Below are 126,847 nucleotides of genomic sequence, written 5' to 3' on the forward strand. Positions count from 1 at the left end.
GCTATGAGAGAACGGATTTTATGATTATACGTGGAAGGTGGCACAACCTCGCAGAGGAGATTTAATTCGCTTAAGCTTATACATTCCAAAAACCGGTGTTTCACGTACGTATCCCAGATTACGGGGCGATGCAGCCTTAGGATAAATACTCGTGTTTCACCATAAGAGAGAGTAGCTTCTTCTTCTTTTTTCTTGCTCGATCCACGATGAGGATGATCCTAGAGGAAGCATTGCGCAAGCTGTTCATTCTGCATCTCTTGATCTCCGTTCTTCCGGCTTCCAGCGATTCAGGTAAGTTTCATTTGTTTTGGATCCTTTTCTTTCGTTTCTTCCTCACTCCATTTGTTTTCTTCCATTTGTGTAGACCGGCCCATGAGGAACATTGAGATCAGCCAGGTGGATACCGGCGATGTGCTCGAGTTCGAAGTGGTGATCATGAACGAGGGCGAGCGCAGTGTGTGCGGGATTCACGTCGATTGCGGCAAATTCGCGTCCTACAAGCTCGTCGATCCGGGGGTTTTCCACCGCCTCTCGCCAGGTGATTGTCTCGTTCTGGATGGCGGACCTCTTGAACCGCGAAGGGAGGTTCGGTTCGTCTACATGAGCGATCGCAAGTTTCCCATGCACCGCAGGGATGCCACCTTTTGCTAGTCTGCGAGTAGCGGTTTGATTTCCATACTAAGCTCACATTTATGCACATTTGCTTTGGCCAAGCCTTCGGGCGCGATCACTGATCAAGGTCTACGAGTTCCCGAGTTCCTGCTTTCGCAGATTTCAATCTTTACGTGAACACTGCTGTTTTCCTTTGATTTTCTGGTTTGTGTAGTCCCAATCGAGGAAGGAATGCACGAGCATGGTAGTATCTCTGACGATGATTTGAGCCGTGACGAGGTACATTGATCAAGTTTTTATGTACATCTTCTATGTTTCTCGATTGAACTGCAGTCTCCTTACTTTTGGTTGAGAGCCAGAAACAGAAGGGGACCTCAAGAAGAACTCAGCCCCCTTATAAGTAAGTTTGTTTGATCTGTAATTCCTTGTCTGCTTTGTTGTGATGGAATTTTGCCATATCTCTCTAATGATACAACTTGTCTTCTCTTTTGCTTTTCCTCTGTCATTTTCAGTGTGGTCCTGACTCCTGACGACCCAATCAACGAAGAAATGGACAGTTTTGTGAAAGGTACACCGGTGCTAGACCTTGATCGCTGATCAAGGTCTACGAGTTCCTGAGTTCCTGCTTTCGCAGATTTCAATCTTTACGTGAACACTGCTGTTTTCCTTTGATTTTCTGGTTTGTGTAGTCCTGGCTCCTGACGATCCAATCGAGGAAGAAATGCACGAGCATGGTGGGATGGTGAAAGTATCTCTGACGATGATTCTAGCTGTGACGAGGTACATTGACCAATTTTATGTACATCTTCTATGCTTCTCAATTGAACTGCAGTCTCCTTACTTTTGGTTGAGAGCTAGAAGATCTCAGCCCCCTTATAAGTAAGTTTGTTTGATCTGTAATTCCTTGCCCGCTTTGTTGTGCTGGAATTTGCCATAATGACACAACTTGTTTTCTCTTTTGCTTTTCCTCTGTCGTTTTCAGTGTGGTCCTGACTCCTGACGATCCAATCGACGAAGAAATTCACAGTTTTGTGAAAAATACACCGGTGCTGTTGAATGGGTTTTTTGGTGGTTTTATAAGTTCCATAGCTAGCTCTCTTGATGCAGCAACTTACTTTCTCTTTTTCTTTTCTTCTTTCGTTGACGACTTATGGAGTTCTGGGCAGCGCTTTTCTGGAAGCTCTAGACAGTCCAACTCTCAGCTCGATCAAGAAGCGAAAACAAACATGAAACCAGCTCTTTAACTTTCTCACGAAAATCTGTTCCATACTTTGTCTTCCAAGACCAAAACTATAGCGCTTTACAGATCCGTGTGCCAGAATTGCCCAGCAGGATTCTCACAAACGTGGAGTGGTACCTTGTCGTCACGAGTTTCCTAAATGGCCGTGCTCCCCCGCCACGAACGTTCTTAACGCTCCGGGAATCATCAGACTTGCATTTTGCGGCCACAATCTAGTGGTTTAAGTTGTCAAAATAATCGTTTTTATTTTTCCTTTGTTTTCTTTCAGCTACATGGCCAAAAATTCTTTGTGGAGCCAGAAGAATGAGGAGCTTAGAAAATTCTCAAATAAAAATCTGATTCGCATTGTTTGTTTGGATGAAACTTGCTTAAATGAGCATTGTTTGCTTGCTTAAACTTTGCAGTGAAGGCGGCCAGAGAAAAAGAAACACCCACAAGCGGCCCTTGTCGCAAAAATGTGAGGAAGATAGTGTTGCCACCCCGGCTTTTCCAAGTAGTTCACGTCGGTGTAGAGCGCCAATGAAAACAACAATGTCGTTGCAACTACGTATCTATAATACCAACAGAATCAAAGACTAGAATGCTTTGCGGCACCAAACTAAAATCTTCCAGGAAACCTTCATGGAAACTGGAAAGGGTTTGGCTGGACGAAGATCCAACTCGATGAAAAAACTCCGAAAGACTTACAAGCTCAGACCACTCTCACTTAAGATGCCCACTTTCACTTGCTGCTTGACGACATCATGTGGGAAATGCCGGTTTCTTTGGCTTTCTCAACCATGGTGTCCTGGAAAAACAATGGCATTAAAAGGGAGAAAAAGAAAGAACAGAGAAAAGGCTAGAGACAAGTTAATGCGTGCCTGAGCAGAAATGACTCGAGCCACGGATTTTTTGCTCGACTCCTGTAGCTCTCCCGACAGCAGTACCTCGTCCAGGATATAATACGCCTGCATACACACACAAAAACGAAAAGAAAAAGAAAAATAAAAAACCACACCAAGTATTGACGTTGCTCTCAAAACTTAAAGTCGCTGGCTGACCTTGTGGAAATTAAAAACCAAGTCGAGCTCGCAAACCTGGATTCCAGAGCGAGAGAAAACAAACATATAAGTAAAGTCTATAGAAGAAGAAGCGAAAGAAAAAAAACGCTTACGTTGCCAAAGTAGCGGTCTAGAACTTCCACAAAGAGGTGTATGACTTCCAAGCAGTCGAGCTCGTTGTCGTCGGCATCAACGCACATACAAAAATACAAGCTCGCATATCTAGAACAAGAACAAAACCTCAAGCGCGTAGAGAGAAAGGATTTGAGCTTCTTACCGCTTGTAGATGACTTTCAAATCCTTCCATTCAATGAAATTGCAAAGCCTGGTTCCTCTGGACAGAATGATGCTCGTGATTTCTCTGATCGCCTGCATTGGATAAGAGAGAGAGAGAGAGAGAGAGAGAGAGAGTCAAAGAGGAAATCAGAGAAAATGTAGGCGCTTACTTTAGGCCGATCTTTCCCTGGATAAGCAGTATACCATTTCTGGAGCCGCACTTTCCCTTGGCGGCTCACGAGGAACACGGCTTGGATCTGCAAGAGCACAAAAGCGTCGCGATCGAATCGATAGGTCGATCGATCAAACCATTCCCGGAGCCTTCCAAATCCCTTTTTAGGGCTCTTCGCATCGCTAGAAATTTCAAATTTAAAACGACCAGTGTGTGAGGAGTGTTTGTTCGCGAAAAACAAAGAAAACAAAGAAGAGAAAAATGTGGCGCTCTTCATTTCTTGGCTTTCTTGAGTGGTGGAGCTCCATCTTCATCGTCGTCGCCATCGTCGTCCTCTTCATCCTCACCTCCATCGGCTCCTTCGCCATCGTCCTCCACTCCACCGTCTTGATCGCTCTCTTCTTCTTCCTCGTCGAATCCAGGAGCACCATCAACACTGGCGATGGCATTGTTGTTTCTTGCAGCAGCAGCGGCAGCGGCAGCAGTAGGAGCAGCGTTTGATCCAACCCCCTGTTGCTGCTCGCCATCTTCCTCCTCTTCTTCTCCATCCTCCTCTTCCTCTTCCTCCTCCTCCTCGCCTTCTTCCTCCTCTTCGTTGCCACCATGGTCGGGATCATCGCTGTCACCTTCGTCTCCACCGCTCTCACCACCACCGTCCTCCTCCTCTTCCTCGTTTTCTACTTCATCTTCGTCGCTCACTTTCTTTTTCGGAGTCCCGGCTCTCACAGCACCACCGGTGTTAGCCTCGCTGCCTCTGCCTCTTGCTGCTGTGAGGACCAGCGCTGACAAATCCTCCCCATTCACAGTCTTCTCGGGATCTTGCAGTGCATTGTCTGCAACACTGGCTTTACATCGGCCATTCTACAAAAAAGCGTATATAAGTTCAGTCTTGTCAAGAATGTAGTCCCTACCGTTTTCTCTTCTACAAGACTAGATATGAGCTGCGGCATCCGTAGTACGCTAGCGTTTCTGGAGAAGCAAACAAATCAGCGAGGGAGAAATTCACTTTAGAATAAAACTTTTCGTATACCTCAGGCAACCATCGCCTTGACCATTAAGCTCCTGTCAAACAAAAGAAATTACGTGTGAAAAAACTTGACAAAAAGAGAGAAATAAAAAGAGTACCGTTGCGAGAGCAGAACAAAAAGCTGTAATCTGCTCCAGGAACTGCTTATCACTCTCAAGTACTGCGGCTTTCTGCAATTCAGCATTTCTCCATCAGATGAAATCGCTGGATCAACGTATCAACGACCACAAAATGAGACGACAGAAAGAAAACGAAACTAAATGTAATTGCAAACACTGCAAGGAAACAGCAATAAACAAGAGCAAAGTTCGTACCTGTTCGAATTCTGGAGCAGCCAGGCATGCCGCTGCATATAAAGAAACATTGATACTGTCAGCGTCGTGGCAATTTTTCCAAAGAGAGTTCTCACATGTTAAAGGATTTTTGTCAAACAGATATCCGTACAACACCTTCAACAGCTCAATACCACGAGTTCCTCCTGCGAAGAAGTGAGAAGAATGATGTCAAACGAAAGCTTGAGCAGATTACCTTCTGAGATACTCTTGGCAAGCTGATGTATCCTGTCGAGCACGCAACATCTGGATACACAAGCGAATGTTACGAAAACCATACATCAGACGAGAGCGAACTCGTACCTTGTGTCTCCATACACAAAGTACTTGCTGGCCAAACAATCTAGGGGAGTGGCAATAGTGCCTTTGCTCTCAATCTGCACAGCATACGAGTTGTTAGAGATGCATAGAAGCTAGAAATTGAAATAGGCTTACCAGAGAGCACAAAATCTTCGCAAAGAGATGAGTTTCAAACCTTCCAGCCTCCGTTCGGACAAGCTTCACGAGTATGTTAAGAGCCATCCTCTGCCAAAGTCGAGGATAAAACAACACGTCGTCAGTTCTCAAAGACTAGCCCATCAAAATCTTACCAACAGATCTCAAAGCTCTCTGGAATCCTAAGCTAAAACGGAAAAAGCACGACTACTAGAACTAGAAAGGAAAGAAATGCTTACTTGTGCCGCTGGAGGTACTCCTGACTTGTTCAGCAGCTCCAGCAAGCCATCCCTGGCTTTGCTCTTGGAACACTCAGCTGCACCATTTGCTGCCTCGTCCTTGTTCCATGGGGCTTTTGCCTCTGCAGTGCTTACGAACACTCCTGCTGCCTCATCAACACAGCCATTCTGTACGACTGTTGTCAAGCCAGCAGCCATTGCCAAAGTAGTCTCCCCCTCACTCAGCATTTCTCCTCCTCCAACAGTAAAAGAAAAAAAAAAATTTTAAAGGACCGCTACCAGGAAACTAAAATCTCCACCTCCCTCACGAAAAACCAGCAGCTGAAGAGACAGAGCTCAGTTCCAAAACTCCATGAGCACTTCCAAACCAGACTGAACCACCATCATCCAAAGCACATCCGCCCCTCCAAACAAAATCTACAGCCGCCGCCGACTCTCTCACTCTCTCTCCTTCAGTGGGATGCCATTCCACGGGAGAAATAGACGATGATCCAACGGCACTCAGCCATCCAGAACGCATATCCCCTGTATATCCTCCACATGTGACGGGTGGGCCTGTTGCCCGAGTCTGCTGTTTTGACTTGAACTTAAGCCACCTCCAAATCCCAAAGATAAGAAAACCACCCGTCCCTGCTTTCCTGCCCGGACATTAAATCTCGGCCTCGTAGGACTGTGTGCTGGATATTCTGCTGCAAACACCGCGTCTTTGTCTAACTTTGCCTTCCTGAAATCCTTCCACCCTCCACAAATGAGTAGAAAAAAAAGAAAAAAAAAAAAAAGTCCGCCCGAGAGAGCCTCCGAAATACCTGCGTAGTGTCCCAATCCTGTCCGACTGACTGACTAGCCGTTCCTCGTTCCATCTACCACCATCTGACCCACGGATCGCACTGGACCTCCTCCAAATCCCATTGCTGTTTGATACTGCCCGACAAAGCCTGCCAAAGCGCTTCGCACGCTCTCCCCGTAAACGTCTGGATCCCCGTCCACCACCGCCGGCTCCCGCTGCTCCAGCTCCTCCTCCACCTCGGGCATCGCCTCCCCGTTGTCGATGAGGAAGTTCTGGAGCACGCACGACGCCGCCACGATGAACGGCAGCAGCTCGATGCTGTCCACCCGCTGCGTCGTCTTGAGCAGCTGCCACTGCTCCTTGAGCATCCCGAAAGCTCGACGCAGCGGCCGCATTGCATGCCTGTGTGCCTTGTTGAAGAGAGCAGTCAGATCGAAGCTCGAGTCCTCGGGCTGGGAGTATGGAGTGATGAGCCACGGCTGCAAGTTGTAGGAGCGGTCTCCGAGAACGTAGCGAGGAATGAAAATGCCACCACCGAGGTCCAGCGGAGGTCCTTGGAGAAGTTCATGGCTCTCTCGAACTCGCGAGTAGAACCTCGTCTTGAGAAGGATGGCGGCGGGAGGGATGCATCCCGGCCAGCCCACTGAGATGTCGAGAAACCGCGAGCGAGAGTCCACCACCCCTTGCATCACGACGCTGTAGTTCCTGGTGTGATCGAAGTAGTCGATCCCCATTTCTCCCGGCGGCCTCTCCACGGCAAAGTTGGTGCAGCCAAGAGCTCCACAGCAGTGTGGCAATCCTACAGCGGCGAACTCGCCGGAGATGCTCGTCAATCTCTCGCTCGACGTCGGGAAATCGAACAGGTGGCCCAGCTTCTCCTCCAATCCCTTGCAAACGTCGTAGAAGGCCTTGGAGCAGCTGCCAGTGCTGATTCCAAACTTGCGAGCTACGACTTTGATGGTCGCGCCGTGAGCCAAGCGGTAGAGCGTCGCGGCCAGCTTTCGATCGGCGGGGATGTCAGCGGGCTCTTGTCTCTCGAGAACCGGGCCTAAAATCTCCAGCAGCCTCGCGAAACTGGCCCGAGACATCCGGAAGCTCGCCTTCCAGTGGACATCGTCACCGCTTTGGAAAACATCGTGAAACCGAGGAGGAGCGATCGTATCCCCCATCGCATGGACGGCCTTTCTCAGGCTCGACGAGGAAGAATGGAGCTGGTGATCATCGTCGCTGGCGATGGCCGGATCAGCAGCGGCGGCCGCGGCATCGCTCGCCGCCGTGAGCGAGAACATAGTCTGGAGCTTCGCGAGCGCGCTGCTGGTAGCCTGCATTGACGATTCCAGGGCGGCCGCAGCATTGCCGGGGAGAAGCACAAGCAAGCTGTGCTCATCCACGAATCGCTGGACAAGAACCACTGCCGTTGCCACTGCTGCTAGCACTACTGCTACCTCTTCGCGGCAGAGCTTGCCCTTGAGCCGTCGCGGGGCATCGCCAGAGCCATCGCCAGCGCCATCGCCGGCCATCACTCCCTCCAGCCCTAAAATGTTTCTCTAAAAGGTTTTCTACAAATCTATCTATCGCAAAACGAAACTTATTAACCTTGTCAAACAAAGAAGAAAGAGTGTGAGAGAGATAGCGAAGAAAAACCATACCGGCGATCAGATCACTCCAAGGGAGAACAAGCTGCGCTGGTGGAGATCACAGACTTCGATCACTCGCGAGCTCGACGATTCACCGTAGCACTCGATGGTGTTGACGAAGTGATGCTTCTTGTCCAGCCCCGCCACCACGCAAATGGATCCGTCCACCACCGCCGCAGCACCGTGAGCTCTCGACCCAGCCAGTGGCTTGATCGTCTCCCACTTCCCAGCGCGAGGATCAAAGCGCTCCACACTCGCCAAGTAGTCGCAACCATCGTGGCCCCCGAGCACGTAGACTTTGTTGTTCCAGGCAGCCGACTGGAACCACAGCCGCTTGGAGCTCATCGGCGGAAGGCTCCTCCAGATGCCCTCGCGTGGATCAAACCGCTCGGCCGAGTCGAGGTAGAGGTTCCCGTCTGTTCCACCGAAAGCGTAGATCGATCCCTCCACCACCACCGGAGAGAATGCGCCTCGTCTCTCCATCATTGGGACCGAAGCCATCCATCCCACCTCCTGATCGAATGACTCCGTCTCCGAGAGGAAGGCAGTGTCGTTTCTACCACCGAGAGCAAAGATCCTGCTTCCAACCACGGCTCCTCCGTGGTATGCGCGAGCTTTGACCATCGGCTTGCTCAACACACTCCAGACGTTTCCTTCCGGATCATACTGCTCGGTCGAGGTCACGTTGGTCTCTCCAATGGTGCCTCCAAACACGTAGATCTTCCCACTCAAAACTCCGGCCGCGGAACACGATCGTGGTGCTAGCAGAGGCGCTGCCTGCCAGAGCTCGCCGCCACGCAGCACGAACTTGTCCACAGAGCGATCTTTCCCTTCGCCACTGGAGCCACCGATGAGATACAACGCCTGAAAGGTGGCCAAGCGCTTCACCGCCGCCACCTCGGCCTTGAGCTCTTGGAGTTGCCCCGACAAGCTGATGCTCACGTTGGCAAGCTCCAAGTTCTTGGCTCGGACAGCATCCAGCTCCTTGAGACACTCCCCTTTCACTCTCAGCTCCTCCATCGTCTTGCCCAGCCGGATCTCGGTCTCACGCATCTCCGCCACAGCGTCGGAGCACAGCCGCAAGCTTTTATCCACCGCTTTCGCGACGGAAGGATCAAACTGCCCTCCGGAAGCTAGCATCAAGCTCCCCATGTCGGTAGGCATCGCGGCGCCAAAGATGATCTCTTGAGACGACGAGGAAGCCGAGACATTCTTGTCCTCGGGAGGATCGACAACCTTGAGCTTCTCGAGGATACGATCCAGCACTGTCGAATTGTCCTCGGACTGGAGAGCCTCCTGGACCATGAGTTGTGCTGTAGGAACTGCCGGAACAATGTACTCTTGATCTGCATCACTGGAAGGTGGTGACGGCGCTCGAGGACCCGGAGGAGGAGGCGGCAAGTTCTCGGACTTCACAGCTGCTGGCGGTGGCGGTGGTGGCGGCGCCGCTTGAGGAAGAACAGCCGGAGGAGGAGCTGCTACCACTTGCTTCCACGCCGTGGGAGCTTTGTTGCTTGGCGGCGGAGGAAGAGGAGGAGGAGCCACCACAGGGCTCTTCGAAGAAGATGCTACCTTTCCCTTGGTGAAGAGTCCCACAAGCTCGTGCATTTGCTTCCTGGTAAGCTCGAACATGAATCGCCCCGCGGAGACGTAGTTCTCCTTGATCACTCTCGAGAAAACCTTCTCCGGCAGTGGAGCGCACTGGATTTCCAGCCGGACACGAACCTGGCAGGGGTACTTCGTCGGCGCGCTACCGTTGGGGCTCCAAGCGTGAGGATCGATCGAGAGAGCGCCCTTGCCGGTGGCCGCGAAGACGCCGTGGAGCGATCGATCGTCGTAGTTGAACAAGAAGAGGGGCATCCCTGCGTCGATGTGCTGGACGTAGGCGATGTGTGGCCGTGGCAGTCCGAAAAGATTCTTCCTCAGGCACTCCTCCATCGTCTCGCCGTTGCAAACGAAGATCACCGCGCCAAGATCGCGCGGATGGAGGCCGCGGTGATGGAATGCTGCGCCATTCCATGTCGTATCGACGAGGACCGTGTGAGTGTGGCGACCGGCGCCCATCCGTGCTCGATTGATCGATCCCTAGCACCTACATTTGCCTAGAATCCCTTACATTCGAAATATTTCAAACGTCTTTAGGGTTTATAAGGTTTTTGGATGTCGAGCGATGGCGGTCGGAGCTCCACCGTTCGTCTATGCCGGTAATGTCTCCTGCGCGCTCCTCGGCCGCTGTAGATTCCAGAGAAATCACGGCGCTAGGGCGATGGTGGAACAGCCTGATGCCGCTCCAGAGGAGAAGAAGCCCAGGAAGAAGAATGCGGCCAAGAAATTGGCTTCCGAGGGCTCTGGGGCTCCCCGCCGGAAGAAATCTTCATCTTCTTCTTCCGAGGTGGCAAGCAGTAGCGTTTCCCGGAGAAGAAATCCTCTCACAGGTAGTGGTAACGGACAGGATGAGGATTCTTTGATCCAAGAAGGCAAAGAAGATAGATTTCTATCTAGCAGTGGAGCTGTGGAGGTGGAGGTGGAAGCAGCAGAGTTTGAAGATCCAGAAGAGGTGGAGAAGAGGAAAAGTTTCTTCCGGAACCCAGCGCGAAGGCTATGGAAGAAACAGTTTCCATGGCTGGGAAGGGAGTTCGAGGAGACTTTCGTGAAGCCTAGGAACGAACCAAATCCTCTGGTTTGCTGCTTTGGCGAGGCGTACAAGGACTTCATTCCTTCCGTCCGGGTGTGCGTAAAGCAGATGGACGAAGATGCCTACTCTACGTGGAAAGGCTTGCAGTGGATGCCTCCGGAGTTCGCACGAAGCCCAGGGACATCGCCTGCCAATGTTGCTATCTCGATTGCTCGTCTCGCTGGGAAGGCAGCCTTCATTGGCAAACTTGGCAATGACGATCTCGGCAAGGAGCTTCTCGAGACTCTACGAGAAAACAAAGTCGAAACCAAGGGCGTGATAGTCGACCAGCTACGTTCCTCGTCTCTGTCAAGGTGGAAGATTGAACGGCTTGGGAAGCGCAAACTATCCATGCAATGCCTACGCGAGAGCGCTGAAAACAACCTTGACATGTCCGAGGTTAACATGGACATTCTCAAGGAGGTAAGACATTTGCTTTTGTTCTAGGTGTGAGACTCATGTTTTTTCTTGTCTCTCAGGCGAAACTTTTCCATTTCTCATCGATCAGCTTGACAACGGAAAAAATGTGCTCGACACTCATGTCCGCTATCGATGCTGCCCGAGGCTTTGGCTCGCTCATATTCTTTGATGTGAACTTCCCTCTTCCATTCTGGATATCACGAGACGCGACGTGGGAAGCTATCGAGAAGGCGTGGACGAGCTCGGACATTATCAAAATCAACAAGGTGGAGCTTGAGTTCCTGATTGAAGACGAAGGCTTAGCGATGAGGCTTCTTGCTAAGGACTCCATAGCTTCATCATGGGAAGAATTTCAGGCCCGGAAAAATCAGCGGTTTGAGTACCACTACACCCTTGAGCAGATTGCTCCGATATGGCGTGACAACATCAAAATTCTCTTCGTCACGGATGGTACGTACAGGATTCATTACTATACTCCAAAGTTTCACGGCGACGTTGTTGGCACGGAAGATGTGATTGTCTCTGCTTTCAGCTGCGACAGAACAGGGTCTGGTGACACCATCTCTGCCGGTAAGTTATCCGCTCGATGTGTTTGTATAGTTTTTATACTAACTACCATCGTGTTTTCCATTTCAGCGATTATCAGAAAGCTGGTGGCCCAGCCTGATATTTTCGAAGATCAGGACCGGCTTGAGAGGGCCTTGAGGTTCGTAGTTGCTGCGGGAGTTATATCTCAGTGGACTATCGGAGCTGTCCGAGGCCTTCCGACTGAAAGTGCAGCACAGAATCTCACAGAGCAGATGTTTCCGCTCACCCAGATTTAGGACCATCGCCGGCTCACGTGTGCAGCAGCAAAGGTCGCAGCCAAGCCTCCACCCGTATCATGTCCGGTCTCTGCATGGGATCTCTCTGAATACACTTGAGAGCTGTCTGCTGGATCGTTCGTGCCTGACTCCCGTTGTACGACTTCTCCAACTTGGGATCCATAAATCGTTTCAGCTTTTGCTTCAGCAAGGCCACGGGATTCAATGCCGCGACGTCCGTTTGTCCGGAGAGCAGCACGCAGAGTACAACTCCGAAGCTATACACTTCGCTTTTGGTCGTCAAGGCCCCTCCAGAGGACACTTCTGGTGCAGCATAGCCTCGAGTATTTGTGATCATCTCGTCGGGGCGGAAAATCGGCATGGAAGTGAGCTTCACAAATCCGGTGTCCGCAATATAGGGGGTGCATGTCGGGGGTGAATCGTCAGTGGCTTCTTCCAGCAGGAGATGGACGTTTTCGGACCGGATATTCCCATGGAGAACCGCCGTCACCACGCTGCTTGCTGGCCCATTACTCGTCGCCGCTGCTTCTCTCGAGTAGTGAAGCCTGGATAGGCCTCTCGCAACCAAGGCGGCAACTCGGCAGCGACAGCTCCAACTCAGGCTGGAATTTCTGAGCACGTCAGTGAGGCTCCTCAACTTCGGCATGAACAGTAGCAGATATGAGTGAGTGAGGCTGAAGCCCAGGAGCGGCAGGACGTTGCATCTCCGAAGAGATCCAAGGTTGACAGTTTCCTGCCGGATTTCCGCGGATTCTAGGTGTGTAAGCAGGTCAACGGCCTTGGTGAGCTCCAGTTTCCGTATCGACACCTCCTGCATACTGTCGGGGCCAAGCCGCAAGCAGCCATGGAAGCTCACTCTACCGGGCTCCTGGAGCTCGAGGAGATTCACAGCGACGTCCTCCATTGCGAACTCCTGGAATTGGAACCACCATAGCTGTTGCTGCGCCTGGATCTCCAGCTCAAGAGCGGCGGCCGCGTCTTCTTCGTCGTCAGACTGACCGGGACTACCGCGTCTGGTAGTAAGTCGAGAAAGGAACAAACTTACCAGGACTGGTGGCACCAAGATTATGGATCCCAGTATGCTCACCGAAGCTGCCAGGTTCTTTGCGCCGCTGTGAGCAATTGTGGTCATGGCTACTGCGAAGGCTGCCACAAAGGAGACGAAGCAAGTTGCTATCATAGCCGCATCCTTGAGCCTGGTGGTGTTGCTGCTGCTGGTACTCGTGCTGCTACCTCGCCTGACGCAACACCAGGGCATCCTTGATGGCAAAAGTGGTGAATTATTACCATATGATCCAGCTGCGCTTCTTCCTCAACTTGGAACCGGATGACTGCACACCCCCTTGCTCAGAGCTCTTCAAGAACAAGGGAATGAGGAGCTTTTGCAGCACGAAAAGCAGCCGCAGCAGTAGCAGCAGCAACAGCAGCGGTTGTGGCGAGCAGCAGGGAATTATGTGCAGATTGAGACATGAAAACAAACGCTGGTGACTTTCCTTGGGGAAGGGAAAACGATTTGTGGGGGAGCAGAGGGTATCTACGAGCTACAAAACAACTTGAATCAGTCAATCTGATAAGAGGTCGGCACACGGAAAATAAGAGGTTTTGGGGAAAGCAGGCAGGAAAGAAAAAGAGGCGCTCAGAAAGGACTGACTTTAGAGGACATCTATGCAATGCGGGGGCCAAGAATATGGTAATGCACGCAACACTGTTGAGCCTCACTCGGCCTTTTCCGTGTTGCTGGAGCGCGACCTCTTCTCTGGAAGAATCTCAAGCATTTCCAAGGTACGCTTTTTCTTTTGCCATTTGTCGGCGGTAAGCGCGAGGTTAACCAGTTTTCTTGGTTTCTTTTCCATTCGCTAGAGTTAGTCAGCTGCTCTCAAGTTTTTAAACTTCGTATCCTGCTTCTAACTCTTTCGCTATTCCTGCGCAGCTTGGTCAAAAGGCGCAAAGGTGGCAGGCATAAACTCCTCACGATCGATTATCCTGGCTCCACGTTCGCCGATTGCGACATGCCACCATTCTGCGCTTTGCGGTTGCGTTTGCGATTGCTGATGCAAACAAACAAAATACCGTAAGTTATAAGTTCCCAGACGTAACTTTGGTGGCCTGCGAACTAACTTATCTGCTTTTGTCTCGTCAGCTGATGAAGCGCTATATGCCTATGGCTTGCGCTGTTGTCAATATCGCACACCAACGCAGAGGTGTGGAGGCTCGAGGTTTGAAATCTTCGTCACTGTTCAAGCGATGGGGGCCGATGTGGAAAATCTCAAACCTCGATCTTCCGCGCCCCATTGTACAAAGACTTCGGTTAGCTACGGTAAGAGATTTTGAGTCCTCGAGATCGTGTCATTGGCTTTTTTTTTTTCCAGATTCTTTGCGAGAAAAAAAAAAGAGAAGAAAGTCGTATGTAAAGCGGGACACACATGTACCCGAGAAGGAACGGATGAGTACGTCCTCGCCTTCTGAATTGGAGGTGAGCTGTTCACCGCTTATAGAAAAATCATAATCGAAGTCAAGATATATAATCTGGGCTACAGGGAAGATTTTTGTTCTTGTCATCGTCCGTCGAGACACGCTCGTGGAAAAAAATTAACAGAACAGGGCCGACGTGGCGGCTACGTCATGGTACGGAGAAACGCATCTTAGCCGTTGGCATCCTACGGCGTCGATCACGCCGTACCACAGATTTGAATGGAGAGGGGGATATTCGCCTCTATCATCCCTGTCCCATGGATGCGAATGGGAATTTGGAATGTCTTACAAATGGGAAGCTCGATTGTGTGATTTTGGAGGAAGAATCCATCGCATTTTATCAGCGCTCATCGATTCGAGGCCGAGAGAGAGAGAGAGTGGGAGCGCCCTTTTTTGGCATGGAGCTAATAAATCGCAGCGTAGCGATAATTTTGTTAATTCCTGCTGTTTCGAGCCAGCGGACTGACACAACACACGCTCTCCTTTTACTGCTGCTGCTCTGCCCCTTCCAACAAGAAACAAAAATTCGCAGGCAGCAGCAACAAAAGTGAGAGATGAAAAAGGAGAAAAAAAGCAAAGCAAAGCATTCGAAAGAGCATGAGAAGCCCGAGAGAGCTCTCACTCTTTTCCCTTTTCCATTCCCTGTCTCGCTCGCTCGCCCAAGCGCAATTCGACTACGAAGATCGGGGAAGAATCACCGAATTTGGTGCGGGAATTTGAGTAAGCATTTAGCTGTAGGCTAGGCAGCCGCTCCAATCCCGATAGAAAACAGGGGAGCTCGATTCTCGAAACTCGAGCTCCAATTCCGATGGATTCGAGGGTCGCAGAGATGAGGGTAGGAATGCCGCTAGGCCCAACTGGTTGATTTGAGAGGATTTGGATGGAATCCCAGCGTTTGGGCCAAAACAAGAAGCTGGCAAGAACAGCACCTCAAATTGATCGAGGCTAGCTAGATTCAGAAAAATGCGGCATGGTGGTTGATGCGTGCCAGTGGAATCATTAATTCCCATCCAGAAGGTTAGATAGATTTAGATCCAGCAGTGGATCGGGTGGAAAGAAAATGGGATCCTCTTTGGGTGCTCTTGGGATCGGGCTGAGTGTAGTTTTCGTGGGATTCGTGCTCGTTTTGGTCGGCGAGCTCTACTATCTGGTTTGCTGGAAGAAGAGGAAGAATGTAGCTCACAGGATCATGGATAGGAGCAGCAATCAGCAGCAGGAAACATCGCTTCTCGAGGCACACAGCCAAGAACAGCGGGATCATCCACAAGAGCTGAATGAGCTCGATCGCCCTGACGAGGAACTGGAGCTGCGAGAGGTGAGCGTGATCGCCAATCGCCACCAATCCTTCCCGGGCGAGCTCGCGTCCACCAAGCTCTTCCCCGCCGTCGGCGACTACCTCATGGGTCCTCCTCGCTTCCTCTTCACAATCCGCGAGGAGACCAAGGAGGAGATCGAATCCGAGACGGTGACGATGCGATCCAGCCGCAATGCATCCTTGGATTTCGCCCTCATCCAGGGATTGGAGCAGCAGCAGCCACCGGGGACGCCATCGCCCATCGCCACACCCTTCGTGACACCGCCCTCGTCGCCATCGCTCTTCTCCACGCCGCCCGCCACGCCATCGCCGACGCCATCGCCGGGCATCAAAGCCCTAGCGCGAGAACCGCCAATGCACTGCACGATCTTCATCCCCTCGCCCCAGGGCAACAAGCTGAGCCGCCGGCTGCACGCCACGTCACCTGCCACGTCGGCGTCGCGGACGACCATGATGATGCTGCTGCTCAACACTTCGCCACCCGGTACGCCGCCGGCGACACCGCCCGGCTCCGCGGTGTACCGCACGCCACCCACACACCTGTACTCCCCGCGATTCTTCTAGCGTCCACCTTTGCCCTAATTAGGGTAGTGTACAGCTGGCTTTATCCCGATAACGTGATCCACGTGTTCTAGGAATTCTATCCCTTCCAGTGGCTGCTCTATTGATCGCGCAGCTATGGCGATGTGCGTGTGGCGGCCTCTTAGGTTAGAATATTGCGCCTCCTCCTCCTCCTCCTCCTCCTCGTTCAAGCTCCAGCGCCTGGATCCGGCTGGCTGTGCCGATGGATCGCAGCAGCTCAGGGCAGTGCCGCGGAAGAAATGTAGGTTATCGATGCAATGCCGAGCGCAATGCGGTCCTGGCGAGGTGAGTAACGATCCATCGTTGTCAATCGCATTCTCATTTCGTTCTTTCTCTCGAATGACAGGGAGATGGCGATGGATTGTTGATGAAAGCTTTCCAAAAGTATGCCGTGTGTGTGGCACTGGCTGCTACGTTTGCGCTGCCCTTGAGGCCTCAGGAGGTCCATGCCTTTGTGAGAGGTCCTGCCGTGTCGGATGTGGCCGCTCTCATATCGGGTCCTCCGATCAAGGATCCTTCGGCGCTTTTGAGGTATGGACTGCCGATCGATAACAAGCCGATCAGGGAGGTCCAAAGATCTCTCGAGGACATAACCGAGAACTTGAAAGTTCCTGGGCCGAGAGCTCTTGACAGCGTTGGAAAGGTTTGTTTTTTGTTTCTCATTCTGTTTGCGTTCTAATGAGAATTCTGTGTGGCATAGAATGTCAGGCAAGCTGCTCGCGTCTTGAGCCAGAGCAAAGAGAAAATTCTTGCGGATGTTGCCGAAGCGAAGAAGAGCCATGCTGAGGGGCTACTAAGTTCTCTTGTCACGGGGCTCCAGGACTTTCAGACCGTGACAGACAAGGAGAGTGTGGCACCAAAGCAAACGGAACTTCTCAACATTGTCGGAAAGTAAGTGTCTGGCTGCGTGATATTGTTAGTGTCTCATGAGGAATACTTCTGGTATTGAATGCAGCTGGCGTTGGATTTCTGCAGTGTAGAGGAGGACATGGTGGCACAGTTTCCGTTTGAGGTCCCGGAGGAGTATGCCAGCAGACCACTCCTGAAGGGAAGAGCTACAGTGGAGATGAAAGTTAACGTGAAGGACAATCCCAACGTACAAAGTGTGGTGTTCCGGATAGTTGCCGATGGATACAACGCGCCGGTAACAGCGGGAAACTTCCTTGACTTGGTCGAGAGGCATTTCTACGATGGAATGGAAATCCAGCGAGGTATGACGTGATTGATCTTTTAAAAAGCATTGACTTCACTCCTTGTTTATTGTAGCGGATGGATTTGTTGTCCAGACGGGAGATCCTGCCGGACCAGCTGAAGGTTTTGTCGACCCAGGCACGGGAAAAGTAAGAACCATTCCTTTGGAAATTATGGTCGACGGAGACAAGGCTCCAATCTACGGAGCCACACTGGAGGTACACTTGCTGTTATTTTCAATGCCTTTAGCACCACTGTTTGTGTGTTTCTAGGAACTTGGGCGATACAAAGCCAAAACAAAGCTGCCATTCAACGCGTTTGGCACGCTAGCCATGGCTCGCGACGTAAGAAAAACGGCCTCTTTATGTCTATTGAAGATTTTCTTTGTTTGCAGGAGTTTGAGAACGACTCGGCTTCCAGCCAGATATTTTGGCTATTGAAAGAAAGCGAGCTCACTCCGAGCAATGCCAACATACTAGACGGCCGCTACTCGGTCTTCGGCTACGTTGTCCAAAACCAAGAATATCTTGCAGACCTCAAAGTCGGTGATACAATCGAATCTATGAGAGTGACTTCCGGCATAGAGAACCTGGTGAATCCAAGCTACAAAGCCTTGTAAACATGTAAGCTTTTCTTCATCGATCTCAAGCCAGCAGCTTCTTCTTGTCTGTGTTTTTCGCTTCCAGACCTCTCTCAAACTTGGGGGACTTCAAAAAATAATCTTTTGCGAGCTTGAGCGAAGCTAATTGTTGTCTACCTCTGGGTCAACCCAGCGGCCGTGATCCTTGATGAGTTGAATAAGAGCATCGGTTGCTTGATCCTTGGCAATACCACGCTTGACAACTTGCTGTAAAGAACGATGATTTAAACCAATGCTCCCACTATCCCTGGAGAAAATCACGTACCTTTCCTACGTATAAGTCAATCTTTCCAGGAGCACCTCCTACATAGCCGAAATCAGCGTCGGCCATCTCTCCAGGACCATTTACGATGCATCCCATGATCGCAATCTACAGCAAGAAAAGATTGTTATATCATCGACAAGGAGTGTGTGTGACTTACTGAAACTCCGGGTAAATGCGAAGTTTTCTCACGGATCTCTGCGCTCACGTCTTGAAGATCAAACAGAGTTCTTCCACAAGATGGACAGGACACATATTCCTGGAGGAGATGAAAGATATGAGAAAAACCAGGACTTCAAGCTCATACTTACAGTTTTTGTGTTCCTCATTCGGCAGCCTTGAAGAAGTCCAAACGAAGTAGAACGAACAAAGTCAAAGTCTTGGTCGGCTGCATCCAGGAGTATTCCATCGCCCAGACCATCCACTAGCAAAGCTCCTGCTTCGCTTCCAGCCTTGATCACGAAATCATCCCTGAGAAAAAAGAATGCCATTAGGAATAAGGAAACAATAAAGAAAGAAACTTGTGTCGTACCTGCGAAGGCCTTGCTTGAATTCCAAGTTGTGGATAACTGGAAAGCTTAGAGAATTCGACTGGAGATACTCAAGCAACCTGCAAAAGGGCTTTCACGTTAAGAAGAAGTTTAGTGCCGACTTGAAAATAAACCTTCGTGCGTTGTGGACATGGCTGACTGTCTCTTCATGTGGCGAGTTAAGTAGCAGCATTACCGCATCCACCGTTTTGAGCAGCTCCAGCAATTCCGATGGCTCATTTCCATGCACAATCACAGCAATACGGCTTCCTGAGCGAAAAAAAGAAACTTCATCAAAGAAAGAAAACAAACCAAAGGAAAACAAACCTTGAGGAAGCTGGTTGTGAGCACCGGACGCAAGTTCTTCGAGTGTGACGAGAGCTATGGCGTGAGGAAGTGGTCTTTCAAGCTGCTGTGACAATGGAGTCAGTATTCCCATGCTTATGTCCACCAGTCTTTTGAGTGTAAGCCTCTGCAAAGATCAAGTTAGCGGTCACTGGCTGCAAGCTCAAAAACTTTTACGAACCGATGCCTTGTCGTCTAAAGCTGGAAGCTCCTTGAGCAGGATCGAATCAACAGTAGCAACGTCCTGTTTTGATCAATAACTTTCAGCGAGAAACTCCACATGAATAGCAAGTAATCCAGTACCTTGTAAGGCATTCCTATGATAAGTTTCGTTGCGAGAGACCTGTAAAACTGCTCCGCATTCTGCCAAGACGATTGATATTGTGTCAGATAGAGCATAGAAAGTAAAGATTTTATATCAAACCTTGAGTTGATCCAGAGACACGGACATGAGAACAGATCCATCGCGATGCAACACGCCACGGTAGTCGACACTTTCTCCCTAAAGAGAGCCATCAAAACGTAGAACAATAAATACATAAGCTTGAATAGACCAACCTCCTTTTGAAGCGGTAGCTGTCCACTTCTTCTCTGGAAATCAAAGTAGCGACGATGTTTCTCCTCGAATTGCTCCTGGAAAATGGAGTTGAGAAGCAAAGTAGCAACAAGGAAAAGCTTCGTACTGGTGCTCCGAGTTGCAAAGACGATGCACGCATTCCCAGATTTGCAAGCCTTGTGCAGGGATCGATTTCTTCTTCCGGTGGCTCCGTGAGCGAGACACGAATAGTGTCACCAAGCCCGTCTTGTAGAAGAGCTCCAATTCCAATCGCGGATTTCATGCGGCCGTCTTCACCCTCGCCAGCTTCAGTGACTCCCAAGTGCAGTGGATAGTTCCATCCGTTTACGTACATTTCAGCCACCAGCAAACGATACGCTTGAACCATCACCACCGGATTGCTTGCTTTCATCGAGAAGAGGAAGTTGTGAAAGTCGAGCTTTCGACAAATCCGTGCAAACTCAAACGCTGATTCCACCTACAATGCAAACGAAGAGAAGATCAGTTATGAGAAAAGAAAAAGAAACTGAAGAATTACCATTCCTCTTGGTGAGTCGCCGTAGTAGCTCATGGTGCGGTCGGACAAGCTGCCGTGGTTCGTGCCAATTCTTATCGCTCGGCCATACTTCTTGCATTTCTCGACGAGAGGAGTAAAAACCTGCGGTCGGTTTTTACATAGCGATGTAAATTTCAATCGACAAGAACATATATGATTCACATACTGCTTCGATGTGTTCTAGCTCTTTCTGGTAATCGTCTTCCGTGTACTCAAGCGTCTCAAACTGTGCTCTTCGATCGGCTGGAAGATCGTCAAATGGTCATAAAGCCTTGTGTACACTCAAACAAGAAACTCACCAAAGTTTCCGGGGTTGATGCGGATTTTATCGAAGCATTCGGCAACTCTGAGCGCAACCGATGGAGCAAAATGGATATCTGCAACCAAGGGAATAGAATATCTGCAAAGAAAAACAAAGATCATCACCAAAAACCGAACGAGCTAGAGAATCGGAAGTAAGTTTTCATACCCTTTCTTGACAAGAGTGTTTTTAATCTCGTAGCAACAGTCTGCTTCCTTTTTCCCTTGCACAGTGATTCTCACAATATCTGCGCCTCTATCAGCTATCTTCATAACCTGGATGAAAGAAAGATGTGAAAAGCTCGAAACTTTCTTTTTGTTCTTTACCTGATCAACAGTTCCTAGAACATCTTTGGTATCAGTAGTGGTCATCGTTTGGACGCGAATTGGATGCTCGCTACCAACAGCGACGTTTCCAACCATCACAGTGCTAGTTTGTCGACGGATCGTTTTATGGACGGACTCACAGTACTTTTGCCTCGGCACTGAACGAAATAATCCATCCAAAACAGTCAGGAAAGAAAAGAAAGAAAAGAAGAAGAAGAAGAAGAAGAAGAAGAAGGAGAATGCTAGCTAGCTTGTTCTTTGTTCTAACTTTCAGCTAGAATCTTAATCTCACCTAGAAGAGGACTGTTCTGCGATGCCGGCTCCATCTCCACGACATCCTGAGCCATGCTCCGGGTGGTAATCCGACCTCGCCTTCTCAATCGGGCAGCGCTACCTCCCACTTTTGTGGGCGATGGCTTGAGGCAGCTGGGAGCCGATTCCATGCTCTTGAGGCCGCTCAGAGACGCTGGGATCGTGGTGGCCTGCCCCATTGCAGCTGTGGACGCCATATCCCCGCCAATTCGCCCCAATGCGAGCTCGGATTCGATGAGCGCTAACGACCCAAATGCTCACGGGATGGATTGATCGATGGAAGTGATGAATATCAATACCCCTTTCGCTCGCTCTCACCTCCCAGCATTTGTGTCAACAGTTTGGGTTTAATTTGACTAACAAAAGGAGACCGTCGGATACCCGCCCCGCTCCAAACGGTCAAGATGCGCCAAATCGGTTTATCTACATCTCCGCCGTTGGCAGTCTCGGGACAGCGGCTCAGATGGCACGGGAATCAAAGGCTTGCATGGTCGTCGAGTTCTCGTATTTGTCGTCTTCGAATGGTTGTTACCGAGAAGAAAATTTCGTTGGCACAAAAGAATTGATCAAACTAAAGAGAACACATCAACGAAATTCTTCGAGCACCGAGGAAGCATCGAAGACACCACTATATGCTGGTGGTGAAAGAATAGGAGACAAGGATTGCTCGAATCACCAGTGAGACAATCTTTCGCTTGCTCCAATCCCCCGGAACCCAAGAGTGTAAGATCAAGAAAGCCTTACACAAGTTAATAGCTAACCAAAATAATCTTTCGAGACACATCCAGTGATTCACCTGTATAAAAGAAACTCCCAGTTTGTGATCTTCACTCTGGCATCTAGAATGAAAGAAACAAGACTCATCAGCTTTTTAAGTTTGAAGGAAAAGGGAACGTAAAGAATAAATTGAATCTGCTTATTGTGAATGATACATTTACCGGTTTGCAAACTTCGCTGGAGGGACAAGGCGCCGTTTGGTGTCTCTCCAGCTATAAGCTAAAAAGTAGCAAGGTGTTGAGCAGACGAGATAGACGATCATCAAAGTGCCGATCATTGTACATTTCCTAAGCTTGTAGACGTTGTAGCAGTAGTGGTACACGGAGTGCTTTCACGCCCGGACTTGCATGACTTTGTTCTGGAGCTCGAGCGTGTCGGTGTGGTGTGGATCCACAGACAAGGCGGCCCGGCAGTCGCGGAGTGCTGCCGCAACATCACCCACGCATTCGTAAAAAGCTCCACGCAAGTGTAGTAACTGAAGGTCGGCCTTGAAGGCAATGGCTTTTGAAAGTTCTGCTATAGCTTCCTGTTCTCTGTGGTTATCCATCAACACTGCACAGGTGGAACTGAAATACTGAGAAACCAAAGCCTGTGCGAAAAAGATGAGGCTAACCTGCGGCTCGATATCTGTATGGATAGGTACGAAGCGGATCAATTTTCGTCACCATATTCAAGTCTGAAATGCCAATGTCCCGTTCGCAGTACTCGGAGCGTTTCTCATAAGCCGAGGCCTTGTTGCATGCTTTTTCTATCAGCTTCGTCATCTCATCGTAGGCGGACTTCCTGTCACCTTGGAGGAAGTGCACTCGTGCGAGGCCCTGATGTGCTCGTGTGTGACGGATCTTGAGGGCACTTACGTAGCAATCAGCAGCCAAGTCGAACTTGCCACAATCGACGTAGACACTTCCCAAGTTGTTTAACGCCTGAAAAAGTTTGAAGAGTGAGCAAGCTTTCACGAGCTAAACATGGAAGGAGATAAGATATTACCTGACCCTTCCGGAGTCCATCTGATGGACATCTCAATGCTTCTTCTAAAAGGTTTATAACCTTGGTTGACGATTCTGGATCCAGGCTAGTATCTGCCAACGCATAAGCTTTCAGGAAAAAGGCCTCAAACGACCGGTGAATGCTGATGGATTCTTCTGCTTTTTGCAAGGCTTCCTGCCGATGGCCGGTATCATATAAAATCCAGCCCTCGTACACTAGTCTTTCAGGAACGCTCGTCGTATGCTCCCGCGCAAGTCTCAAGCTCCGCATTGCAGCTTTCGGACAGCTTAATCTGTGCAACAGGCAGAGGGTGTGAGTCCCATAGAGCACAAGAAACATCGATAAAAATTACCTGAGCAGGAGAAGTGATTGCCTGAAGTAAAGAAGGCCTTTTCCAGGATCCGTTTCCAGCATTTGATGAACAACCGCAAGCGAGCCAATATCATCGACAGAAGACCACCTGTCATATAGCTGCATCCAGCAGTCTGCCTTTGTCCATTGGTCGACATGCTCGCTCAAGAGCACCAAAAGTTGCGCTGCGCTAACACGACCAGTGTACATCATATAAGCTGGATCGAGAGTCAAAAGAGCTCGAATATCTCGCACTGCTCCGTCGTAGTCTTGCAGTGCAAGGCAGAAATAAATTCGTAGCTCTAAGCAATCAGGAGTCACCTTGAAGCATAAAACCCGATTGATCTCTGCTATAGCTTCCACCACTTTGTGATCGTCCATCAAGGCAGCAGCTCGGTACTTGTAAGGATATGTCAGTGTCGGATCGAGGTCGGTTGCCTTGTCGAGATCGGCCATCTTCATTTTCCCGCTGCCGTATAGAGATCTTTCCTGGTACATCCAGCCACAAGCCTTGTAGCAAGTTATCAAGCAGGTAGTCTCTTTGAAAGCAGCCTGTTTGTCCCCACACTTCAACTTTACTCTGGCGATCCCAGCGCAAGAGTAGGCATGGCCTTCTTCAGCAGCCGCTTGGAAGAACTCGAGTGCTTCCTTGTATTGTTTCCTGGCCAGCATCACGCAGCCTTGCTGGTGATACACTAGAGCTCTCTGCCGAAATGACGACGCACAATCCCTGAGCTGACAGAGAAGGCTGGCGGAGAGTTGAGAGCTGATATCGTCTTCCATAGCCACCTGGCTCAGTAGAGCGTACAACGCAAAAGACGAGTGCCCCACTGCGATAAATCTCTTCCTAGACTCCGCGTTGCAGAAATGTTTCGAGACGTTCGGATTCCGCAAAGATAAAGGCAGCTCCCTTAGAAAAACTTGCAAGCATGTAGCAACAAGTACCTGTGCAGTTTCCTCCAATCCATAGTCGACGAACGCTATAGCATCGTCCAGGTTGTGTATAAGAGCTGCTAAGCTTTGGTCGCAAGCAACTTTCATCCTCTCGCAAAAAAACCTGTTTGAAAACGACAGAACTTCCAAAATAATCTTAGGCGGCAGTCGACCCAGCGTCCCTGTCTTGCTGAAAGTATCCACCACTTTCATCCCCGCAACCGAAATGCCATTCTCGGAAAACTGAATGGCACGAGTCTGAGATTCCGTGAAGCAGCCATTTAGCATTGCGTAAAACGGGGCTGATAACGCTGCAATCTTTTGCCTGTTGCAGTGGACCCGCTCTGATCCGAAGAGAAAAACGATATCGTCGTCATCTGAGCCAGACGTTGAGCAAGCTTGCAGCAGATCATCCGCACCCTCCAGTTGTGGAAGATCTAGCTTGCCAACGCCGCAGCAGTCGGCTGACTTGCTATCCAGCTCTTCCTCTCGCCTTTCATACTTTAACCATGACGCGTACACAAGCTTCTCGTGAGTTGACGTCGCGTGCTGCCAGGCTGATCGGAGGCTTCGCCGGAGCAGTTTGAGCTCACCCAAGCCTCTGAAAACAAACGACTGCTCCAAGTAGAGTCTGGACTTGTCATGGTCGGGCGAAACTTCTAGCTCTTGGTGGACTTGGCCGAGAGTGTCGACGTAGTCTACGGGCTTGTAATACGGTTGAATGGGAGGATCCGCTAACTGAGAAACGGACAGTCTGGAAAACGAAAAAAGAATCAGATAGGCAGAACAAGCAAGGGAAAATTCTATCTTTTTTTTTTTCCTTAGTGCGTTGCTTGCTTACCCGCTATATGAACAGGACTCTCCATCCGCCTTAGAGCCGGCCTTGAGAGGCAATCTGGGGTCGAATGTGGCCTTATCCACGCAAACATCCGCATGGACCTGGCTGCTCCGGCAGGAATCCATAATACCCAGGGATCTCATCACTCAGCGAAACACTACATTTCTCTTCGCTATGGTTTCTTCCAAGCGCGGGCGATTAGCGAGAATATCAATCGCCTGCGCACTCACACCAAAATCCAGCGCATTCCCCTGCGAATTACCTCACAATCGCGCGCGCGCTCGATTTCATTGCTCTAATTGCTGGCGGTGCCAGAACCCGGTGATCTGTGACGCGCTGCCGGCGCTCCGCGATCTAGTCGATCGATCAGCGCCACAGAAAACCCTAGAAACCAAACGGACAGCAACAGCGTAACCTAGTCTACAAATTTACTGCAACGGGTCAAACAATGATGGACACACCCAGATATCACCACTTGTCTGACACGATTCGAACCATGGACAGGAGGAGGACTATCCCAAACGATTCTATTTTTCGTGAGATCACGATCATCTAATATCCTATCTTCTCACGCGGAGAAACAAACTTATTCTTTCGCTCCATTTAGTTTTGTTTGAGTTTTAAGCAGAGTTCTATGCTGCCATTGGAAAATCTTTCATTTTCCTTGTTTTTTTTTTTCCTTTTGTTCTTCTTTAAGTTTATGATGATCTTCTCAAGTAGACGATAAGGCCGACACCAACAACAGCGGCCGAGCAAGCTAATATTGCCGCTGTTGCTGTGTGATTTCCACTCCATACAGTTTCTAGCTTCATTTGTTGCGATGGACTTCCCTCGAGAATCCGTTCCAAGTTCCTTGGAGTAGTAGCGTTCGCCCGTTCGTCTGGGTAGTCTACGTGAAGCTTGAGACCCTGGAGTCGAGGACGATTTAACACGAAGGTTTTCCAGCTTCGAATCTTCTTCTTACCTTCAAGCCAGTTGCCTTCGCAAAATTGACAGCCGCAACAAGGTCGCCGTCGCTAGACAGAAGCACCCGATCCCGTTCATCGTCCTCGTACTGGAAAAAGGCACTAAACGGTTTATGCTTGCTGTTTTAGCTAGAAAGAAAAGTACCAGGATTTGAGGAGGCTTGTTCCGATCTATATCATCTCCAAGACGTTGGACTACCGCAGATACAAGCTCCGTAAGGCTCTCCGTACCTAAAGTTTACAGCCAATAGTCAAACAGCTTAATAAATCCGGACGCTCGCAAAACGTACCGCAGTTGAATCTATGGACCCGCCCGTTCCTGTCCTTAAGTTTAAAGCCAAAGACGTTACCGGGTCCACCGGATGGATATCCCAGCCTTCCAACTTCGGTGTGGAATGCTTCCGACGTAAGCGTTGCAGATAGATTACTGACCCCAAGCTTCTCGTTAGACAACAAACGGAAGCCAAATGGAAATGAGACCTTTGCGTGTCGTCGTCGTCTTCTGGTGCGTCCAGCGCGAATGCCGAATCCCAAAACTTTTGCATCATTGTGCTTCCGGTTTCACTTGGTGTGCCACCTCCAACGTTTCCAACCTTGAGAAAATGGTTAGATTGAAATCCATCAAACTAGAGTTCCTAGACGACATACCGTAGCCACAGCACCGTGAGTAAGTTGAAGCACATCGAGGCATGCAACAATGCAGTTTTCTTATCTCAAAACAAACAAAAATCAGAATGTATGTGAAAACCGGAGATTCGTAACGTACCCTGATCTACCACTGGAAGGTGAAGAAACTTCCCGTCGTGCATGGTATGGAGTGCATCTACAATGGTTGTTTCCAGTGTAACGCATTCAGGATTTGGAGTCATGACCTGAAATCCAGTAAAACTGAAGTACAGGCTTTCGTTGAAGATTATAAGAGATTACCTTATCGACTGTGGTCGAATCGGGAGCAAGATTTGACGCAACAACACGCATGAGAACATCCTTCGAGCTAAGAAAAGTAGAGGAGGTTAGAGATCCGTAAGGAAAAGACATTTTACTTACGTCAAGATCCCCTGCGGCTTATTGTTGATCGTGATGATTACAGAGTTCACGCGAAACTCGCGCATCTTTCTAGTTGCTGTCAACACGGTGTCGGAAGGAGACACAGTAGCTACTCTGGACATTCATAGCAAATAAATAAGACGAAAACAAATCGCAGATATACTGACTTCGTGTTCTCGTTAATCAGCGTTGACAACGTTGGCCGAAACATTCTTTCGCGCAGTGTATCTATGAAAGTTGAAGAGCCTGCCGAGAATCCACCGCGTCAATAGGATAAAACACAAGAAAAAAGAAAAGAAAAACCTCAGACTTACTATTGAGCGTGTTTCCCCACTGTCGTTCAACGTCCTGGACAGCCGCAGCTATCGCATTTCCTTTCTCTGCTGCTTTCTCCATTCTCGCAATCGCATCATACAAGCATTTTGTTATATCCAGCAGTGCAATGACTTCGCCATTCTCCACGACTGGAAGGTGTCTAAATTTCCCTGCAGAGAAATGGAGGTTTGGGAATCTCACGAAGGCTTTCAAAGTTGTAGAATACCTTGGACCATCTTTTGCAAAGCGTCCACAGCAAGCGCGTCGCTCATGACAAAGACGGGATTTTTAGTCATGACTTTCGAAACCAGTGTTTCATCGGGCCTAAGGTTCTCAGCTATCACTCTAGTGGCTACATCCTGCCGATGTCAAAAGAGAAAAACTATAAAAAGAGAAAAAGAAGAGACACCACTTACTTTGTCCGTGATAATCCCGCAAAGCATTGCAGTGGAATCCGTGAGCAACGCAGCATCCACTCGCCTGGTGACCATCCGCCGGCAAGCATCGGCTACAGTGGTTCCATCGGGAATAGTCAGGGCTTTGGAAAGCCTCAGCTTCTTGACGGTTCTCTCGCCTCCGGAGCTGGTGGATTCCTATAACTGAAGAGAGTTTGAGAGAAAAGGACGAGAACTTACGATTTCGTCTTCCGAAGGCTCCCATTCTCCGAGATTGGCTTCTTCTTCGCAGCCGGTGGGCGCTTGGAGGATTTACTGCCAGCTCCTGCCGATCCATGGCTGCTCATCCTGGGATTTCGACCGGCTCGATCTAGGCGCCGCGACGCAAGTCAACAAGGCGCATGACCTAAAACCCAAAACCAGCGGAGTATTGAGAAATACTGAGAGGTGGATAAACGTAGCTCTGGCCACAAGATTCCGGAATCACGCGCGATGATTCGTGGCCACGTCGCGACATGCAACCACTCATTCTCAAACCATACGACTTGACCGTTGACTACTATGTCAAATGGTGAGATTCTAATAAACCTTTTCAAATAATAATGTTATCAAATATTTCTTCATATTCAATTATAATGCAAATTCAAATTTAAAAACATTCAAAATTAAATCTATAAATGCTCTTGTGTTTAAGACTTTAGTATTTTAAAATATTATTTTTAATGTGGCAAAAATGAAAGCTCTAAGAGATGGTGTGGCAAAGTAGTCAAATAATAGAGCCATAGACAGCTTTAGTACAAATTATGAATAAATGGAACTTAAAGTTTACGGTGGGATAAAATAAAAGAGAGGATAATGGTGTCTTCAAGTAAAGGAGGAAATTAACTCAAGAAATGAATATCAAAGTTCTAAAGTATGATGGTTATATTGATAGAGGCTGAGACTACTCTAGAATGAGTAGTAAAATTGAGATAGAGAAGTGTCTCTAATAAGTTTAATGAGAACTAAATGAACAAAGAGAACCACCATATGTGATTTAATGAGACTTTATGTTAGAGAGATTATGCTCTTTAAAGAATGGGCAAAACATGGTGAGCCTTTAGTGTCAAACCATTAACGAATATTAACTTGGTGCTAAGGATGAAAATGGTAATTTATGATGAGGTTACTTTATAAAATAGTTTGTTATTCAATAAAGATATTAAACGTCATTTATGGGTGGTGGAATTATAAGACACAAATCCCTAAGCCTCAAAGTGGAGCCACACATGGAAGTAGTTGAAACAAATGTTTAACATATGTAACACATTTGAACTAAAAGTTTTAATTCAGAAAGTTGAGAGTGAAGGTTCCAAAAGTACAATATAGAAAGTGTGGGGGTTAGATATGTTGTCAAAGATTCCATTGCATTGGGGAAGGATTATTTGATGTGGCCAATTTTGCATGCCACATCATGGCCATGTAATCAAAGCAAATCCATTGAGAAGAACATCTTGGGAAATCTTTCATTAAGCAATCCTAGCAAGAATATATATTGAAATAGTTATTGAAGGATTACAAACTCAAACAGGAATGTAATCCAGTGTAATAATTTGGTTATTCCACAATAAGGAATGTTCTTGTTAGGAACTCCCTAGTTCAATGGATTGCTTTGAGCTATTGGATTAAGGATTTGGTAGAATATGCCTTCTCAATCCAATTGTTGTATATACCATGCATAAGATGGCCAAATATCTTATAAAAGTTGTACTGGCCCAAAAGAAAAAATATGAGAGATTGTACTAAATATTTTTCATTCCATATTCATTCTTAATTTTATATATGTGATGATGTAGTGAGATTTGGAAATATTGTCATTATAAATCCTTAATTTTAAGGAATAAACGGTCAAATAATTACCCTCTTTTTTGTAGTTAGCTTAAAAAGAGAGAGTTGGAGTGCATTTCAAAAAGTAAGTAATATGCAAATATTCAAAGGGATAATTACAAAGTATATGAACTTTCAGCATTCAGATTAGGATGGTTATTTGCCATCAGCTCACATGCAACTATATAGTGAGTGGCACTGTAAGTAATTACCATACATGAGAGAGAGATAAATAAGGGGGATAAACCTCAAAATCATATTTAGTATAATTGTATTGCAACTAAACTAAAGATGAGGTGAAAATTTTAATTTACCACTATATATAATAATTAAAGCTCAATCTTAAAATCACACACAATTAGATCTTATACATGCATATGTATAGTCATTGTTATAGAGAATTAAAATTGGCTTTGCTATATAACACAAACATGGATGGCAATGTGTGGTACACTAAGCAATAAAAGACAAATTCAAACTTATATCAACAAATAGAAAAGGGATATTTTGGTATAAAAATGAGTTTAGAAAGGGTTATTTATTATAATTTTCTTTTATTTAGTCTGAGTCCCAATAAATTTAAAATTCTCCAATCCTATGTTACATATTATTAAAAAAATCTCTCTTAATTTAATTAGAATTGATAATACTTAATTGGATTTTATTATTGTTTTAGTTTAAATATAGACCTGAAAAAAATATAATTTGTGAGTGCATGGAATATGGAAAGAGAATACAAAAATGTGCATATCAATTAGCCCAGAAACCCTAGCTTATATACAGGAGCGAGTGGTCCAGATTAAAACTAATCCGACGGCTACCAAAATCCCACTACGCTAATATTAGTATACAGCATCGTAGCCATACACTTGGCCCTCACATCATCCCCTCCTCTCGGAATAATGGAAGGCCGTCAGGGTTCTCTTGTAGATGGGCCGGGATATGGAGGAACGTCAAGAGGAGGCATCGGTGGATCTGTAAATGGTATTAACTGCTCCTGATCCCTTTGTATGAAGCGTTTTAACCACTGCACATGCACAATCTCCGGAGGATCGGCCTGCTGAACGTCATGCCGAACCTCATAAACTTGTGGTCCAACATGCCGCAACACCCGATACGGTCCTTTCCACTGCGCAAGGAGCCCCTTAGATAAACCACATACCGTAAGATGGGGAAAACAGACTAACACCAAATCATCCACTTTGTACTCTGCAGGTGGACGATGATGGGAATTGTAGTGCCGTTGTTGTCCCACTTGTACGCGGCCTAAGTGTTCAGCAGACTCTGCTCGGACAAGTGGAAGAATGCTTGTCAAATATTGATCCCATGACCTAACATCAGGAGCTCGTGGCAATCGCGAAGGTAAACCCAGCTCCATTGGTAATATTGGATCATGACCATATAAAAGTTTATATGGTGAAGCACCAACAGAACTCTGCACCCCTGTGACATAGGCATACCGAAGAGACGGCAAATAACCATCCCAATCTGAATGCTGAAAGTTCACATACTTCACAATCATCCCTTTGAATGTCCGAACGAGCCGTTCCACCAGACCGTCTGATTGTGGATGATAAGCACTCGTAAAAGTGTGGCGTATCCCCAACCGAGATGTCAAAACATGAAATACCTCAACCATAAATGCAGGACCATTATCCGAAAGAATCTGCTCTAGACAAGAATGCTAGAACACCACTCGATTGAGGAGGAAATATCCAACAGCAGTTGCAAAGGCACTAGCAAGAGCACCAACTTCCACCCAACGAGTCAAGTAGTCAGAAGCAATAATAACATACTCATTGCCAGCAGTCGATCGTGGAAAAGGTCCCATAAGATCAAACGCCACCAACTCAAATGGACGGGAAACTGCAATTGACTCCAACCGTCCTTCCGCAGCACAAGGGGGAGTATTACGAGTTTGGCACCAAATGCAGCTACGCACATACCAGATAATATCACGTCGCATCTCTAGCCAATAGAAAGACCTGTGCAGCTTCTCGGTGACACGACGGTGTCCCATATGCCCACCTAAAACAGGAGAATCATGGTAGGCATGGAGAAACCGCGGAATAAACACCGAAGGCACCACCAGCCGTAAATGATCATCAGGATCCGTCCCTACAAAATAAAGGTCATCTTCAAGGCAATATTGAGAATGTAAATGCCGGAAAGGCAAGTCATCAGCAAGTGATCCAGGATTCTCAAACCCATCTCGAAGCCTTCGAATCCACGGCTCAATCTTTTGAGCCTCGCGAACCTCATCAAGAGAAGGTAGATCTTGCTCTGTGCCCTGTGGACACTGAACGTCAAGGACAGCAACTGCCGACGGCACAAAATCCTCATCTGGAAAATCCACAGATGTTGGAACAACAGGTTCGTCAGAAACATGAGAAGTGAGTGGAGAAGGAAGAGGAACTCGAGAAAGGGCATCAGCATCAGCCATAGAACTCCCTGGGCGATGAACAACATCAAAATCATATATCTAAAGCTTCAAAGCCCATCGAGCCGTACGACCAACCAGGTTCTTCTGCTTCAATAATGAAGTAACAACAGCATGGTCACCTTCAAGTAACGTCCGAGAACCATGTAGATATGCATAAAGTTTCTCGAAACCCCAGACTGCTGCTAAACACTCCTTCTCTATCGTGGAGTAGTTCATCTCCGTTGGTTGTAATGTACAGCTTATGTATGCAATGGGATGGCACTGACCAGGCACACTCGAGCTCTCTTGCATCAATACACCTCCAAGACCAATGTCAGAAGCATCCACGCGCAAAATAAAAGGTCAAGTGTAGTCAGGATATGCCAAAATTGGAGGAGTCGTTAATAGCTCTTTGAGATTCATGAATGCCCGCTCACAATCCGGAGACCAGATGAAAGATGACGTTGATGACTTTAGCAACGCTCACAATGGTGTAGTGCGATCGGAAAGATGATCCACAAAACAACCGAGATACTGCACCTTACCCAAAAAACGCTGCACATCATTCACACACTTCGGAGTAGGGAACTTTAGAACAGCCACAAGTTTGTCAGGATCAACTTGCAAACCCTCACGAGAAATACGGTACCCAAGATAAGTTGTGTCCTTGGACCTAAACACGCACTTTGACCGCTTCAGCTTTAAACCAACGTCGCGTAGCTGATCCAACACTTTACAAACATCACGAACATGCTCCTCCCACGTCCCCTCCGAGTGGATCAAGACATCATCAATGAAGTCAGCCGTCACCTCTGACATATCGCAAAGAACCTCGTCCATCATCCGCTGAAAAGTTGCTGGAGCATTGTTCAAACCAAACGGCATCACCAAGAACTCGTACAAACCAAATGGTGTACGAAAAGCAGTCTTAGAAATATCTTCTTCGGCCATCGGTACTTGCCAATACCCAGAAGCAAGATCTAGCTTGGTGAACCAACGACTTCGCCCCAGACGATCCAAGAGATCAGCAGTGTGAGGAAGAGGGTACACGTCCGGGATCGTCACTTCATTTAATGGACGATAGTCGATGTAGAAACGAATACTCCCATCAGGCTTCGTCACAAGATGAGGTTCACATGCCCAAGGACTCCGCGATTTCCGAATAACACCCTTCTCCAACATCTCCTTGACGTTTGCACGTAAAATCTTGATCTCCTTGGGTGACTGACGACGAACAGGAACCATGATTGGATGAGCATCCCCGGTTGGAATGGGATGACGTGTGGCAATCTTGGCCCCAGACGATAGGTCAAAGTCAAAGAGATCAGAATACTCCTTCATGAGCTGGTCAACAGCTACAACACAAAGATCATCGGAGGGATCGGAAAAGGGAAGAGCAGAACAAGATGGAGACACAAGAGGAAATAGTGGGGGAACAAAAGTAATGGAAGCAGAGGTAAAAGTAGAGGGACAAAGAGGTACGGAAGTGAGAGGAATGGATGAAACATAAGGAAGTATGAGACAAGGGGGAGAAGCCTCAAAGTCACACTTGGCATGATTGCGCTGCAACCAATCTATACCAAAAATGAGGTCAAAAGCTTGACTCGGCACCACCCGCAACAACTACATCTCAAGCTCGAAATCGCCCACATGCACAACCAGGTCTACCTCATCTCGTGCACATGCATGTGTACGGCCGTTGCCATAAAGAATGAAAACTGGATCCGCCGCACGACGCAAATGTAGACGACAACATGTGGCAACAGGTCGAGCAATAGAAGATAAACTCGAACCTGTATCAACCAACACGGAGAGAAGAATAGGAGACCTCTTGTTATAAAAACGAGCTTGGAGAGTAAACATTGGATGAACCGGTGCCGAGTGAACCCTTGATGATACTCCCAAAAGAAAGATAGAGGGGTCACTAACTTATTCGCGCAAGGTCCCTCCATTACTCGCGCGACTCCTCATTTCCCGAATGCACCTCGGTATCAAAACCTTCCACCGCAGCAGCACCAACGGGACGTTGCTGACGCCAAGGTCTCCACCCAGGAAATGGAGGTCGCCAATCCGGAAAGCACCGACAACGCCGATAAGTATGACCAACTTCATCACACGCCCAGCAACGAACATCACGGCCATGACCACGTCCTCGCCCTTGTCCTTGGACTCGAGTAGCAGCAGCATCAACCTCCATGGGAACAGGACCATCACTCATAGGAAGTGGAGCTGAAGGACCTGTAGCAAGAAGTGGAAGAGGCGACGTCTCATAACGTTGTGCCAAATGAAGAGCATCGTCAAGAGTGGCAGGAGCAAGTGCATGCACAAGTTCGACAAGATCTTGACGAAGTGCTGGCCACAACATTCCTAGCTTGATCCGCTCCGACATATTTGGCTCCACACGAAGCAAAAGATTTCGGAAACGAATGCCAAATTGCATCACCGACTCAGATGGCCCTTGGCGAAGACGATGCAATTGTTGGAAGGCATCATCACAATCGTCAGCGTGTCCGAAGGCGCGTTTGAAGACATCCGGAAGAACACTCCAATCGCCACGAGTGGCTGCGCTCAATCCATTGTACCACTGCAATGCCATCCCTTGGAGACATGTGGGGAACTCACGCAAACGTCGAGCATCATCCCAAGAATGATATGTGGCAATCACTGTGAAGTGATCGAACCAATGGTACACATCATCCCCAGGATTCCCACGAAAGAACTCCGGCCGAACACGAGGATTGGCACCAAGAGCAGAAGGAGTTGTACCATGTGCCGTGAACGCCGCCATCAACTGAGTTTAGTTGTTCAATTGCAAGCGCATAGCATCAAGCAATTGAACCAACTGCTGCTCTAAAGTCAAAGGAGGAGATTGCGGATCGGCCATGAAGATGAATGAAAAAGAAAGAGCAAAAGAAGAGAAATGACAAAAAGCTGGAAAGAAATGGTAAATCTAGATAATGCAAAAAGCTAGATCTAAACCAAAATCCTGAAAGGAAAGAACAAAAGAAAGGAAATGGAAAAAGCTAGATCTAAACAATGCAAAAGCTAGATCTAAACCGAAATCCCAAATCCAAGCACTCCCCAGGGACAATCAAAGGTGCCCCTCATCTCCACCAATGTGAGTGCATGGAATATGGAAAGAGAATACAGAAATGTGCATATCAATTAGCCCAGAAACCTTAACTTATATACAGGAGCGAGTGGTCCAGATTGAAACCAATCCGACGGCTACCAAAATCCCACTACGCTAATATTAGTATACGGCATCGTAGCCGTACACTTGGCCTTCACAAATTGAATTTTCAATTCACTACTTCAAAAAAGTTTATATAATTACTTATAGTATGAAATCCTTATGGTTATTTATATACACACCACAAATGTAGAGTATTTGGGAAATCTATCTTTGGGAACATATTTTTCCAATAATTTCTATGGCTCATTCTAGGTTATTAGTCTTTTGCTCTTATCTTTTAATTATTGCACCAAACAATATAAAATCATTACCTCCATCCTTGATGTATCATTTCAGTTCCATAGCAAAAGCTGTGTTTTGCTAAGTCCAAAGGGTATTCACCCTTAGTAAGTGTCTTGAATATTTTCTACTAGGGGTTTTATTCATAACCCAACCTTGCGACCCTTAAATAAGTCTTTCTTTTGAGATTACTTTATTAAACTCATGACATCTATAATGAGGTGCTAAAGGTGCAATATGTCATCAAAGGTTTGAGCTTAGTAGATGTGCAGTAGAAGATCAAGAAGGATTTTTCAACAACATTGACTAATGATATCACTAGGGCTCAGATCTTTTCACCTAAACTATCAATCAACTTAGTCAACTATATTCAACAAGATGGTCTATAAGGTAGTCAATATAATGATCAGCCTACCAATACTTCATATTTAGGGACAAAACAATTATTGTTTTGTCATGGCTTGAAGAGTGGAGATGGCAATGAGGCCAAAAGAAATCATTTGGACCAATGAGAGAAGGATAAGGTAGAGGACAATTGTTTTCATTGTCATAAGGCTAAATATCATGACAAAGATTGTCCTTTTATGAAGGGATCAAAGAATGCTAAAGTGAATGTGGTAGAATCCATCGTGGATACAATTGTTGTTCCATCGTGGCTCAAAGAGTGGAGATAACTATGAGGCCAAAAGAAATCATTTGAACTAGCAAGAGAAGGATAAAGTGGAGGGTAATTGTTTTTGTTATCACAAGGTTGGATATCATAACAAAGATTGTCCTCTTGTGAAGAGATAAAAAAATGCTAAAGTAAATATGGTGGAATCTAAAGTGGATATAGCTCAGGCATCTATTGTGGTGGCTTTTCTACACCATGCGACAAAAGTTTAAGAATCTAAGTTTTAAGTTTATATCAACTCTATAAAGCTTAATAAATATATTTGTAGCTTTTGATATAGATTTTCAAGTTTTGCACCGCAGTGTGATTCCAAAAGAAGCTACTTATGAAGGCCAAAAAGGACATTCAGGGTAGTGCTATTAGTATTCTTTTCAATCTAGATGCTATACATAGCTTTTTTGATAAAGCAATTTGGTTCGCTTATGGAAAAGAGTTTCCATCTATTATAACCACTTTATAGATTACTACATAGCATTTGTGTTTATAGTGAATGGGCTCTTAGTGTTCCTTTGACTGTTCAAGGGAATTTCAACCATCCTTTATTCCATGTTATGGATCTTGGTCGTGTAAATGTTATTCTTGGGAAGGAATGGTTTTATGACAAGAAGCCAGGGATTGATTAAGAGTGTAATGTTCTATGTATCGAAGTTGATGATATTGTAAAAGAGATTGTCAGGATAAACAATAATGATATTTTTGTGGTGTATCCATTCTTTTTTAATATGATCATGTTTGATTTGGCATATGTTCATGGGCATAGGGCTTGGGTGGATTGCATTCAAGAGGAGTTTTGTGACATATTTTCAAATGAGTTGCCTAATGGTTTGCTTCTGAACATGGAATTCAACATGAGATTGACTTAGTTCCTAGAGCTACCCCTTATTAGTGACAACTGACTTGTATTACTCCTGCTGAAGATGAGGAGATTAATAGGCATCTTGATGAGTACCTTCGAAAAGGGTGGTTACAAATCAACAAGTTTTTTTAGGTTACTCCAGTGGTGATGGTCAAGAAGAAATATAGTACATAGCATCTTTACATGAAGTACAAAGGATTGAATGATAAAATGGTGAAGAATGTGTTCCCAATCCTTCATATCAATGATTTGCTCAATCATCTTTGTGGTGCTTGATATTTTTCAAAGATTGATTTGAGGTAAAAATATCATCAGATTTATGTTAAGTTGGAGGATGTTCCAAAAACTACATTCCAAATAAGGATGGGTCACTACAAGTTTTTGGTGATGCCATTTGGTTTCACAAATGCTCCTACAGCTTTATAGAGATTAATGAATCAAATTCTACAACCTTATTTGGGAAATTTTGCAATTTATTATTTTGATGATATTCTAGTATTCAACTCTTCAATATAGAAACATGAGATGCATGTGTAAAATGTTTTGCAACTTTTGAGGGATAACAAGCTCTGCTCAAAGGTATCTAAGTGTGAGTTTTTCTTGGAAGAGATTGAATTTTCGACCATTTGATTTTAATATGTAGAGTGAGAGTTGATCCTGCAAAGATCCAAGTCATGGTTAATTAGCCTATACCTTTGACACTGCATGATCTTCGTAATTTCCTTGGTATGGCTAAAGTTTTTTTATGATTTATGAAGGACTTTTAGAGATAGTGGCTTCTTTGATTGATCTTCTCTAAAACATATTAAAACATGTTACTATTCATGATTAGGATGAGAAGTGTCAAGTGGCATTTCAATGTTTGAAGTAGTCTTATGCCTTTGCTTTTGTGTTGAAGATTTTTTTATTCTGAGAAGATGCTTTATTTTGTTAAAGTGGAATTTATTCAGTAAAGTGGGACATTAATTAGCATGTGTCCACATGCCATTTCCTAGTACTTAATTAATATTTATTAATATTTCTATCAGTTTTTTAATTTATTTTTTTATATTTCACAATATTATAACACAAAATCATATGAAAAGTTTTTAATTTATAAATTATAAAGCTAAAACTTCAATTTTTTATTGTTGTTATAAAAATGGCATGTGGCCACACACCATAAGTGGGATAATGAAAAGTTCCACTTTAACAAAATAAAGCATGAAGCTTCTTATGGTTAAGATAAATGCAAGTGACATTGCCATTAGAGCAATTTTGCTTCAAGTTAGGCATCCTCTTGCATATATGAGCCACAAATTTGATGTTACACAACAAAATTGGCCTACTCGAGACAAAGAGTTATATCCTGTGATTGTTATTGTGAAGGAATGGCAACAATATTTGTATAGATTGGACTTCCAGATGGATTTAGACCATCAGTCTTTCCAATATTTTAGTCGATAAAAGGACTTTTAAGGCTACCTTACTTGTTGGCAAGAGTTTCTGCAGGAAATGTCTATTAAAATTTGATACAAATATAAAGGTGATAATAAAGTAGCTAATGCATTATCTAAGATGGTAGATTCTATTTTGTTCATAAAGCTATTTAGTGATCTCTTGGATGAGCTTAAGGAGTTTGTTGACTTTGACTCCTTTATCATTGATATTTGCATGAAGGTTTTATTGAAAGGTGCCTTTGCAAATTTAAAGGATGACAAATTTGTGTCATTTAAGATACAAGATGGAATCCTGGTGAAGAAGGGACGTATGGTGGTTACTCATATTAACAAAATCATCAAACGAAAATTGGTTGAGTGTCATGATATGCGAATGTAAGCTCCTAAGTTAAATAAGCTCTTAAGTTTTAACTTTCTGGGAAGTCACTCAGCCCAGTACTATTCAAACCCAAGGACGTTTAACTTCAAATATCCCAAGATCCTTAACCAATTGAAAAAAAAGGTGCACTCTTATTCATGGGCCCTTTCCCTCTATATTTGAACCCCTATGGATAGTCTCTCAAATCGTTCTTTTTAGTTGCTTACAGCCAAGTGTTGCACATCTAGGGGTACTGAGAATGCATATATTAGTGAAGAGGCACTTCTTTTGGCCTAGGATGAAGTTAGATGTTGAGAAGTATATACATGGTTGTTTGACCTACCAAGCAGCCAAAGTTGATCATTAAAAGCTTGTTAACCACTATCAACCTCTACGTGTACTTGAGAATAAGTAGGATAGCATCTCAATAGACTTTATCACTGGTTTGTCCAAGACATTTCAAAGAAATAATGTTATTTAGATTGTTGTGGATCATTTAACAAAGATGGCTCATTTCTTCTACATAAAGATAACAATTAAAGCTTTTGAATTTGTTGAGTTGTTTGTAGATCAATTATTCAGTCTCTATAGTTTCTCGAGTGACATTGTGAGTGATCAGGATCCCAAGTTCACTTCCAAGTTTTGGCAAATAATCTTTAAGAAGCTAGAGATTAAGCTAAGCATTAGTAGTGGTGAGCATCCACAATCAGATAAGCAAACATAGAGCATGAATCAATTATTGGAAGATATGTTCAAGTCTTTTGTAGGAAACTTGACTCAATAGAGAGTATGGGTGAAGTATTTGCCTTTACTTCAATTTGCTCTCATTAGTGCTCATTAATCAACTATTGGTATGTCTCCATTTATAGCAATATATAGCTATGAGCCTAGGTCTTTCATGAATTTGAGTTTGGCTTTAGTTTTGGTACTTCATGCTTGTGATTTCTTAGAGGATATGCAAAACAAGCTTGAGTTGGCAATGTTGAACATGAGGCAAGCTCAAGATCGAAACAAACAATTGGTTGATAAACATCATTATTATCAAGAATACAAAGTTGGTGACAAAGTTTTCTTTAAACTATCAAATGCACAATAGTCTCTAAAAGAAGGTGGTATTGCTAAATTGTCTTTATGGTATTGTGGGCCTTGGACAATTTTACAACACGTAGAGGATCTTGTATATACTTTGGACTTGCCAGCTAGTTCAAAAATTCATCCAAATTCCATATAACCAAACTTAAAGCATGTTTGCACTTTAGTGATGTTGTGGATCAAGCCATCATCTAAGTCCCAAAGATTGATGTTGAGAAGGCTAGTCCAGCTAATATTTTTACTCAAAGATTGGTGAAAACACGCTAGAAGATAACTAAAGAGTTGTTAGTTCAGTGAAATAATTATTCCATAAACAAAGTTATATGGGAAACTAAAGATGATGTGAAGAGAGTGTTTTTGAGTTTTAATTATGACTTGGATGACATTCCTAAGGAAGGGGAGAATTGAGTTTTATAGCCATATTATTATATGATTTGAGCCATTTATTTTATTCTCATTCTCTTGTTTCTATGGCAGTATTGTCATATAAGAAAGTTATATTACTTTCTTTCTTTCTTTCATTGCTATTTGTCATAATGTTGGTATTGCCGTTTGCACATCTTTTCTCATAGCCATATTGCATTAGACTCCCTTCATATGAGGTTTATTTAGCTTCTTAGTATTGCCATCTGTGGTTGGGTCATTAGGGAGGGGAGATTAACACAAACCATAAGAATATTCTAAAAATATTTCATTGCCTATGGGATTCAAGGCTGGAAGGTTGGCCTAGGGTTTACTCTTTATTCATTTTCTTATTGTTTAGATTGTTCACACTCCTCAACTGCAAACATTCAAAAACCCATCTTAGCATGTTCCAACTCCTCCAAGACAATGACGCCCACACCCTCCCCCATCACAAACCCATCTCGGCCCTGCAAAACCATTGCTATATAGTAAAAACTCTACCACTGTACACAAGTGCATGCAACTCATCTCATCCCACGGGCAAGAAGCTCTTGATGGTTCGTTGTTGCACTAAGACAATGCCTTATAGGCAACAAATCCTCCAATGCCTATAGTGGATGAAGTTGAGTAGTCAATTCATGCAGCAATGCTGGACATGTAGTATCCAAAATGATATACCGATAGGAATGATTGTTGCATCAAATCCACCAGCAAGTATCACATCTTGTGCAGAAAGGCTTTCTATAATTGTGTCAAAGAGATTATAACTTGATCAAATCTCTCGTTACCACTTTGCCTTTGACAATGTGATTGGTGGCACTGAACATACAATAGTTACTAGTTGCACAAGCTGTCAAGAGGTTGCATCTCTTAGCCCTTGAACCTTGGGAAGAAAAATTGTGAGATTTCAATTTACCAACACTAGAATCTATAGACATTTATGTGTATTTCCCTTTTTTTGAATGAGAGTGCAAGTAAAGATTCATAAATTCTAAATAGTATGCTATAACAAACCCCTTAAAAATATATTTTAGAAAAGAACCAAGTCTCTTTTTTATATGCAACAAGCTTACATCAACGGTTGTTTTTTTTTTTCTTTTCAAATGGTTATATGGCCTTATATAGAATTTTAATTCAAATTTGATAATTTTTAAATTCTGACAAACCTGATATTTACTAGCTAGAAAGCACATAGTACAAATTTAAGAAAGTGACAAGAATACTTTTTCTGCAAATATTTTATTTTATGTTCTAACAAACAAATTATTAGAACAAGAAGTGTTCTTTAGAACATTTTTATCTATATAATATTTAGACAATTGTGAAATTATTAGGTTTGCTATAACTTTAATATTTTAAAGTTTATAATGTTTATACTAAATTACAATTGAAAATTGAGCTTAACTCGTGAGCTCAACTTTTCAGCTTGTGAGCTCAAGTATAGTTTATGCTCACCCCTAGGACCTGTTGTCTCTCAAGTCGAGAAATTTGAGGTTGGATCCACTAGCGATGGCCAAAGCTAGTGCCACCCTAACTCTAGGTGATGAGAAGCAAAAGTTCTCAAGCTAGACAACCTTCTTGATGAGCCTGGCAAGAGATCTAGCTCCTTGGTCACCGATCATGTTGTTATGGAAGTGGAAGAGCTTGAGAGAGCTGGTGGTGGTGATGATCTCGCATACAGCATGATGCAAATCCCATTGTTCATGAAAAAGAGCTTCTTGAGCAATTCCTGGGACTTTAGCAGTGGCATAAAGGCCATCACAACCTTCTTATTGTCCAAGAGGTTTAGAACATCTGCACAAGCATACACATCACCTCTAGTGGCTCCTCCTCTAGCCGCCCAGTAACAATGTCCAAGAATTGATTTCACCTTCGGGAGAAATCTGCTAAAGCTCTTGTCTCTAAGGAAAATATTGGAGTAGCATGACATTCCTAGTGGCAGAGGAAAGCTCTTTGCCCGGCTGAAATTGTTCATCTTTCCAATTCAGATTTCCCTAGTGCTTCTAGCATCATTTGGCTTGCCTCTCAAGAATAAATCTTCACCACTGCCACAGGATTGCTGCTAGTGCAGCCTAGAAAGTGGCTTGGATCCCACAGCAGTGACAAATGGTTACCTTTTAGTGATTGCTAATGGTAGGCTCAATCAAATGTGTATGGAGGCCTGCTTATGAGACTTGTTTTTTTCAAAGAAACCATTGAAGGCTAGAGGTTTTTCTGCTTGATATAGATTTGTGACATGGTTGCTGTATGAATGTGACCTTGTCCTTAACAACATAAATTTTATGTTCTTTAAGGATTTGCAAAAACCTTGACAAAACACATATTAAATTGAAGAAGTAATGAAAATAGATTCAAAATCCACTTTTTAACTACAAATCAGTGGTATTGGCATCCCATGTTCATCTTCCACTATTAAACTACAGTTCTGCAATAGAAATGTTGGACAAGATATACACCTCACAATCATGGGAATCTATTTCCACTTCAAAACCATCCTCTTGCCTTGAAGTCTAAACTTTGTGTTATAACCCATACACAACAAAGATATATATCAATTGTCAACTGTGTAATGTATTGCGTATCTTCACAAATCTCTCACACTTGCTATCACATATATCTCAACTATTAAATCTTGGCATATACCTAGAATAAGAATCCCTAGCATATACTATTATTATACTGACTTTTTTGTTTAAATATATGAGTATGATAACTATGAGTACAGCACATGTGTGTCGGTTAAGGGGAGAGTGATAGAGTGTGTTACATATATGGTGTCAACAGTTACTAAGCTTGATGTTTAGTATTTACAAAACATAAAGTTAGATTTACTTTTTCTAGATAAAATTCATGACGCTCAAAAGGTTAATATATGGATTCAAAAACTTTGTTATAGGTTTGAGAATTTTGAATCACTTATTAATAATTTTTTATTTTAACATTTACATGATTTGGATATATTATCATTATAGATCTTTGGAACCTTAAGGGATAAATAGGGATAAAATAAAGGCTCTTTCATCAAACAATTGCCTCTTTTTATATTGGCTTAGAGGAGAGATATAGAGTGTATTACAAATAGGGCTTTTTCCACAATCAATTGTTTATAATAAGTATATCATTATTAACTATTTATTGGTTGGAAGTTAATGTTCTTATTACTACGTTTACAACTAATGTTAGATACTTTCTCCCCAATTAAGTGCTTGTTTAGAGTGAATTTTTTCAGACAATAGTCTTACTGTTTACAGTTAAAGTATTTTATATATTAATGTATTGACTAAGGATACCCACATTTTGTATATGCTTATTATCCATAAATAGATAGTTTGATGGAAGGGCTCATTCACACCTTCAAAGGGATGATCATGAAGTTTATTGATATTTAACTATATAAAATCTTATATAGTCATAAATTTATATTGCTAATAAAGCTAAGTTTACCTTCACAATTGTTATATGTTGTTGATGCTACATTCTTGGATCAATATTTGACAAACATTATTCCACTAATTTAAATAGAGTCTCCTGAACACTTGGGTTGCATATTAGTGGATTAGTATTGATACATCCACACATAAAGTGGATGACTTAGTATTAGTTCATTTTCTTAATCTTATAATATATAGTTTGTTTAAGATCCTTACTTAGTGGAATATATTTAGTTGCAACAAATTAGGCTACAAGTCTATAAAATTTAATATAACATTGAACAAACCAATTCTTTAAATTATGTATATGCAATGGTTAAAATGTTTTGTACAAAAGGACCAAGAACAAATTGCACTACTTATGGATTCACTAATGCCTTTTTCTGATGTTTTTATGTATTTTAACTATACTAACACTTAATTGTTTTCCATCCTTTGATGATCTAAGGTGTTAGTGGATATCTATAAATTATTAATGTAGTGGGATTTTGATACTCATCAGATTAAAGACATTTGCTTCTGTATATAGGTTAAGTGCATATTTTTGTATTCCATGTATTCATATAGCAAATTTTGAGGCTTTTATAAAAAAGTTATAATCCTCTCAAAACTTTTTTGTGTTTTAAAATTTAATTTTTATCATTATTACAATATAAAATTTATAATACACTTTAGCATTATAATTTATCTAGATTAATCTTGTTTTTATAACTTATATACTCTCTTAAACACTTTCTAGTATATTTTAATTTATTCTACCATCTAACAATTAATATACACTTAAAATGGTGATTTTTCATAATCATATAAAAAGCTCTATTATGGAATTTATGGAATTTGGAATTTCCATTTTTGCAATACCAACTTAATATACATAACATTGCTCTCATCAGCAACAGATTAGGCTCCATTTCATCTACAATTATGGATTTAGTGGACTACATCTAAAATTATGAATTTAATGATTCTAATAGCACCAAAACAGTTTTATCATTTTAAATATGATGTAAGTGAATGAAAAGATTAGGCAGAACCACACTTTAAAGCTTATGTAGGCTAAAAAAATCTTGTAAAATGAGAACAAAAGAAAAAAAAAATCCTAACTAATAAGGAAATCAAATTTTGTTGTTTGGAACGCACAATAATTTATTGAGAGCAATTTAAATCAAACAAACCAAGAGCTTGAGCATAATCATGAAAAACTTTATACCATTCATAAGTGAACAATGGACATTCTTCTCTTAAAAAGCTGAAGACTTGCTGAATCGAGGGTTGGGGGTGGCTGCTCAATATCTTCCAGGCAGCAAAGATGGGAGTTGAAGCCAATGACATTCAGTTTTGTTTCCCAGAGTGGCAGATTTTGAAAATTTGGGAGGGGCTTTTGGAATGGACCTAGTGCTGGCTGTCATGAAGACTCGGTAAAGACCTTGTGAAAGATGCCATTCAGCTTCTCACCCTGGAATTATGCATAAAGATTAAACAGAGCTTTGGTATTATTACAGCCTTGCTAGCAGCTTCTTCTCACTCACTCATCGCTCGCTTACACGAAAGAGTGCTCAGGCTATGCACAAGAGGTTTTCGAGGTACATGCTCCTGGTTTCTGGAAAGTGACCAGATTTACCACAGTCACAACTTGCCATGCCCGGCCATAATGTACTTTGCCAGTGCCAGAAAAGGCATCTAAAAGACTTCATGGTACGTAGCAAGCCAACTTGCTTCAGGGACACTCCATCCGCTGCATCCACAATCAGAACCCAAAGATGGTGGGCGGGGGACAATCTGGTTCGTTTTATGAAATTCAGCAACACGAACGGCCCTGACCTTAAAAATTTAAGCTCAGAAAACATCACACTGACCATGAGAGTGAGTATATAGGCTGACCATCGATCCTGCACGAGAAATATTTTAACCGGGATCATGTTTCACTGGTATCATGTGCTGCATACCAGAATTTGAAACTGTTGGAGCTTCTGGTCGAATGCGATTATAAGCTCTAGCAACGGTTGTCCGCTTGCTCCCACCCACAGTGCCCAGGACCTCGTTTACAATGCCTCGCTCACGATTGCGAAGAAATAAATTGTGATTTTATCTATAGCTATCCATAACTAGAACGGAAACAAACTCTAGTGTTGGTAAAGTATCTCAAACAGTTCGTTGCAGGCGTTGTAGGACCGCGAGCAGGAATGCTTTTCTGCAATATCACACTGAAAGCTTTCAACGGTATAGGAGATTCTGATAGGTTCCTTGCTCGATTGAATTTGTCAAGTCAGTGCTTATACTAGATTTCTAGGTGGCTATAATCGAATGCTTGTTTTGCACAAGAGCGACTACATGTTCTTCTAGAACAGGCTTGTCTTCTTCAGGATCCTGTAGAATTCTTCCTCGCTTATCTCACCATCACCTAAAGGAATAAAACATCAAAACCAATTATGAGCCATTTGTAACTACTTACCATCGCGATCGGCTTCGTCGATCATCTCCTGAAGTTCCTCGTCCGTCATGTTTTCTCCTAGCTCCTTTGCAACTCGCTTGAGATTCTTGAAGGAGATCTTTCCCTGGAAAAACAAATGAAAAAAGCAGTGAGGGCAACATACACAATCTGTGTGTAGCTTACGGTCTCGTCGTCGTCAAACAAGCGAAATGCTTTCATGATCTCTTCCTTGGAATCGCGCTCTCCCATCTTAGCAGTCATCATCTGAAGAAACTCCTCGAAATCGATTGTCCCGCTACCGTCTTTATCAACATCGGCTATCATCTTCTTGATCTCCTGCCAGACAAAGGTGAAGGATAGAATTTTCGTCAGCCTCGCAAAAACAAAAGAACTGGAAAAACTTACTTCTTTCTTCGGCTCAAAACCGAGTGCTCTTTAGAATCGCAGAAGAGTTTTTAGATCACGTATAAACGAGTGAGAGTAATGAATCATGCCGTGCTTACCTCATTGCCACCTTAAGTTCTTTGGCGTCGATTGTTCCTGGAAAGAATAGCAAGAAAAATAAAATCATCTCCAGGTTAGAGGAAATTATTCGTTCGATCACAAGCAAAGAAAAAAGACTAGTAGCGAAGACCCACCAGATCCATCTGTGTCGAACAAATCGAAAGCCTCCCTGATCTCCTGCTTCTGTTCTTCAGTCAAGCCGTGCGTTCGACCCTTGTTCTTGTCCCGCTTAGCAGCAGCGATTCCCTTGCGATAACTCTGACAGAGAGGGAGAATGGATCAAACGAGGGGGTTAGCGAGCGATCGATAGAATGCGGCGAGCTTGATTCACCATTGCAGCGCAGAGAAGAGAGCTCCCGGGGAGGTCCAAACAAACCGCGGCAAGAAAGAACAGCTAGGGTACCAGGAGCGCATAATCTTGGAATTATACGCGGCATTTTCCGTCCCGGTATAACCGTTTCTTTCTACTCGACCATTTTGGACGGTGGAGATTGGGTCCGATCCGACGGTGCAATTTGAACCGGAATATCTCCGTGGGTGTTCCAATAAAAGCCCTAATGTAAGATCTGTGCGGGCATTTCGAGTGTGAAACGATGAGCTCGGCCGAGGACGAGAGGGAAGGGAATGAAGTCTCTTCTTCTGATTCTGGCTCTATAGGTGATGCGCATCGTGATTTCTTCCCATTCTTCTCACTGTCGATGCTTTCCTCCGTTCTAGGGCTTGTTTCCTACACGGAGGCTGCGCTTGCAGCTCTGGAGGATGCAAATCTTGAAACCTTTCGGCATACGCTGCGGGTAATCCATCAAAACTTCCTCGCATCGCATTGGATAGAAATCTTTTTGCCACAGGGACTCACAAGAACTGCCTCTGACGAGGACTTTGTGAATGCTTCAAGAGATGCCGAGCGCTTGTTTGCGAGAATAAACTCGCAGCACTTCTCCGTCTTCAAGCAAGCACTAAGTATGTGCGCCAAGTGGGAAACTCTTCAACCAAAGGTAAGCGTGCATGCATTGTGGCACATTTTTTGCTAATGCACACCAGAGACTTTTTTCCAGATCCAGGCATTTGATGCATCGGCCTTTCGAGAAAATATGAGCTTGGCATTAAAATCTCTGAATCTTGCTGTCGATTCATGGGACATGCAACAAGTTGTGGAACTATTTGCGGGCCTTCTTACACACCTGCAAACTAAGCAACAGGATCCTGAACAGGAAGACTCGGCAGGCGACCTCAGTGGTTTTCATAAAGCGTCAGAGTTGCAGGGGGATGCAGCAGATGGAGACACGTCGCCAGAAAGCATTTCTGCTGATTTCCTTCCGAAGAGGTCTGGTTAAATTGGGTGATGTTATTGTATCTCGTATCTCGTTTCAGGAGCCAGGATCGGAATTGGTCAGAGTCATGGAAATTGGCTGTTAAAGGTGTTCTTCAGAAACAACGGCGTGAACGAATACGGTAACTAGCACTGTACATCTGGTAATGAACCATATGACTTAGTTTATTCTCACTCAGTCACCGTGCAGAGATAAAGGACTTCAGAAAGTGCAAGCCTATACCAGAAGAATCATTCCGAAGTCAGAAGGCACTAGGGAGCATCTTCGCAAGATTTTAAGGTGCATATATATGCCAAACAACACAAAATACTGGCCATGAGCTGATCATGCAGCGCAAGTTTTCTTTTCGGTGATCTGGAACCTAGCTTGAGGGAGGAAATTGTGGATGCTTTCGAGGACATCAGAGTATTATCCGGACAAAACATTATCAAGCAAGGGGATCCTGCAGACAATTTTTATGTCATTGTAAGTCTTGAAAGGTCCGTTACCTCATGCACAAATCTTTTCTAAAATTTGAGGCCTTTAACATTGTATGTTATCAATCGGTCTTTACAGGACGTCGGGGAATTTGACGTTCTTGTCCGGAAGGTACAGATTTGCTCCATGCTTCATGTCCTCGTGTTCATGTTGCATAGCTTCAGGGGAGAGAAGCACCCGTGCTTGTGACAAGGAAAAGCCCGGGAGATTTCTTTGGAGAGCTTGCTCTCATGTATGACAGCCTCCGGAATGCGACCGTCAAAGCCACAACAAATGCCCTTGTGTGGGCTGTAGACCGTACAACGTTCAAGTCCATCATGAGCCGTCACTTGGCTGGATCACCAGTTGCACAGGTGCCATTCTGCAATGACTGTTTAAATCGCTGGTATACTACTGAAACTTTTTCGTGTTCGTTATTGGTACTAAAATCTTGTTTCAAAAGGTGCTGCGAGAGGCTCCTGTTTTGAAGAAGGTCGCGACGAGAGACATTGTCATGCTTAGCAGTCAGGCTGAAGTTGAGACATATCGTCGCGGCCAGTTTATTTTACGAGCTGGATCGTCTATGGATAGGGTAACTATGTGTTTTTTCATTCATTTGTAACCAGGTTTTCATCTCTCAGATTTATATTATTCAAGAAGGACAGGTTAGAATAAGTTGGGGTGCAGCTGGAGGTTCATCTCGTAATTCTCGTGGTGAAACTGTTGCTGTTATGAAGCGGTTGGAAATACTTGGTGAGGCACTTATTCTCAACGACGAGACGGTCATCTCGTGGAATTTCGTTGCTTCCTCTGAGCATGTAAGCTGTCTGACATTCTCGTATGGGATACAGACTGACGTAAGTGTGTTCGATTTCCAGACATCTGTCATTGTTATTGAACGGAGTTTATTCACTGAGGCACTTCTTAATGATATTAGGAAGGACCTCCAAGTGCAGCTTGTTGCGCTTGGTTTACAGAGATTGCCTTCATTTCTGGAGCTAAGTTCCGAACAACTTTACAGTCTAGGCCGTCACTTTGACGATACCGCTCACGTCGCAGGTACTGAAAGGCTATTTTAATTCTACTGAAAGCTCACTTATTGATACGTTTTGCTTTCTTAAGGCGAAGAGATTACAAAATGTGGTGACGTTTTGGGGCCTGAAGCTAGAATTTACGTGGTTCAGAGCGGGACTATATGTCTTTCCAAGTCTGCTGACGACGAAATGGTGATGACACCGCGTGGCAGCCATATTTCCTACACCTCTAGACAAAACGTGAGGGAACCAAGGGACTCTGGTATTGGCTTTTGGGGTAGCAGGCTTGGTTCACTACTTAAGTCCGGCAGTACACCTCAATCTCCACGAAATAGCAACTTTGTCGCGGGTGCACTGACTACCCAGGACTTGCTCAGTCTTTCACAGGGCCTTGGTGGATCGACTAAAGTTAGAAAAGGTGGAAGTCCTCGTCAGAGTATTGGGTGCGTTGGCTGTTCCAGTTTTTCATTTTAACTCGTTACTTTGATTGTGCAGTTGTAGCTCTCCTTGGACTCTCACGACCTATGGTGTTTTTGGAGATGAATGCCTTTTAACTCGTGCAAGCGCAAAAGATGAAAGCTACTGGCCACCTTGCAAAACAACATCTGTGGTAGAATCTTCCAGGGGAATATGTTTATCCGTGACTATTGCGAAGCTGACTTCAATCCTTGGTCCTATTCAAGAGCTACTCACCCGGTTGACAAATACCAAAGTACTCGGGTAATGCCAAGTCTTTCTTACTTTTATTTACTCTATCTTACACGAGTGCTTTGTCACAGGAAAATACATTGCTTAGACTACCTTTTTGGCTCAGAAATAGACTTATTATCTCATTCCATGGGCGTGAGAAAGCTACATTCTGGTGAAATGTTGTATCGAGCTGGAGACCCCGGTGATCGTTTATACATCGTGAGCAAGGGAACAGTGATCGAAACAGTACATACTCCCACACCCGATGGGAGCAAACAGAAGGGGGACCAGATTCTTCTATCTAAGGGATCATATTTTGGAGAGAATGCTCTTTTGGATGACGAGCCAAGGCCTTCCACCATGGTTGCGGGAACAATGGATGCCAACAGACCAGGTTTGCTATCCTTGTGTAGCGAGCATTTTCTTAAAAGGCACGATATCTACAGGAGGAGCAGAGCTTTTCTACCTGGACAAGGGAGTGCTGGAGGCAAACTTTGGACCGCTCCGGGAGCTCATTGAAAATCGTAAAAAGGAAAATGAATTGAAGGGAATTGTTAAAACAATCGGATATGAGGATTTGGAAGAACTTGGAATTATCGGAACAGGTCACAGCTTGTACTTGAGCTTTATTATTTCCTGACGCAAGCTCGTTTTGTGTATGCAGGGCTCTTCGGCAAAGTGAAGCTGGTGTTTTGCCGACGGACACGCGAGTATTATGCTTTGAAGTGTGTCAGCAAGGCAAAGGTTCTAATACGTCAATATCTGAGCTGTTAGCCAGTTCGATATTTTATCATTCAAGCATGTTTGGATCCAGGTCATAAGACTCCAGGAGGAAGAACATCTCAGAAATGAGAAACTATTTATGACTGAAATGGACCATCCGTTTATCACCAAGCTTATTCGAACCTACAAGGATGACAAGAATGTAAGTCACAGTTGAACTTATGTCTGGGAGCTAAAATTTCTGAATACCATGCAGATTTACTTGCTTCAAGAGCTGACCACGGGAGGCGAGTTATTCTTTCATATGGAGAAAGTTGGGCCTTTGAGGGAGGCTGAGGCATCGTTTTATGCCGGTGCTGTTCTTTTGGTGTAAGTAGAGTATGTCTTTGTTTACAATCGTGTTGACTTGTCAAGCACAGGCTGGAATACATGCACGGAAAAGGAATTGTTTACCGTGATTTGAAGCCCGAAAACACTCTGATAGGAGACAACGGCTATCCAAAGCTTATTGACATGGGTTTTGCCAAGCGTATCTACAATCGACGAACCTACTCCATGTGTGGGACTCCAGATTATATGGCACCGGAGATAATTCGAAGACAGGGACATGGAAAGGCTGTCGATTATTGGGCTCTAGGCTGCCTCATCTTTGAGTTGATAACGAATACAAGCGCTTTTAATCGCGGGGAAGATCCTCCGCAGGTAATCAAGTATTTTCTGGTTTACTTCCTGACTTTGCACGGTGTTTCGTCCAGTTAGTGTTTCACAGGATCATAGACGGACGTGTCAAGTTTCCACCATATGTTAGCTCAGATTGTGCCGATATTGTACGGAAACTGCTGGACCCGAATCCTGAGACGCGGCTCGGCTGTCGAAAGCGAGGAGCTGCGGACATCAAGGAGCACCCCTTCTTCGCCAAGTCAGTCAATTTTCAGCTGCTGATCCGGCAAAAAGAAGAGCCTCCTGTAAGTTTTACTGAACTCATGCAAGTCACTCTACATTTCCCTTCTGCAGATGATTCCAGCAAAACTAGATAATTACACCAGCCTGTGCATACCCGACGAACCAAGCGATCCCATGGACGACTTGCCGGTGGACCCTTCGAACACAAAATGGGACGACATTTTCTGAGCCTCTGGTACATTTTTTTCTCTACCTATCCACGGTAAGTACGCGTAGCATTCGGTGTCAGAAGTTGAAGTTTCGGCAGTTTTGGCTCATAATTTGATAGTGGAGCAGTAGGATGAAGCAGCGAACACGGAGCCAGACGAGAGGTGACTTGAGCCTCCCGACGGTTGTCATCCTGGCCTTGACAACGAGCTCGCAGACCATCTCAAAGTTCTCGATGTCCCGGATGAGCGTGTAGCCGACGTTGAGCTCCAGGGGCGTGGTGGTGAGCTCCACGTGGACCAGGATGTCCAGCCGGGTGGCCCGGGGCACCACAAACTGGCGCACGATCGCCTTGCCGACGGGGGTGCCGCGGTAGAAGACGGTTGACTCCACGTACTCGTTGTGGATGTCCACGCGGGCGTTGACGTTGTGGTAGTCAATGAAGAACTCGGCATCAAAGTCAAGCTCGTACGAGAAGTAGAGGCCGCTGCGATGCAAGTCAATGGCGATCACGTCCAGGCCCATGTTGTAGTCCTTGATCATGAGGTGGGGGATCCGGGGGCGGAGGTGGAGGTAGACGAGGAGCATGGCGACCGCGACACCGAGCAGCAGGGCTGAGACGGCGAGCAGGGCCGAGGAGAGCGCGCTCCAGGCGCGGCGGCGGGTGGCGCTGGTCAGGTGTGCGAAGCGCTGCGTTTCCATGAGGCCCAGGACCACCGGCAGGGGATACACGGGGATCTTGCCGATCTTGACGCTGCGGAGAACGCCCCCCGGGAACCGGATCACTCGAGTGGAGCCGTCCTTGCCGGCGAGAACGAATCTTACCGACTTGTCTCCGGTAGTACTAGCAGGGGTGGCGGGGACTGCCACCGCTTTCGAGCTCGAGGCTGCTTTCTTCTTCAGGGCTGGGGGCGGGGGTGCTGTTGTTTTGATGGCACCGCGACGCTCCTCCAGTTTGGAGGCGCTGTCCGCTTTCTCGTCCTGGCCATCGACAATGAGGACGGCGGCACTCCGAGTGGTGGTGGTCTTCTCCATACGTTCTCGGAGAAGCTGAAGCTCGGGTTATAAGAATGGGAAATGCCACGTAGGCTAGCTACAAGTTCAACCGCCAGCGCAACCGCGACGGCAATGGGTTCCATCATCAGTAGTTGTAGTCCCTGCACAGCCGGTCGATCTTCTCGTCGGTCATCTCGATGGAGCAGCGGACCCGGTGCCAGAAGAAGCGCGACGTGATGATGCTGCCCAGCGTCGACATCCGCGCCTTGATGATAAACTCGCACACGTAGTCCACCCGCAGCGTCGCAATCTGCTTGAGCATGGTGTAGCCCACCTGCAGCGGCACCAGCAGCTCGTTGTAGATGACAAACTGGAGCGGCATGGTCGACTTGCGCGGCACCATGAAGTTGTGGACGAGCGACTTGCCCATGAAATGGCCCTGGTAGAAGACGGAGCTCTCCACGTAATAGTTGTAGAAGTCGACGGCGCTGTTGAGGTTGCGGTAGCTCACCATGAACATGCCGTAGACGATGCCCTTGTAGAAGTAGTAGTTCCCGCGGTCCTCCACCTGCTGCATCAACAGCGTGTCCTCGTCCAGCAGCTCGTACATGACGGACACGTCGAATTCGTCGATGCGGAGGTGGGGGATGCGCGGGCGGAGGTGAAAGTAGAGCGCCAGCAGCACCATGCAGACGAGCAGCGCCAGCGCGGAGAGAATGGTCCCGGCCACGCCCAGAACGTGGCACGCCTTTCCGCGGCCGCGGCCCGAGAAGTGGCGGAAGCGCTCCGTTTCCATGAGCCGGAGCACCAGCCACAGCGGCGGGTCTGGGTACACTCGGACGCTGCTGTGCTTGATGGTGTTGCGCCGCACCCGCTGGACGCCGGGCAGGAAGATGCGCATGCGCGGCTTGCCGGACACCGCGTCGATTGTGGGCAGCAGGAACCTCACCACCTTTGGTGACTCGAGCGACGCCTTCTTCTTCTCGCCGGGGCCATCGTCGTCGTCGAACCGGACCTTGGCCTTGCTGGGACTGCTGCCGCCACTGGTGCCGCGGGCGAAACGGACCGACTTCTTCTTCTTGGGTGTGGCTGCGGCGTCGGCGAACCTCACCAGCTTCACTTGGACTTTCTCTTCGTCGTCGTCTTCTTCTGATTCGTCGAATTCGGGTGCGTGGAATCTCACTGCCCTCTTGGCCGATGTTGCAAGGGGTTTCTCTATCGCTGCAAACCTCAAGGCTCTTGTGCTCGCCTCTTGAAACTCGTCCTCGTCATCATCCGATACAAGTGTTTCAGTTGCTGCTGCTGCTGCAAACCTCACCAGCTTTGAACTTTCGTTCTTTACAGTATCACCATCGGCTGCTGGAGAAGTCGCCACCTCCTGAACGTTTTCGTCATCGTCCTCGCTTTGTGCTGCAAAGCCCACCACCTTTGAGCTCGGCTCGGCCGCCACCTCCTCCGCTTCCAAAGCATCATAAACCTCTTCTTCTTCGTCTTCTCCTTCTGCTTCTTCGGCATTTTCCACGGGGCGAACTTTGGACTGCTGCGCAAGATCGATCTTTGCTTCGGAACGTATAGCGGGTGCTGGCCGCGGAAGCAAACTCCAGACCTTGTCATCGTCAACTCCCCACGGGTCACTGTCGGAAGAATCAGAAGAAGAAGACGGCGGCTCGTGCTCGGGTACCGTGTGATCTCGTCGATCCACACCAATCTCCGCGGCCTCGGGTATTGTTTGATCGCGTGACCCCGATCCTCTTTCCAAGACAATCTCCAGCGGCCGCCGCCTCCTTTTGGGGATGGATATGTGCAGCACACTGTCGCGTCCCAGCGTCAAGGTGGCCTGCCCGGTTGTGGGCATCACAATTCGCCCGTCGTCATCGCTGCCGGAGCCGCCCAGATCAAAGAACTCGTCCCCGTCGTAAGTGATACCTCGCTCCTCGTCTCGGTCGTCCATGGCAGCCACGCACGCCTGCCCCTGCGAATCCCAGCGTACAAGAACACGGAATATGCCATGAGAAGGCCGCGCCGCATATTCCTTGGGTCTATTTCCCGCCAAGGCTCTATGCCCCGTTTATTGCGCACAAACAAATGTCTTGTTCTCGAGTCACTCTTGCAGGGTGGCGAGCAGCTGCCGCCATCTGGGAGGCTCCTCGTCGAAGATGTACGTGAGGGGCGAAACAAGGACGCCGCTGCCGCAGATCTGCAGCACCAAGAAAGCTCAGAGACACTGGTTTTGCATGCTTTGAGCTTTTACCTTTCTCAGCTCGTTCACCGCATCGTAGAGTTGCCTCTTGTGCACACAGATTGCCACCGCGTAGTACTGTACCTTGACACCATCACCAGCATCTGGAAGGCTATACACCGGACTGATCGTAGGCCCCTGAAAGAAAAGTGAAAGGAAATCATGCGAAAAAAAGTGCTTTTACTCTTTTACCTGGAGGCCCGAGAGGCGTGTGTGCCGAAGGACAAGCTCGGCAACATGCTCTTGCGACTCCCCACGCATGTTTCCAGTCAGCTACGTTGTTCGTCATAAGGAAACTCAAGACAAGAAATGCGATTCAAAGCGAAAGAGTTACCAGGAACTGACTCTTGGCTCGCAGGTGAGCTTCCAAGCGCTCCAGCATCTCCCGCGTCACGTCCAGGGCACCCTTGCGCTTGAGCAACGCTCGCTTGCTCGCAACCAGCACGCCCTGGACAAAACTCGAGCGTGGAGACGAGACTGGTTTGAAAGCAAACATGGAACCTGGCTTTTGATGAGCGTTCCACCCTCGATTTCCTTGAGGTTGTTCTCTCGCAGCGTCGTCCCGCTGCTGACAAGGTCCAGGATCGCATCAGCCGTTCCCATCTGACGAGACAAACGACGGTTTTGTGTTAGAAGGAAGCGCGCAAAGCTTCAACTGGTGGACGTGCTCCGAAATCTTCTTACAGCCGGAGCCGCTTCTAATGCGCCATCCGCAGTGGAGAGCTGGATGTGCTCCAGTCCCTTGGCTTTCAATAAGCGACTAGCGAGCTGCAAAAAGAGAATTTCTTCTTTGCTATTCAGCGAGAAACTCATCGTCTTACGTAAGTGAAGCCAGTCACTATTCGCAACGGACGGCTTGACGTCCACTGCGGCATGGCAGCCAAGTCTGAGACGGAGGAAACGTTCTCAAAGATGCCATACTTGGGAATCTACACAGCACAGCAAGATGATCAGCCACTTGATGGATGGAAAAAACAACCAGGAACTTACGCCGAGGCCGAGATGGCACTCGCCGAACCCAAGCTGGTCGTGGACGACAACCAAGTCCTCGTTGTCCTGGCCAGAGAAAGAGAAAGGCGCTAAAGACTTGCGAGCGAGCGAACGAGCGAGCGACACTCACCTGGCCGTGCTCCGCAACCACGTCGTAGCCCACGATTCCCAGATCAATGTCGCCGGCCAGCATCTTCCTCACCACATCCGATTCCCTCTGGAACCACACTTCCAGGTTTTGGAGCTGGATTACGAACGACCGCACGCACGAGTGAGATTTGCAAAATCACAGGATCGTACATACCTCGGTGATGTCGGCCACGTACTGGCGAGGATTGGGCTTACACACGGAGAGGTGGCAGTCCTAGACACACGGAAGAACACAAGCCACATTAGAGCCAAGAAACTTAGAAGAAAACTTGAGACTTTGAGGAGATTGAGGGTCCCTTCGGCCATTCGTCCCTTGCTGGGGAGTCCCAAGCGCACAGTCGTGCGCGAGGAGGAGCCTGAGGAGGAGGAGGAAGAGGAGGAGACGTCCCAGGGGCCGGACACTCGCTCCACCTGGACCACATTGAAGACGGCGGCCATGGCCACACCTCCTCCCATGATTTAGGGTTTAAACAAATGCTGGACGCCACCACCACCGCTCTCTATGGCCAGCCTCCGCCAGCCTCAGGGCCGCCCGCCAAGCGGAGGATCAAGTACGTCGAGTATGGCGACTACCGAGTGGTAATGCAATGCTAGTTTCTTCCTCTCATGGGTTGGATTGGAGCTGCATTGCATTGGCGCAGAAGAAGGTGAATGCCCGGGAGCTCGAGAAGCTCGTCTTTGGCAGCAAAGGCCGGTTGGAATTGCCCGCGGTGGTGGACTTCTACGCAACCTGGTGTGGCCCGTGCATTCCAATGGCTCAAGCGCTGGAACAAGTAAGCTGTCGAGTTTCATCCTTCCATCGCCCATCTTTTCCTCTCAGCTCGCGGTCGAGTTCTCCAAAAAAGTCCAGTTTCTCAAGGTGGACACGGATGAGGAGTACGAGCTCGCCCATCAGCTCCAGGTAAAACTGAAAAAGACACTCTTGCTGGCCAAAAAAATGCGACTTTTATTCTCAGCTGCGAGGACTGCCGACGCTGCTGTTTGTGACCAAAAACCTGGACAGGGATCCAGTCGTCCGGACAGAAGGCCTGCTACCTCTCGAGGTGCTCCGGGACATTATTGAGCAAGAACTGGATGTCCAGAGAGACAAAGTGAGTGAGATCTTCCTGTAAAATGGAATGGAATACACGCACACGCACCTCATCTCGTTAGCCTGCCACGGCTTCCACTGCCGTAGCATGCTTGTGGTAGACGTCGAGTAGCATTCTCCTGCAGTGCACCACTGCCCCGAGCTTGATGCATGCCAGAAACGCTCCAGACAACTTCCTGTGGAGGCTATAGGCCTCGTCGGGTGGTGGCTTCAAGCGATGTCTCAGCATCGTTGCCCCCAGCGCGGAGACGCGGGACGTGAGATTTGAACTGCGGAAGTCGTAGCCTCCATCCTCTGAAAACGGCAGGCCGACCACAAACGCTGCCTCCGTGTGTGCATCCAGCATCACGTCTGCTTCCTCGCCGGTTAAGAAGCCAAGCTTGATGGACATGTCCACGACTTTGCCCCGGTCTCTGTTGGCACACGCCATAACCTGATGCGCTACTCTGTTAGTAGGATAGGAGAACGAAATGCAGTCCTGGATTACCATTTGTAAGTAGTCGTCTACGAAGCGTTTTGGATAGTGTCGAGCAGCACCAAAATCTATCAAGTTGATCCGTTTCGAACCCTCATCGTATAAGAAGTTGCTCCAGTTTGGATCCGTCTGGGAAGACAACAGTTAAATAAGTTAGAAACAGGAGGGGAAGAAAAAGTAGGCTTGCCTGCATGAAGCGAAACTCAAACAGCTCCCTCAAGGTCAGGTTCAAAAGCTGACTGGCTACGTGGTTCCGAACGCTCTGCTCCATCGTCGCAACCTTATCGATCGAAACACCTGCAAATAAGGAGTGTGAGCTTTCCAAACTACATGCTTTGTCTGCACCTGGCACGAACTCAGTTGTCAACACGCGCTTGCTGCTCAACTCGTCATACACGACGGGAACATAAAACTCCTGCTCGCCTGCTAGCAACTCCTTGAACTTTTTCTGACTTGCTGCTTCCACATAGTAGTCGCATTCCAACGCCAGCTCAGATTTCGCAACCTATATACACTAAGGCTCAAGCGATCCTGTAAAGCGTTCCTGTTTATCCAAATCTCACCTTGATAGCCTGGTCAAGGTACAAACCCCGGGGTAAAAGATTGGTGCGCTCCAGCAGCCATTTGACATTGTCTATGTCACTGTCAATGCTCTTGGCAACGCCAGGATATTGTATCTTCATCACCGCCAGCTGACCTCCTTTTAACGTTGCTCGGTGGACCTGATGCGAGAAAGCAATGGGACAAGAAAAGAATGACAATAGTCGCACCTGTCCAATGCTTGCAGCAGCCATAGGCTGATCATCGAAAATTTGTAAACGTTCTCTCCACTCCGGCCCGAGCTCAGCGACAAGCACCTCATGCAACTGCTGCTTGGGCATAACATCAGCACCTTGACGAACAGTCTCGAGAGCAGCCAAAATCTATAGCAAAAGAAGGAAAAGAGAGTTAATGAGCACTCACAAGCACTGCAGGGCCCTTTTGCAAATTACCACCAAGAAACTACCGGTGCAGGAATGATCGTCTCGTCCTGGATGCTAAGCATCTGTCCGAGCTTGAGAGCTGCCCCGCGCATCCGGCACAGGCCAAGAGCAAGACGCTCGGCATTCTTGTCGCTCAGGAACGGGGAGAGCAGCGCATCGCCACCGGATTGCCCCTGGCCCGACCACGCTCGTTTCACGGATTCCTGGACAGTGCCCCATGCAAGCCCAGCTCCCATTCCAGCAAAGCTGTCACAGAGGAAAGTTTAGTTGTTCTTTTGGATAGAAACTAGACTCACCCCATGATCCTGCCCATGGGCGTCGATGGGACGCGCCTCTCTCGCGGCTTCCTCACCTTGCGGGCGGGCTTGAACTGGGAGAGATGCTCGTTACCGGCTGTTAGCGGCGGCGGCGGTGGCGGCAGTGGCGGAGGTGGCGGTGGCGCCACTGAAATTCTCTCACCGTCCACCGCATCGATGGGCTTCTGCTTCGATTCTACTCGTACCTCAGCTTGCGGGCGTGGCGATTGGTGATGATGCGATGCCACAGGCGCCGCGATGGCGTGATGGATGCGGCCCCTGGTCAATCCGGCGAGATCAGTGAGCGAGACGAGCAAGGAGGAGGAGGATCTGGCGGAGGTGAGGAGCTCGCGCGCCACCAATGCGCAGCCCAGCGCCAGCTTGGCCGCATCCTGCAACATTCGTTCGTGCCCTAGCCTAGACCTAAAAATTCACGCCCAGGCAAAGGGCAAAAAGAAACCCCAAGGGAAAAAAATTTAAGAGGAAAGGTCGGGAAGAGAACGCGGCGTTTATAGGCCAAGCTAAGGCTCCGATTTTTAGGGTTTGTGGCGGAAGGAGGGAAGAGGGCTCAAGCTGCTGCGTGGTTGCGCCGAGCTTGGCGGCGCATGGAGCAGCGAAGAATTGGAGATCCGCGACTGTAAGCTGCGGCGCAGGCGCTTGGCTCCTTAGGTCGTCCGGCGGGGCATTGTAGGGTTTTAGGCTCGGCAGCCATGACGATGAACGATAGGAAGGTAATCGAGTTGGAGCAGGGATGGGCGTTCATGCAGAAGGGCATCACCAAGTTGATCAATCTGCTCGAGGGAGTGGCGGAGCAGCAATTCAACTCAGAGGAGTATGCCATGCTTTACACGTATGCCATTCCTCTCTCTCCTCTTTCCATCTGACCGACACTTCCCTTTTCTGTCCACTGCAGGACTATCTACAACATGTGTACCCAAAAGCCTCCCCAGGACTACTCGCAGCAGCTCTATGATCGATACAGAGAAGCTTTTGAGGAGTACATCAATTCCATGGTACTGATGATACGCTTTGTTTCTTGCAGCTGCTAACACTATCAATCACAGGTCATGCCCGCGCTCCGAGAGAAGCACAACGAGTTCATGCTCAGGGAGCTGGTCCAACGATGGGACAACCACAAGATAATGGTCCGATGGCTCTCTCGCTTCTTTAACTACTTGGACCGCTACTTCATTGCTAGACGCTCGCTTCCAGCCCTCGGTGAAGTTGGACTAATGTGTTTTAGGGACTTGGTTGGTATTCTCTTTCGTTTGAGCTGCTTTGGCTTATCGCTCGCTTACAGGTGTATCAAGAAATGAAAAACAACGTGAAAGATGCTGTGATCACCTTGGTAAGTGGAAACTTGTGTGTCGTTTTACATGACTTACGAGTTGCCGACAGATCGACAGAGAGCGTGAAGGCGAACAAATTGACAGGGCATTGCTTAAAAATGTTCTGGGAATCTTTGTGGAGATCGGCATGGGGAGCATGGAGGCGTATGAAGCTGACTTCGAGGCTCCCATGCTACAAGACACCGCGGCATACTACTCTCGAAAAGCAGCGTCATGGATTGAGGAGGACTCTTGTCCGGACTACATGCTCAAGGTATCGAGGTGCATTCTTGTCTTCGTCATACACATTTGTCGCATTGCAGGCGGAGGAATGCCTGAAAAGGGAGAAGGAAAGAGTTGGACACTACTTGCACTCAAGCAGTGAATCGAAGCTACTCGAGGTAAATGATTTTTACGGTTTGAAAACTGATTTCACAAGGACCGTTCGTGTGGTGAGCAGAAAGTACAACAAGAGTTACTTTCACAGTACGAGCAACAGCTCCTTGAGAAGGAACATTCTGGCTGCCATGCTTTGTTAAGGGACGATAAAGTACGATTTCACTCCTCTGTGGCTCAGCAGACTAACATTGATTCTCCAGGTGGAAGATTTATCGAGAATGTACAGGCTTTTCTGTCGCATCCCGAAAGGGTTGGAGCCCGTTGCTGCAATCTTTCGAATGGTATTGCGTGTAAAATCTTTGTTGACAATTGATATATGTGTGTGTATGACAGCACGTAACGGAGGAGGGAACTACACTAGTCAAGCAAGCTGAAGATGCCGCCAGCAGCAAAAAGGCTGATAAGAAGGATACTGTTGGTGTTCAGGAGCAGGTATTGTGTCGCCTTTTAATTTTGTCCATAGATGCTATATCTTAAATGTTCTCCCCAGGCTTTTGTTCGGAAAGTGATTGAGCTGCATGACAAATATTTGCAATATGTCAGCGAGTGCTTTGTTAATCATTCCCTTTTCCACAAGGTAACTTGCGAACGTTTTCCTAGTTTAAACAGCGTGTCCTTTGTTTTAGGCTTTGAAAGAAGCATTTGAGGTCTTCTGCAACAAAGGTGTTGGGGGAAGCACAAGTGCTGAGTTGCTAGCAACTTTCTGCGATAACCTCTTGAAGAAAGGCGGGAGTGAAAAGCTTAGCGATGAAGCCATTGAAGACACGCTCGAGAAGGTATGCTCATGAAGCTGTCACTGATTTGTACTGATGTAGCAGAACGGTACAGGTCGTCAAACTTCTCGCGTATATCAGCGACAAGGACCTCTTTGCCGAGTTTTACAGGTTACAAAAGCTGTTCTTCATTTCTAGTTTCTGACACTTTCATATCCAGAAAGAAGCTTGCGCGGAGGCTTCTCTTTGACAAGAGTGCGAACGACGATCACGAACGCAGCATACTGACCAAGTTGAAACAACAATGCGGTGGTCAGTTTACATCGAAGATGGAGGGTATGGTATGTATCCATCAGTCTTACCACTTCGGTTCACGCATGACTCACGCATGTATTCAGGTTACTGATTTGACCCTGGCGAGAGAGAACCAAACTCTCTTCGAGGAGTATCTGTCCGAGAATCCTCAGTCCAACCCGGGTATTGACCTGACGGTGACGGTCTTGACGACAGGATTTTGGCCGAGCTACAAGTCTTCAGACCTTGCTTTACCATCCGAAATGGTACAGTGCATTGTCTCGTTTTGTTTGTGATAACGATGCTCAATCGGCAGCTTGCAGGTCAAGTGTGTTGAGACATTCAAGGAATTCTACCAAACCAAGACAAAGCACAGAAAGCTGACCTGGATATATTCCCTGGGAACGTGCAACATTGTTGGGAAGTTTGAACCCAAGCAAATAGAGCTCGTTGTCACAACGTACCAGGTGAGCCTATTGCTTATGGAGCATACAAACCTAAAAACATGCTCGCAGGCTGCCGTACTACTGCTGTTCAATGCTGCCGAAAGGCTGAGCTACTCAGATATCAAAGGGCAACTAAACCTTACCGACGAGGATATCGTCCGACTTTTACATTCGCTGTCTTGTGCCAAGTATAAGATCCTCAACAAGGAGCCTAACACCAAGACAGTTAGTGGGAGCGACACCTTTGAGTTCAACTACAAGTTCACGGACAAGATGCGCCGAATCAAGGCAAGCTGTCTAAAATATCTTGCAGTCTTGTGATCTTAAGACGTTTGTGACTCCAGATCCCGCTGCCTCCAATGGACGAGAAAAAGAAAGTCATCGAGGACGTGGACAAGGACAGGCGCTATGCGATCGATGCCTCCATCGTTCGGATAATGAAGAGCCGGAAAGTGCTTCCCCACCAGCAGCTTGTTCTCGAGTGCGTTGAGCAACTAGGGAGGATGTTCAAGGTAAACTTTTGTCAATTTCGTTTGTTTGCTTCGCTCATCTGGATACTCCTGAAACAGCCCGATTTCAAGATCATAAAGAAGCGGATGGAGGACCTCATTGCCCGGGAGTATTTGGAACGGGACAAGGATAATCCCAACATGTTCAGATACCTGGCGTGAGGCTGTTGATAAAAATCGCGTGTATTCATTTTGGATGGTTTTTTCTTCTTTTTCCTCTTTTCTTGACTATAAAAATCGACGACTTTACACGCTATCGTAATGAAGGAAGAAGTCTTTAAAGAAGCAACAAAATAAAAAGACATGGGAGAAAACCGTAGGATTCGAGTGGCGAGCTAGCCAACGTCCATCCTATAAATTATTGTACAAGGAATCGTAACTAGCTGCTTGCGGTACCTTCTCAGCCTCTCTGGAGCTCCATACGGTTTACTGCAGTGAGAGGAATCCTGGTTTCCCGCTTGGCTGCTTCCAAGGATGTGAATGCTTTCGCGCCTTCTTTTGCCATGGCATTTTCTTGCCTTGGATGCTTCCTGGGGCTGTGCTTGTCTTGAAACTCCTGCAGCAGGACATCCGAGTGTGGTGCTCGTAGTTGCTGAATGCACGCGCTCGTAGGAATCTCGATTGAACGCTTTCTTGGTGTCGTACACGTCGGTTGATCCTCCTGCCAAGCAGAGAGTCAGTTGTTAGTTAACAAGCTCAGGACGTACACAAGTGTACCTTATATCTGCTTGACAGATACGTGTCCGCGGTGCCCGTTATTTCTTCCACGCTCTTGGTGTGCTCCATTTCCATGTCTTTCAGCTGTCGGCAATGCGATCCAATATGCGATTGGACACTCAAGAGCACCTCATGCTCAGTGGCATGGACATCTGTATATACCAAGAGTTAAAAGAATGTACCTGGCAGCTAGCTACACAGGGAGGAAGAAGCTTACTGTTGGTATGCGTCGAAATGGATCCTATCTCCGACGACACTTCTTCTTGCGCCAACATGTTTGCGGCGCCCAAGGTTGTCGAGAATAGACACTCCGATTTGTGCGCTTCCCTGAAACAAACGTAGATATTACCATGCACAGGAAGCGTTGAATGGCAAAACGAACTCGAATATTGCAGCAACCACAGGAACGTTGTTTTCTCCAAGAACTCGCAAAGAGCCCAAGGACGATTTCCATTTGTCTGCGGCAACACCGGTATCTTTGACACTGGGAACAAGGAGATCAGCTCAGCGCAAGTATGTTCAACGCAAATGTACCTTTGCTGAAGAAGCTCCTCCATGTGACAGTGTCTGGCTGCCAGCAAAGCAGACGCATCACGTGCATTGACATCAGCTTCCTTTACAAAGATGTTAAGACGGTCCTCTGTATGAGAAACGGCCACTTGAGTGTCAAGAACACTTTTGCGTATGCATTGTGTATCCTTTGCAGAAGCCTCCATCAAAGAGTTGATCCGCTCAGCCACCTACACCACGAAAGTAAATAAAACTAAAGCTATCAAAGATTATACTGGACATTACCATTTTCTTACTTCGATCCATAACACTAACCAGCAAGGTGCTGATTTCGTCTTGCAGGTGTTTCTCTTCTCTTTTAGACATTTCCTGTCGTAAGAAGTTAAATCAGATCGATCTTATGCATAAATGCTCAACGCACCTGATACTCGAGTGAAAGGCCAGAAAGAAGCTCATGGCGAGTCTTATGAGTTTCATCAATCATACGACCCATTTCAGTAACATCTTCTCTCAACTTCCCACAAAACTCCACCATCAGAGTCAGGACCGCGCTTGCAGCTTCTGCATTGTGACGGCAGCTCTGCGCAGCAGATAGTTAACTCAAGATCATTCTAATAAGGTGAACACAGACCTCTCTTTGCTGCTGTGCAAACAAAGCCAGTTCACGCTGCTGCTCAGAAAGATGCGATTCGAACATTTCCAGAGTTCCATCGGCTTGTGAAGCAACGGCAGAAAGTAGCTGAAACACGAACACAAAATATAAAACAAGTAAAAAGAAAAACGTTCTCACATCTGAAGTAGAAGCGTAATGAGTTGAAACAGCTGTCTGAATCTTGTCCAAAGTATGAACGGCATCTTGCTGGTGTTCTCCAACAATACCATGAACAGACTGAAGTCTAGAACAACAGGTTCTCTTCAAGCCTTCCAACCTCTCTTTCAAATCGTCAACATTCTAGAAACACAGAAACGAAAATCAAAATCAATGCGGAACCAAAATAACAGCCGCACCTCATTCCTGGAAGACATAAAACTTCCCAGTTGTTGTTCAAGCGCTTGCAATTGCTTTTGCTGCTGAGACAAAAATGTGCCTAATGAACAATTTAGGGACTGAAGGTGCACAGAAAGCTCTTCACGAAACGTCCCGACTAGTTTTTTGTTGTACGACTCCAAACTGCCCTTTCTCTCTGAACAAAGTATAACGATGGTGATACCCAATAAACTTGCAACCAACACACCTATTTTTTGGAATAAACCGTCAATCTCCTTAGCTGCAGTTTCTAAGTCGCCACAAAGCTTGCACGCTTGTTCGACCAGAACAGTCTCTGCAGCAGAAAGTTTGTGCAACTATTAAATTCGAAAATACAACAAACCTGCATCCTGTTGCCGAGAAATGACAAATTCACGACCATGAACTGCGTAAAGGGTTTGCCTAAGATTTTCTTTTGTCGTCGAAAGAGTTTCGACAGTTTCCTCAAGTGTAGCCTGAAAGCCACGAATATTGAAGTGTATATAGCAATAAGAACAAAAATCAAACCTGCGTCTCGTCAAGCTTTGCTTGTAGTTCGGTGTTGTGCTGTTGCCTTCGTTCACATAACTCTTGAATCTCATCTAGATGCTGTAGCAAAGAAAAACACATATTATGTCGGAAATACAGGTCATTTTTACCTTGTCTTTCGTTTCAATCTCGTACTCCATATGTTCAATACGCTCTGTCATTGCCTGACAAGAAACTCTTCTAGAAGGCATGAAGGTTGAGTCAAAAATCATACCTTCTTGTCAGCTTCGTCTTGATAGTAGCGTTCACGAGGCACATAGATGCCATTTTTCTCCCGAGCAGCATAAACCTCTGCTCCATAAATCAGTAAACACATAAGAGAAAAACAAAACCCCACCTGATTTCAGTCTTTCAATTTCTCCATAGAGGTCCTTTATCAGTGCAGACTTCATCATCTTTTGATTAACCTATGCCAAGAGAAGAGATCGGAATTGCGGTAACATTTTACAATGCTCGTACCTCTGGTTTGTTCCTGATGTTCTTAGCTCGATGAGCATAATCCAACGTGCTGAGTGTTTCCTCTAGGCAGTGCACAGACGGAGATACGGTGGCAATAATGCACGTTTTTGTTCTGCCGCCCAAAGAGTCTCGTAAAAGCCTCGTGAGCTTACTGTCCCTGTTCAAACCACCATTATATTTAGCAAAGCAGTAAGTACGGTTCTTCGTTTCTTCGTAGTCAGTCACTAACCTGTATGGAATGTGGCCGAGATGTTCAACAAGGGCAGTTATGACCCGTCCAAGCGTCAGTAGACTCTTATTGATTTCTCCGGCTTCTCTAGCACGCCCCTGACAACAAACCATGGGAGTCATGTCATGATCACTGACTAGAGCCACACTCACCTCCCTAGCTCCAGAGCGGCAAATATTCTCTGAGCCAGCCAAGTCGACTAAGTTCAGCTTGCCACATTTTATTAACTCCTCGCCTTCAGGTGTTGCTTCTTTGATATGAATCGTGATTGAAAATATGGAATGTGAACGGCTGCAACAACACAAAGAATACAGGTTCGTACTTAGCCAGATCCTTCTAGGGGCGTACCTCGATTGCTTGTTTAGAAGCGTTTCTGCTGTTCGCCTTTTAGAAGATCCCCGATCAAGAAGGCTGTAAATTTCGTTTGCACTGGTCACGATTTCCTCTTCAAGACCCCGGACAAGTACTCCTCCCTTCCCGTCCTCCATCAGAGCCAAAGGCTTTTTCTGCTTCTCGTCTCCCATCACCTTCGAAAGCTCCTCAGGTGCGAGCAAGTCTGTGATTTCTTCGTTGTAAAGTTCCAGAAACGTGACTTTGACACTGTACTCGGCATTCTGGCTTTCTAGCGTGTCAAAGATTTGTTGAACCGCTCTTGGAATAACTCCAGCTTCAGAAGGGAGTTCCCCGCTCTGGAACCATAAAGATGAGATAGGACATTCTAGATAAGAAAGGCATCGATATTCATACCTTGGGTTTTCTTCCTGCTCCCTCCATAGTGTAAGTTTTCCCCGTTCCGGTCTGTCCATACGCAAAAATGGTACAGTTGAAGCCTTCGAGAACTTCGTTCACAATGGGAATGATTGCTTGATCATACAAATCGCGCTGCTGAGAAGAAGGACCAAAGACCTGCACTTACGTGGGTTTGAGCTTTCCTCGCGGCGGAAGAGCAAAGAGGGAAAAAAGAAAAGAGAGAAAGGGACGAGGTACCTTGTCAAATGTGAATGTCCTGTCAATTTGCTTGCTGGCGATGTTCTGGTACACAGTGACCTCGCGGCGTTGGTCGTGGCAAGAGATGACTTGGGGCGCATTCGCCTTGATCTCGTCGTCATTGAAGGGCCTGGAGTAGCAAGAGCAGAGAGATGGGCAGCGGCGGAGGCCAGATCAAGCATTCTCTTACCTGCATCGCAGTAGAACCTGGACATTGACGCCCTTGTCCTTGTCTTTCTCGTGGCGGCCCGCCATGGCCGACGGCGAGAAGCTTGCGATCCTGCTCGCCACAGCTGCGTCGATCGATGGATGCCCTAACCTAGACAGCCACGAGCAAGACACCACTTTCCCGCTTCTCCGCCTCGCCAAAGCTTTTAGGCTATCAGGGCTCCAACGGAAAGAAATATTTCAAACGATTGGGGCTAAAGTGTGTCGAACCCGTGACCTATGGGCGCATTTTAGGGCATGGCTTCCTCCTTGTGTGCTCCAAGGGCGGTAGCAGTCAAGGGGAGCGCGGGCGAGGCATGGGCGAATGCGTCAATCCTTCACCAAATGCGGTGCAATGCCGGCATCGCACCACGGATTTCCGGCTCCTTCGACGGCAAAACAGGGAGATCGGGCGATCCGTTGTGGTGAAGAGTATGTCTAGCTCCCAGTCTCAAACGGATGATCTCATCAAGAGCAAGAACGAGCACAATCCCGTTGTCATTTACTCCAAGTCGTGGTGCCCGTAAGTTTTCTCCAAAGTTTCTCTCTCTCATGTTATTTTACTCGGGACTTGATTTGTGTGTTGAGACCAGCTATTGCAGCAAGGTGAAGGGCCTGTTTAAGAAGCTGGGAGTGAAGGTGGTGGTCGTGGAATTGGACGAGCTCGGTGACTGGTTTTTCTCTCTGTAGCTCGTCTCTTGGATCCGACTCGAAGATCTGATGGTTTGTTTCGGATTTGTGTCTTAGTTGAGGAGGCGGACGTCCAGGCAGCCTTGAAAAGAATGACCGGGCAATCAACGGTGCCCAACGTGTTTATTGGTGAGCAAACTCTTTGCTTGCTTTGTCTAATGAATTCCTCCCTCCGTGGCATTCTCAGGTGGAAAGCATGTCGGGGGATGCGATGGTATGTTACAACCAAGTACTTGGATCTTGTTCTACCGTAGAATGACTTCCTTTTCTTTCTTCCAATTCCAATCTGTCTGTCTACAGATACGCATCGCCTTCACAGTCAGGGGAAGCTCATCCCGATGCTGCAGGGTGCCAAGGCTCAAATGCAGGGATGAATAAAAAGAGATTTGAGAGAGTTTTAGGGGGCTCGTCGTGTAGCCGCTGAGCGAGCTGCTTATCAGCAACAAAGGCGACAGGAGAGAAATGAGCGGACGAGGAGGGATATGTGTGTGTCGCCATTGGCTCACTGGAGTTTCAATAAAAATAAATAACGTGGGAGACGGAGACCTTAAAATTAAAACAGCCTACTATTCCTACTAGTTATTTAGAGGCGCAGGGAGAAGGAAGGCAGGAGGAGGAGAGGAGCAACAACGAGCAATGGCAATGGTGGGCGCAGCAGCCGCACCCTTGTGTACGTGGCTGATTGCGGCGTGCCTCACCCATGGGATCTGCGGCGGAGACCTCAATTCCTCCTCCATTTCAATGGCTCCGCCTCCCGCTGGCAGCAGGAGATCCAGGCGACGAGCTCGCGATCTACAGCAGCTCCACGCCACCGCCAGCGCCGCCGCCGCCGCCCCCCCAACATCCATGGCAGGAGCTGTGGTCGCGCTTTACGAATCAGGTCTGTCGTGCCTCTCTTTCGAGGCATGCCCCGAGTACCATCGCTCCGCAAAGTGGTCTCCCTCCTTCTTCGCTGCCGCTCCCTCGTCGTCGTCGTCGTCGTCGTCCAGGCCGTCTAGGAGACGAGGTCCTCGAGCAACAGCAGCAGCACCAGGTACGCTCGCATTTCTATCGCATTCGTATCGAGGTCACTGCTCTTGTTTGACTTGGTGTTGCTTGTCACTGGTACCACTTAGTGCTGCTAAGTCGATCGTGGCGAGCTCAGCCTGCAAGCCTTGGTTGCATGCATGCATGCATGCACGCACGCACGAGAATGAGATTTTGGATTTTGCATTGGAAGAATGGTTGCTCATTGCTCACTAGTGAATCTCGCTATGGATTGCAGCAGGAAGAAACATGGCAGTGGCTGTTCAACCTATGCAACCTGTGCAACCTGTCAAGGAGAGCGTGGAGAGGAAAGTTGTGGCGACCAAGAAACGGAGGGTCGTTGTCACGGGAATGGGTGTTGTGTCCTGCCTTGGACACGAGCCGGATGCTTTCTACGAGAATCTGCTCCGAGGCACAAGTGGAATAACAGAGATCGAGAACTTCGACTGCAAAGATTTTCCTACTGTAAGGATCCTGGAACTCGATTCACTCTTTGTTTTATTTACTCTTGTCTCTTTGCACCAGAGGATTGCCGGCGAGATCAAAGACTTCTCGCCCGATGGTTGGGTGGCCCCCAAGTTTTGTAAGCGCATGGACAAGTTCATGCTCTACTTGCTCACGGCTGGCAAGAAAGCTGTAGCGGACGCTGGAATGACTCGGGACGTGATAGACCAGCTCGACAAGACGAAGTGCGGGGTTCTCATTGGTTCTGCAATGGGAGGCATGCAGGTGTGTGTGTGTGTGTGTGTGTGTGTGTGTGTGTGTGTGTGTGTGACCACTAAAGTCTCTTTCTTTCTGTTGTTAGTCTACTCTTAACTCTTGTCGTGGCTCTGTTTTTCCCTTGCGTTGTGCCAGGTGTTTAGCGATGCAATCGAGGCTCTCAGAGTGTCATACCGCAAGATGAACCCGTTTTGTGTTCCGTTTGCGACAACAAATATGGGTTCCGCGATGTTAGCGATGGATCTGGTATGTACGCGTTGGAACGGCAAAACACAGAGTTAACGGATTTCATTTTCTGACCAGGGATGGATGGGGCCGAACTACTCCATCTCGACGGCCTGTGCAACCAGCAACTATTGCATGTTGAGCGCCGCCAATCACATTGTCAGAGGCGAAGCGGTAACGAGAGATTTGATCGAGTTAGAATCTTTTTGACACAATTATAGAAAGCCTTTCTGCACAGGACGTGATGCTTGCTGGTGGATCTGATGCAGCCATCATTCCTATTGGTATGTCATTCTGGACACTACGTGTCCAGTGTTGCTGCGTGAACTGACTGCTCAACTTCATCCACTGTAGGCCTCGGAGGATTTGTTGCCTGCAGGGCATTGTCTCAGCGCAACAACGAACCATCAAGAGCTTCTCGCCCGTGGGATGAGGTGAGTTGCATGCACTTGTGCACAGTGGCAGAGTTTTTACTATGTAGCAATGGTTTTGCAGGGCCGAGACGGGTTTGTGATGGGGGAGGGTGCGGGCGTCATCGTCTTGGAGGAGTTGGAACACGCCAAGGTGGGTCTTTGAACGTTTGCAGTCGAGGAGTGTGAACAATCTAAACAATGCAGAGGCGAGGTGCCGAGATATATGCGGAGTTTCTAGGCGGAAGTTCGACTTGCGATGCGTATCACATGACGGAGCCCCATCCCGAAGGTGCTATACCTGTTAAATGTTATTTATTTTTTCCTTTTCTTTTTGAATTTCTTCTTTATAACCGTGTTCAAGCAGGCGCGGGTATCTTGCTCTGCATTGAGAAGGCGCTGGCCCAAGCTGGCGTCGATAGACAAGACGTCAACTATGTGAATGCTCATGCAACTTCCACCCGGGCTGGCGATGTCCAGGAGTACAAGGCTATTATGCGGTGCTTCGGCAGTAATTCCGAGGTACTCTTCAACAGAACGAGCTTCATTCGGTAACGCTCATTTGCGTTGTGGCGCAGATTAAAGTCAACTCCACGAAGTCCATGACAGGGCACTTGCTAGGAGCAGCAGGGGGTGTTGAGGCGATTGCAACGATTCAGGTACTTGCCTTCAAATGTTTCAGGATTAAAGTGAAAAGTGCGTGTGTGTTCTAGGCAATCCGAAGTGGATGGGTGCATCCCACAATCAACATCGATACACCCGAGAAGGACGTGGTAAGTAATCTCACCCTTGAGATTACGATCGCTTTGATATCAATGTGTTGCTCGTTAACGGTCTCCGCAGAACATGGAGGTAATCGTTGGTGCCAACAAACAGAAGCTGGACGTCAAAGTGGCCCTGTCAAACTCGTTCGGTTTCGGCGGACACAACTCGTCTGTTATTTTTGCGCCGTATCCAGCAAAGAAGTAAAAAGACTTCCGTGTGCTCTTTTTAAAATAATCAAAACTCTTTGCACAAAACGAAACCGTATTACGTCTTTCGTGAGGGAAGATGTCGTCTCGAGGTCTTTCCATGGCATTGTGGAGAGTGTCCAGTCACTCCGTCGTAAGTTGCAGGCTGGGTGAGGCGGGCCCATCGCAACATCTCTTTTGACTCCTACTCACTCTATTTGCCGGTGCCGTCCAACAAAATTAACCACACACCCCACACTAGGATTTGACAGACGAGGAAAGAAGGTGGCTAGCTTGCAAGATTCTTAGCTAACCTCCAAGAGGAAAAAAGATTGCTTGAATCGCAGACGAACTAAAATAAGCACTCACTGTTGCAATTGGGGGGTTCCATGTCGCTGTCCTCCTCTCAGCCAAATCTCCCCAAATCGGATTGCAAATCCCTCGCGCCTTTGTCTTGTAACGGCGCCAAAATCCAAGAGGAATATCTTGGCTTTGTCGTCTGCTTTTGAAACGTTGAGCTAGGTTATGACAAGAAAAGAGAGTGATCAGAAACTCCTGGTCGCTGAGGGATATGCAAGGCAAACCTTTCTGGTTACCTTGTTCCCTTTATAAAACTATATAAATAAAAAAATCAAATCAAGGGGGTAAATGATGTGCACCACGCCAACCAAAATGACGTGCCGAGCGTAGATACACCGTTCTTGTGGAGATTCAGAGCATGCTTAAGTTGCTTGACGATGCGATGAGCAGCTCGGAACAAATACAAGCCTATGGATCAAAAACAGCTCTGGGACATCCCAGCATGCACCATGGCGCGCTCAACAATGGCTTTGGCGCAAACAGGCTGCTGTCCGTCACGAGTGGCGGGCTACTGGAACTAGAGCGTGGGCTTTCAGCAGGTTGATTTTCTTGTTTGTGAGTGCTCATCATCCACGCAACCTTTCAAAGACAATAAGCCGATCATTCCAGTACAGGTATGCAGGCACAACGAGCATCCTGACTCTCTTTTCAGGAGATCCTCACGGCTGTGGACAAAGGAGGTGCAAAGCTTGGGATAGTCATTGCAATCGACCCACCCAGCGACAAGCGTTTTACAAGCTGGCGGGAGGAGAGCTCGAGACGATTTGGGAGATGAAAAACTGCTACTAGATGCGATTGAACTCCAAGAGACTCTTGTTCTTAGTCAATATAAAAGCTTTAGATTTGTCTTCACCGCCTCTTATACACAAGAAACGAAACATATCCACGTTTTAAGCCTAGGGCTCTTTTCTACAGGGGATTCAGGATCGAGGGCGATGGTTTGTGTCGCTCGCCTGTCTAAGTTGAGTTGCAAGCTTACATTTGTGTTTGCGTGCAAAGGCGAACACTTTGAGGCCGTATCTGACATGCATCAGGAACACGCTTACTGCGGCTATGAGTCTCCAGGTGGGCGATCAGATCCATGCCTGAATCCATTTTTACTCTTTTCGCTAGCTGTAGAATTTCCCATGTCAAGATGTGGAGCGACATAACAAGCCCGAAGTTGAGTTCAAGTAAGCTTTGCCTGGTGTGATTTCTTCTTCTCTCCACTCAAAATGTTCATCCTTGCTGGGGCAGAACCAACACGGAGCTACTCCTTAATCCCGTAAGTGCTCTCTTGCTTGCATTTGCACTGGACTTTAGTTTGCTTCCCAGATCTTAATCTGCCGTAACGAAGCAGAAAAATGCTTGATTGAAACGTCGATCAACTCCCTGCGAATCAGCATCAAGGTAAGCGCATCCAGAAGAAGCATGCGGGCATGAAAATGAATGCGCAGGTCAAACAAGCTGACGAGCTGGAAAACATCCTCACCAAGAAGTTCTTGAGGTTCTTAGCCATGAGGGCCGAATCCTTTCAAGTTCTTCGGAGAAAGCCTGTACAGGTAACTTCGTATCGTCCTCATGCTCGCTGCACGTCTAACTGATTGACCACAGGGCTACGATATCAGCTTCTTGATCACCAACCAACACTGTGAAGAGATGAACAAGCACAGGCTGATTGACTTCATTGTCAGGTTTATGGAGGTGAGCTGCGAGATTGGGCTTGGCTAGCCGTCTGAAACGTTTGCTCTGCAGGATATTGACAAGGAGATAAGTGAGCTTAAGCTCTCTGTGAACACTCGAGGACGCCTGGTTGCGTCTGAGTATCTTAAGCAGTACACATAGCGGATAGATCATCCATATCCTATGGCAGCGCTCGTTAGTAGCAGTTTCTCCCTAGACCTGCAAAATGAAACGTCTCTTTGGTGGGTGTCACCACAGACCATCCATTCATTCACCTTGGGACACAGGGGTGTGCTGCTCTTGCGAGCAATGGCGGTGGGACACATTTCCAGGCACGGCGTTGAAACCGATGGATCGTCCTCCGGCGAAGGGGCTTCCACGCCAAACTTGAACTGGTAGGCGCGCCAAGGTCAGAGTTTCAAAAGCAGCAAATCGCCTCAGGCATTTACCTGACAACTCAAGTCGGCGAAGTTTGGTTCCATGAGCAGTGGCACTCCCAATTCCTTGCTGATAAACGCCTGGAACCAAGGAGCCAGCGGTGTGAGACTTACAGATTTAATGCGATGCACACCTGCGTGGGCAACTTGCAAGTATGGATGCAGATACCAGCGCACTTGGAGTGCTCCAGGTATTTGCATTTTTCGACGAGAACCTAGAAACGAATTACCATTAGCACCATCCATTTAAGCACGTACCCCGCTTGGAATGGAGGTTCCGTCCGACAGCTCCACACTGCCGATAGAACAGGTTCCCATGAGCCATTGACAAGTCGCTTGAGTCACTCTAGCTGCTCAAACACCTCGTGAAGATGGTCTCAAGCCGCGGAGGCGAGTGGCTTACCGGATAGGATGGCTGCAAGCTTTCCCTTGTTGATAGGTAGCACCACGGCTCTAAAGAGGCGCAGCAACGACTGTGGAAACATGGAGTTGAGAATGCGCACCTTTCAGAGAGAGCAACGAGCGTCAGACGGAGGAGGAGGACACGATTCTTCCAACTTACCGTGGCTTGCTCCACATCGGACTTGGCCTTGTATTTTGCCATGAGAAGCTGGGACAATTGAATCAAGCCATCGTAGCCAGGCCTGTCCGCGTCGCGTCCCACTTCCTGCCTAGCCAGGGTTACGAGCGCGAATGCCGCAGCACGCCACACCCACCTGTGCCAATTTGTTGCGAAACAAGGACAGGAACGCGGCGTCCAGCAGCGGGCCTTCCCTGTAGGATGCCGCAGCCTCCCTGCTGCTGTTGCCCATGGCGCTGCAGCGCACCGGGGCAGTGCAGCGGCAGGACAAGGTGGTGGTGCTCATCGCCAGCAGGTTGGTGGCCATAGAGCGCAAAACCCTAGCTTGACCTATAGCACAGGGGCGCATGGAGCAGGGAAGCAAGCCCCCGCTGCCCACCACGCCGGTTCTCATGTCGGTGGCCCGGCATGTGGCCCGGCGATGCACGGCGCAGAACAAAGCCTTCATGGAGTGCAAGCGCAGCCTGAGGGATCCGGAGAAGTGCCTGGACGAGGGCCACCAGGTCATGGGCTGCGTCTCCAGCTTGTGAGTAGCGCTATTCGCGCCCCTCGCCCACCACCACCACCACTGTGCTTGTGTGCTTGTGTGCTTGCAGGATCAAGGAGCTCCATGCCACCTGTGGCAAGGAGATGGAGTCGTACACGGGCTGCATGGACTACTACTCCAAGGACTTGGAGATGTGCCGGCAGAAGCAAAAGGAATTCGAGGCAGCCTGCCCGCTGCCAGAATTGAGCTAGATCTCTCTTGCTGTACTTTTTAGTTGGCCAGGCGCCGATGAATCAAACCCACTTCACTCGCCTCTCTTAAGTCTAGGCTAGCTAAGTAGGGTTTCATGTCAAAGATGAGGGACGACGGAGGAGGATCTCCATCGCCACGGCAGCCCAGGCCGGGCAGCCGGCTTCATATGATGCTGTCGGGTGGATCCCCGCAGCTCAAGCAGCAGCAGCAGCAGCAGCAGCCACAGATGGTGCGGGGGCATCAGCAGCAGCAGCAGCATCAGCACCAGCACCAGAGGAAGGCTCCGGAGCCGCTACGACGAGCCGTCGCCGATTGTCTGTCAGCATCGCATCACGCCTCGCTCCCCCCGCTCACCTCCGAGCCCGTCCGAACGCTCCAGGTTGATTATGGTCTTTGATGATGCAATAAGCTTGTGTTGGTCACCACCAGGACTACCTCGCCAATCCCTCCACCATCCACTTCGCCTACATTGTCCTCTTGGAGCACGCACTCGCCGAGAGGGATCGGAGGTCTCTGTTTACTCACACACTGCTCTCAATACTTACTAGTTGGTGTGCTTTTGTTTTGTCCGCCAGCCCTCCAGTGGTGATCAAGTGTGTGGCGTTGCTCAAGCGATATCTCTTCAGGTAGACGCGCCCTCGTTGCTTGCTCTTTGCTTTTCTCACATTGCTTTCCAACACAGATATGTCCCTCCCATAACTACGCTCCAGCAAATTGATTCCTTCTGTGCGTCTCTCATCAACGAGTGTAATGCTGCGTCCGGGAAGCGAGCCGCCACCAGGGCCACGTCGTGCTCCCCTGGACCTTCGCCACTGCCGCCCCCCTCCACGCCGTCCGTCTTCGCGTCGGAACCTCTCCTCAAGTCACTTACGTACGTGCGTGCCGTCGTCGCGCGCCACCTTCCCGGGTTCTCCTTGCGCCAGCACTCGGCCTCGTCACCTTCTCTCAAGCTCCAGCCCGTTCCGCCCTCTCCGCGCAGCAGGCTGCTCACTGCGCACTTCCAGCCGCCTCTTACGGATGACAAGGAGTTCGCAAGGCCCATGCTCGCTCTAGCCACCATCCACGACGACAACGGCGTCTACATGGCCGCCGATGTGCTCAAGTGGCGTTGGATCCTGCCAAAGGGAAGCCAGCTCTGGATGCCTTCACCGGTTATGACAGACAGGTAGGACTTCTCTACTCACTTGTGTGCTGGTACTCACCGCCGTGCATGGCAAAGGCAGCGGTGGCATTGCGAGGCCAAATGTGGATAATGTGGACAATCTGGAACAAGGCATTGGCGTTCTCTGGCTCAAGCGCACCACCACCACTGCTGGCAGCACTGAGGAATCTAGGCTCGACCAGCTTCTGCGTGCATCTACAGCAGCGGCCATAGGGGACTCGGCAGCAGTGAAGTCGCATCTGCGGGATGTTGCTGCTTCCAAGCGTCAGCCCGTTACTCGTTGGTATGCTCGTCATTGCTTCACGTGATCATGCCTCTTACAGCTCATTCTCAGGGGTGGTGAACCTTTGACTACCATGCGGAAGCGTCCGCGTCCTCTCTTCCAGTACAGATGCTATAGGTAAATGCGAGTTAAATGTTGAGCGTCTTCCGAAAGTGTTTTCCTGGTGACCTGCCCGGCTGATAGTAAACAGCAACCTTTGCGCTTGAGCGATGCTGATATCGAGGAAGTTATTGCTGCGGTTTGCGCTGAAGCAAGTAGCCCCACTTTGGCCTTAGCTCCGTCCCTGCCAAGCAGCCGGAGTGGCGATACAGCAAATGTTGCAGGGAGCGTTCTGATCAAGCTTATAATTGACATGTGAGTGGTGGTGTACTCCCGCTTGCCCCATAGACCAATATTTTGTGCCGTGCAGGTATCTTGCCGATGCTAGGACGGCGGCGCCTTTGACGCTTTCAGTTCTCCAAGTATCTCTCTTCTTACCATTAGATTGCCTCCTTCCTTATTTTACTTTTTGCTGTGTTTTCTCAGGTGATGCTAAGTTCGGGTCCTGTGACTGTTCGGGTTCGTGCTTTCGACCTTGTATTTAACCTGGGAGTCCATGCGCACCTTCTTGAACCAGTGCAAAGTGATGACCAAGACGGTTTTCCGACAGGGACAACGGAGGATGTTAAGCACGGAAGACCTCGTGGCGTAGAGGAATTCGAGGCGTGGCTCCTTATCATTCTCTGCGAGATGATGCTCTTCCTACTCCAGGTAAACTTTATCCTCTCTATTTTTCTCATTCTGTTCTGTCAGCTGGAAGAAAAAGAAGAATCTATTTGGGCTGCCTCTATGAGCGCTCTGTTGTATTTGGTTTGCGACCGGGGCCGTATCAGAAGAGAGCGGCTGGAGAACCTGGATATCCGGGTAATATTATCTGGTTTGTACTGGTGCTCTAACTGGCTTGTTACCATTTCAGATCCTGAGGACTTTGCTGGAAATCAGCCGAGACAATGCGTGGGCCGAAGAAATTCATTGTCGACTGATCTGCATGCTGTGCAATATGCTGTACGTTGCGGAACCTACAGATAGCTCTCAAGATGGGAATGCAGTCTTTGATATTAACAGGCTGGAAGCCATTGGTGGCGTCGAACTGATTTGCAAAGAGGTAAAATTCTGAACACGTGAATATTGACCGCTTACTTGTTCTGTTTGTGTGTATGTAGTATTCGTTAGTGAGTAGCCCCGCTGCCAAGAGAAACCTCTTTGCCATCATTTTTGAGTATCTATTATGTGAGCTGCGCAGCAAGGCTGACGTTTCGGGAAAGAAATTTCCCAGTCAGGATGAAGTGCAGGCAATTGCGACGGCTCTTGTTCTTGCCGGTGCGCCGGATTCGCTGAGCATTGCGTTCAGGCAACGAGTAAACGGCGTCGGCGGACGATTGTGTAAATCTATCGTAAAGGCACTAGACAGGGATCTAGCCAACGGACGGCTTAATGCGACGGTATTTTAGTGCCAATTCCTTGTTCTTCTTAATTTGCCTCGTGCTTATCACGCAGGTCTTGGAACAAGTAGCGAAATCAATCGACACTTTAGTTGACAAATATGGTACTTTGGACGGAGAGTTCGGGGAGATGGTGTCCCTTGTCCTCGCTGACGAGTCACGTGAGGATGGCCCTCCTGTTTCTTATCTGGAAGCAAGAGCCTGGGCCATCCTGCATGCGTTGCTCCATTCCTCGCGATCCGATTACCGCCACCACGGTTACTCGTGGCTCAACCAGCTCCTCGTAACAGAAGTGGAATGCTTGCATGGACGGAAAGACGCTTCCCACAGCAACTGCATGCTCACAATTCTGGAGCAGGCGAAGGTTGATCCCCCTGAGAGCAAAACGTCAGCGGCCCATCTACTCTTTGGACTGTTGAAATCAAGGAGGCATTATGTCAGGCAAGGCTTTCTGATCGTATTGGAGCACTTCCTGTCGCAGTGCCAGAGACGGGGGCGTGCAGACGACACTGAAAGTTTTCCCGACAGCCTTCCCAGTACCTTGGTGTGGCTCATGAGTAGCTCCCTTTGGCAGTTTATCACTGCAAACGACACAAACCGTATTAACGTTTTACAGGTAGAGTTCGTGATAGCTCACGTCTTTTGTTCTCACCCTCTTGTAATTTACAGATGTGCAACCTGCTGCTCTCCCAAATATGCGTCAGGTCGGGGCCGTCTGCGGGGAAACACGACGACGACGACAAGAAAGAGCACAACGAGAGCGTCAGGGATACAGTGGTGGTTAGCTCGATAGCATCTCTATTTCTGAGGGATGAAGCTGCGGCACCTGAGCACCTACTGACCAAGATGCCAACGGCCCTGTTTTACTGGCCTCTGATGCAGCTGGCTGGAGCCACTGTGGACGACATGACTCTCGCCATCGCCGTTGGGAGTAAAGGCGGTGGAAACGTTCCCGGTTGTGCTTCGGATGTCCGAGCAGCACTTTTGTTGCTACTGGTTGGAAAATGCACGGTTGAGCAGGCTGCATTGGACGAAGTTGGTGGCGAGGAGTTTTTCAGGTAGCTTCATCGTGCTGCGCTTTGGTGCGTGAGCAGCTGACGTTGTCTCGGTTGGAAAACAGGTCGTTACTCGACGACAGGGACGCGCGCGTTGCCTACTTCACTGCTTCCTTTCTCATCAAGGCAAGTGCTTGCTGGCTGGGCTGATTATCCTCTGACTCGTTCTTTGCATGCAGAGGATGATGGTTGAGGATGCTGACAACTATCAACGCGTGCTGCACAACCTTGTTTTCAAAGCTCAGCAGGTCTGCCGTCGCAATCTCTGTAGATTATGTAAACTGGCTTCTTTTGTGATCAGAATAACGATGAGAAGCTACTGGAGAATCCTTATCTACAGCTTGGCGGCATCCTACAACTTGATCCCGATATAAAACCTCAAGCTTCGACGCATGACGACTCATAACCCCTCAAAAGTTTGCACTTGCGGAGGAACCTTGGGCGCCAGCCAGAGGGGCCAGTTCGAGCTGCTCCAAGACAAGCTCTCGTTTCTTGACAACCTTGATGGCATAGGCAGCAGTTTCGGGGATGGCAGGCACCTGTCATTCATTTTGGAAACGATTTTGATTGCTGTTTTGACGACGCCAAACTCGAAGCGGACGAACCTGGGTGTTGTACGTGCACAGCTTATGAACGTGCAGCAGGCCCAGCGCCTGGCGATCCACAAGCGTTTGCTCCTCCTCTGCAGTGCAACATGGGTGATAAGGTTGTCCAAGTATGGAGCGGGAGTTTTACCGGGCAATGCTTTGACGGACAGAAGGATGTCAGCCAGGTGTTGCCAGCGCTTAGACGAGGAGGCAGCGAGAAGCGATGCTGGGAGCGTCACCAGGGCGACTGCATTGGCGTTGAGGAGCAAGGCCTTGAGGTAGAGCAGACTGGAGAGTAGCTCCCACTCCTGCAAACGTTATCAAACATACGCTTAGCCGCAACCAAACTCACCGAGCAAAATTCCATGCACTGAGGGGCGCAGATGGAGTGAAGTGCGATGCGACCAATCTCTCCACTGGATGCCAGGCTGCTCACAAACCCCCTGCACTGCTTGAGGAAAGAGTCCACCTTGGCCCCTGAGAAGCTATGGCACTGCACGCGACCTGGCGTGCACGACTTCCTCATGTCAAAACTAGACACATAGCCGTCCTGCCCCTGCTGGCTTTGGCCCAGATCATATTTGTGGTACTGCCAAGCGATCCTCAGCCCCGCCCTGGACAAGGGAAGTGAGGAAACAGGGACAAAAGGAGTTCTTACTCGTTGTGGAACTGGCCCGCGCTGGCGGAGGGAGCCGGGAGAGTGGAGAGGAAATGCGTGGGCGACGCAAGAGCGGTGGCCAAGAGGAGGGGCTGGCCGTGGCTGACGGCTTGGGCCATGAAGTAGCGCAACAACACCAGGTGGTGAGGAGCGTGTGTGTCTTCCATCACCACCACCAACTTGCCCATGCCAATGCCGCCACCTATAAGCTGTCAACAAGCGTGTCAAGGGAGACAAGGAGATACTTTCATGGATGGTGCGCGAGGGAGGATATTGTCCAGGTCCGCCACTCCTGTGGACACCAGCAGTGTGGCATTTGGCCCAGCCTTGGTGACTGCTGGGCGCGATGGCGGCGGCGGCGACGGCGATGGGGAAGACGACGATGGCGATGGCGGTGGCGATGGCGATGGCGATGGCGATGGCGGTGGCGGTGCCCCCACTCCTCGACGCCGCACGAAGCTCATGCCTTCTCACTTTCTAGGGCTTGGACATTTTGCCCTAGCTAGCCCCCGTAAAGATGAAGAACAACAACGAGAGCACCAGTGGCATTGCAGGAGCGCGCACCTCGCATTTCACCATCAAATACAAGGCTTATGGGAATCAGCCGCCGCCTCCCAGCGTCAAGGTATTTTTCCCCGCGCACCTGTAACTTGTAACTTACGCTCCTCTCTTCTTCGTCTCCCCAGAAGCGCCCCAGCCAACACATTCGAGAAGCGCTGGATCCGCCTCTTGCTCAGCGAGATGGAGTTATCCGTCCAAAGCCCTGCATTGTCAACAAGCACAACTTTGCCGAGCAGCGCCACCAAGTAAGCACCAGCGGGCGAATCCTTTTTCTTCAGTCTGGAAACTCTTGCTAGATCGTCTCCTCGATACCGGAAGACGAGCCACTGTTCCAGCCCTTCCCACCGGAGGTGGTTTTTACTGGTTACCATGCCTTCAAGAAATATACCACTGTTCTTCAGCTGCGTAACAATGATAAGGTACTTACTTACACCCCGCTTTCTCTTCTTCTTACTGTTTTTTTTAATCAGGTGGTGCGAAGAGTCCAGTTGTTGTCCGAGGATCCCCTCCTGACAGTAGAGTTGCTGCAAAGTGGGGATCAGGCTGTCTACTCGGAGATTGGTTCCAGCAAAGTGGCGTGCGGGATGGAGGTATTCCACAAACTCTTCTCTTCGTCCTGCATCTTTCATTTCGTTGTTAAACAGGTCTCCTACACAATAGCTTTCGTCCCGGAAAGTGATGGGGACTACATGTCGGAGCTTCTGGCCGTGACTGACAGAGAGAAGTTTGTGATTCCTGTCAGATGCGTCGGCTTGAAACGTAAGGCATTCAATCAACTGGTCTTGCCTCTATTTTGTTTGTGTTCGCAGCCATGGTGGACGTTCCAGATGAGATCATTTTTCCTCCCACACCTGCAAAATGTTCCTATAAAAAGGTTTGCTCCCACTTTCACGCGTAGATGCTCACAAGGAATCGTTTTTGAGTGTAGAACGTTATGATACATAATGTGGGAAAGAAGAAGGCTGTTTTCCGACTCAGGACAAGCGAGTTTTTCAGGGTCTCACCACCCACACATAACCTTGATCCGGGAGAATTCTTTCAGTGCTGCGTCTATTTTTTCCCTCGGCGAGTATGCACTTATGAAGGAGAGCTAGAAGTTACCTTCAAGGAGAATGGCGACCAGCTTGTCTCGCGGCTAATTGGAGCTGGCACGGAGGTCTGTTCTGTTCAATTTTCTAGTGGCCGCCGCGACTTACCGTGCTGTGTTTTGGGCAGTTAAACGTTGGCCTCTCCACAGGTGTGATCGCAGCATCTACGACGTATATCAGGCGAACTTCGCATGTCACTTTTCAAGTTTTCAACAACTCCTCTTCTCTCGCTTATTTCTTGTGGCCCAAGTACGTCCATTGTTTGAAAACAACATTTATAAAGGTGATAAAGAGGGGCTTCGAGAGCTGCGGTCATCTATAATACTTTTCTCGTAGGTTTGCTTCTAAAGAAGAACTGGACGAATACGTTCAGCAGGTTGGAGACTATGCAAGGGATCTACCGCCACCAGATGCAGTTGTCACGTCGGAGGATGAGCTTCTGTCGTCCAGTATAGATAAGGTACCTTTACGCTTATGTCTTTGCACTAATTCTTACTGCATTCCTGTTTCAAGGCAGGCGTTTACCATAACACCAGCCAAAGGCGAAGTATGGCCTGGGACGCTTGTGGAGATCACGGTGACCTTTTGTCCTCCGAAACCTCTACGGTGAATTGCAGCTAATCTGCAATGGCTTTATTTTACTCATGCCGATCTTGCAGGTACTTGAGCACAACGTATTGCCTTATCTCAGGAAAATCAGATGCAGTACCGCTGCAGCTACAAGGGCTAGGCGTGGGTCCGCTCGCACAGTTTTCGCCCTGTGAGCTTGATCTGGGAGAGCTCTGTTTATATTCCGTCAACAAGTTCAGTGTTGCTCTTGAGAACCTTGGGGAGCTGGATGTAAGATCTTGTCTTTGTAACGCGAATTAAAGCTGATAAAATCACGTGCAGGCTCACTTTAGGCTGATGGAGGCACTGTCATCTCCTATGATAACCTTTACCTTTGAGCCCGATACCGGGACCGTTGAGCCTAATGACGTTTTGGCAATTACAGTCAAAGTTTGTGGCAGCCTCATGGGAACTTTCAGCGAAAAGTTTTTGTGGGAAGTTACAGACTCAATCCACACGCTGTCACTGGCATTCAGAGGAAGTATTATTCGGCCCTCATTTTCTGTCGACACGACTGAACTAGACTTCGGTCCTCTTTCGTACGGTTTGCTTTCCGTAAGGTACGTTACTGTGACCAACAGCAGTCCGGTTTCTTTACCTTTCCAGTTCCGGGTTCTACAACCTGAGAGTGGGTCACAAGAGTTCACAGTGACGCCATGTTATTTTATACTGGGGCCTGAGGTGTGCATTTTTATTTACTTTCTTCTTTTGTTACTGTTCTTTTCTTCGTGCAGGAAAAGAAAATCGTTTCTATTGAATTGGTTCCATGGGAGGAGAGAAGATATGCCACGGTGATAAGCCTAGATATACCCAAAGTTGGCAAAGATTTTGCAACGATTCCTGTGCAAGCAAGATGTTTAGCTCCAACGGTGAGAAGTCTGCGTCTTGTCATGTTTTGACAAGCTCGCCGCAGGTCACTATATCATGCGATTGCTTGGATTATGGAACGTGCTTTCTGCGTTATGGCTACACCAAAACATTGAGCTTGATAAACGATTCCCTGGTGCCCGCGAGATATGAAATCCAAGCACAAGAAAAGGAAACGGAGAATCTTGCTATCTTGCGGCTGAAAGCTGAGAGTGGTTTTATAGAGCCTGGCTCGAGCTTACCGCTGGAGTTTACACTATCAACTGTGGCTCTTGGTGACGTTAGTCTTTCTGCAATCGTCAGCATATCCGGGAAAGAGTATACTCATTATCTAATCAAAGTCCTGGCAACCTCGGTTGGGCCCATAATTAAGATTGAAAAACCAATTAGCAAAAAGCTCCATTCAGCACGGCAGCAGACAGAAGAGGCAGATACCGAGTGGGTACCTGCTCTTGATTTTGGGAAGGTTCAGGTTCTCAGAGATCACCATCTCAGTGTGGTCTTAAGAAATGCGTGTTGTATTCGTGCACCGCTCAAGATTTCTCTTGGGAAAAAGGATTCCATGTACCACTTGAATCTGAGCGACGTGCCTCTGGACCCTTTTGAAGCTGTGGAGTTGAAGGTAACTTGTTGCATATGACATTTCTACTACTTAATCCCCTATGACAGGTTCGGGCCTATATGGATGATGCAGGCAAATTCAATGACAAGGTGACAATACTTTTCGAAGGTGGCGAGTTGTTCATTCCGCTGTCGGCTGTAGGAGTTGGCTCGACTTTAGTTTGCAAAGAGTTTCAAGAAGGTTTTGTTCACTTTGGTGATCAATTCACGCTACGGCATTTCTCCTACACCATTGAGGTACAAAACATGGGCAGAAAGCCACAGACGCTGGCTTGGGATAACGACACCACCAGGAAGCAAAGGGCTATCAACAAATCCTTGGCAATGGAGGCAGCTGACCAGAAAAAATCGGGCAACAAAAAGGCCGCTCTGGTCGTCCCAGAACCTGTACCCGTCTTTACGATCACACCCGACAAGACAGTCATCAAGCAATACTCGCCGTTCTCGCTCACTGTCTCAGGATACACCACAAATCCAGGCCATATCCAAGAGGACTTTACGTGCAAAGTCACCAGCGCAAAAGACATGTACTACCTCAAGATTTCGGTGGATGCGGACATGGCCGCATTGACACTCGTATTTTCTGAGACTACGCTGACTTTTGTTCAGAACAATGGTTGGGGAAAGGACGGTCCTCACGAGCTCAGCAGGACCTTGACTTGTGAGAACGTTTCCAAGTTGCCTCTTACGTTCTCCCTAGCAGTAAAGCCTCCTTTTTCAATCAACCAGGCGGAATGGACTCTACGAGCGGGTGGCTCCGGCAGTGTTGTGGTCTCACTTGAGAAGCAAGACATTGCAGAAAGGCACAGCACTGTGCTTTATGGTAAATTGGATATCCTCTACACGGGTACCTTGGAAAGGAACGGTATCGATTTGATAGCACATATCAACTATCCCAACCTCTCTGTGAACCAGAGCAGTCTGGATTTCGGGTAAGCATTATTGCTCTTCCACTGTTCGATTAAACATGTGCTGTCCGCTAGGTGCATCTTGGAGTTAACATACACGAGGATGCACATTGAGCTCAAAAACTCGAGCGCCCTTGACGTGTGGTACAGCTGGATGCTTGATGACGGGTATGGTGACGGTATTCATGTCTCTCAAAATATACTCCAGGATAGCGGGGGCCTCAAAATTCCTACAAATTACATTTTTGATATTCTTCCTGTGAGAGGGTACCTTGAACCAGGGGAGCAAGAAACAGTGGAGGTGTCTTACTATGGGCATTGTGGATATCAATGTCAAGTGTCGGCTATATGCGAGGTATTTTTCCATGGGCTGCAACGTTTTGCTGACGTGAGTTGAGTCCAGGTGAAAGGCGGCCCGGACTACATTGTCGCATTAAGCGCCGAGTCAGGAACCATCGCGCATGCTCTCAGTCGCGTGGCTCTAGATTATAATGTCCAGCCTTTCAATAAGGCCTCAACCAAAGAGTTTACGTTATCAAATCCAGGGAAGGTACCATTTAAGTTTGCGATCGATTTGGGCGTTTTGAAAGGGGATGTTCTAAGAGAAGTGACTCCCATGACTGGCCTGTTGGGACCAGGTACAAAGCAGAAGTTTGCTGCATCTGTTTATCCTGGACTTCCTGAAAAGTTTATGGACAGTTTCACCATTCAGGTCTGTATCTTTTTGCTGAGCTTCATGCAGCTAAACATGCTTGACAGGTTGCACATTTCGTACCCACTACTATATCTATTCTAGGCTCTGGCGCCTTTCCTCATATCCTTCTGGATACAACCCGCGTTAGAAGCCACAAATATTTGAGCTTGGCAGCGGAAGCGTTTCATAATGCGTATATGGCCATGAAGACTACTCCAGTAGTTTCTGCCCGTTCCAATTCGGTCAGAATGTCTACAACCGCTATAAATGACCAGCAAGGACCACCTCTAGTGGAAGCTGAACATCCTGGAGGCGAGCAAGTGTCAGTCGTGAGGGAAGTCGGTACAGCTCCGACTACGACGGGAACTGTAGGAGACGAATGGGTGCTGGAAACAGTAAGTTTCAAACAATTAAGTTGTTGCTTTGTTTTTTATTTTCCTCCTTTCCGTTACAGACAGGAAACGAGGTGCTGTCTTTTGGATCGGAGGTTTTACGTGCACCTTCAATCGACCAAGTGGATTCTGAGATTGACCGTCTTCTTTTCAAGGAACACCTCATTCATGAAAACAAAGAGACTCTGGATATAAATAAGTTTGTCTTGAACACGCATATTTGCGACTTCGAGAACGTGACACTTGGTGAAACAACGCAGAAGACTGTGAAGGTTACAAATGACGGGCCTTTGCCAGTGACGTTCAAAATAAACATGGCAACTGTCAAAGCCAAAGGCATCACGTTGGATCCCGATCGCCTGATAACGCTACCCCCGGACTCTCCAAAGAGTTCAATGGATTTGGTCTTCAAAATGCGAACGGACTTGCCTAGATTTCCAGCTGGCCCACTTGAGTGCTCCGTGCCACTTTTCATTAAAGAGGTAAGCCATCCTGGGTCACCGAGAGTGTCATGGCTCTTGTCAAACGTGCAGGGCCCTCAACTGGTGTTGGCATTCACGGCGCATGTAAGCAAACCTGTTCTGGAGGTATCCCATGAACACCTTGACTTCGGCGCGGTTCAGTTTGGCCAGTGTAAAGTAAGCACGGATCACTTATCTTCTAAGCTGACGAACTTGTGACTGCTACAGATTTTGTATCTCCGGCTCTTCAGTAGAGGCGAAGTGCCTTGCATCTGGACTGCAGCTAAACCGGATCTAGGCAGCTGTGATATTCACGACTCTACCGCTTTCACCTGTGAGCCGGAGACGGGAGTGATTGAGGCCCACAAATATGTCGATCTAAAGGTTTGTGTACAAGGTTTCTTCCTGTTCAACAAAAATCTTAGCTTTTCTATGTCTGGCCAGGTCCAGTTTATTCCCACGCAAAAGAAGAAGGCGTACTTTGCCGTTTTTTTTATTGATCTGCTGCACAACCCAGTCGAGCTTAAATTCGCGTGCAGAGGTCACAGCTACGTGCCAATATTTACACTCGAGCCATCGATTATTCAGCTCGGACCAATACTTCCGAACGCTCCTGAAGCCGCTGAGATCAAATACGTGATCTACAACAACGCTGAAGAGCCAGTGGAGCTTTACTCACTTGCGTTTGATCCAGACTATGTGAAAGAGGAAGAGATTCTCAAGACGGTGGAAGGCTACAATGAGCGTGATCAACTGTTCCTTGAGCGCCGCAGTGCTGGTCAACCTTTCTGGTCCCATCTCAAACCTGGAGGCTCTGCAAAGCAAGAGGCTTTGCAACAACCACAACCATCTCCGCTTGAGGCAGCAGGAAAGGCAGGCAAAAGTCCATCTGGTTCTGCTCCAGATGTCTCTGAAAAGCCTTTGGTTTCCCATGCCAAGAAACTCCTGATTATGCTACTTGGACCTCCAGCGGTTGGCAAGTCGACACAGGCAAAGCAGCTGAGTCGGAGATTCAGTTGCCCAGTCGTGGCTATGGATGACATGGTCGCTTTAACTCGCAGAAACCGGATGTCCTCCACGGCAGACGGAAGCAGTGGCACCCAGGCGTCCGGGAGTTCTACGGCATCTGTGGAAATCAACGACTTCGAAAAGGATCTGATAGCAACACTGAGGAGGAACCTTGAGAGCTCCGAGTGCATCTACGGAGCTGTGTTTGATGGACTCAATTCCCACTACACGACGACTGTCTCGCTCGCCAAATGCATCCTCTATGCTGCCGGACTGGAACCATATGATCCAGAGAATCCTCAAGACGACGGGAAGAAAAAAGGTGGCGGTGAAAAAAAGAAGGCTCCTGCACCTCCCAAAGGTAAGAAGGCAGAGGAAGAACCTACGGGGCCTCCTATCTTTCCCAAGACGTTCTGGAAGGGCGAGGCTACAGTATACGCAATAACTTTGAAGGCTCAAAGAAGTGAACTATCGAGCCACTACCAAACTGTTCCCGACCGTGACCAGTGCAAGAAGAAGGTTTACGTGGAAACAGCGGCAAAAGAAAGTCAGGAAACGGAACCTGCTGGGGAGCCGCCACCGCCACCTGCGTCCGAGCCAGAAACCCCAACCTTTGCATCGGAAGTCCTGAACCATCTCAAGTATTATCCATATGTGTCTCTATTTCCCAGTGAGGAAGAGCTTGATAAGTACTATGCATCGGAGACAGACGTACAAAACCTTTTGGGTGGAGCCAAGGCTGAAAGTCATGAAGAAGGAGCAGGGACTAATAGAGTGGCTTGCGTTGCTATCAATGCACTTCAGAACGTGGGGCTTGTTTATGAGGAGGAGCTCCATTTTCTTCCAGACATGGAAAATGTAGCACCGCTTCCACCTGCAGAGGTGCTTCAAGTGGTGAAGCGACCGCACAGGCGATCGAGTTTCATCAGTGATCCCAGCAGCCTTAAGTTCGCCTTTTTCACCAGCATGGCGGGTGAAGAGGAGGACAGCTCGGGGGATCCCACGGCGCAAGGAAAGAAGAGCAAAGGGGGAGCAGAGAAAGCGGCAGGCTTGCAGAGCGAGAAGTACCAAATCATGCTCAAGAGGAAGACCGAATATTTCACTCCGCTGGAGGCGCTGCCAGAGGGGCACGAGATGCGGACACGATGGGTGGTGAAACCGCAGCAACGCGTGGAGCTGCTGTTGCGCTTCTGGTCTCAGACCGTGGGGGAGTTCGAGCAAAAGTTTGTGTTTGAAGGCCTCAACGGTAACCATCAAGCCCGTCTTATGTGCAAAGGAGTGTGTGCTGAACCACAGATTGGTTGCTTTTATCGACACATTAAACTTCCCAACACAAAGGTGACGCCCACGCAGAAGCTCCAGAAGGCGTTGTTTGTGTCGGACAGGATTCTAGACTTCGGTCCCCTTCCAACCGGAAGAACAGCCGACGGTTTTCCGAATCTGCCAGACTCGGAGCACTGCAAGAGGCTCGAGATTCGTAACATCGGCCTCTTCGACCTGCATGTCGACTTTGACGTTGGTGAAGGCAGCGAGGCACCTGGTGCTGGTGGTGCTGCAGGCAAGAAGCCGGCTGCCAAGGGTGGCAAGCCACTCTTTATGCTCAATCCCCTCGGAATGGATCTGAAAATCAACGACAAGCAGATGCTGAGTATCTACTGCTACCCGCCTCAGGTATGACACGAGCTTCTGCTGTTCTTTTTTCCTGAGTTTCTCGGACATGCAGGGACTACTTGGCCCACTGGAAGGAAGAATGGTGTGCAGGATCAGGGATAATCCTCAGCCTCTGGAATGCAAGGTGATTTGCCTCGCAGACACCCCTCGGGTAGACGTTGACTGCAAGGACCTGGTGTTTGAGCGCCTCTTGCTCGACCGTGAAGTGAAGAAATCCATCACCATAAGGCATGCAGCCATTTTATGTTTCCCGCTGCTGACACTTCTGTTGTAATCTCCAGAAATATATCTGCGTTGCTTCTTTTCTGGAACGTTGTCGGGCTGGAAAATGAACCGCCCGAGCTTGCGTTCTCGGAGACATCCGGTAGCTTGTGTGCCTTGGGCAGTGCGACAGTTGAGGTCACGTTCAAGGCGATCCAGGAGAAGGTGTTCAGCCAGAAGTTGAAGCTCCAGGTTAGGGTGGCCGATTTCATCACCCGCTGTCGTGAAATGACACCCAAGATATGTGGTGCAGGTTTTCGAGGCGAAAGACGCCGTCAAATTCAACCAGGAGCTTCCATTGAGTATCACTGCTGAGGCATACAAGATTGACATTGCGATCAAATATCCTAGCCCACCAGAAGACATGCCTCCCGACGGTGGCTTCAACTATGGCACACTTAGAGTCGCCCAAGATTCTCTCAAATCGCTCACCATGGACAATAAAGGCAAGTACAAGGTCGACTTCAAGTTCGTCCACAAAACGGCGCTCACGCAGGAGCTCTTTACAATAACCCCGCCTGGGGGTACTTTAGAGCCCAAGAAGCAGCAAAAGGTAAAGTGCGGGAAAGACATAGCAATCGCACTAACGGTAACGCCGCTGTCTTGCTCTCCAGGTTGACCTGCACTTCAACAAGGAGAAGACGCTGCAAAGAGAGGTCGCACTTAAAGGGAGCCGGGACGTGGAGCTGCACCTTATCGAGTGCTTGACTGGCAAAACGGAGCAGATAATTCCTAGTGTAGTAACAGTCCACGCAGTGCATTCCAAGTTCCAGCTGCTTCCTGCGCAAGGCATTCACTTTGGTTCGCAGATATGCGGCAACCCTCCGCCACCTCGGCTTCTCACGATTGTCAACCTGGGGAAGTTTGATTTCGCTTACAAGCTTGTCTCCACGTTGGCGCCACCTGCGCCTGAAGCGGCGGCCGCAGCAGAAAAAGGCAAGAAAACGGATAAGAAAGGAGGTGGTGGTGGTGCATCGGGTGAGCCCCTGGAACTCAACAGCTTCACCGTGGTCCCTGCTTCTGGAACAGTCCTCCCTGGTAGCCACATGGAGCTGTCCGTCTTCTTCAAGGTGGACACGCCTTGCCTGACATCAGAGACGTTCCACATTGAGATTGCTGACATGAATCCCTTCCTGTATCCGGGAGGCGTGGCGTACGAGCTCTCGGGTGAAGCCTGCATTCCAGGCATCAGCACGGAGCCGAGGACCATATTCTACGAGCACCATGTGGTGGACGAGATTGATCTCCTGGCTCCCATCCCAAGCTTTGGAACGTATTCCAGAAAGGATGAGATGTTCTCCTTTGGGCCGGTTATCATCAACCATGAGAAGGCAGCGCTCGACGCGAGTGCAGGTGGCAACAAGGACAAGCCAGCAGTAGTAGCAGCTCACAAGAAGGGCGCAAGGGACGTGTGCATGACGGCACGGCTTCGTATCGAGAACCCTCTGCGGGTTCCATGCTCTGTCGAACTGGTGCTCCGTCGGCCGGGCGAAGCGGCGGCAAAGTCAGGTGGAAAAGAAAAGCTTCCCGCCAAAGGAGGTGGTGGTGGTGGCGACGACTTGCTGTGCATGGAGCTCTCCCCCCTCACGGCTGACATTCCACCCCTCGAGTACCAGTTTGTTACAATCTCCTTCAAGCCTCTGGCGCTGCAAAAGTACACGGGGCTGCTCGAGGTGCTTGTCAAAGGCCGGGAGTCGCCACAGTTTACATGCCACATCCAGGGAGAGGGAACCTTGCCTCACTTGTTTGCCGAGTCGCCCTCGGCAGTGTCCCCGCTGGGATTCCCGTGGCTCGACTTTCCACGGCTGCTGGTTGGAAAGTCACATACGCTGCCCATTGTTCTTGTCAACAACGGCCTGGTGCCTGCCGTGGCCAGGCTCGAGTTGGCTGGGGACGCCAGCGACGGATTGGAGTCGTGGCTCGACATGAGCCAGGTGACCGAGCAGGGAGCGGTGCCGCTGCTTGTGGGGAAGAAGCTCACGTTTCCCGTCGGCTGTGTGGAGACGGCCAGCGTCACCTTCACGCCTCGTGCCGCTCAGCAGTACAAGCAAGACATCATGGTGGTGGTGGATGACAACCCATTTGATGCCGTCACCATATCCATCACGGGTGAAGGCTACAGCGAAGAAGTGGTGTGCCTTGGATTGCCCAAGGCGCTGGACGACGCCATATGCTTCGACGACTGCGGGGTTGGAGGCAGCACCCACGTCATCTTCACCCTCAAGAACACATCGCCACTCAAGCACTGGCGCTTTGGCTGGTCTGACGCACCAGCGTTTGTGAGCTTCAGGCCGGCGCTGGGCCATCTCCACGCGGGGGCGTCCAAGCAGGTCACTGCGACATTCAGCCCCACGGAGGCGGTGGAGTACGTGGACAAGGACATATACCTGCAGCTGTGCAACATTGTCTACATTGGACAGGGCGGGGAGGAGGAGGAGCCTCCGCCCGACTGGGACGACACCATGCTGCCCCCTCCCAACGAGGACACGCCTCCCGAAGGCGGCAAAGGAAAAGGTGGCAAAGCGGCGCCACCCGCAGCAGCTGCCAAGGGTGGCAAGGGAGGCAATGCTGGCGCTGCCCCCGAGCTGACCATCGACTCCAACATCAACCCCGCGGAGCCAGCCTTGGAGGTGGTCAAGGGGAGCGCCAAGCTCGTCGCGTACAAGCTCCACGCGGTGGCCGACAATGCGCGATACGAGTGCAGCGTCCAGGCGGTCCAGTTCAGGACGACGATGATGTTCCAGGTGAGGACGTACCCGTTGGTGGTGAAGAGCCTTAGCAAGGCGAGCATGCCCTTCTCGTGGCGCGTGGAGAAGGCAGACGGCTCGGTGGAGGCAGAGGAGCAGAGCATGTACGCGGTGGAGCCGGCGTGTGGTGTGCTGCGGCCTGGCCTGGACGCCCACTTTGTGCTCAAGTTCTGCCCGCTCGAGGTGCACGAGTGCAGCCGCGTGGTGGCGTGCCACATCCCCACGCTGGAGCAGCCGCTGCGGCTCCCCGTTTGCGGCAGCGTGACGAGGCCGTGGTGCCACTTTGAGCTGCCCCGGAGCGACTATGCAAGCCGGAGGGACGGCCACTTCCCGGGGCCCGACGGGGAGCTGGGGCCCTTGGACGCTGGCATCCACATCATCGAGTTCGACTCGCTGGGCTGCAACATGCGCAACGTCAAGTACTTCACCGCCGTCAACCCCACCAATGTGGCCTACAAGTTCGTGTGGGAGGAGAAGAAGAGCCAGTCGCTCAGGTGGACGGCCTACGACCTGGAGCCCATCACCGACGACGACGTCTTCCCCCGTCCCTTCCGGTGCATGACGCGGCGCGGCCTCATCCCAGGCGGCAAGAGGTTTGAGATGGGATTCGAGTACACCCCGATGAGGCTGGAGCTGCACGAGAGCTTCTGGACCCTCCGCATCCCGGACAAGAGGATCGAGGTCAACTTCCTCCTGGTTGGCAACGTCAAGAAGCCCGAGCTGTCGCTCAGCTGCTCCCACGTCGACTTTGGCCAGGTCCTCGTCAAGGCCAGAGTGAAGCAGACCATCTACCTGCACAACCCCGAGCCTGGGCCCTTCGCCTTCAACTTCGACAAGCTCAGCTACTCGCCGTCGCAGCCGGGCCAGGTTGCGGTGCTCACCTTCACTCCCTCGAGTGGCATTGTGGCCCAAGGTGCAACCATACCGGTGGAGCTGCTCTTCTCGCCGGCGCTGGAAGGCGACCACTCGTTCGACATCGTGTGCAACCTCCGCATGGCCTCCCCGCTCTTCATGTCTGTCAAGGCGGAGGCCTACCTCTACCACGAGAAGCTCTACCTGGAAGGCGGGGACGACGGCAGGCCGCTCGCCCTCGTGGCAAAGGAGGCCTTCAGGCTAGACTACGGGCGGGTGATGATCAACTCGAGGGTGTACCGAAAGTTCATCCTCACCAACTCGGGCAAAGCGGCCTTTCACTTCATGTGGGGCTGTGGCAGCGACAGCGCCCTGCTGCGAGCGGAGCCAGTCGCCGAGCTGGTGACCAAGGATGAGCAGCTCACCTGCGACCTCCTCTTTCACCCCACCGCAGAGAGGACATTTGTGGACCTTCCCATCGTATGCCAGATTATGCACGGCAACAAGTACCTCATCCATCTCAACGCCACCTGCTACCGCCCCAGGATCAAGTTCAGCTTCCACGACTTTGACTTTGGAGCCCGCTTCCTGCACCAGCCCGGCTTGACACCGCCCTCCACGGACCTCACGCTCTCCAACGAGGGTGACGAGGTGATCACCTGCGAGCTCCTGTACGAGAACACCTCCTTTCTGGAAGTGGAGTACGTCAACATGAGCTTGAGCCCCGGCCAAAACCACACCATCAGGGTGACTTTCAAGCCGGATGCCTTTGTGCTCTACAGGGAGGCTGTCAAGTTCCAAATATGTGGCCTCGACACTGTGACCATCTCGGTCAGAGGGGAAGGCGTGCCCGTTTTGCTCGAGCTAGTGGATCCCAGGCAGCGCTACTTGTCGTTTGGGGTGGTCCGGCTGGGGAAGACGGCAAAGCAACACGTTCAGATCACCAACAAGAGCAAAATCCTGGCTCCCATATCCTTTGAGCCTAGTGCCAACGCACTGGGCAAGCTGGGCATCACATGCCTGCCTGCCCAAGGCATCCAGCTGCCGCCGAGATACACTCGTCCCATGGAGCTCGTCTTCACTCCACAAGCCAGGATGACCAAGTTTACCGAAGGCCTTGTGCTGGAAGTGGCGGGGACCCAGTCGAGAGTGCTGACAGTATCTGGCATTTGCCATGCTGTGGTGGTGAAGCTCAACCAGAGCGTTTTGCCCTTTGACATCGTAACACTGGGCTCCAAGGTGACCAAGAAGATACAGCTCGAAAACCACGGGGACCTGGCAACCAACTTTGCGTGGGACACAACCAAGTGTGAGGCGGATTTCACCATCTTCCCCATGGAGGGGTTCCTGACCCCTCGTCAGGTGTCAAAGCTGGACGTGACCTTCCATCCTTCGGCCGCTAATCCGGACATGAGAATCGAGGACATCCCTTGCCAAGTGGAGGGCGGCGAGCCACTGCACTTGACGCTCCTGGGGGGTTGTGTGGAGCAAGGGGCGCCTGCGGAGACGCTCAAGTTCATGACCGCCGTGCGGGCCACCGAGTCCAAGATGATCCAGCTCAAGAACCCGACAACGCAGAACTGGCTCGTACATCCCGTCATCTCGCACCCCTATTGGAGTGGAGCGGTGACAGTGCAGGTGCCGGCCAACCAGAGCCTAGGCTACAGCCTCACCTACCGTCCCCTGACAATGAGCAACACGCACCGGGCCACCATCTCCTTCCCGCTGCCCTTCGGGGGCCTTGTGTCTTATCAGCTGTCGGGTGAGGCAGGGCCGCCACCTCCCGAGGCCAGCATCAAGCTGGACGCCAAGGCGCGGCTCACGCTCCCCTTCAGCCTGCACGTCCCAAACTGGCTCAAAGCCACTCAGCAGTTTGCCGTCATGGTAAGCATGGTGCAGGGGGATGCCACGACAGTGATCAAGGGCCCCAAGACCATCGACGTGCCCGGGCTGTCCAACAAGGAGTGCGTGCTCTACTTCAAGGCCCATAAGCCTGGAAGCACCATGAGCACCGTCACGTTCAAGAACGAAGAGAGTGGTGAGTACTCGCTGTTCAACGTGACAGTGGAGACAGGCAGGGCCGACATTGTCGAGTCAGTGCTCCTCGAGTGCTTTGTGAGGCAGCAAGCGTCGCGCACGCTTCGCCTCAGGAATCCGCTGGACAGGCCTGTGGTGTTCAAGACGAGCTGCACGGGCCAAGGCGTGGTGCTGCCCGCCCAGGTGCAAGCTGACGCAATGTCCAGCGCGGCAGTGGACGTTGCGTTTCGACCCCTGGTGCAGGGCAGCAGCCAGTGCAGCCTCAGTCTACACAGCGACGACCTCGGGGAATTCGAATACCAGCTGACGCTCAAGAGTGTGGCAGCGCCATCCGAGGCCCCGTTGCTCTTCTCCGTGCCCCTGGGCAATCAGCTCGTACAGACTTTCCACTTTAGGCACACACTTCCAGTCAAGGCCACGTACAATTGCCTGCTCTCTCAAGCAGCCATTGACGGAGGCTTCACGGCCGAACCCAGCATGGTGCAGGCCAATCCAGCACCGCCCGACGGCCTCGACCTCCAAGTCCAAGTCGTGTTCGAGCCGTCGCGGATCATGGACGAGTTCCAAGGCTTGCTCACGTTGAAATCGCCTGAAGGGTCTGACTTTTGCTGCCAGCTGCTGGCAAGCTGCAGCAGCCCGTCTCCTCAGGGTCCCTTCTTCATCAAGGGCAGTGGACAGATCAACTTCAAAAACGTTTACAACGACACCGTCCAGTTTAACTACACCACGGACAATCCAGCTTTTGTGGTGAGCAAAGGTGAGAAGATGCAGTCCAAGAAGCAGTCTAAGCTGGTTGTTAGCTACAAACCAGAAGCACCGAACGCCCCCAAGACTGGCCGACTCACAGTGACTTGCAATGAAACAGATGATGTATGGTCGTTCTACCTGCAAGCTGTCTAGAGCTTATATCTATGTAATGCTACAAGCTCTCTTTGGGCTTGCAATCCTTGTTATATATGCTACATGCTTTTATTTTAACTAATTTTAAGTTAGGGTCTGGTTTAAAACATTCTTTTTCCTTTACACGCAAATGAAACTTCATATCTATTTAGGTCATGGATGTGGCACCTGAAGAGCTTCCTGGACTTTATTCTTGGGTTTGTAGTTGAAGCTGATCTGATAGATCAGCTCAGTGCTGAGAGTTTTCAGGTTGACGGGATTCCGTTGTCAAGGCCGAAGAGAAACATCGCTCGGGATTTCAGCGATGGAGGTACTGTTTGCTAACATTCCATGTTGGATTAAAACGATGTTTTCCGCCAGTATTAGCGGCAGAAGTTGTAGCACATTATTGCCCACGGCTTGTGGATATTCACAATTACAGTGCTGCCAACAGTCTTGCTCAGAAGATTTACAACTGGAACACTCTCAACAGTAAGCAACTTTCTGGTTATGCACATTTATTTTGTGTGTGCTGCAGACAAGGTTTTTAGACGTTTAAGCTTTTCCTTAACCAAGGAAGACGTCGAGGCAGTCGCAAATGCTGAAAACCAAATGATCGAAAGAATACTTAAGCTTTTGAAATATAAGGTAAATGTCTTCCGCTCCAAATTCGGTTTAGAAATTGTCATATTCTGCCAGATTGCCAAGTACAGGCCGATTAAAACAGAGTCAATGAAGCACGAGCCTAACGGTCATGGTATGATGGAGAAATGATCAAATAAGTAATCACACAGAAACATTGCTTTGGGAGGCTCTAGTCAAAACTCAAATTAGATTTTGTAGGCAACTACCCCATAAAAAGGCCCCCCCCTAGAATGTTTACACCGCCAAGCAGGTATGAGATTTTCGTCTTTCTTTTTATTGTTATACATGTTTTCTTGCAGGGGTCATGAAAGAGGACTTTCTGGTGTAAGTGTACAGTCTTTGTACTGGTTCGGTTCTTGATCTGGTTCAGTTGTACAGAGCCCGAAAAGGACAGATTCTCCAGAGAGACAGGAAAAGGATGGGATGAATGAATCCCAAAAGGATATTCAACTCCGAGAGCTCCGGGAGACAATCGAGGTAATTAAGATTGTACAGTAACAGAATGATGAAATACTATAAGCAGTTGTTAGAAGCCAAAGTTATGAAGCTGGAGCAGCTTGTGAGCCTCAAAGACCACAAGATTCAAGTGCTGACAGGAAAGCCATCAAGACCTACACGACCCTGAACATCTTAGCAGTTTTGTAAGTTGCCATTGCCATATCTACACATAATTTTTGCTAGTTCGGTGTGCCTTGTTCCTCGCTGCATTGTAGTTGAGCTTGAATGACATCACGTATTGATGTGCCATATTGTTCCTTAATTCATGCACTCCCAAGGGTTTGTTCTCTCATGGCCTTCAAGTGGGGATTTGTTAATCTGGAGGGATCCACAAGTATGCCATCTTGCTGGACGCGGCGTTTGAAGGCACATGTCGAGGGATCTCCATGCAAGAGAAGCAATGAAAAGGAATTGCTTACCAGACAGATGACGGTACATTTTAAAAAAAAACTCTTGATTCCGACCACCCTTGCTGCCACGCTGCAGCCACGGCTTTTCGCTATATGAGTGACATAAGACAGAACTCTGTTGATTGCTGGTATCAGAATCTGCCCAAAGTCCCTCCAGAAATTAGCAATAAAAATATGTTAAATAGAGGGAGCCAACAACAGTCTAGAACCTACACCTTAAAGAAAATGCTTTATCTAGGTTTCAAGAGAATCTTTGGCCATGTGGTCAACGTGGGTCAAAAGTCAACTCAAAAGCTTGGACTATAAAATATAATTGTCTGGTGTAATATAGTATGGAAAGTTAATTCTCTATATCTTTCTTGTTTACTGGGGAGTCATAATATTAGTATTAAAGATGCTGGTTGTAATAGTAACTAAGATGAATGTTGAAATCCTAATGTCAATGGAAGTGTTGACAGTGGTGCCAATAGAGGTGCTGAGGTGCTGAGGTTCTCTTATAAAACTTTGATATTTTAAGCAAGGGAAAATGGCACTTGGGGATTATATTAAAAAGCTTACATATTTGATTAACCATGTTCTAATGAAAAATCTGAATCAGAATAAGTCATACTTCATTAATAGCCTTCAAAGTGAGAGCATCAAAAAGTACTTGTGTCATTCCCAAAGTTTGGAGGAGCTCTTTGATGTGGTTTCAACTTTAAAATGATACAATAATAGAAATAAATATCACAAGCTGAATTTAATATGAAAGGATCAAAGAGCAAAAGGTTTTTGTGAAAAATTATAGGCAAGGTTGTCATCATTGCAGTGGGCTTGGACACTAAAAGTTTGATTGTCCACAGCTGAAAAACAAGCAGCAGGGCAAAAGGAATGGTCAATCTTCTAATGACAGTAAGTTTAATACTAACAAGTTGTAAAATTTGTAACATAAAGATAACAAAGTGGAGTATTATAGTTGGAGGAAGCAGCTCCTGATCATTGTTCATCAACTCAACTAAGAAAAGGTTAAATACACTTGTGATCAGCTTAAATGTGGGAAGCATGTTTCATGGAGGTTTAATATGGATTCTACTGGACAATGGAGCAATATGACCTTGTGTGTGGTGGCTCCAGTAAGCGAATTGCAGTATAATGGATTGCCTGTAGCAAACAATAACAAAGGTTTGGTGACAATGGCTCCAGAAATTTAACAGGTCCAAATGAGAGGGAATCCGTGTCAGCATTCTTGAGTTCAGTTTATTGAAAGAAGGCAAAAGGGTTTATGAAAGAAAAGTTCCAGGTTTCAGTATTTAGATCTGTTCTTCTTTAAAAGCTATTCTTACCTCTTGTATTACACATAAATTTGTCTATTTGCCCCCTATCAATCTGGCAACCATCCTGGCAAACACATTGCTCATAATTTATCTGGTGGCATATCAATCCAGTCACTCCCAATTTTACAGAGAATAGTATGTTCAAGGTTAACTACAAAAGTACACAAAGAAGAGTGACAGAGTACAGAAGATCAGCAATTTAAAGCACAAGAAAGGAAACGGCTTGGATTTGGTTCTTGAAATTGCATAGTTTATAAGCACTTTCTGCTATGGAGCATTGTGGCACATAGTTTTCAAAGTTTTATAAAATTAATTTTAAATAGTTCAATTTTCATTATATAAATTTAAATTATATCCTTTAACAAATGCTATTTGAAATACAATATACTCAAAAAATATGAGTGCTTGATTGGGAAAAACAATAATAGCATCATGAGCCTAAGCATGCTCAACAAACTACATAAACTTGTTGACCATTTTACTCATGGTGATAAAACCATGTCCATAACTCTGTTACATGATGAATATGCAATAAAGCATCCACTACCACATTTAATTTCCCTGGACAATTCTTGAAAGGAAACTCCTTAAACTCCATTAATTTGACCATCTAATGAGTTTGCCTAGTGTTCAACTCCTTATGTGTGAATAAATATATAAGAGGTTTGTGAACTGTCAACACCACAAACACTACACTATAATAAAAATAGTGCCACCATGTCCACAAGGCATGAACAATTGAAAGTAGTTTTATTTCATATATGGAATATTGTTGCTCCGCAAGATTCAAAGTCAGATTTTTATATGCAATAAGCTGTCCTCTTGTAGCTCTTTTCATTAGAATGGCACATGCTTATGTAAATACCATATCAAAACAATAATCACCTTCACAAAGTTGGGTAGTAATAAATAAGCATACCAAGGAAACTGCTTAACTCAGCCACTGAAGTTGGTGTAGGCCAGCTCACCACCACAGTCATCTTGCTTGAATCTATCTTAACACTTAAATTTTGTGATATTCTTCTCTTCCCAAAACTTCTATCTTGGTAGGTTTTCAAGTAGAGGAGCACGAGGTCTCACCATTGCGAGTTTACTATCTTTTATTACTAAGGGCGACTTTAGTAATGGAAACTAGAATGTCTTAGATGCTGAATCTATAAGAATGGCCTAGAACAGCAAGAAATTTGGTACATAAAGACAAGGAAAAGGATAGAAATGCCAGGAAGAGAAAAGGAAAGAAAATCAGTGGTTAGTTAGCTCTTTTCCATGAACTTAGAGGTTGAGATTCAGGAGAACATCTGAGTATATAACCGTCCTTTGAAGAAGTGAACTAACCTTTTGAGCACTGGGGAACACAAGCCTTCCTTGGGTGTACTTGTTCCAATGTGGAAAGTAAGCTAGAAAGATTTTTGGCTTCTTGTGTGAAGCTTAGAACCTATGAAACACAAGCTAACATTGATTCAAACAAGAGAAAACACTCCCGGCCATCGTCTAATCATTAAGCAGGCCTGTACATGCAAATACACATGTGATCAATACATAAGGAGAGTAAGATCAATCCGACGAGCTGGTTTCTCTGCCAGTTTTCCATCCCTTAATTCAGCTGTTCTTTGTCAGGTCATGCAAACATTTACTTGCAAAAGGTGTTCGAAGAGGCTAGCTGTCTTTTGCCCTCCGTGGTTTGTTAAGAACTCTCTGTTTGGAAGGACAAACCCTTAATCCACGTGGTATAAAATCCATGATGACATCTCTTCGCCGTTAACCTCAAAAAAGTAACTCACTTTAAAACAATATACTCCACAGAAAAGTTTACTTTTGGCGCCCCTGATGTTATAGTACATCGTTGTAGCGGGTTCCTTTAGCCGCGGATATGCCCGTTTGGAGCTTTGACCGATGACCTGGCAGGGTGGGACATGGGGCACGGCAAGCGGTTGTGACCAGGAATGGGGACCACGTAGACGAATGTTTAGGGTTCTTGGCGAAAGCGAGTCTTGGCAGGTCGGGCATGGATTTTAAGGAGGTTGGAGGGCGAAGGGTGGAGGGATGATTGAAGAGCAAGAAGTGTAAGGCTGGTTTTGGAGCTCATTTGAGTTTCTGTAAGCCCTTTTCTGTATCCATGGACCTCGCTTGGGCATACGTCCAACGTTAAACCGCTACATTGTTCGGCTGTTTACTAAACTATCTCTTTCTAATCCACTGTGCATTTACCCAATTTGAGCATGCATAAGAAAACTATTTTGGGTAATAAGATTTTATTCTTCAGCAAATATTTATGTTGTTTCTGTTTCTATCGTGTAAGGGACCGCATGAATTTCTTTTGTCCTTGTCCTGCCATAAACACATATAGCTTCTGTGAATATAATGAAAAGTAGAGTGAACCTCAGTTGGAGATAAACTTGCATATGCAAGCCTGTCACATGCTAGTCTTAGCTCAGACTTTGCCATTGTTTTTGTGGACCACTGTTTGCGGTTAAGATGCCTTCCTGAATTTGTCCTTGATTGTGGTGTCAGTAGTTCGATATTTGATGATCTAGGAGGAGGCCCTGGCACCATAATTCTCACTCTTTTATGGCCAGAAACGTTTAGTTCAATGCTTTCTTCCTCCAGTTTTACATTAGCATCTTGAGCATGTAAAACTAATTAGCCATCCAATAGTCTAAGCGACTTACCAAAACGTGGTGTAGAAGTGTCACAATCGGGCCTTGTCACCTTACCAAGCAAAGTACGCAATTTCCGTTGCTTCTCTAGGTGCTCTGTACGTTCGAGCTCTCTCTCCAACTCTTTGACTTTCTGCAGGCACAAAATGAGGTAAACTCGACTCCACTCTTCCACCAGCTTACCTTTTTCATCAAGGCCCGCGACTGAGCAGCCTGGCCTCTCAAAAAGACCCGTCGTTTAAGCATATTAGTAGCATCGGATTGCATTGCTTTTTGAAATAGCAGAGACTGTGTCTGGGCAGATGCAGCCTTCCAAGCATTCAGTCTCTCTGGCTGAGGGTTTGGAAATGGCAAAGCGTGAAAAAATGTAAACTTGTATGTGCTTGGCTTGAAAGGGTTTGCCACACCTGCAGCTAAAAGGGTGTGAATGTTATCACTATAAATAAATTAATGGCATACCAATGTTCATTTCGCCATGGTTTGGGTTTTTCGACCGTGAAGAATGCCTTGCGAACCTAACGATGCTTCTTTCTAAGCAGGCGGCAACTTCCTTAATCTTTTTTCTCTTATTTGCAATCCTCAGGATTTCTTGTAAATTTTCCATCCTATCATTCTCCTTTCCCAATATCAGGTGTTAGCAATAAGTTTGAATTCCTGTCAAGAAAAAAAAACCTTTTGCAGTGCTTTCATAAACCTGTGACGCGCAACAGCTCTGGCCTCTTCAGCGTACTTTTGCAGGAAATTAACATTTTTCATCTGTAAGGAGCAACTCGTGAGGGTGATAATAATGCGTATAAGTACTCACTTTGTCCAACATAAGTACAGCAGCTGCTCTATGGCCATCACCAACGTTATTCAGCGCACATATGCATCTGTTTTCGAGTTCTTTCAGACGATAGTTATGATTTTGCTCCCAATCTTCCTGCAAGGTGGAATCAAGGACAGATCGGTTGAAACTACGAGTACCTTCAGCTGGGTGAAGAATGCTTTTAAGTTCTCTTGCCTCCTCTGCAGATACCATTGTACTTCCTGTGATGAAAACTGGCGTTCCTGGTCCCGCACCTGAAGGACGCACAATCTTTGTCTACCAAAATCGCATCAAACGTAACCTGCATCATTCGGGCTTTCCTCATCTTCTGCCGGCAGGATCGCAAATCAGATTCCTGCTGCTCTTTGGTCATGCGATATGCCATGATGCCACTGTTCTTGAAATGGACTCTGACTACCCAAGAATTGCTTCCAAGAATATTCTTTATCATAATCTTGCAAACAATAAAATAGTTTTTTAATCTGTGCTTCACTAGCAGCCTAGCAACAATTTATATTACAATCTTATGAGAAACCTGACACGATGGCGACAGACTGCTGCTAATACCAGAAGAAAACCGATTTAAGGCGTCTTTGAATTTTTGAATCGGCGTTTGGAACTCTTCCACAGCTTTGTTCTATTTTCTCTTTCACAAATATCTAGAAGTTCAGGGTTTGAGCTTTTCTGCAAAAAGCCCAGCATGTGGAGTTTACATATGCAATATACATAAATGTCATGCACAAATAAACAATATCGCGACCAGTCCTTTTTTATTAACTGCCAAATAGGGTTTTGCAGTCAAGCGGCAATGGAAGTGCTAGGTTCTAAGCAGGACAAATCTGCTGCCATGAGTTCCAAAGTCATGGTACGCACAGCCGCTGGCAGCAAGTAGAAATTCTAGTTATGTGTTTTAGGCATTGCTGCGAAAGCTGTCAATTGACACTTGGCTTAGAGCGCATGGAAAATCTGTACGCCCTGAGTTGACGAAAAAGCAAAAGCAGGAGCTGAAAGAATGTTTTGAGCTGATTGATTTAGAAGGATCAGGTGGCAAGTCTTTTCCCATTTTAATGGCTGTTGAGGAACATTTGCAGGTGCCATTGACGGTTGTGAGCTCATGGCAGCATTTAATGTTTTAGGAATGCATGTGACTAGGTCCGAAATAGATAGGCTTTTGGACGAGGTGGACGAAGCCAAATGTGGTGAGGTTCGAACTTCTTTTGCTTTTTCCGGGTAGAACCTTGATAGTTTTTGTCCAGGTTGAGTATCCTGACTTTGTTCGTATTATGAAGTCCAAGCTCGAAACCCAATCTGAAGACTCTAATGATGAAGATTGTAAAAACACAACTTTACTCCTTTCCTAGAGTATCAATGTTGTTCCTTCTAATTTAGCGAAGCTCAAAGGCCAACAGCTTCCATTCCAGCTTCTTGCACGCGCATATCGGCGCAAGAAGGTTTGAGTAAATTAATTAAATTACATTTTGCCTATTTTTAATTTTCAGCTTATCGAGGCAGTGATGATTGGCGATAAAACTGCTCAAGAACGCTTGAGAGCAAAAGCTCTTGAAGCTGAAGCAGAACACCTGTCTGTGCTGGCTGCTATGGAAGCAGAAAGACAAAATCCGGTCTGTTTGGAATTTTCATCTATTAGAGATTTGCTTTTTAGTTGCCCCAGACTTTGGCTTATGACGAAAAGGACTTGCGGACAATGTCTGACATCAACTACCAGGTTGGTAGCATATATGAAGATGACTGTTCTCTTATCTTTGGCATACAGAAACTGAGGCAGGCTCAAGTTCGAGACAAGCACATCAGTACGCTTTGATCTTCGTTCAGGTAGCTAGTTACCTCTGCATCAGTTGCAGATCGCTCGTTTCCAAGCTACGTTGTGGATAGCCTTGACGAAGATGTAAAGAAAATACTCTATGGAGTTCAGGAAAACGAAATTCCAGCTGCCACTGACGAAGACAGCTTGTTTGCGGGTAATGATACATATTAGTCAAAAACTGAAATGCATAATGGTTCAGCTGTTTTCATACAACCCGGGCAAGAGATAAAGCCTATCAGTTTGAGCAAGCAGATAAAAGACTCTTACAAGACAGAGCTAGCAGATGTCAGTCAGCGCCATTGCAAGGTTGGGCATTTGACTTTATTTTTCTAAAGGTAGAGTAAAGTAAAAACACAGGTTCGGCATAAGCCCGTGCTTGAGCAGCAGATGATTCACCTGAAGGCACTCAAGTCTTTGCAAGAAGCTCAACAAAGAAAAAGTTTGTAAGAAGGGGGAACAACTATTATCCTCGACTATGTATCCTTTGCCACCAATTACTATGTTGCTGGCATGGATCCCTGGGTAAAGTGGATTTGAAATTTAAAAGTGGACTTTAATTTCTCTCAGCGACTCGCACTTCATCCTCACCCCAACAGACTTCCCTCTACTGTGAACATTGGTGAGGCTGGGGCCGTCCATGCAGACACCGGTGGAATATGCTGCTGCGGAGAACGTCGCACCTCTTGGAAATGCCGTCATCCTATGGGAGTTTTTGACAAGTCATCCATGGTATCAAATCTACAAACTCCGTTCTTGACAAGGGAAATGGCACATTGGACTGCACTCGCAATCACCCAAGCGCTATTTCCATGACGGGGTGCACCGCTGCAAGAAGAGAGCCCGTTCCGTTTAGTTAACCGATTAGAGCGACCTCTCGCACAGGAAAGAAGCAGATGAAGGTAAGGGGGCTCTGTCTTCTAAGTGGAAAAAGCAAGGCTTTTACGTCTCGTTGGAGGGACCAAGTACCGGGGGCATGGCATTCTCGGTTCTTCATGGTCGGAAGAAGCCGGCTGCGACATGGGCTGAAGAATCTTCCGAGGAGGAGATCAACATTCTGTCACTGTCTTTGGAGGAACTTCATGGAGAGGTAAGCGTCTTGCATCAGCAGGAGCTGAAAGACGCTCAAGGTGGTCAAGGGATCCAGGAGGATGGAATGGCCTATAGGCGACAAGAGGATCTTGAACGACAAATGGAAGAAAGGATGCAAAGGAGCTACTGTGGTGTAGCCGATCCAAGAACACCAGGCCGGCAAGCATCCGGGGTGCAGGACGTTCACAAGGAGTGGGTTTCCGGGATCTCGGACAACTAGAAACTTCCTTTTTTGGGAATGTTGGCATAGACTTTGATCCAGGCGTCTTCTATGCAACTTCTGAAAGTATGAGAGGCAGCTCAGAGCAATCGTGGACCATGGCTGTTGGACATAGAAGCGATCTCAACAGCTGGAACAGCCAATCATGTTGCTAAAGTCGAGAGAATTCCCAATGTACAATGCGGGACAAGAAGGGAAAGAAGGAATTGGCCAGAGCGGGTCAAGGAAGAAGAGGAGAGAGAAAGATGTAGGAAAATGAGAAACACAACCTACCTTCAGCCACTCCTTTATATCGTGTGCTCATACCAAGAAGTGGCTGTTTCCTTTACCAAGCTCTTCTCCTTTAGCTTCAGGTGCTGGATTCTTTGTTCAGCCGGTGTCTTCATGGCATCACTCATGGGAGCATCATCCACCAAGCCAGTGGGGCAAACATTCAGTGATCCCGGTGTTTGGTCCTCTTGATATTTTCACTCCAAGAAAGCTGCTGCTATGGGCGTTTCCGTTGGTTCACAGCCGAGCAGCGAGAATTGCCAAAGCAAAAGTTCTATTGATAAACCAGCTTTTAGCTCACTCTCACAGGTTTGATTTTCACACGAGGCTCAACAAATGGCCCAATGCTGCTGAGCTCTTCAGATCAGTGGCACCCAACCTGGTCTACTTAGAAGGGAAAAAACTCTGTAGGGATGATCCTCAGAGTAGTCTCCTCCTATGCAAGTGTTTCTGTGACTAAGTACGACAAACACTGTGACCAAGTAACAAGCCTTTGAACATCATATTCTTGACCACATTGGAACAGAAAAACAAAAAGGAAAGGTTTAGCCACAGCTAGGCTCGCTCACTTTCATACCACCCAGTGAGACTGCACCATTTACAAAAATGATATCTGCGAGAACTAGAAAACGATGCAAGTGTTCGCGAGAAAAGAAAAGTATATTTGTTGTAAAATGATTTATGCCAACCTGTAACAAGACCCTAAGCCAACTGGCTAAAGGGGTTCAGACCTGGTGCCTAAGATGCAGGGCTTTGAAACCAGTGGCAGAAAGATTCAAGGCTCAGGAAAACTTCACATATCCCAAGTTTTCCTTCAAGGACAACTTGTGGTGGGGACATTGCATCCGCAACTGCTAACAGGTTTTCCAAGAATGCCATGAGGGAGCTTTGGTGACACATAGTAGAAAAATCTTTGTGCACCACTAACTTTTTATTGAATTTTCTTTTTTCTCATAGATATTGAGAATGTGGGAAGCTCAAAATCAATACTGCCTCGAAGAGCTCTAGCATTTTCTTGTTTGGGCATTCCTTGCATTCCAGAGTGTTAAGCGCCAGCTTTGACTACGTGGTCAACATCAGTCAAAGGGAGGCTCAAGGGTATATTAAGGCATGTTAGGGTAAGGGACTTAACTTACCCTAAGGCTCACAGTGGAGCGGAGGTGCAGTGGAGCTTTTGAGGTAGCTCGGGGGTGGTTGGGTGGTGAGGAACCTCAAGAGGTGGCGTAGCGTAGTCTAGGGCAACTTGATCTCTGTCTTTTTGCATTGGATCATAACATTGGTATTAGAGGGGATTGTTAGGCACCAAGTCAGGATAATAGGATATGGAAAGGCCTTCCGGGCGAGGGGGAGAGAGGCAGCAGTGTGGTCCTCCAAGCTTCCAAGGGAGGCAAGCCTTGGGGGCGGCACGGCTGCTTGGCAAGGGCCAGCGTCATGCGGCGGGAAAGGGGAGGGGCCCCCACCTGCCGTGCGATGGAGGGAGGAAGGGGGGAGGACTCTCCCGGGCTTGAAGCGCACGGAGAAGGCGCAGGCTGAGCCTCAGCCTGCGTGCGCGTGAGGGAAGGGGGGAAGGCCCTGCCCGCCTGCCACGTGGCACAGAAAAGGGGGGAGGGGGAAAAAAAAGTGGCCCGGAATGTCTGGGGCACAAAACGCGCGATTTTTCGCGAAAAGTTGATAAGGTACCATGTGTTCCACAGGCTTTTTTTGGGGCCCAAAATGCGCGATTTTTCACGAAAAGTTGGGGAGGTACCCCACATTTCACAGGGCACGTTTTGGGGCCCAAAAAGCATGATTTTTCGTGAAAAGTTGCAAGGGTACCACGTGTTCCATGGGCTTTAGTTGGCTTAGGGTGTAAGGGATAGGATCCTAACAATGGTATCGGAGCCCAGTTCGATTCTCGTGGCCGACGAGTGGGGCAGGAATATTCTGAAGGAATATTCAACACGGTGGATCTAGAGGGAGAACCAAGGTTTGGTAGACCCTAAGAGAAGGACCATGGTGACCGGAGGGTGGCCTAAGTATAATCACGGATGATCATTCCTTGACGAAGGGGAGGATTGTTAGGCACCAGGTCAGGATAATAGGATAAGGAAAGAGCCCTGCAATAAAGTGATCACCCCTTTAGCTAGTTGGCTTAGGGTGTAGGGTGTAAGGGATAGGATCCTAACACAAAGTACCAAGTGGTCTATGTCTATTAGATTGAATCATTCAAAGCCTCGCAAACACTACAAATATGGTTAGCATTTTGAAATGATCATTCCCTGACGAGAGGGAGGATTGTTAGGCACCAAGTCAGGATAATAGGATAAGGAAAGGGCCCTGCAATAAAGTGATCACCCCTTTAGCCAGTTGGCTTAGGGTGTAAGGGATAGGATCCTAACACAGAGTACCAAGTGGTCCATGTCTATTGGATTGAATCATTCAAAGTCTCACAAACATTACAAATATAGCTTGCCTCTTCAAAATGCTAACCATAAGATTCAAAGCACACTTGCACACACAATAATTTGTCCCAATTCATGCACATCAATTCGTTCAAAAGGATAATAAAAGTTCTTTTCTGTGCATGGTTGTGGCAAGACGCATGAACACCACCGAGAAGAGATCCAGGTTCTGCATGAGAAAAAGTAGATAAAGATCACTAAGAAAAAGATTATAAGACAATCACTCACCTTACCTCACAACAACGATTTCTGGCTATCAATAGCACATCTTGCTTGACTTGATGAATGACGGCTGCTTCTGGTGTTTACTCCCTTGGTTACTATTGTAGCCAGGACAGTCCCTTATGGCAGCATTGCCTAGTCGTAGTGCAGTATTGTAAACAAGTTAACAACACCATCACTCATATCCCGACAGGTTCCAGTCCATTGGAAAAAATAAAAAAATCTTTCAAAAATGTACTTAAAAGAAAAACAAGAAGCTACCTTGGTTGCCAGTGGTTCAATATGGTGCTTAAATTCCCCCCTAGAACTTGAGAATATTTGGCAAACTTTGAATGTGCACACAAGAACTTTGTCGTATCTACACTATTCAATCGTGATACCCAAGGGCTTAGAGGCAATTTTATATAAAATTGACCATTAAGAAGCAACACATATGAAGTTAGAGGAAGAAGTATATGGAAAGCATCACAACACACATCTTGCTTGCTCTACCTTGTTTGGCAAATGCTCAACCTGGATCCCTACTCCATACATCACCATAGTTATCATATTAGTGTCAACCATCAGATTGGTATGAGCTCTAGAAATAGTTTAGCATATTTGAAGTTAAACAAAGAGCAATGTTAAGCAAAGAATCTTACTATGCTATTATAAAGAACTACAAAAAAATATTTTTAAATAAAATTTTATTTACATGTTTATGTTTTTGCAATATCTCCGTATATATCACATTTGTGTGTATGTTGTGCTACTTTGCTTATCAAGACATTGACCCTTATATTCATCAATACACAATTAGTTTATCTTTTCTTTATAGTGCTACATATAATTTTTCATGACCAAAAATAGGCTTACACAAATATATGCTTACATTGCTTAGTGTCTGACTTTATGATTTACATAATGTAACAAAAACAAAGCAAATCATTTTGGAAATTAGTGTCTCTTTAATACAAATGGCATGTCCCCTTTAGTTGATTTGAGAACAATCCTTGGTAACAAAACTTTTTTTCCTTCTCTATTTCCTTGTAAGAGTCTTGCTTCCAAAATATTATATAGTATGTCATTATTAGTTTCATGCCATTGCCACTTTTTGTGTCAAGTTTTCTTAGTAATGCTCTCAACTTTTATATTTAGATTGTGTAGTGGCATTCTAGAAAGTGTGATTGAGTTAAGAAACTTCACAGGATAATTCAGAGTTTTTTCAAAGAAAATTCTCCATGGCATGAAATAAGATAGAGGTCAAAAAGGTGGTGAAAGATGGTGGTTTAGCAGGGAATCTTGTCCAAAAATTGTGATAATTTTTAAAACTAATGAGTTTTACAAGAGTAGTAGGAGAAAAAGTAGGCTATGAAATCTCAACTATAGCAGATTCTTCAATTGAATCATTTTCAAATGTATTTATGTTTCTAAAAGTCATTAACCTCCCTCTTTTAAGACTTGTTCATTCAAATCTAAAGAATGGTCATTTAACATTCTTAGTCTTCTAACTGCAGTTAGTATAATCCCTCTCTTCAAAACATAGTTTATCATTTTATCTTTGATATGCACTTTATTGGCAATTTTTTCATTTGGTCCTTATGTCCTTGTAGAGAGGGTAATTATCCATTACCCAACTTCATTAGTCACTCTGACCACAATATTTATATGTATTTTCCTTTTTAAAGTAAATATAATAATTGATGACTATAATGGACTGGACTTAATGCTATTTTGTACAATTTAATCCCATCTTTTTTCTTTTTAGAACTGGTAGTGTTTGTCTAAAATCACCAAAAGAAAATAAAATATTTAATTGTTTAAACTCTTTATCTTCTGTTTTATATCACAAGTCAGCCACTTCACAGCTCTAAAAGCATGTGCAAGTACTATACTTATTTCATTATAAATGAGGAAATTGGTATTTTGAATGTGTTTAATAGCACTTGAATTTTCTCTCACATCAAAAGTGCATATTTCAGCTATTGATATAAATAGTTTAAATGTTTAATAAACAATTTATCTGTTGATAAGTAATATAATAGCAATCCTAGTCTATACAACTACTATCACATTCTTTCCTATAGGTTTTCATGTAATAGTATTATTTTGAATAAGAATGATTTTTCAATGCCTCTAACATCATCAATAAAAATTAGTTGTGGTTTACTCTTGTCATAGAGAGATATAATAAATGTGTCAAACATTTTGCATTAATCACTATTTAAACTGCTAATATTTTATCCAAATCAAACTCTCAAATTGCATCATATTATCTTCAAATATAACCTTGTATTCACATGAAAATTGTGGTATATCTTTAATACTTAAGTCAAAATCTTGTATTGTTGTTCAAACATTTAAGATAATTCTATAAGAAGAATATTATAACACAAAGCATCAGTTTCATACTTTCTAATTAAATTTTTCTTTCTTTTAATAGATCATTTTCTAATAAACCTGTTACATCTCTCTCTCTATATATATACATATACATATATTTGATGATGTATATATATATATATATATATATATATATATATATATATATGTATATATATGTATATGTATATATGTATATACATATATACATATATATATGTATGTCATCCTTCTATATTTTATGAGCTTAATGGCACGTGGGAAAAAACAGTTGAGGGTGGAACTTTTTTTTTTAGGGTAAACCAGTTTTTTTCAATGCATTTTTTCAGGAGCACTTATGTATTTTGGCATTTCACTGCAGTTGCACGTCATGAGGTTCACTGCATGATTGCATTGGTCCTCGCCTATCTAGGGCATATTGCTTAGCTGTATGATGCCACACACAACAGATAGATTAGCTGAGTTGAAGTGGCAGGTTCAAGAGCCTATGCTAGACGAAAGAGAAGATGAAGAAACTCCAAGAGACACTTTTATGGTACATTTTCTCTTTCTTGTGTTGTTCCTTTTGATGATTTCTTTAGGCTGTTGCGAGGTTTGGAGGCGACAGTGTTGTCAAGACATGATCCAGCTACAAACCTGGTTCAGATGTACGCATATACTCAGTGCTTCTTTACATGCGAGGTATGGTTTGTGTTCATTTTTTCATCACGAATATTTTACTGCCTCTTATTATGTACAATAAGGAGTACGTGCTTGGGCAGCTCATATACGTTCAAGCAACGAAGAGATTGCCTGGTTCTCCCAGATTTCTGATCCTGTCATGCCAAGGGCTTGCAACAAGATCCCTGGTATGCTTATCGATCTAGGTTTCAAGATGATCTCTCATTTCTCTTAATCTCTATGGCTAACTTGGTACCTCATCTCCAGATAATGTAAATGCCAGAGAATATTTTTTTTGGTGTGTCTGCTCTTGGATCCAATGCTTGTAAAGGCGCTTGCGTTTTTCTTGCTCATCTGTCTCACGCTCACTGAATAATCATCCTCTGCCCCCTTAAGAACGCCTTAGCAATTGATCCACACAACAAAACAAAAACGGCACTACAGTGTACCTGTCAGGTAAAACAAGGGGAAGTCAGCTTTCATCCACCAGTTAAGCTCTTAGTGATTGAGATGAGCTCTTGTTATCTCAATTTTGCAACAGCATAGTGAAAAAGGGAAAGGGAAAGTATAGTACCTGAATGAAGGTGTGTCTGTCTGCTGTGTGTTTTTATTGCCTATCTCCTTTTCTTTGTTTTGCAGTTTCTCTTTCCCTTGTTGGTGGTCACCTGATTGGATCAAAGAGATCATTTTCGTGGAGTTGTTTGGTGTGCTTGCTATTGGCTGCATGTGTGCTACAGCTGGCTGGCTGGTATATGAGAGCTGCTGCTATAACGTATTGAGCTTACTTTCCACTCATTACAGAGCTTGTCCCAGGCGGGGCTTCAAGTCTACATTCAGGTCAACAAGTACCTAATGGCAGTGTTGAGAGCTTGTGGTTTTCACCTCCAGCTGCTTAAATTGAGCGAACCCGAACATTTGTGATTTGTTTGTTAAAAAAAAGGTACTGTGGTAGAGTCCTCCTGATCATCCACTTAGCCCTAGCCATCTCTACCTAGAACAACAAAGCAACGAACTTAAATAGTTCTCATAAGTTGCTAAGTTAAGCCCACCTTTTATCATATTTACTCTTCAATGTTCTTGTACCGCATCAAAGGTGTCATTATAAACCCTAGATGAACATGTCAACTCCTTCGGCCTAATCAGCGAAAGAGAAAGCATTGACAAAAGAGAAAGGTGGGAGAGATTTCAAAGCATTAGACGAATACCTTGAATCTCATTGCCATCAAAGGTGTCATTATAAACCCTGGATGAACATCATTGGCTGTGATGTCAACTCCTTCGGCCTAATCAGCGAAAGAGAAAGCATTGGCAAAAGAGAAAGGTGGGAGAGATTTCAAAGCATTAGACGAATACCTTGAATCTTATTGCCATTTCTTTGGCGTGGAAAAAGTTCGCGAGCTTGGATTGACTGTATGCTTAGTGTCAGAGTACCTTTTGGAAGAAAAAAGGAAGAATGTAAGCTCACAAGAAAAGAGAGTTGTTTGGCATACCAGGTTTTGTCATTAAGGTGTGAGAACTGGATTCCACCGCTGTAAGAGGCGATATGCACGACGGAGGAGAGATTGACAAACACTTAGCAGTCTCCTTCATTTTGTCCAGTAGCAAGTTTGTGAGAAGAAAATGGCCTAGACATCACAACAAGATAGAAAAGATACCTATGTATAAATAGAAAATCATGGATTTCTTTTGATCAAGTTCGAATTTTTCCTCATACCTTGTAAAGTTCCATCACTTTGGAGGTGAGCTTCGAAGCATCATGCCAGGCATGGCCACTCGCCATCTCCAGGCACAGCAATGTGCCATCCCAAAGAAGTGTGGAGCAAAACTCAAGCAAATGGCGATATCTAGAGGAGTTCACCGTGATCTAAACCACACCTTTGATCACCACCTTCACCACAGAAATGAAAATCCATGAGATGATCCAACTATAGTGGCTTGGAGCTTACCTGCATTGAGCTTAGAGTTGTCAAGATATTGGCAGCTGCCATAAGAGCAAGCAATCCACTGTCGTCATGACTAACAAGCACGACTGATGAGAATTTTAGTTGCTGGCAAAAGCTCAGCAGCAAATCCACCTGCGAGCTCTAATCAGAGAAATCAAACAAGCAAGAACAACAGGAAAAAATTTCTTTTTTTTTTTCTAAACAACAATGAATAGAACACTCACTTGGGACTGGTGCTCGTAAGGATTGGGAAGACGGCCACTTTTTTTGCACAGCCGGCTCGTCAGTCCCCAGCCAGTCCGATCAAACGCAGCAAATAGAAAATTTCAGCACACACACACACACACACACACACACAGACCTCACAATCTGCCCAATTGCCCTAAATTTTTTCTCTTGATTTGGATCGTCATTAAAAAATTGAAGAGTTGCCACCCCTTTGGCACTTGATCTATGCCATCTATTTGAAGTTTTTGAATTTGAACCGTTAGATTATAAGTATATTCACAAATAATATTTTAAAAATGGAATAAAAGACGCCGGATGCCATATGCCAATAGCACGTTTAAATAAGGGAGTATGACTAGTAGGGAACCCAACTCCACTGGGATAGTTAAATGCTAATTCTAAAAAGAGAACAATTTATTAAAACTTGCTTAAGTTCAATATGTAACAAGCACTTGGTTTATTTAGTTTTTACTTAGTGATTGCAACCAAACACTATTTCTTAAATGGTTTAGTGGAATAGAATAATACAAGCTTGGACTCAAAGCTTAAAAGAATTATTCAACACATGAAGAGGTGGCTTAATCATATTCCTCAATTTGGTATATTATTTGGGCATTCTAGATCAGGTTCATCACCTTCTATAAGCTCATTGGGGTTGAGCAATAGACTACTAAGCATTTTCCATCTCAAGGCATTTTTAATTTATGCCCATGTGAATAAGGAGTAGTTCCCTTAGGGTGAGGTTCCATGCTCCACCCACCTGGAAATTTCTCCTCACCCCCCCTCCAAAAACAACTTTCCCCTCCTTTTTTTTTAATGGTTACATTACATGTAACCCTCTTTTTTATATGCCACATAAAGCTACACATTAGCTTTTTTTTTCCACATCATAGGTGTCATTTTGTTTTACCCTAAATTGAGTGCATAGCATGCCATAGCTTGGCAATTCTTCTTTGGCAATCATTTCCCATGCTGTAGAGATTGTGATGAGGTACTTAAATTTGGTAAAGTTGTTCTTTCTGGAGGAGGGCATGATCTTAGTTCCAGTTTCAAGAAAGCTTTTGTTCATTTGAATGGTGGAGGAAATGATTGCTTTAGTGCTTTCTATGCCATGTTCTACTGCAACTTCATTTATTGAAAGAGTGATCACTAAAAAGGAGCTCTTAGGGCTATTGATCGGTGTGAATTACATCAAGCCAAGAAGTCTCCATTGGTGGTATCAAACAGAGTTTCAGGTTCTCCATATAAATCCACAAAGATTCAGAGAAGTTTTTTAGTATCTACATTCACTTTTCTTTATGACGAGCTTGCTCCAAAATTGGCCAGGAGGCCTCCTCCAGGTTTGGCAGAAATACCAAAGTAGCACTTAGCTATTTCAAAGCAAGTAGCTATTGCTTTGAAATGCTTGGCATTCAGGAATACATGGCAAATAATTGGTGATGCATTTAGAGTGGCTTCATGCACTCAAGCTTGTCTATGCTGATTCAGGTATTCATTGCTTGAGCATGAAGGACTAATGATCCATTGGCAAATGAGGAGGGAATAAATGAAGTTATAGCATGATTTCAGAGATTGCATGGATTCCCAAATTGTTGTGGTGCAATGGATTGCACTCATATGGCAATCGAGCTCCTAGGATCAAAGGATGCAATAGATTGGTATGCTAGGGCAAAAAAGTACTACTCAATGGTAGTTCAAGTTGTGGTAGACAATAAGACTTCATTCCTTTACATAACAATAGGGATAGTAGGTAATGTTCCAGATAGATAAGTTTGGAATTCTAGTGGTTTGAAGAAGGCATAGATAGAGAAGAAGTGTTTATGTGGTCCAGTGTACCACATAGAGTTTGGGGACATTCCATTGTATATCATTATTGACAGAGGATAAGAGTGTGCTTTACTGGTTTTGGTCTTATATCCAAACAAGTTTTATGGCAAAAAGCAATACAATTTTATTCATTCTTCTATGAGGATTGTTGTTAAGCAATCTTTTGGAATTTTAAAAAGGCAATGGAAATTGCTTGGTTAGAAGGGATTTAGAGGACATCTAGGCATCCTTGCGAACAACATCATGTCTTGTTGTGTGCTGCATACCTTGATGATCACAAGGAATGACAGGTTCATGGAAAATTTTGACCCCAATAGATCTAACTACAATGCAGACTACCTGTGAGAATGAAGTGGTTAGTTATATGGATCTCCAAAAAGTTTTAATGCCACATTAAACTCTCAAGGGCATTCATGTATAAGCTAAACATAGTGGACATCCTTATTTAATGTAAATAGTGCATTCAATCTATTTAACTCCTTGATAGTCTGCAAGAATAATGACATATATTTATTCAATGACAACTAATGGTGTGTTAATTTGTCATAGCTATTGAAATAATTTATCATGGGAAATTGTGTTGACTAAGTTTTATATATCAAGACAATCCCCTATACCATATTTTTGAATTGTCTATGAAGTTGTGAGTTTCATTGCTAGAGCTATCATGTGTCATTTTGTTTTTTTAAATGCTATTAGAAAAGGGAGGGATTCCTTTGACTTCAAAAAGTGCTAGCAACTATGCTAAGGTGGTACTTGAACTTATATAAAACATCTGTTGTTATAGGATAAAATGTGATGAGCACATAGTGCATTAGAAAGTCATTATTTGTTACTGAATATTTGTTTCATTCCTCTCTAAGAAGGAACATTTGTCCCATCAACTACACCCTTTTACTCTTTATAGTTGCAAATCTAAAAGAATGCCCTCTTGTGCCAATGATTCCTTCTTCCAATTAATACATCATTTTAGGAACACACTTTCTAAACCTTCATCTTCAGCCTTTGAATCCCACAGACACATGTCTATACTGTGGCCAAATTCATCACTCAAAGAAAGCATCCTCCTTCTCATGAATGCTCCAGAATCCTTAGGAGAAATGTTTGTCCAATCCACATTACACCACCAATCACATCTACAAATGTCTCTTGGCCGAGCTTAGAAGCATCTGAAACACTTGTTCTATTAAGAACAACATTTGGAATACGTAGATCGTCCTCTACACAATTGATCTCCATAGTCTTGCTTGCTTTTATCTCCCAATTTGATTTATATGGTGTATATGCTGGTTTAGAGTGCTGTACACCACTGTTCCCTGAAAATATATAGACACTGCCTTGCTCAATCTCGCTTGAACGATGCTTTGCATTCTCGCCAAACCCAGCAATACGTATTTTGGAACTTTATGCATTGGCAACGTCAACTGACATAACACACCCAGCTGTGCCTGTTTCAAAGAATACAAGTTTCCCTTTGTGTCACCTTGGCATGAAAAGACCATCGGTAGCAGTGGCCGCTATCCTTAATTGGCATCTCAGCTTCTTAGAACTCTCTCCCTTAACATGAAACAGAGAAAAAAAATGTAATAATGTTATATACATACATACGTAATGTAATTAGTTACAAACAATTTGTAACTAAATAAATAATTTGTAATGTATTTAGACAAAACTAACATTAGTAGTCGTAGTGCTTTACATTTATGTTTATTTTTTATAAAAGAAATATCAGAAGACAAATCTGGGAGTGTCATATATATATTTCAGTTGTTGTTTCTTTTATATTGTTTCTTTATATTAACAAAGAAATGTTCAAGCATGAGATTTCATAGGTGGTTATGTTAAAAGTTTTGAATGTGAAAGTGTGGGAAAGCTTACTCAATTGTAAGAAGAAGTTCAGCCTTTTCTATATCATGGTTTGTAAGTACATATTCTGTAATTATATTAACCTTGAAGGATATGCACTTTGGTGTTCATTGGATCACCAATGAAAGGCACATTGAGATTGTTAACATTTATCACTTTGGCTTCAGTTCCGTCGTTTTGGACCGTTTGACACAACTTTGCAATCTCTAGAGACAGACCAGATATTCTTCTGGCTGCTTGCTGAGCAGAACATTAAGTTGTAGTTATCTGAGCGAGTAGAGTACATATAATCCATGAGTTTTTGTCACGAACGTGCCTCAACACAGTGGGCCTGTATATTTGATTGGAGTGTACAAAGTAGTGTGATCTACGCAATGCCATTATTTACATCTCTTTCCAGGTATGTAATACATTAATGGGAGAATTAGGAATGTTTGTAAACAGCTGATTTACAAACCTTCTGATGTTGAAAGGTTGGGAATATATTCAATGGAATTGTTGCCCCCATCAATGAAAGTTCCCATGTAAGCCAATGCTCGAAGTGCCTAAAAAAAGATGCCTCAAGATAAACACATCACAAACTTTAATAAGCATATCACCTCAAGTGCTGGGTTCTTTCAAATGTTCCCCATGTTTCTGTGCAAAGATCCAGTGCATTGTTCTAGACTCTGACCAATTCTGCATAAAAGCTTCACATGCTTCAACATCAAAAATCAAAGATTAAAGGCACAGATGTAAAGGCAAAGGTTTATTTTTTTGAAGGAATGTCAAAGTTTCAAGAATGCAAGAACTTGTTGATTACACTTTGAAAGTGAGGTAAGCTTTTTCTCTTTCTGGTGCAAATGCTAGCACATCTTTGGACTCACTGATTAAATGTGACGGTATAGTTCCATTATGTTGCCATGGAATTTGAGTTGTCATCATATAGATTATTGTCAGGAATCCACATGCTATATTGAACTTACTATTATCATATCAGACTCGTCGATGTTATCTACTATTGTGAGTTGACCACTGTTTTAGCCTATATCATTGAAGCTCACTACAAAACCTTCAACAGAACCTACAGAGTCTTAGCCTCTACATGACTCCACAAAGTTTGCAATGCTGACAGTTGGTACAGACAGATGAAGTTGTGGCACTATAAGCTATTACCTAAAAGCTTACGTTTTCTTCTTAGCATACGATATGCTCATCATTGTGGTGGTTCAATAAAAAGAGATATGCCAGATGCACTGGGCCTGGGTTGGAACTCAAGTCATCATGTTGTTTCGCATTTCTCTAGCATGACTCCACATTCAAATATATATAACCACAGATACCACCTACTCAAAAATAAACTGGACATAACCATAAAGGAAGTGCATAGAAAGAAAAATAGGCAGCTAGCTTCTTCCCACTCTTTCATGCACTGTGCTCCATGCATAGTGTGCGAGTGGAATCCCGAATGGGACAGCCTTTCGCCTGATGAGCAGGCCAGGCTCAAGGCTCAGCAGGGTGTGAAATACGTTTGCCTCAACAGCTTATAAGTGCTCAACTCTGAAACTCTGGAACCGGCTGCCAAGGATGGTGTCACCACTGGCAAAGTTTGCATGCGTGGGAACATGGTGTTCAAGGGGTACTTGAACAATCCAGAGGCAACGCTGGAGAGCTTTAGAGGATGGTTCCACTCCGGGAACTTGGCAGTTCGGCATCCCGATGGATACATCAAGATCAAGGATCGAGCCAAGGATATTGTCATTTCTGGAGGGGAGAACATTAGCAGCCTGGAAGTGGAGAGCATCTTGTACAGGTAAAAGGAGAGTTTTTTCTTCTTTGTTTCTCATTAAAGTTTGCTTCTTTTTCTTCCAGGCATCCAGCAGTGTTGGAAGCTGCTGTGGTGGCGCGGCCAGATGAGCAGTGGGGCGAGTCTCCATGTGCATTTGTGTCCCTCAAGCACAGCGTGAGAAGCAACAAGGAGGAGATACTCTTGTTCTGTCCACAGCATTTGCCAAAGTTCATGGTGCCAAAGAGCGTCATCATTCTCATGGCCTTGGACAAAACCGCAACTGGCAAGATCCAAAAACAGGTGCTGCGCAGCAAAGCAAGAGCTCTTGGCAGCGTCAAGCAAATCAGCAAGCTCTACAAGCCAACTATTGAACTTGTAAAGCTTGAAATCGTTCACAGCCTGGAAAATCCCCAGTCTAGCTTGGCAATTTTAAACCGGTCAGCTACTGTTCCGTCTGTTGTAATGTACTGGAATGACAAATAAATAAATAACATGCAAGAACCAAGAACGCAATTCATCTACCTCAAACAGTAGCTTTTTCTTATCAGCTGTCACTCTTGCATATCCAAATGCCGACCTTCAAATCAAGCTCCATGAACTAAACTGTTGACAAAAAAAATAGAAAAGGTAGAATATCAATACCATATAAAGAGCTTGAATATAGGAAACAAAGCTGCAAGCTTACATTACGAGGGAAGTCATCCAGGCTGAATTCAGCCATGCCAACCACAGCGTGAACTGGAGCTGAGTAAATTGTAGTGTCAAAGAAATTGACGCCCGCTAAATCCTTGATCGGGTGCTGCAGGCAGCGGCTCTGAAACACAGCACAAGTTCGCTCGTAGCTGGGAACATGACCCCACACTGCTAAATCAACCTGTGCAAAAAATAATTAAAAAAAAATTGACAGTTTCATTCTAGTTTTCCCTTTGAAGAGCTCATGTTTTAAAGAGCAATGGTTCCACAGCTGCTACAAATTTCGGATCCACACCTGGTAAATTTTAGAAATAATTCCCCACAGTTGAGTGGAGTACATAGGTCGATGACTGAAAGAAAAATAGCACACAAGAGTTTACAGAATGAAAATGTGGATAAAAACAGTTACCCTGTGAAAACTATCCATGGTGTACTGAATCTGTCGGAGTTCATCCAAGCGTACTGTAGAAGAAGGTTTCATTGAAGTAAAGATGAAAAGAATAAGAATGCATACTTGTTCGCTGGTCAAGCTCCAGTCATGTTTTGTAGAGATGACTGTGAAATGCACGGGACTGATAGCCATCGAGTACCATATGTCTTGGATAGGCATCCGAAAATAAGTTCAATATGGGACTCCATACTTGCCACCTGAGTCTGGTGTGTTATACAAAGATCCTGAGCCTGGATAACCTCTGAAAACCACACAGATCAATCTACAAGTTTTCGTAAGACTTTGTGAGTACCTCGTGTGGTTTACAATGGCTGTCATGTACATAGTCTTGGATGCTACTGGAACAGTGACAAAGAAATGGAGGCAAGACCCGACAGCTACGTTATGGATAGATTTGTAAAAGAGAAAGCAAGCCATACACTTTCAGCCAGCATAGCAGAACACGTAAACCAACCTTATCAAAGACGGGGCACCATGCACGCAGCACCATTTTCTTACCAGAAGAAAATATAATTTATAACCGGAGTCCACTGAAAGAGAATTCTGCACATAATCCCACACACAGGGAATGCAGGAGAGAGGGAGAACCTTGCAGTAACCCATAGATTTGCCTGCTCTTTGCATAGCACCCTGTGGTTCTCCTTGCTCTCATTCGCCCTAAAAGCCACAATTAAAAAATTTCTGATTTGAAAAGTTATGACCTTTTGTAATTATATCTCAGCCGTTAGATCTTGGCATATGCCCAGAATAAGCGTCCCCAGCATATGCTATTATTATACCGGCTCTTTCGTTTAAATTTATGAGTATGACTAGCAGGGAACCCAGCTCCACTGGGATAGTTAAATGCTAATTCTAAAAAGAGAACAATTTATTAAAACTTGCTTAAATTCAATATGTAACAAGCACTTGGTTTATTTAGTTTTACTTCCTTAGTGATTGCAACTAAACACTATTTCTTAAATGGTTTACTGGAATAGAATAATACAAGCTTGGACTCAAAGCTTAAAAGAATTATTCAACACATGAAGAGGTGGCTTAATCATATTCCTCAATTTGGTATATTATTTGGGCATTCCGGAGGTAAGAGCAGTTAATGGGATGGCATGGTAATGGGAATTTTGGTATAGAATGGCTGGTTTTGCATCTGCAAGCAAGCAATGTGTGTTGAAGTATAAATGACTGTATTTACTGGTGGACTATGTGTTTGTTCATTATAACATGCTAAATTCTGATACAGTTGATGCATTTGTTATTTATTGTCCACTTGAGAATCATGTGTTGTTGTTCTTTCCCTTTTTTAGTTTTTGTATCCTGACATTCCTTTCTTGCTACAGATAACCATCAAATAGAGCTGATGTTTTCTAGGAGGTGTGTTTTATTTTATTTGTTTTTGCAAGTTCCATGTAACTACAAAACAAAACACAGATAATATATCGACAGCATGTAAAAGATTAGAATGGAATCTGCATACCTTAGGTGTGAAGTCCAAGTATATAGAACCTTAGCTTCTCCATGTCTTGGTATTTTTCAAGCTTGCTCCGGATTTTGAAATTGTAAATCTTTGAGCAGATACCATCAATATGTAGTGAGAATGCAAGGTAGTTCTCATCTTGCATTGTAGCTAGTTCCTTTGCTGGCATTCCCACTATTTCTTGTGCAGCCTCTTGAAATGCAATGGCCCACACATGACTGCTACTATCCTCGATGCACATCTTTAGAGCATATTTGAACTCCATGTTGGCAGACTCAATATTGCAATAACTGCAGAACCAGCCATCTGCTGTTCGGGAAGTTTTTTTTGCCACATTGCCGTGCATTCATGACATTGATGCATGCATTATAGTAAAACTCTTCTGTCTTCATTTCCTTCATAGTAGCTATCACTCTATAGATAGGAGAACTCTGTAACACCTTTAACTGCATGTTTGATATCTCTGATAAAGTAGTGGTGCAGCTAATAGTCTGTCTGGATGATGAAGTGCTCAAATGTATGAAGTTAGTGACATTGTAGTACAATGTCATCCATTCTCTCAAATCAGCCATTGCTTCCATTTCCGGTTCAATAAGAATGGTGCTCACACCAATTGCTGAAAGTGATTTACCATTGTAGTCCAATACCTTTCCACCCTTGACACATATTATTGGCTGAACTCCACTGTCCTGTATATATGAGCCCTCTTCTTCTGCTTTTAAATCCCAGAGACATAGATCAACACTATGGCCTGAATCATCACCTAGACACAATGTTCTCTTCTTCACAAAAGTTCCACTGTCACGAGATGTTACCGTAATTGTACTGATCCATATTACGATACCAACCACATCGACAAAAGGTCCCTTTCCTTCTAACATGCATCTAAGATGCTTGTTTTTGCCAAGACAATTCTTGGGAATGATGCATCCTCATCCAAAGCTGTAAACTCCATACCTTTGTTAGCCTGAATCTCCCATGTCGCTTCAAATGGTGTGTATGCCTGATTGGAACGTCGTATTCCACCACTACCAGAAAATGAATACACTGTACCCTGTACAATCTTATCTGACAAAATCAAGGCACAATCATCAGAACCAATAATTCTGATCTCTGTTCCCTGGACATCAACAACGTCGAATGATATTATGCATCCAGATCTTTTCTTGTTGAAATGTATCAACTTGTTCTTGTGTGTGACTCTTGCACAGAAGGACCACCTGTAAGAACGGTCACTGATTTCTTTGATGAACACCTCTTTTATGATGGCCTTTGTTGAGCTCTCTCCCTGTATCAAAGGGAACAAATTGAATAAACTGGTTTAGACATGAAATACCTTTTCCATGGACTCCTGGGCTCGTTTTTGTCCCTGGCAAGTTCAATTGTAGCAGTTTTTTAGAATTAAAACCAAAGAAAGGACTTACCACTTTCATATCTTGAAGGATAGGTTTCATGGTGTTCAAGCGCTACAATTATAATATTACCTCTGTAACCAGAAAGCTGTGCCTTAAAATACGAAGCTTCCTCAGATTTAAAGGTTTTGAGTACATGTCAACCAAGGGTTTACCAAATAACGTCATAAATGAAGCAGAGGCAATTTTGAATGTCAACTTTCCAAATTCTTTAAGATGTCTACTGCTTTCTATGGATGGTCAGCCAGAAAATTGTATCATCAGTGGTCTACAGCATCAAGAATACAGAGGTTTTATTGGTACTTATTGGACCTTCAATACATTTATATGCTCGAAATTACTTTCACTCTGAGAGATTTGCTCATTCACCATAGACTTGAGATTATCTGTGCCTTGTTTCCCTGCTAACTTGGTATCATTTGGTTGCTCATTGGATGCATCGAAAATTTGCTTTATAAATGTTCATTCAAGTAATCTGGACTGAACGTTAAAGAAGTCTCATTAGTAAATGGTTGAACAGGTGATATTTTCATAACTTCAAAAGATTTCAGACTCAATTCTGAAGTTATGTTGTGTACACCTATATCTGTTCGTGGTGAGATGTCACTCATTTGCTGGCTTGCAAAGCTTTCATCTAATCTCCATACTGGAAAATCTCGTTTACTTCAATTAAAGCTATATTTCAAGGTGGTTTGGCAGCAAATAGACTGTATCATGTAAGGCTTTACCAATTTGTTCTTTGCTAATTCATTGTGTCTATGTCCTTTAGCATGGTTGTGTACCAATACCGGAGTTGTCATCTTTTGCCAGTGGTGAGTTTACATATGTAGCATTTATATGCATAGATTCAGAATACCTCTCATTGTACAACAATATATACCTTTGTGCATTACACTAGTAAAAAAGTAATGTCAATGATACTCTTTTGCACAAATTTAGCATATGGTTTGGTTCTCAAGAGGTAGGGATCTTTACTTGGTATTATATAGATGATAAATTAGTGTACAGGAGTATTGCTATGATGGAAGAACATATGGTGTCATGACTAAAACATTTACATTGGAGGTTCCACTATGCACTGTGTGGGTTGCATGCAAGTCGGCATTAGAAACTTTGACTAAATCCCTGGATGTATCTTTTTTGGATTGTATGTTTTAAAGTAGTTACATTACCATCTCATAATATTATATTCACTTTGATACTCCTATCCTAATTAGTATTGTCTCTCTTTGACCTAAAATGAAACAGAATGCCCATAAATGTCCTTTTGGCAGCTCTGATTGCACAAGATACAAGGATTGCTTGCTCTGTGGATTCCAGAATTGCGCAAAGTCATATAAGATTTGTAATTCAGTCAAGCGATGTGAATATTGTTTGTTTTAAAAAGCTGTTCTGAAATTTCAAGATCAGCATGGTGTCCAAGAGAAAGATGCTTTGAAGGAAGTTTCAAAAGCTTGGAATTCATAACTAAAAATATGCAAGTATCATGTAATCACCAAAGTCATCAAACCATGCTCATTGGCTTTGGCAAGTAATTCATTTTATTTTCTGGCTTTTCCTCAGGGACAATTTACCAGCTACTACATTTGTTTAACATTTCTTCCCATCTATGTCACATTTTTCTAGAGTAGTGTCTGTGGCATTCGATTGTTACCTGTCCAACACCTCAATTTGATGGTGAGGAACCTTTACCTTGCAATAGACAATGTAGTGATTGGACATTGGCTCCTATGGCAAACCATCCCTATTTGAGCTGTTAATAGTTCCTGTCACAACAAATAATTTTGTGGCATGTGGATTTGCCTAAACAACTATCAACCATGTGAGTAGTGCAAATATGGTTCCTAGGAGGCTCATTGTATTTATGTCACACCTAAACAGCAAGTCAGCAAATGTAGTGAAATAAGATAGTGTCTTTCTTTAAGATTTGTAATGCTAAAGTTCACAAATTGCTTCTTCAAAGCATATTCTTCATGCATGTTCCCCTTTCTGCAACCAAAGAATTGAATAAACAAAATTTTGAGACCCCATTGAATCAATAAAAAATTTAAATCAAAGAGAATTATTCTTGTTAATTTTGTCAATTATGTGGCATAATGTTTTATGATGCTCTAACACTCAAACTTTTTTTTTTTCAGTTTCTCCATCACTGTCCATTCTTTGGGTGACTTTGCTAGATTAGCTTCTAAGGAAGATGGAAATAAGGGATGCTTGAAAACAAGCAAATTTACAGCTACAAAGTTGTTAATATCCCTATACCATGATCTTCAAGACAGTCAAAACAGAAAGGAAGCCTTTAATTCAAACAATGGATTTTGATGAAGCATGGTATCTACAAAAAATGGCAGAACCAAACTTGTTTGTGACCAGATTTGGCTATCACACACTACCTCAACATAACAGCAAAGGAATTCCAAGGTGTTATTTCTAGCCTCTCTAGACAATTACATGTCTTTGTGATTAAATTGATTTGATTTAAACATTGTACAATTGTTTTTTCTTTTAGGAGACACCATTTTTTCGTTTTGGCAACCATTCCAAGTTATCTCTTTATTTAATAATTATTTATTTTAGTTTTACTTATGTGTCAACCACTATCTTAAGATAAATACAATTGTGTATATGTCTCTTGTTAAGTTTACCTTGGTTCTTGCATTCCTCTACACATATGACTATTCGATCTTTAGAAGTACATCGTGATAGTGCAACATATAATTGCCCATGTCCAAAAACAGGACGTGGTAAGAAGATTCCGACATTATTTAAAGTTTGGCCCTGTGATTTGCATATTGTAATTGAGAATGCAAGTCTCAAAGGAAATTGTCGTCTTTTTAATACAAATGGCATGTCACTATTTGTAGGTTTTAGTATGATTCTTGGTAGTAAAACCTTTTTTCCTTCTCTATCTCCATGTAATATTTTTGCTTCTATTACATTTTGTAATGCTGATGTAATTATTAACTTAGTACCATTGCATAAACCTTTTTTTATGTCAAGATTTGGTAGAAGCATCACAATGCTTCCAATTTTTATATTTAAGTTATGTGGAGGCATCCCAGATGGTGTTATGGAGTTAAGATATTCTACTGGGTAGTCCAATATCTCTTCAATGGAATCACTATCAATTGTATCCACACTTTTAAAAGAAAACAGTCTTCCTGACATCCTTGTTAGAATTTGTTCATTTATATCTAATGAATGATCATTCAATGTCGTTAAGATTGCTTTTTGTGAGTTACTTATAGAAGGTAACACTTTTTGACTGAACACAACATCTATTATGGAGTTCTTGGTTATACATTTTTTTGGCAGCTCTACTATATCATTTTCATATCCATCAAGTCTTGGTAAATCACCATTTCCGAGTCTAATTAACCACTCTGACCACTTCTTTTCATCTTTGTTAACGTGCATATTTTCTGTAAGTGTATATTTCACTACAGATGGCCATATAAAACTGGACTTGACACTATTTTATACAATTTGAACCCGTCGTGCTCTTTTAAGCA

General features: G+C 46.1%; 28 protein-coding genes, 1 long non-coding RNA gene and 1 pseudogene across 37 annotated transcripts; 17 read left to right on the top strand and 13 right to left on the bottom strand.

Moving 5' to 3' along the window:
- Positions 1-2,175: 2,175 nt before the first annotated feature.
- On the bottom strand, positions 2,176-5,894 carry LOC9638268 (AP-1 complex subunit sigma-1). 3 transcript variants are annotated; one of them, XM_024678164.1, is made up of 10 exons: positions 5,374-5,894; positions 5,135-5,224; positions 5,003-5,076; positions 4,896-4,945; positions 4,777-4,845; positions 4,682-4,713; positions 4,466-4,537; positions 4,371-4,402; positions 4,252-4,309; positions 3,514-4,201 (listed from the first exon to the last, which is right to left on the bottom strand). In XM_024678164.1, exons 1-10 carry the CDS (start codon positions 5,599-5,601, stop codon positions 3,614-3,616), a joined length of 1,293 nt encoding a protein of 430 aa, XP_024533932.1. In that variant the 5' UTR covers positions 5,602-5,894; the 3' UTR covers positions 3,514-3,613. The 3 variants fall into 3 exon arrangements, with proteins under 3 accessions (XP_024533933.1, XP_002973470.2, XP_024533932.1); XM_024678165.1 differs by lacking the exons at positions 4,682-4,713; positions 4,777-4,845; positions 4,896-4,945; ... (1 more) ...; positions 5,135-5,224; positions 5,374-5,894 and adding exons at positions 2,176-2,639; positions 2,713-2,799; positions 2,893-2,928; positions 3,006-3,114; positions 3,170-3,261 and having other exon boundaries at positions 3,339-4,201; positions 4,466-4,500; XM_002973424.2 differs by lacking the exons at positions 4,252-4,309; positions 4,371-4,402; positions 4,466-4,537; ... (4 more) ...; positions 5,135-5,224; positions 5,374-5,894 and adding exons at positions 2,176-2,639; positions 2,713-2,799; positions 2,893-2,928; ... (1 more) ...; positions 3,170-3,261; positions 3,339-3,425 and having other exon boundaries at positions 3,478-3,520.
- Positions 5,895-6,010: 116 nt separating this feature from the next.
- On the bottom strand, positions 6,011-7,684 carry LOC112347402 (protein ANTAGONIST OF LIKE HETEROCHROMATIN PROTEIN 1-like). 2 transcript variants are annotated; one of them, XM_024678163.1, is made up of 2 exons: positions 6,180-7,684; positions 6,011-6,097 (listed from the first exon to the last, which is right to left on the bottom strand). In XM_024678163.1, exon 1 carries the CDS (start codon positions 7,678-7,680, stop codon positions 6,214-6,216), a length of 1,467 nt encoding a protein of 488 aa, XP_024533931.1. In that variant the 5' UTR covers positions 7,681-7,684; the 3' UTR covers positions 6,011-6,097; positions 6,180-6,213. The 2 variants fall into 2 exon arrangements, with proteins under 2 accessions (XP_024533931.1, XP_024533930.1); XM_024678162.1 differs by having other exon boundaries at positions 6,068-6,105.
- Positions 7,685-7,734: 50 nt separating this feature from the next.
- Positions 7,735-9,951, bottom strand: LOC9641891. The gene has a single exon (XM_002973425.2). The coding sequence runs from the start codon at positions 9,859-9,861 to the stop codon at positions 7,816-7,818; it is 2,046 nt and encodes a 681-aa protein (XP_002973471.2). The 5' UTR covers positions 9,862-9,951; the 3' UTR covers positions 7,735-7,815.
- LOC9641892 (fructokinase-like 1, chloroplastic) lies at positions 9,949-11,905 on the top strand. Its single transcript, XM_002973222.2, has 3 exons — positions 9,949-10,894; positions 10,951-11,461; positions 11,528-11,905. The coding sequence occupies exons 1-3, from the start codon at positions 9,968-9,970 to the stop codon at positions 11,713-11,715; spliced, it is 1,626 nt and encodes a 541-aa protein (XP_002973268.2). The 5' UTR covers positions 9,949-9,967; the 3' UTR covers positions 11,716-11,905.
- Positions 11,729-12,847, bottom strand: LOC9638269 (probable serine/threonine-protein kinase PIX7). Its single transcript, XM_002973426.2, has one exon. It carries the CDS (start codon positions 12,845-12,847, stop codon positions 11,729-11,731), a length of 1,119 nt encoding a protein of 372 aa, XP_002973472.2.
- Positions 12,848-14,932: 2,085 nt separating this feature from the next.
- Positions 14,933-17,943, top strand: LOC9641893 (peptidyl-prolyl cis-trans isomerase CYP38, chloroplastic). Its single transcript, XM_024678069.1, has 7 exons — positions 14,933-16,369; positions 16,431-16,727; positions 16,785-16,975; positions 17,060-17,295; positions 17,351-17,493; positions 17,548-17,619; positions 17,670-17,943. Exons 1-7 carry the CDS (start codon positions 16,181-16,183, stop codon positions 17,892-17,894), a joined length of 1,353 nt encoding a protein of 450 aa, XP_024533837.1. The 5' UTR covers positions 14,933-16,180; the 3' UTR covers positions 17,895-17,943.
- LOC9638270 (4-hydroxy-3-methylbut-2-en-1-yl diphosphate synthase (ferredoxin), chloroplastic) lies at positions 17,621-21,448 on the bottom strand. The gene is made up of 18 exons (XM_002973427.2): positions 21,084-21,448; positions 20,792-20,949; positions 20,634-20,740; positions 20,464-20,564; positions 20,331-20,407; positions 20,147-20,266; positions 19,736-20,086; positions 19,611-19,685; positions 19,477-19,554; positions 19,356-19,415; positions 19,234-19,296; positions 19,035-19,179; positions 18,842-18,977; positions 18,710-18,787; positions 18,489-18,648; positions 18,338-18,436; positions 18,181-18,285; positions 17,621-18,122 (listed from the first exon to the last, which is right to left on the bottom strand). The coding sequence occupies exons 1-18, from the start codon at positions 21,298-21,300 to the stop codon at positions 18,018-18,020; spliced, it is 2,235 nt and encodes a 744-aa protein (XP_002973473.2). The 5' UTR covers positions 21,301-21,448; the 3' UTR covers positions 17,621-18,017.
- Positions 21,449-21,986: 538 nt separating this feature from the next.
- On the bottom strand, positions 21,987-25,415 carry LOC9641894 (ethylene-overproduction protein 1). Its single transcript, XM_024678159.1, has 5 exons — positions 24,993-25,415; positions 23,220-24,905; positions 22,868-23,159; positions 22,494-22,803; positions 21,987-22,432 (listed from the first exon to the last, which is right to left on the bottom strand). Exons 1-5 carry the CDS (start codon positions 25,130-25,132, stop codon positions 22,212-22,214), a joined length of 2,649 nt encoding a protein of 882 aa, XP_024533927.1. The 5' UTR covers positions 25,133-25,415; the 3' UTR covers positions 21,987-22,211.
- A 151-nt stretch (positions 25,416-25,566) lies between these two features.
- LOC9641895 (CBS domain-containing protein CBSCBSPB3) lies at positions 25,567-28,138 on the bottom strand. Its single transcript, XM_002973429.2, has 14 exons — positions 27,952-28,138; positions 27,733-27,898; positions 27,543-27,675; positions 27,316-27,486; positions 27,169-27,247; positions 27,002-27,115; positions 26,882-26,948; positions 26,721-26,826; positions 26,603-26,661; positions 26,435-26,547; positions 26,245-26,381; positions 26,100-26,185; positions 25,954-26,043; positions 25,567-25,897 (listed from the first exon to the last, which is right to left on the bottom strand). The coding sequence occupies exons 1-14, from the start codon at positions 28,056-28,058 to the stop codon at positions 25,688-25,690; spliced, it is 1,638 nt and encodes a 545-aa protein (XP_002973475.1). The 5' UTR covers positions 28,059-28,138; the 3' UTR covers positions 25,567-25,687.
- Positions 28,139-45,951: 17,813 nt separating this feature from the next.
- Positions 45,952-47,085, bottom strand: LOC9641896 (caltractin). Its single transcript, XM_002973430.2, has 7 exons — positions 46,995-47,085; positions 46,798-46,921; positions 46,663-46,699; positions 46,565-46,592; positions 46,343-46,495; positions 46,181-46,283; positions 45,952-46,129 (listed from the first exon to the last, which is right to left on the bottom strand). The coding sequence occupies exons 1-7, from the start codon at positions 46,995-46,997 to the stop codon at positions 46,068-46,070; spliced, it is 510 nt and encodes a 169-aa protein (XP_002973476.1). The 5' UTR covers positions 46,998-47,085; the 3' UTR covers positions 45,952-46,067.
- A 162-nt stretch (positions 47,086-47,247) lies between these two features.
- Positions 47,248-47,522, top strand: LOC112347424. The gene is made up of 3 exons (XR_002992758.1): positions 47,248-47,320; positions 47,381-47,457; positions 47,512-47,522. It is a non-coding gene; the product is annotated as an uncharacterized LOC112347424 (long non-coding RNA).
- On the top strand, positions 47,521-48,733 carry LOC112347423 (cAMP-dependent protein kinase type II-beta regulatory subunit-like). Its single transcript, XM_024678217.1, has 7 exons — positions 47,521-47,658; positions 47,719-47,987; positions 48,035-48,115; positions 48,184-48,273; positions 48,327-48,473; positions 48,550-48,582; positions 48,636-48,733. Exons 1-7 carry the CDS (start codon positions 47,626-47,628, stop codon positions 48,658-48,660), a joined length of 678 nt encoding a protein of 225 aa, XP_024533985.1. The 5' UTR covers positions 47,521-47,625; the 3' UTR covers positions 48,661-48,733.
- A 67-nt stretch (positions 48,734-48,800) lies between these two features.
- LOC9638271 lies at positions 48,801-51,270 on the top strand. Its single transcript, XM_024678133.1, has 11 exons — positions 48,801-48,856; positions 48,914-49,042; positions 49,092-49,268; positions 49,329-49,509; positions 49,573-49,927; positions 49,980-50,204; positions 50,264-50,568; positions 50,621-50,779; positions 50,839-50,918; positions 50,989-51,099; positions 51,154-51,270. Exons 2-11 carry the CDS (start codon positions 48,965-48,967, stop codon positions 51,268-51,270), a joined length of 1,788 nt encoding a protein of 595 aa, XP_024533901.1. The 5' UTR covers positions 48,801-48,856; positions 48,914-48,964.
- Positions 51,271-51,326: 56 nt separating this feature from the next.
- On the top strand, positions 51,327-51,934 carry LOC112347391 (annotated as a pseudogene).
- Positions 51,935-54,996: 3,062 nt separating this feature from the next.
- Positions 54,997-56,837, bottom strand: LOC9638272 (ATP phosphoribosyltransferase 2, chloroplastic). The gene is made up of 11 exons (XM_002973431.2): positions 56,659-56,837; positions 56,537-56,596; positions 56,363-56,476; positions 56,233-56,298; positions 56,064-56,171; positions 55,927-56,010; positions 55,744-55,845; positions 55,577-55,690; positions 55,435-55,515; positions 55,255-55,380; positions 54,997-55,200 (listed from the first exon to the last, which is right to left on the bottom strand). The coding sequence occupies exons 1-11, from the start codon at positions 56,818-56,820 to the stop codon at positions 55,105-55,107; spliced, it is 1,113 nt and encodes a 370-aa protein (XP_002973477.1). The 5' UTR covers positions 56,821-56,837; the 3' UTR covers positions 54,997-55,104.
- LOC9641898 (thioredoxin-like protein CITRX, chloroplastic) lies at positions 56,832-57,525 on the top strand. Its single transcript, XM_002973226.2, has 4 exons — positions 56,832-56,961; positions 57,024-57,155; positions 57,203-57,283; positions 57,339-57,525. Exons 1-4 carry the CDS (start codon positions 56,857-56,859, stop codon positions 57,492-57,494), a joined length of 474 nt encoding a protein of 157 aa, XP_002973272.2. The 5' UTR covers positions 56,832-56,856; the 3' UTR covers positions 57,495-57,525.
- LOC9638273 (protein ABC transporter 1, mitochondrial) lies at positions 57,309-59,683 on the bottom strand. The gene is made up of 9 exons (XM_024678215.1): positions 59,227-59,683; positions 58,954-59,176; positions 58,718-58,870; positions 58,511-58,669; positions 58,293-58,452; positions 58,135-58,244; positions 57,960-58,076; positions 57,522-57,905; positions 57,309-57,452 (listed from the first exon to the last, which is right to left on the bottom strand). Exons 1-8 carry the CDS (start codon positions 59,625-59,627, stop codon positions 57,531-57,533), a joined length of 1,698 nt encoding a protein of 565 aa, XP_024533983.1. The 5' UTR covers positions 59,628-59,683; the 3' UTR covers positions 57,309-57,452; positions 57,522-57,530.
- A 16-nt stretch (positions 59,684-59,699) lies between these two features.
- On the top strand, positions 59,700-63,171 carry LOC9641899 (cullin-1). 2 transcript variants are annotated; one of them, XM_024678212.1, is made up of 18 exons: positions 59,702-60,076; positions 60,140-60,239; positions 60,291-60,476; positions 60,527-60,574; positions 60,625-60,828; positions 60,878-60,955; positions 61,015-61,104; positions 61,154-61,234; positions 61,287-61,385; positions 61,444-61,530; positions 61,580-61,729; positions 61,782-61,837; positions 61,887-62,007; positions 62,065-62,226; positions 62,284-62,427; positions 62,476-62,694; positions 62,751-62,918; positions 62,976-63,171. In XM_024678212.1, the coding sequence occupies exons 1-18, from the start codon at positions 59,937-59,939 to the stop codon at positions 63,075-63,077; spliced, it is 2,235 nt and encodes a 744-aa protein (XP_024533980.1). In that variant the 5' UTR covers positions 59,702-59,936; the 3' UTR covers positions 63,078-63,171. The 2 variants fall into 2 exon arrangements, with proteins under 2 accessions (XP_024533981.1, XP_024533980.1); XM_024678213.1 differs by lacking the exons at positions 62,476-62,694; positions 62,751-62,918; positions 62,976-63,171 and having other exon boundaries at positions 59,700-60,076; positions 62,277-62,409.
- A 3-nt stretch (positions 63,172-63,174) lies between these two features.
- Positions 63,175-67,747, bottom strand: LOC9638274 (kinesin-like protein KIN-5C). Its single transcript, XM_024678211.1, has 23 exons — positions 67,563-67,747; positions 67,373-67,502; positions 67,133-67,291; positions 66,734-67,074; positions 66,538-66,676; positions 66,386-66,483; positions 66,157-66,313; positions 66,035-66,104; positions 65,912-65,988; positions 65,808-65,861; positions 65,677-65,757; positions 65,513-65,624; positions 65,378-65,464; positions 65,151-65,326; positions 64,933-65,094; positions 64,774-64,881; positions 64,564-64,722; positions 64,428-64,511; positions 64,167-64,372; positions 64,015-64,116; positions 63,850-63,959; positions 63,633-63,784; positions 63,175-63,576 (listed from the first exon to the last, which is right to left on the bottom strand). The coding sequence occupies exons 1-23, from the start codon at positions 67,625-67,627 to the stop codon at positions 63,316-63,318; spliced, it is 3,090 nt and encodes a 1,029-aa protein (XP_024533979.1). The 5' UTR covers positions 67,628-67,747; the 3' UTR covers positions 63,175-63,315.
- Positions 67,710-68,808, top strand: LOC9641900 (glutaredoxin). The gene is made up of 5 exons (XM_002973228.2): positions 67,710-68,102; positions 68,173-68,246; positions 68,327-68,398; positions 68,457-68,483; positions 68,570-68,808. The coding sequence occupies exons 1-5, from the start codon at positions 67,897-67,899 to the stop codon at positions 68,641-68,643; spliced, it is 453 nt and encodes a 150-aa protein (XP_002973274.2). The 5' UTR covers positions 67,710-67,896; the 3' UTR covers positions 68,644-68,808.
- Positions 68,809-68,873: 65 nt separating this feature from the next.
- Positions 68,874-71,674, top strand: LOC9638275 (3-oxoacyl-[acyl-carrier-protein] synthase II, chloroplastic). Of its 2 annotated transcripts, none has more exons than XM_002973229.2 (13): positions 68,874-69,302; positions 69,534-69,760; positions 69,821-70,024; positions 70,151-70,261; positions 70,319-70,414; positions 70,479-70,524; positions 70,595-70,674; positions 70,736-70,804; positions 70,858-70,942; positions 71,018-71,172; positions 71,229-71,309; positions 71,364-71,423; positions 71,494-71,674. In XM_002973229.2, exons 1-13 carry the CDS (start codon positions 68,906-68,908, stop codon positions 71,617-71,619), a joined length of 1,737 nt encoding a protein of 578 aa, XP_002973275.2. In that variant the 5' UTR covers positions 68,874-68,905; the 3' UTR covers positions 71,620-71,674. The 2 variants fall into 2 exon arrangements, with proteins under 2 accessions (XP_002973275.2, XP_024533982.1); XM_024678214.1 differs by having other exon boundaries at positions 69,537-69,760.
- A 1,148-nt stretch (positions 71,675-72,822) lies between these two features.
- Positions 72,823-73,896, top strand: LOC9638276 (actin-related protein 2/3 complex subunit 4). Its single transcript, XM_002973230.2, has 8 exons — positions 72,823-72,898; positions 72,960-73,025; positions 73,080-73,132; positions 73,197-73,224; positions 73,275-73,349; positions 73,397-73,501; positions 73,554-73,643; positions 73,695-73,896. The coding sequence occupies exons 1-8, from the start codon at positions 72,896-72,898 to the stop codon at positions 73,782-73,784; spliced, it is 510 nt and encodes a 169-aa protein (XP_002973276.2). The 5' UTR covers positions 72,823-72,895; the 3' UTR covers positions 73,785-73,896.
- On the bottom strand, positions 73,602-74,988 carry LOC9638277 (beta-carotene isomerase D27, chloroplastic). Its single transcript, XM_024678134.1, has 8 exons — positions 74,970-74,988; positions 74,622-74,920; positions 74,463-74,562; positions 74,318-74,409; positions 74,194-74,274; positions 74,072-74,140; positions 73,898-74,014; positions 73,602-73,841 (listed from the first exon to the last, which is right to left on the bottom strand). The coding sequence occupies exons 1-8, from the start codon at positions 74,986-74,988 to the stop codon at positions 73,836-73,838; spliced, it is 783 nt and encodes a 260-aa protein (XP_024533902.1). The 3' UTR covers positions 73,602-73,835.
- On the top strand, positions 74,907-75,439 carry LOC9641901 (NADH dehydrogenase [ubiquinone] 1 alpha subcomplex subunit 8-A). Its single transcript, XM_002973231.2, has 2 exons — positions 74,907-75,165; positions 75,236-75,439. The coding sequence occupies exons 1-2, from the start codon at positions 74,987-74,989 to the stop codon at positions 75,375-75,377; spliced, it is 321 nt and encodes a 106-aa protein (XP_002973277.1). The 5' UTR covers positions 74,907-74,986; the 3' UTR covers positions 75,378-75,439.
- Positions 75,440-75,446: 7 nt separating this feature from the next.
- On the top strand, positions 75,447-79,934 carry LOC9638278. 2 transcript variants are annotated; one of them, XM_024678310.1, is made up of 17 exons: positions 75,447-75,757; positions 75,808-75,887; positions 75,954-76,004; positions 76,061-76,543; positions 76,602-76,823; positions 76,875-76,940; positions 77,007-77,177; positions 77,233-77,284; positions 77,349-77,573; positions 77,616-77,726; positions 77,779-77,967; positions 78,026-78,304; positions 78,360-78,920; positions 78,974-79,362; positions 79,425-79,485; positions 79,539-79,607; positions 79,661-79,934. In XM_024678310.1, the coding sequence occupies exons 1-17, from the start codon at positions 75,473-75,475 to the stop codon at positions 79,763-79,765; spliced, it is 3,399 nt and encodes a 1,132-aa protein (XP_024534078.1). In that variant the 5' UTR covers positions 75,447-75,472; the 3' UTR covers positions 79,766-79,934. The 2 variants fall into 2 exon arrangements, with proteins under 2 accessions (XP_024534078.1, XP_024534077.1); XM_024678309.1 differs by having other exon boundaries at positions 77,349-77,726.
- Positions 79,611-81,093, bottom strand: LOC9638279 (elongator complex protein 4). 3 transcript variants are annotated; one of them, XM_002973435.2, is made up of 6 exons: positions 80,879-81,093; positions 80,605-80,815; positions 80,299-80,560; positions 80,095-80,254; positions 79,965-80,041; positions 79,611-79,898 (listed from the first exon to the last, which is right to left on the bottom strand). In XM_002973435.2, the coding sequence occupies exons 1-6, from the start codon at positions 81,066-81,068 to the stop codon at positions 79,770-79,772; spliced, it is 1,029 nt and encodes a 342-aa protein (XP_002973481.2). In that variant the 5' UTR covers positions 81,069-81,093; the 3' UTR covers positions 79,611-79,769. The 3 variants fall into 3 exon arrangements, with proteins under 3 accessions (XP_002973481.2, XP_024534080.1, XP_024534079.1); XM_024678312.1 differs by having other exon boundaries at positions 79,965-80,254; XM_024678311.1 differs by having other exon boundaries at positions 79,611-80,254.
- A 7-nt stretch (positions 81,094-81,100) lies between these two features.
- LOC112347393 (hydrocephalus-inducing protein homolog) lies at positions 81,101-82,575 on the top strand. Its single transcript, XM_024678135.1, has 8 exons — positions 81,101-81,229; positions 81,291-81,410; positions 81,462-81,584; positions 81,636-81,755; positions 81,810-81,924; positions 81,975-82,039; positions 82,094-82,321; positions 82,381-82,575. The coding sequence occupies exons 1-8, from the start codon at positions 81,122-81,124 to the stop codon at positions 82,573-82,575; spliced, it is 1,074 nt and encodes a 357-aa protein (XP_024533903.1). The 5' UTR covers positions 81,101-81,121.
- Positions 82,576-82,596: 21 nt separating this feature from the next.
- On the top strand, positions 82,597-89,789 carry LOC9641902 (hydrocephalus-inducing protein). The gene is made up of 15 exons (XM_024678308.1): positions 82,597-82,713; positions 82,771-82,859; positions 82,913-83,093; positions 83,145-83,543; positions 83,597-83,731; positions 83,776-84,351; positions 84,399-85,282; positions 85,334-85,613; positions 85,662-85,970; positions 86,018-86,347; positions 86,407-86,826; positions 86,878-86,982; positions 87,034-87,189; positions 87,250-89,484; positions 89,537-89,789. Exons 4-15 carry the CDS (start codon positions 83,160-83,162, stop codon positions 89,756-89,758), a joined length of 6,036 nt encoding a protein of 2,011 aa, XP_024534076.1. The 5' UTR covers positions 82,597-82,713; positions 82,771-82,859; positions 82,913-83,093; positions 83,145-83,159; the 3' UTR covers positions 89,759-89,789.
- Positions 89,790-89,812: 23 nt separating this feature from the next.
- Positions 89,813-96,281, top strand: LOC112347394 (hydrocephalus-inducing protein homolog). Its single transcript, XM_024678136.1, has 3 exons — positions 89,813-89,848; positions 89,999-90,298; positions 90,360-96,281. Exons 1-3 carry the CDS (start codon positions 89,813-89,815, stop codon positions 96,279-96,281), a joined length of 6,258 nt encoding a protein of 2,085 aa, XP_024533904.1.
- Positions 96,282-96,436: 155 nt separating this feature from the next.
- LOC112347395 (sperm flagellar protein 1-like) lies at positions 96,437-101,173 on the top strand. The gene is made up of 9 exons (XM_024678137.1): positions 96,437-96,478; positions 96,531-96,591; positions 96,642-96,752; positions 96,799-96,908; positions 96,960-97,032; positions 97,276-97,382; positions 97,429-97,491; positions 100,744-100,805; positions 101,032-101,173. The coding sequence occupies exons 1-9, from the start codon at positions 96,437-96,439 to the stop codon at positions 101,171-101,173; spliced, it is 771 nt and encodes a 256-aa protein (XP_024533905.1).
- The last annotated feature ends 25,674 nt before the right edge of the window (positions 101,174-126,847 follow it).

The sequence above is a fragment of the Selaginella moellendorffii genome, unplaced genomic scaffold (genome assembly GCF_000143415.4).
Source record: "Selaginella moellendorffii unplaced genomic scaffold, v1.0 SELMOscaffold_21, whole genome shotgun sequence".
Taxonomy (NCBI): domain Eukaryota; kingdom Viridiplantae; phylum Streptophyta; class Lycopodiopsida; order Selaginellales; family Selaginellaceae; genus Selaginella; species Selaginella moellendorffii.

Bases quoted from the DNA above. Each gene is read 5' to 3' on its own strand.
- LOC9638268 (XM_024678164.1), bottom strand. From the start codon at position 5,601: ATGCTGAGTGAGGGGGAGACTACTTTGGCAATGGCTGCTGGCTTGACA. The intron at 5,225-5,373 runs GTAAGCATTTCT...CGACTTTGGCAG, and splicing joins GAGTACCTCCAGCGGCACAA to AGGATGGCTCTTAACATACT. The intron at 4,946-5,002 runs GTACGAGTTCGC...TTGTGTATCCAG, and splicing joins TTTGTGTATGGAGACACAAG to ATGTTGCGTGCTCGACAGGA.
- LOC112347402 (XM_024678163.1), bottom strand. From the start codon at position 7,680: ATGGCCGGCGATGGCGCTGGCGATGGCTCTGGCGATGCCCCGCGACGG.
- LOC9641891 (XM_002973425.2), bottom strand. From the start codon at position 9,861: ATGGGCGCCGGTCGCCACACTCACACGGTCCTCGTCGATACGACATGG.
- LOC9641892 (XM_002973222.2), top strand. From the start codon at position 9,968: ATGGCGGTCGGAGCTCCACCGTTCGTCTATGCCGGTAATGTCTCCTGC. The intron at 10,895-10,950 runs GTAAGACATTTG...CTTGTCTCTCAG, and splicing joins ACATGGACATTCTCAAGGAG to GCGAAACTTTTCCATTTCTC. The intron at 11,462-11,527 runs GTAAGTTATCCG...TTTCCATTTCAG, and splicing joins TGGTGACACCATCTCTGCCG to CGATTATCAGAAAGCTGGTG.
- LOC9638269 (XM_002973426.2), bottom strand. From the start codon at position 12,847: ATGACCACAATTGCTCACAGCGGCGCAAAGAACCTGGCAGCTTCGGTG.
- LOC9641893 (XM_024678069.1), top strand. From the start codon at position 16,181: ATGGCGATGTGCGTGTGGCGGCCTCTTAGGTTAGAATATTGCGCCTCC. The intron at 16,370-16,430 runs GTGAGTAACGAT...CTCGAATGACAG, and splicing joins CGCAATGCGGTCCTGGCGAG to GGAGATGGCGATGGATTGTT. The intron at 16,976-17,059 runs GTAAGTGTCTGG...GGATTTCTGCAG, and splicing joins CTTCTCAACATTGTCGGAAA to TGTAGAGGAGGACATGGTGG.
- LOC9638270 (XM_002973427.2), bottom strand. From the start codon at position 21,300: ATGGCGTCCACAGCTGCAATGGGGCAGGCCACCACGATCCCAGCGTCT. The intron at 20,565-20,633 runs GTATGAAAACTT...TTTTCTTTGCAG, and splicing joins AACACTCTTGTCAAGAAAGG to ATATTCTATTCCCTTGGTTG. The intron at 19,416-19,476 runs GTTTGATATAAA...TCGTCTTGGCAG, and splicing joins TGTCTCTGGATCAACTCAAG to AATGCGGAGCAGTTTTACAG.
- LOC9641894 (XM_024678159.1), bottom strand. From the start codon at position 25,132: ATGAGATCCCTGGGTATTATGGATTCCTGCCGGAGCAGCCAGGTCCAT. The intron at 23,160-23,219 runs GTAATTTTTATC...CCTGTTGCACAG, and splicing joins CAATCACTTCTCCTGCTCAG to ATTAAGCTGTCCGAAAGCTG. The intron at 22,433-22,493 runs GTTAGCCTCATC...CCACCTGTGCAG, and splicing joins ATACAGATATCGAGCCGCAG to TGTTGATGGATAACCACAGA.
- LOC9641895 (XM_002973429.2), bottom strand. From the start codon at position 28,058: ATGAGCAGCCATGGATCGGCAGGAGCTGGCAGTAAATCCTCCAAGCGC. The intron at 27,899-27,951 runs GTAAGTTCTCGT...GGAATCCACCAG, and splicing joins AGCCTTCGGAAGACGAAATC to CTCCGGAGGCGAGAGAACCG. The intron at 26,662-26,720 runs GTACGTTACGAA...TTTTGAGATAAG, and splicing joins CCTTCCAGTGGTAGATCAGG to AAAACTGCATTGTTGCATGC.
- LOC9641896 (XM_002973430.2), bottom strand. The intron at 46,593-46,662 runs GTAAGCACGGCA...GCGATTCTAAAG, and splicing joins GAACTTAAGGTGGCAATGAG to AGCACTCGGTTTTGAGCCGA. The intron at 46,130-46,180 runs GTAAGTAGTTAC...TTATTCCTTTAG, and splicing joins CGACGAAGCCGATCGCGATG to GTGATGGTGAGATAAGCGAG.
- LOC112347423 (XM_024678217.1), top strand. From the start codon at position 47,626: ATGTGCGCCAAGTGGGAAACTCTTCAACCAAAG. The intron at 47,988-48,034 runs GTCTGGTTAAAT...ATCTCGTTTCAG, and splicing joins GCTGATTTCCTTCCGAAGAG to GAGCCAGGATCGGAATTGGT. The intron at 48,116-48,183 runs GTAACTAGCACT...GTCACCGTGCAG, and splicing joins CAACGGCGTGAACGAATACG to AGATAAAGGACTTCAGAAAG.
- LOC9638271 (XM_024678133.1), top strand. From the start codon at position 48,965: ATGCTTAGCAGTCAGGCTGAAGTTGAGACATATCGTCGCGGCCAGTTT. The intron at 49,043-49,091 runs GTAACTATGTGT...TTCATCTCTCAG, and splicing joins CTGGATCGTCTATGGATAGG to ATTTATATTATTCAAGAAGG. The intron at 51,100-51,153 runs GTAAGTCACAGT...AATACCATGCAG, and splicing joins CCTACAAGGATGACAAGAAT to ATTTACTTGCTTCAAGAGCT.
- LOC9638272 (XM_002973431.2), bottom strand. From the start codon at position 56,820: ATGGCCGCCGTCTTCAATGTGGTCCAGGTGGAGCGAGTGTCCGGCCCC. The intron at 56,011-56,063 runs GTAAGACGATGA...CTCTTTTTGCAG, and splicing joins TAGTGACTGGCTTCACTTAC to CTCGCTAGTCGCTTATTGAA. The intron at 55,201-55,254 runs GTAAAAGCTCAA...TTGGTGCTGCAG, and splicing joins CGGTGAACGAGCTGAGAAAG to ATCTGCGGCAGCGGCGTCCT.
- LOC9641898 (XM_002973226.2), top strand. From the start codon at position 56,857: ATGCTGGACGCCACCACCACCGCTCTCTATGGCCAGCCTCCGCCAGCC. The intron at 56,962-57,023 runs GTAATGCAATGC...GCATTGGCGCAG, and splicing joins AGTATGGCGACTACCGAGTG to AAGAAGGTGAATGCCCGGGA. The intron at 57,284-57,338 runs GTAAAACTGAAA...TTTTATTCTCAG, and splicing joins AGCTCGCCCATCAGCTCCAG to CTGCGAGGACTGCCGACGCT.
- LOC9638273 (XM_024678215.1), bottom strand. From the start codon at position 59,627: ATGTTGCAGGATGCGGCCAAGCTGGCGCTGGGCTGCGCATTGGTGGCG. The intron at 59,177-59,226 runs GTGAGTCTAGTT...CCTCTGTGACAG, and splicing joins CCCATGGGCAGGATCATGGG to CTTTGCTGGAATGGGAGCTG. The intron at 58,077-58,134 runs GCAAGCCTACTT...TTGTCTTCCCAG, and splicing joins TTGAGTTTCGCTTCATGCAG to ACGGATCCAAACTGGAGCAA.
- LOC9641899 (XM_024678212.1), top strand. From the start codon at position 59,937: ATGACGATGAACGATAGGAAGGTAATCGAGTTGGAGCAGGGATGGGCG. The intron at 60,956-61,014 runs GTAAATGATTTT...TGTGGTGAGCAG, and splicing joins GTGAATCGAAGCTACTCGAG to AAAGTACAACAAGAGTTACT. The intron at 62,919-62,975 runs GTAAACTTTTGT...CTCCTGAAACAG, and splicing joins AACTAGGGAGGATGTTCAAG to CCCGATTTCAAGATCATAAA.
- LOC9638274 (XM_024678211.1), bottom strand. From the start codon at position 67,627: ATGGCGGGCCGCCACGAGAAAGACAAGGACAAGGGCGTCAATGTCCAG. The intron at 66,677-66,733 runs GTACGCCCCTAG...GTGTTGTTGCAG, and splicing joins CTTCTAAACAAGCAATCGAG to CCGTTCACATTCCATATTTT. The intron at 65,989-66,034 runs GTGGGGTTTTGT...TTTATGGAGCAG, and splicing joins AATTGAAAGACTGAAATCAG to AGGTTTATGCTGCTCGGGAG.
- LOC9641900 (XM_002973228.2), top strand. From the start codon at position 67,897: ATGGGCGAATGCGTCAATCCTTCACCAAATGCGGTGCAATGCCGGCAT. The intron at 68,103-68,172 runs GTAAGTTTTCTC...TGTTGAGACCAG, and splicing joins TACTCCAAGTCGTGGTGCCC to CTATTGCAGCAAGGTGAAGG. The intron at 68,484-68,569 runs GTATGTTACAAC...GTCTGTCTACAG, and splicing joins GCATGTCGGGGGATGCGATG to ATACGCATCGCCTTCACAGT.
- LOC9638275 (XM_002973229.2), top strand. From the start codon at position 68,906: ATGGCAATGGTGGGCGCAGCAGCCGCACCCTTGTGTACGTGGCTGATT. The intron at 69,761-69,820 runs GTAAGGATCCTG...TCTTTGCACCAG, and splicing joins ACTGCAAAGATTTTCCTACT to AGGATTGCCGGCGAGATCAA. The intron at 70,943-71,017 runs GTGCTATACCTG...GTGTTCAAGCAG, and splicing joins GACGGAGCCCCATCCCGAAG to GCGCGGGTATCTTGCTCTGC.
- LOC9638276 (XM_002973230.2), top strand. The intron at 73,350-73,396 runs GTAAGCGCATCC...ATGAATGCGCAG, and splicing joins CCCTGCGAATCAGCATCAAG to GTCAAACAAGCTGACGAGCT. The intron at 73,502-73,553 runs GTAACTTCGTAT...GATTGACCACAG, and splicing joins TTCGGAGAAAGCCTGTACAG to GGCTACGATATCAGCTTCTT.
- LOC9641901 (XM_002973231.2), top strand. From the start codon at position 74,987: ATGGAGCAGGGAAGCAAGCCCCCGCTGCCCACCACGCCGGTTCTCATG. The intron at 75,166-75,235 runs GTGAGTAGCGCT...GTGTGCTTGCAG, and splicing joins ATGGGCTGCGTCTCCAGCTT to GATCAAGGAGCTCCATGCCA.
- LOC9638277 (XM_024678134.1), bottom strand. The intron at 74,563-74,621 runs GTAAGTTGGAAG...TCTCTCTGAAAG, and splicing joins CCGATGTGGAGCAAGCCACG to GTGCGCATTCTCAACTCCAT. The intron at 74,015-74,071 runs GTAAATGCCTGA...CGCGCCTACCAG, and splicing joins TCGCCGACTTGAGTTGTCAG to TTCAAGTTTGGCGTGGAAGC.
- LOC9638278 (XM_024678309.1), top strand. From the start codon at position 75,473: ATGTCAAAGATGAGGGACGACGGAGGAGGATCTCCATCGCCACGGCAG. The intron at 76,005-76,060 runs GTAGACGCGCCC...TTTCCAACACAG, and splicing joins CTCAAGCGATATCTCTTCAG to ATATGTCCCTCCCATAACTA. The intron at 77,285-77,348 runs GTATCTCTCTTC...GTGTTTTCTCAG, and splicing joins TGACGCTTTCAGTTCTCCAA to GTGATGCTAAGTTCGGGTCC.
- LOC9638279 (XM_024678311.1), bottom strand. From the start codon at position 81,068: ATGAGCTTCGTGCGGCGTCGAGGAGTGGGGGCACCGCCACCGCCATCG. The intron at 80,561-80,604 runs GTAAGAACTCCT...TCCCTTGTCCAG, and splicing joins GCGGGCCAGTTCCACAACGA to GGCGGGGCTGAGGATCGCTT. The intron at 80,255-80,298 runs GTGAGTTTGGTT...TAACGTTTGCAG, and splicing joins AGTGCATGGAATTTTGCTCG to GAGTGGGAGCTACTCTCCAG.
- LOC112347393 (XM_024678135.1), top strand. From the start codon at position 81,122: ATGAAGAACAACAACGAGAGCACCAGTGGCATTGCAGGAGCGCGCACC. The intron at 81,585-81,635 runs GTACTTACTTAC...TTTTTTAATCAG, and splicing joins AGCTGCGTAACAATGATAAG to GTGGTGCGAAGAGTCCAGTT. The intron at 82,040-82,093 runs GTTTGCTCCCAC...TTTTGAGTGTAG, and splicing joins CAAAATGTTCCTATAAAAAG to AACGTTATGATACATAATGT.
- LOC9641902 (XM_024678308.1), top strand. From the start codon at position 83,160: ATGGAGGCACTGTCATCTCCTATGATAACCTTTACCTTTGAGCCCGAT. The intron at 84,352-84,398 runs GTAACTTGTTGC...CCCCTATGACAG, and splicing joins TTGAAGCTGTGGAGTTGAAG to GTTCGGGCCTATATGGATGA. The intron at 85,283-85,333 runs GTAAGCATTATT...GCTGTCCGCTAG, and splicing joins CAGAGCAGTCTGGATTTCGG to GTGCATCTTGGAGTTAACAT.
- LOC112347394 (XM_024678136.1), top strand. From the start codon at position 89,813: ATGAACCGCCCGAGCTTGCGTTCTCGGAGACATCCG. The intron at 89,849-89,998 runs GTAGCTTGTGTG...TATGTGGTGCAG, and splicing joins TGCGTTCTCGGAGACATCCG to GTTTTCGAGGCGAAAGACGC. The intron at 90,299-90,359 runs GTAAAGTGCGGG...CTTGCTCTCCAG, and splicing joins AGCCCAAGAAGCAGCAAAAG to GTTGACCTGCACTTCAACAA.
- LOC112347395 (XM_024678137.1), top strand. From the start codon at position 96,437: ATGGATGTGGCACCTGAAGAGCTTCCTGGACTTTATTCTTGG. The intron at 96,592-96,641 runs GTACTGTTTGCT...GTTTTCCGCCAG, and splicing joins TCGGGATTTCAGCGATGGAG to TATTAGCGGCAGAAGTTGTA. The intron at 96,909-96,959 runs GTAAATGTCTTC...ATATTCTGCCAG, and splicing joins TTAAGCTTTTGAAATATAAG to ATTGCCAAGTACAGGCCGAT.